Source organism: Cololabis saira, chromosome 13, assembly GCF_033807715.1.
Source record: "Cololabis saira isolate AMF1-May2022 chromosome 13, fColSai1.1, whole genome shotgun sequence".
Taxonomy (NCBI): Eukaryota; Metazoa; Chordata; class Actinopteri; order Beloniformes; family Belonidae; genus Cololabis; species Cololabis saira.
Window position 1 is genome coordinate 14,257,091 of NC_084599.1, and position 137,479 is coordinate 14,394,569.

Consider the following 137,479-nt stretch of genomic DNA (forward strand, 5'->3'; position numbering starts at 1 on the left):
AAACCTTTAACCTTTGGGTTTTGCATTTTTTCTTCCCACCTCTGCACCAGCTGCAGAGCGGTGAATCTTTCCTGTGTAACTCAATCTGCAGAGGTTCACCTCAAGCCCTCATCTGCATCCCCTCTAAGTCACCACACCTCTTCTGATCAGACGGAGAGGGATTCCCAGCTCGTTCACGGTTAGTTTACCACCCGACCCCCACCTTCCCCTTTTCTGTCTCTGCATCGCAGTCACCTACCCTCCACCCTGTGGTTGGTCCTGCCTACGCTGTGGTGAACAAGTCACCGGTCGTGAGTCAGTGCCGTCGGTGCAGTAAAACAGATATGCTACGGTTAGTTGATCTTTATGGTTTCTCCTCTGAGAATCCATAAGGAGACCCCCAGAATGTCTCGCTCATAACCACATATGGTGGACATGACGGCAAATGTCACATGTGTGCATGTTGTTAAGCAGTTGTGAAACCTGGCCTTGCAGTTGGTAGTGATACCAACTTTTGCAACTGTGAGATCTTTTAGTCAAACAGTTTACAAAGGTGTTATATTGTGCATTTCACTGGTAAAATGATGGATATTGCTACGGGAATGCAAATAGATGAGTTATCAATCCAAAATTAAAAATTAATAGAACGCACTCATGCAAACATCGACCTCGGAGGGTGTGAGGCCATAAATCACAAATAAGTTAAAACCTCTGATACACTTGACTGACTGGGAAATAATTATACCATGAATGTTTTTTCTTTTACAAAACATGGAGGTTAACAAGACTTAAGCACCAAATACTCTTTATGATTATAATGAGTATAACTTTTCTGTCTTCTTGGCCCCATCACTTGCTTTTATTGTCAGCGAGGGTGAACTTGGACTCACAGACAAAGTTGGACAGAGATTGAAGGGAATGTCATTTCCTGAATCTGGTCATAAATCAAAGTGCTGGACTAGTTCATCTGTATTTCACATATGTTTCTGAATTTTTAAAGCTCAGCAGTTCAAGTTTAATAATAATGTTAAAAGTGGGAGTACTTCTCATTTGAAGCCATGAGACAGATTAGTCAAAAGCACTCTAACCTTTGAAGAGATCCAGCATTTTGTGTGAATGTTGCCGTGTGTAGCGACGGGGTTCCTGCGGTTCTGACACAAGCTAGCAGAGCGTACGGGAGGGCTCTGACATGCACCCCACGCAGTGTGTGTGGGCGGACTAGTTCTCACCAAGCCACAGGGGGAAAGGAAAGCCCTTTTTTAAAAGTGTGAATGTATGTGTAAGCTGAGGTTGTAGGTAGACAGCAGACTGGAGTTACTAAGAAGCTGGTGGTCTTATTCATGCCCACGCTTCCCCTATTTCAAACCTGAAGCAGGTTTTTAACTAACTTCATCATCATTACCCCATGCTTCAGTCACCTCACTGCATTGCACACACGTAGTTCTGCACTTTGAATCAGATTGAATTGAATAGACGCGTCATGGGTCCATCCAACGAAAATGATCCATCTGAGTAACAGCACCAGGTCTCATGTAGAGTGTGCAGCAACGGATAAGATCCTGTACTGACGTCACCCTTACAAACACTAGGGACTTAAAGTTTATTTATTTATTTTTTATTTTATTTATTTATTTTTTTTTTCTCATTAAATTATGGAATCATTTTTCAAAATGTTTCAAAATATGCCTATTTGTGGAAAAAGATATGTAGTATTTGAGTCACATAAAAGCTTGTTATTTGTTTTCTTCCTAATTGTCCTTGTGGTCAAGAACTCCCAACACAAAAATGGTTTGGCCGCTGATCAAAATTTGATGTTATCATTTAATTCAACCATTAGAATGGTCAAAATGTCCGGTCAGCACAAGTCCGGTGCTCAGAAAAGAGAAAAGTGAAGAAGAAAATAGAGGCCTCAGAGATTCTCTACACAAATATTTTAAAAAGGTGGTGACGGTGAAGCTGGAATTAATAAAGTCAGCGTAGAGCAAGGTAAGAAACAGCGCAGCCAACGTTTACCAACCTTGTAACTTAACCTAACTGGCTATCTCTAATGTTAACGTACATTAGCTTGTATAAAAACCTGAAGAGCAGAGGGAGAGGAGAGGAAGAGGGAGAAGGAGAGATCCGGGCGCAGGGGGGCCCATCTTAGATTATTTTGTCCGGGGCCCCGGCAAGACTGTCAGCTGGCCTGGGGACAACTATGGCCATCAACACAAAAATATCTTCATTCTGCAGTTGTACATTACCAAACATCTTGTACGTTTAGCTTAACACTATTTGCTTGAAAAGAACAGGTTTGCTGTATCCAGTAATATGTAAGATTTGACTCACAGCTTCCCTGTCTCACCTCAGCCCTCCCATCTTCCCCCTCAGTCATGGATCTTGCTGCTGCTCTATCTTGTGTCTCCTAGCACATCCGGAGATGCTGGTCCTCCCTCCCCTTCCCACCGGTCTGTCTCCAGCAGTCAGGTGAAGAGGCAACTGGAGAGACTGAACCGAGACAAGGCTGCAGGTCCAGGTGGCATCAGCCATATAGTCTTAAAGCCTGTTGGGACCAGTGTTGTGGGATTCTGCAGCCCCTCTTCAACCTCAGCGCGAGCCAGGAGAAGGTGCTGTGGGAGACATCCTGCCTTGGTCCAGTAGCAAAAAGTTCTCATCCATCTTCTCCTAATGACTGTGGCCCTGTAGCCCCAACACCTCACATCATGAAAGTCCTCGAGAGACTTTTATTGGCCCACCTGAATAAACAAACAACCACCTTCCACGACTCACCGCAGTTTGTTTATCGTGGGGTTGGAGTCGAGGCCATCATGCTTCAATGACTCCACAGTCATCTGGACAAAGCAGGCAGGACTGTGAGGATCATGTTCTTCAGTGAGGGACAAGACACTGAGTACAGATGACTGGTGGATCGTTTTGTGGGATGGTGTGGGAACAATCATCTCATCTTGAATGTGAAAAAGACAAAGTAGATGACTGTCACTGCGTTTACATGCACTCAATAACCCTTTTAAAACCCGAATATTGGCAATAACCCGAATTTGCACGGCCATGTAAACACCAATAACCCCTTTGAATAACCCAAATTTTCTCATATTTGGGTTTTTTAAAAACCCGAATATGACCCCCGGGTTACTCCTTTTAAAACCTGAATATTCAGTCATATAAACACCAAACGGAATATCCCCATCAAACGGAACATGAATTTGTTTTCTGCTCATGCTCTGTTCACAAGGAATCTTGGTCTTTTGAGTCCAGGAAGTTCTTATAAACACGGAGAAACACAAGACCACGACACACTTTTGGAGTGAAGAGGAGACTAATCACTTCATAAATGTAATGAAGGATATGAACATTTTGGCATTTGTAGACGGTAGAAAGTACCGGGATAGTGAGATTTACAAGAAGGTGAGCGAAAAGTTGCGCGAAGCAGCATTTGTTTTGGAAGAGTACAGGAAGAGGAAGCAGAAATGACGGTAATTGCGTCATCACATTCTCCGCTCATCGCTGGTTTGATCGAGATATCCCGAATGATTAATAACCATGTATACAGGGATAACCCTTTTGCTCACGCATGGAAACGGAATATTCCGAATGTTTCAGTAACCGGAATATTAATAATAATCCGAATTTTGACTGCATGTAAACGTAGTCTGCGGTTCTTAAGAGAGTGGGGATTAGCTCAAATAGTTTTTCCATCATAGGGGAAGAAGTGGAGGAGGTGGAGGACTATAAATATCTTGGTGCTCACCTGGACAGCAGACTGAACTGGATATGCAACACTGATGCTGCTTATGAGAAAAGACAGAGCAGACTTCACTTCTTGAGGAAGTTTGAGTCCGTTAGCCTGTGCAAGATGCTGTATATCTTCCATAATTTGGTCATGGAGAGTTCAGTCACCTCTGCATTCATGTGTTGGGGGGCAGCTTCAGAGCCAGCCGTGTGATGAAGCTGAACAAACTGATGAAGAAGGCTGGCTCTGTTCTGGGGAGTCTTCTTGAGCCTCTGGAGATCATTGTGCAAATGAGGATACTTCATAAAATGAAGAAGATCATGGACATCCCTGATGATCCTCTTCACAACACAGTGATTGAGCAGAAGACCGTCTGCAGAGGCCTCTTCAGATCTGATACAACACAGACCGCCACAGGAGATTCTTCCTGCCCGCAGCAAGTCTTTTTGAATTGAAATGATATTTAAAGGAGCATGAGGCTCCTTTTTAGGAAATGAGACTCAATAGCGCCACCCTTCACCATGACGGCCGTCGGGGGTACTGCAGCCAACAGTGAAGCCGGCACGGGAGAACGGGGAGAACGTGCATGATGTCACATCCGCAGGACAGCGCGGGAAATTCGGGCCCAGAATTTGCAGCACATTTTGCAGCACACAGTCTGTTCAAGGAAATGGACAGATACACTAGAGCCGTGATTCCCAACCCCCGGTCCCCAGACCGGCACCGGGCCGTAGAGCCGTTACTACTGGGCCGTGAAATGGCTTGTGTTCCGATCATAATTAGGGCTGCAATGATTCGCCGACGTTGTCGACAAAAAGCGATAATCAAAATTGTCGGCAATTGTCACCAGACGTTTTTTTCCCAATGGAGTGAGGCATCCCACTTCACTTCACCTCATACAATCTCTGCCCAGAGCCGCGCTGCAGGACGTCTCAGCTCAGCTGCGGGTAACAAAACTTCAAAAGTTGGGGAGCATTTTAGCCTGGATACGGCGAATAAAAAGAACACTTGCAAGTAGGGTCGCCACCCGTCCCGCAAAATACGGAATTGTTCTTTATTTGAGAAAAAAATGTTGCGTCCCGTATTGAACTAATACGGGACGTGATTTGTCCCGTATTTTCATGAACGCCCCATACACACGTCTGTCACACACACATCAACACTAAATTGATCAATAATAACAAAATAAAACACAGGAAACATTAAGGCCAGCAAAATCTTTGTGGCGGGACAACAGGACCTGCTGCGTCTGTGCCCAGATCTTTCTATGTGCCAGACAGCGCTGCGGGGAGGACTCGGGCTTCACCTCCAGGTAGGAGTTGGGAATTGGAATTAAAAGTTCCGTATTGAACCAATACGGACATATATTATGCCAGGCCCGGTTCTACGATGGTGCATAAGCAAGCATTGCACCCTCAGTTTGTGTTTGCGTGCTCAGTTGAAAAGACGAAAAGAAAACTGACAATGCGCCCGCGTTAAGCCTGATTTATGGTTCCGCGTTAAATCGACGGCGTAACTACGGCGATGGGTACGCTTGCGACGCGCACCGTACGTTCGCGTCCCCACGTATCCTACCCCGTAAACTCTGCGTTGGTGCAACGCGGAACCATAAATCAGCCAGTGTCCGTCACTGCGTCCAGCAGTTACTTGCAGCAGCAGGACGCTGCTCTCTGATTATGGCTCACAGTTTATGAAAACCCCAAATAAAAAATAAATTAGAGAATATTTTATGAAATCAATAAACAATTCCATCATCAAAATTATAACAAATAAAGGTTTAACATATCATGCTTTGCATGTATTAAGACTAGGTAATATATTAGTTTCACCTTTTAAGTTGAATTATTGAAATAGATTAATTTTTACACCAAATTCTAGTTGAATTATTGAAATAGATTAACTTTTACACCATATTCTAGTTGAATTATTGAAATAGATTAACTTTTACACCATATTCTTCACCTGAAGCATTTTTTTGTCATATAATTTCATCCAAAACTTGTATAAATCGAAATGTGTTTCTTTGAGTGGCAGCCCTGTCATGGCTTGGCGGACAATAAGTTCTGGTACCTGACCGGACTGAACAGCGCCATGCACAGGTGCCTTATGCAGGTTAGGTACAGTCAGCTGCAGAGTTGAGCGGACCTCAGCAAACCTCCATGAGCCGTTTCTTTACTGGTTGTTCGAGTAAAAGAAATGGTGATGAACAAGTGAAAAATCCTACCAAAAAGAAAAGCAAAAGCTTTAATCGCAAGTACGACATTATGTATAGAAAATACGGATTTGTTGCAAACGGCGATTTGGAGGCGCCAAACCCACTATGTATTTTATGTGGAGAAACGCTCGGCAACGAAGCAATGAAGCCATCCAAGCTTCAAAGACACTTAAATACAAAATATCCTTCTCTCAAAGACAAACCAGTGGATTTTTTCGAAAGGAAAAAACGTGAGTTAGATTTGCAGAAGCAAGTTTTAAAGGCCACAACATCAGCTAAAGTCGCTGCAACGAGGGCTTCATATCTCGTTGCTCACTGGATTGCAAAAGCTAAAAAGCCCCTTTACAATTGGAGAGGAGCTAATACTGCCCGCTGCAAAAGACATCTGCCTCGAACTTTTGGGGGAAAAAGCAGCTGGCAAAGTGTCGCAGCGGTCTGGCAATTGAAATAGGCTGTTATTTTCGTAAAATGAGTCGCCACTTGTTGGTGGATAAATATATGCACCTGAAACCATTGTAAAGTTAGTAAAACAATGATAGCCTGCATTTTAAAATGCATAGTTTTTTTCTAAAATGTTTATTAAAATTGACATAAATTGTCAACCTGAGCTTTTTGTTTATACTTCTGCTGGTCCTCGGCACAAAAAAGGTTGGGAACCCCTGCACTAGAGGGCTCATTCTTTTTGGTTTGGAACGCTTCATCTGACATTATTACTAGAAAACTTAAAATGTATACGAATTTTTTTCATAAATCCTGCCTCAATCCTGCCTCATGCTCCTTTAATGTAATATACAATTATATCTCTAGTACTTAAATATGGTTGTCACATATTCAATCTAAAGTGACCCAACTTGTTCATGTCTTTGACCAATACAGTATCCAATTCTATTAAAAAAAAAAAGAAAAAAAGAAGACAATTCATGGTCTGTCTTGAAAAGGTGATCCTGGTCTTTGTGAAATCCTCTGACATCCTCCGGTCAAACTACTACAGTGCCCCGTACAGGAGTCCCCTTCACCTTCACAGCTTTGTTCCAAGCTGCCAGCTGTTGTCAGTCCTCTCCAGTCTTTTCTCCACAGGGTGTGCCTCTTTTGAAATTAGTGTTACAACATTACACCACTCACTTCTGAGGTACAGCAAACTCTGTCAGGTAAAGATAAAGATAGTGAGATACAGCTCTGCTCTTATCTGCACCTGAAGTGTGACAGAGGTCTTCCATTCCAACAGCTCTTTAGGTTCTGTAATGTGTATGTGAAAACTGCTGGGTTGCGGGTGGCGTTGACTCTGTGCTGAGTGGATATGCTGTGGGCTGGAGATGACGTTGTTCGACTGCCTTCGAGTATCAATTGTTTCATCTCATTCATTGCCACCATCAAAGCATATTCAAACAGCCAACAGAAACACAGTAATCACCACAATTCCTCTAATGTTGATCTCCTCACTAAAGTTAGTTTTTCTTCTTCGTTGCTGTTTTGTTCTTCTCCCGTCCTTGTGATAGTGTCCCCTCAACGGTTCCTCTGTGCCCAGCAGAATTACCCTTAATATCATTTAATTTTAACTATGGTTGCACATAGGGAAGGCGGTCAGCGGATGGGTGGAATCCACTCTTTTTACTCTTTTTTTATTCTGTAAAGCAGTGGTTCTCAAATGGGGGTACGCGTACCCCTGGGGGTATTTTAAAATATGGGGGATATTTAAAAGTGGGGGATTTTAAAATATACATATATTTAAAAAGTAGCATCCATGCAAAAATCCTTTAAAAATAAATATTTCATAAATAATTGAGGAAAATATAAGTCTAAATTCATAAAATTAATTTTATCTTCAGGAGTAGGCTATTCAACTTATTATCCTAAAACCGCAGAGTATCCCCCACACCAGGATGGTTCCACCTAACCTGTCAATCACCTGGCTTCACCTGTCAATCACTTGGACCAACGATGGAGTCGTGGTTGAAGCATAGCAGCAATATTTTTATGTTTAATAAATCAGTTACTGATGCCACAGTGCTCTGTTTTAGGTCTTTTTTTTACAACCAAAAGTGCTTTGCGCTGGTTAGGGGGTACTTGGCTGAAAAAATATTTCACAGGGGGTACATCAATGAAAAAAGGTTGAGGACCCACTGCTAAAGCACGTTTTGCATATTATTGTATAAAAAAGTGTTGTTAATAGAGTGATTTGATTGATTTGATTATTTTAGTGAAAGTTGTTGAGTCAGTGCATCCTGCCGGGTCTGTCACTGTAAATGGAGACATGAAGGCGAAAAGGACAAAGGAGGAGATCGGCCCTATAACAGTTTGAGCCTCTTGGTTTTACCCCCGCACCCCCGTTAATGGAAACCTGTCGTAGGAAACCGTAACATAAAAGTACGAAGGTGCTGTTGTTCTCAGCAAGCCTTGTCCTGGTTGATAATTAGGTCAACACAGCCCTCCTGGGAGGAGAGGGCAGAGGGGACACTGTAGAAACCCCTCAGCCCCATCACAGCCAGATGAAAAGAAAACAGTCCCGATACAGGTTCCACATGTTGGGGCGAAGGTTGAAAATGTGTTTTAAATTTTCCACCTTCCTTTTCCAGTTTTGGCCCCGTTTGATTTTAAGCTGGATGGGAATAAGCTCCAAAGAGCTCTTATAACACCTCGCGCTTAGGTTTATTCCTAGACTACATGAGTGTGTGTGTGTGGTGTGAAGTGGTCTGGCCTATCTGTTTCTTCCTTCTTTTGGGTTTTAGTTAATCCACTTCTCTAGGCTTCCTTCCCAGAACAGTGAGACCTTTCTAAAGAAAACAGGGCTCAGCAGCTCTTTGGAAATCCCTCAGTCTCTCTCATTAAAGATGAGGATGAAAACAAAGTTGATTTTCATGATTCAATTTAAGCTCATGAAACTGGACCTCAGCCACAACTCTTCAAGAGAGGGATGACAGAGAGCCAGCTGGAGAGGGAGCAAGGCACTTAATGAGCAAAGATGGATCTGTTATATCACTTGTCTTCAGCTCTAATTCCAGGATATGTGGGTTATAGTGTGGTTTAGCATGTGTGTGGTTTAGGCTGACTGGTCAGTTATTTTCAGAGTTTAAGAGATAAAAGTGTTAAAATGAGATTAGGCTCTCTACATTTGGGATAAAGCCCGTTATGACAACGATTATTGTACATTTTTGGCTACCAGTAGCATAGAAGTTTAGTTTAGGTCCCCTGCATTAGTCTTTGATGCAATGACTGGTACTGACATGGCATCGACTAGAACGGGACCACATTGTTGCCTGTTGCATGTAGGGTTGCCACCTTTCAGAAATAGAAATAAAGGACGCCCCGATTTCAGCAGCGCAGGAGCCAAAAAAAAGCCTCAAAACTTCTAAACTGAATAAAAATGTGTTTATTTTATATGAAAAAACAAAATGCTTTGATTTAAAGTTTAAAATGCTTTAATAGCATTGAACTTGCATGACTGTACAGACAGACAACCATACTAGCAACTGAAATATCCTCCTATGCTATGTATGTCCACATCAGCCAAGGTGTAATATAGCCTACAGGTGAAGAATATGGTGTAAAAGTTAATTTATTTCATTAATTCAACTAGAATATGGTGTAAAAGTTAATTTATTTCAATAATTCAACTAGAATATGGTGTAAAAGTTAATTTATTTCAATAATTCAACTAGAATATGGTGTAAAAGTTAATTTATTTCAATAATTCAACTAGAATATGGTGTAAAAGTTAATTTATTTCAATAATTCAACTAGAATATGGTGTAAAAGTTCATTTATTTCAACAATTCAACTAGAATATGGTGTAAAAGTTAACTTAATTCAATAATTCAACTAGAATATGGTGTAAAAGTTAATGAAAATACAGTACAAATCGTGTCCCGTATTAGTTCAATACGGGACGCAACATTTTTTTCTCAAATAAAGGACAATTCCGTATTTTACGGGACGGCTGGCAACCCTAGTTGCATGTGATACGGCGTGGATGGCTGAACTCACGTTTGCGTGTGGGTTTGTGTTCTGCATTCACTCTTGTCCACAAGTGCAAACGTGTGCATGCGGTTGAGAACAACATAATGAAGCACCAGCAGAATCACACACCAGGCTAATGACAGGCCTGCAGAGATAAAGACAGTTCTTACGTTCATGTAATTCAAACAATAATCTCCTGCGGACTCTGCGATCCCGCCAATCTGGGAATCTTCTCTGTAATCAGTTGTTAGGTTTGGACAGAAGAAAAGAGCGACGGCTCCTGCTCTCTACCAGACTCTTTCTGTGCTGATATCTGTCATAGATAACTCCACAAGTCCATTCTATTTAAGAGATGTTATACATCTGATACATCATTGTTGAATGTATTTGCCACTTGTCAAATGTAAGACACATGTAATACTGTTAGTGAAGCCAGCATGTATTTATCTTTTCATTTCTTTAAACCACAATGGTATCTTTAAAGGTTTGTAAGATTTTAACATCCTCTAAAATGACTGTGGTGGTCCAATCCATGGACAGCAGCATGTTTTTCCTCTGTCAGCAGTACTTCAGCGGCAGCAAGGATCAAAAACCATGAATTAAATGCAGGAAATCAAACTTGCTTAAACCAACAGACATCTAAAGATTCAGTTTCCAGTAGCAAGAGCCTTTTTTTTTTCCTTTTCTGCTTTGGAAAAAGGGCAGCACTTTAAGAAAGAGAAACCGACTCACTGGTGCTGCAGAAGTGGAGTTGAAATTTTTTTTAAAAAGTGATACAAATGACTGTTCAAAATACCAAAACCGGTAGAAAAACTGGTTTTGAACCAGGTGTAGTTGTGCAGTTATAGTGAATCACTGTCTGCTAACCGGATTACAATCTTATTTTCCAGGCTGAGGCCAAAGAATGGAATCTTCAGATGATTCATCATGAAAGCTGCAGGTTTGGCAAAGCTTATTATCGTAAAGGGAGTGAAAACAAGCTCATTTGAATTCAATGTTGTGGTGCAATGAGACACCAAACTGTGCTGCATGTAGCATTATGCCCCTACATTACCTGGAACCATGGTGGCAGTTAATGCACCAGTGTAAATGCACCAGTGTAAATGCACCAGTGTAAATGCACCAGTGTAAATGCACCAGTGTAAATGCACCAGTGTAAATGTACCAGTGTAAATGCACCAGTGTAAATGCACCAGTGTAAATGCACCAGTGTAAATGTACCAGTGTAAATGCACCAGTGTAAATGCACCAGTGTAAATGCACCAGTATAAATGCACCAGTGTAAAAGCACCAGTGTAAATACACCAGTGTAAATACACCAGTGTAAATGCACCAGTGTAAATGCACCAGTGTAAATGCACCAGTGTAAATGCACCAGTGTAAATACACCAGAGGTACCGCGTTACATCGACGCAGAGCCTACGGCGTAGGGTACGCGGCGATGCGCGCCGTACGGTGTGCGTCGCCGCGTACCCTACGCCGTAGGCTCTGCCTTGGTGTAACGCGGAACCATAAATCAGCCTTAACTGGAAGTTACACGTGTCATTTGTCACCAGTGTAAATACACCAGTGTAAATACACCAGTGTAAATACACCAGTGTAAATACACCAGTGTAAATGCACCAGTGTAAATGCACCAGTGTAAATGCCCCAGTATAAATACACCAGCGTAAATGCACCAGTGTAAATGCACCAGTGTAAATGCACCAGTGTAAATGCACCAGTGTAAATGCACCAGTGTAAATGCACCAGTGTATGGTAAATGCACCAGTGTAAATGCACCAGTGTAAATGCACCAGTGTAAATGCACCAGTGTAAATACACCAGTGTAAATACACCAGTGTAAATGCACCAGTGTAAATGCACCAGTGTAAATGCACCAGTGTAAATGCACCAGTGTAAATGCACCAGTGTAAATGCACCAGCGTAAATGCACCAGTGTAAATGCACCAGTGTAAATGCCCCAGTATAAATACACCAGCGTAAATGCACCAGTGTAAATGCAGTGAGGAAACAGCTGACGGTAATTCCCCTCACAATAGGGGACTGGTGTATTCAAACTAGACCGAGACTGTGTTTTCACAACGCAAACCTGAGACTGTTTTCATCTCATCTCACAGTCACCAGCTGTGTTTTCGTATAGTTTTTTCCTCATTTTCAGTCTTTCTTTTCATATCAGTCTGAACGCTGACAGGGTCTGTCAGAGACTGTGAAGATGTCTCTTTCTTCAGACTCTTTGACTATTGTTGTTTTGAACATTAAATGCCCACAAGGGCAATGTTTAAGTCTTTTGCACTCTGTAGTTTAACATCTCTCCCGTCTGCTCTGGATTGTATTATGTGTCCTTGTCATGTAAAATAAACAATGATCTATAACGTACTAATTGAATACATTGAGCAGATGTGTCCACACCGGATTAAATTCCACACTCTGTGACAGCATAGCTGATTGAAAAATCATCCCCAAAACATTCCTCCGGATCGTGAACTTTAAGCCTCTCATCGGACCCCCTCCAGCCTCTCTGGGGAGCAACTACGAGCCGCCTGGCTCCAGCGTTCTGCACTAATATCCAGGGGGTCTCCGTGCAGGGCAAACCCAGCCCGTGACTCCTACTGGTGGCACACTCATCATCCTGGAATCAGAGTGGAGGCGGCGCGGTGCTCATGAACAAGGTATGAGTGCAGTTAATGAGTCACGGTAATTTAACCATCCAGCCTGACTTTCTATTTGGTGGAAATTTAGACGTGAATGTTATTAAGGAAAACAAGAGGGGAAAAGTTTTCTGTCAAAACTTCTTTATTTCCTGTCTGAACTCAATTTGCCTCTTTTAAATCTCTTATGAAAAATGAGTGTGGATAAGTGGTACCATGATGGGAATAGTAGCTGAGTCAAAGTGATAGCAGGTCAAACACTGCAAATAAAGCCAAAAGCTGCATATATTTCATGAAACTTAAAAGTTTGAAAAAGCCTATTAATTCATTCTAAGTGAGTCACTGTGCCAAAACCTTTGACTGAGGATTTTATTCCAAAATGTTTCTGCTGTGTAATATGTTTTCACGGAGCCTGCAGCTGTAGGAACTTCAGATCAAAGTTACAATAAAAAGCATTAACCATTTTTAAGACTTCAGCTGTGCATTTGTTATTTCAATTTATTATATTTTACCATGGGACCTTGTTTGGTCCAACAATAACAAAAAAGAATATACCATATTTTCTGGACTATAAGCCGCACCTGTATATAAGCCGCATCCGCTCTATTTAAAAAAAAAAGATATGCAAGCCGCAGATATTTATGTTGTTAGATTAGATATTTACTACATGTACAGAAGGATTTTGAACTGTAAATGATGTACATGTTTGTACCTAAATAGATCCTTTTCTAACAGTGTCTTTTAACACGGCAGCAACTTTGCTGATTAAAACGGGACAGAACCAAGAGAAAATAACCAGCATTTATTGATCTATTTATCTGCGGTGGAAGAAAAATCCACAGAATAGCCGCACCTTTGTATAAGCTGCATGGTTCAAAACCTATGAAAAAAGTAGCGGCTTATAGTCCAGAAAATACGGTATATTAATTGACTCTTGGAGAAGTGGGCTGAGAAGTGTAATTGTAACATGCTGTAGTTCTCTCTCAGTAATTATGAATTGATGTTGAGGCGTGCACAGTGACGATGACAGTTATATCTCTACGATCCAGCTCTGATCATCACCGAGCTCAGGGCTGTCCCCCTGCCCTCACTGTGCAGGCTTCTGCTCTCGCTATACTGTCACCAATTCATTTGTGAATCTGCGTGTTGGAGACCCACAGGCCACTTAGAGCCTGTTGCCCTCTGACCTCGGGAAGAGGTTAAGTATGGGAATGAGAGGGTCACTGAGAAGCGAAGGGTTAATTGTTGTGCCTCTTAGAACTAATCGCTAATATCACCCACACTTGATACCCCCGCCAGCGCTGCCTCTCAGCACACACACACACACACACACAACTGGAGGCTGGAGGGCCAGCTCGCCTCTCTATCTTCTGCAGAGTCCCTTCATATCCTGGCCTGCAGGCAAACAGTTCCTCTTTTATAGGCAGATAGATGTTGTACTTGTTTCCCGCTGCATGTTTAGCATACCAGGGGGCTAGGAGGTCAGGCCTAGCCAAACCCTCCCCCCCCTCTGGACTTGATCTGGACTGTACCCCAGGGGTCACCCAATCATACAACAATACCACAGACTCAGACACCCGACCCTGCCGTGACTAAAGTGCATCCTGCAAATCTGTTTCAACGCAGGACACTAAGGAATTATTTCAGCTAATGGAAGATATCTGGAGAAAGAGGAATGTTCATTTGTGTGTTTTTTCCTTCCTTCTTTTATTTTCTAAAACCAGACCTAACTCTTTATTTCACAAATGCAGTTTGTAGTTAAGGTTCTGCTGTTCTAATGCAGGACAGTGTGGGACTGCATGCAGATGTGTGAGGAGTAAGGCGTGTGTGGGCGTTCATGTGAGGCGGAGTGGATGTGATTAGAGAGCTGGATGGAGCGCAGGGGGTAAAAGGGTGAGATGGAGAGACAGACGAAAGCCAGGTTAGAACAAGAGGGTAATTGCCTGAGATGAAAAATACAAGTCCTTGACCTTTTGTTACCTCCAGGGATGGCTGATAGTATGAAAGCCCATCCCACGCGTACCACTCCCTCACCCATAAAGATCTTTAACTACAGGGACGGCGGACAGGAGAGGTGGAGGTAAAAACAAGCGCCGAAGCTCAGGGGGGGAATCATTTGCGTGCTCTTGGGTGTGGTGGTCTCCTATTGTGTGTATGTGTGTGTCTCTGTGTGTGTGTGTTTGTGTGTGTGTGTCGGGGTCTCAGCTGTCTCAGCCTCCATTAGCCACTAATAGGGCTGTCACTCTGGGCTTTTAACTCTGCTTGTTAGCATGGCAGACAACCAACGAGCCCGCTTTCTGCCCCTAGTCCCAATCCCACAGATGTCTCCATTAGCATTGTTCTCTATCCAGGTCGCCACACTTAATGTACACACACACACACACACACACACACACACACACACACACACACACACACACACACACACACACACACACACACACACACACACACACACACACACACACACACACACTCAAGGGTGCATGCTGAGAGTCCTACCTCAACCGCAACACCCTTGAGGGAAGGATTCTCCACAGACCAGCTTTTCTTTGCAGCAGATCAATACCTACATGTGGGCTTCATAATTTGATGTGAAATACAGTTTTAGAGTAAGAATTTCCCAAGTGTCCTTAATGCGATCTGCTGTTTGTGTGCAGTGTGGTGACAGGTGTGGCCGTTAATTAAAGCTCAGAGGTAATGAAGGGGTGGCAGACCTGAGGCCTGACTGAAGAGAAAAGAGGCCCAGAGGGTGGAGAATTGCTGGCACAGGTTGACTTGAAAACTGAAAAACCTCACTTTTGACAAATGGCTCCTTTGTTGAAGAGAGAGGTCTACTTGTTTTTTCTCTGTCCAGACCATAATTATGTTTTAGACTGACTAAAAAATGAAAAAAAAAAAAAAAAATGTTGCCCCTCTAACAGCGATTTTTTAAGTTGTTTTTTCTACCTTTAATTTGAATGACTAAAGCTTAAACAAAGTGGATTTTCATGCAAACTTTGGACATCTTAACTAGAATTTTAGAAAAACATCACAATCTAAAGCAAATATTTACGCATTTCCATTCTTTACGGTAATGTCATTTTGTAAGGGACTAAAATCTGATGTAAGAGGAGGAGGAGAATGAAAACGTACTCTTCTGAACAACAAATATGTCTAATGGAAGAAGTCTGGTAACAGTCCAGTCTTTTATCAAATGTTACACCTCTCCCAACATGACGTGTATCAAGAGAAATAAAGGCTCTCCTTAAAGGAAGATATAGATGAGAAGCTTATATAGAAACAGCGTAATAATATGATCTCAATTCAAACACAACACGATAGGTTTATGTTGGGAAGAGACTGGATGAGCTGGTGCTGAATATGTCAAAAAACGGGGCGCAAACCCAAGCTATATGGGGAGGGGCTTATGGAGAAAAACAGAACAAGGAAGGATTGAACTCGAGAGAGCAAGCTGTGAGGAGATGCATTTTGTCCTTGTTAAACCCGCGGCCATATGGCCGGCATCTGAGCTGGTTCTGGGGGTGATTTTTATAACTGCTTTTATTGCTTGGCAAGCTTTCACTGCTCCAATGAGAAAGTGCTTTTTTTTTTTTTTTTTTGCTTTTTTTTCTTACCTGCCAGAGCGTGGCTGTTCATCTGATGGAGAGGAACAAACATAAATAATGTCCTGAAGACTGTTCTGCATTTGGAATATTAAAAAGCACTGAGCTTTTTCATCTTGAAAACAGATTGTTAAGGATATCAAGTTGCAGCAGGTCACCTGTCTATACGCATTTGTCTTTTATTGCTATATTTCTTTTCTTTTTTTTACTGCTCTATCCATCATCCATCCCTCCAGGCTTCCCAGGGCAATTAAGGCTTTACTGTGAAATGGTGCCATTTTAAATTAAAATAAACATCACTGATTTCAGTTAATTCCTTCTGCATTAAAGACTCTCTAGTAGAGTACCTGTTGACTGGAAAAAGATCACAATTTAAGTTTAACACAGTGAAAGAGAGGTTTTGTTTCTGCACCTGAAGGTACAGTTCTTCATAATTATACCCAGAAACGAAAACAAATGGTCTCTAAAGTAATGACCTTTGATTAGTTCTGAAGTACAGATTTGCCGCTGAAAACAAAGGGTACATAATTCACCTTAAGGTACATGCAGTTAAAGAGACTTAACTCCACAGGACATTATTCTGGCCTCGGAGGTTTCTGATAACTGACATTGAGTCCAACAGAGTGCATTTGAGGAGGACCTGTTGTTGTAATTTGAGGGTCACCTTCAAACATAATTAATGATATTGTGTAAAAATAAATATAAGTATAATCTAAGTATAAACAGCACATCATCATTTACAATTAAACGCACCCTGTGCCAGCATGAAGTAAAAGGCCGAGCAGCCAGGAGAAAGCCACGGCTCCAAAACTACCAGGTAAAAAGTCAGATGGCAGAGATCTTCATTTTTTTGGTCTAAGATTGACTTATTTGGTTGTGAAGATCATCGTTATATCAGGAGGATACAGGGGGACGGTCACAGGTTTCAGAAAATGTCTCTCAATTATGAGGAAAGATCAGGAGAATATCATGAAGCAACAGCTAAAGTTGGTCAGGGATTAGTCTTTCAAATAGACAATGACAACAAATGAAGATGGTGAAGTGGCCCTGACATCAAGCCAACAGCAAAAGATTCTTGACAAAATGTATAGAAAAGTCCTTCAGCTTCACTGTGGGACATTGGACAAGATAAATGTTTGTGTGTCCTTTTTATACTTTGTGTAAACTTCTGGTTGCATCAAACTGTGAAGTGTGTTTTTGCCTTAATCAGTGCATAATAGGGCTTAATTACTCTTCATTTTTACTTTTTATTCTTTAAAGGAGCATGAGGCAGGATTGAGGCAGGATTTATGAAAAAAATTCGTATACGTTTTAAGTTTTCTAGTAATAAGGTCAGATGAAGCGTTCCAAACCAAAAAGAATGAGCCCTCTAGTGTATCTCTCCTTTGCCTTGAACAGGCTGTTGCTGCAAAATGTGCTGCATGCACGTTCTCCCCGTTCTCCCGTGCCGGCTTCACTGTTGGCTGCAGTACCCCCGACGGCCGTCGTGGTGAAGGGTGGTGCTAGAGAGTCTCATTTCTTAAAAGGAGCCTCAAGCTCCTTTAATAATCATTTTTGGCTTATTCATTGTTCATTTTCTTTGGCTTTCTTTGTTATTCTTCATGTTCTTTCACTATTCTATTTTATTTTCTATTTCTGTGGACTCATGGTTTGTGTTTTGGTTATCCGTGTCGCCTCAACAGATCTTGGTTTGAAGCCAAGAACCATGTACTCCAGTTTCCTTTAAAATTAAAATATTTATTTAAAAAAAATATTATTATTATTATTGTTGTTGTTGTTGTTGTTGTTAATAATAATAATAATAATAATAATAATAATAATAATAATAATCACACATCAATGTTTTACTATAAATATGAAAGTCCAACATTGATCTTCACAATGAGGTTCACAATAAGCTGGTATTCAGCGTACAATGCATACCTCTTACTATAGTGCAGCTGGGTCCATTCTTTCCACCTTGATTTCTTAGTTTGTACTCGCTGAAAGGGAAATTGTTTAAGTCTCCACTGGATCCTAATCACATGTATCCCATTAGATGGCTATTACAATCAGAGATGATTATAATAACAAATGATTATGCTTGAAGCTAACAACAGTGATTACTGTATTTTAAGATATGCTCCACGACTTCAGTAGGCTCCTTCAGGATTGTTTCACTGTTTTTATTCCTTTAAAGAAGCATATTTGCCTCTAAGTAAAACCACACTATGGGAACCTGCCGTAATTCAGACTCACACACATACATTATATCAGGCTCATTTCTTTTCATCTTTTGCCACAAAGTTCATTAGGTTTTCCTGCCGTCGTCGTTTGAGTTGCCAATGCTCTCCGGCAAATTGCATTTCTCAGGCTTTCTCTCAGTGTTTGAACTGGAAATATGAAGAGGATCAGGTTGCACAGAGGGGGAATTAGTGAGATTGTGTGCTCTCGCTATGTGTGACACTCGTGTGGACAGACAGTTGCTCCACAGACACTGCTGTCAGTCATCACTTACCGGCAAAAGACTGATTTGTTCTAAGGTCACAACAGGTTTTACGTATATGTATATATATATATATATATATATATATATATATATATATATATATATATATATATATATATATATATATATATATATACATATATAAAGAGAGAGAAAGAGAGAGGGAGAATATATATCTATATATATATACAGAAACTTTCTGTTATTTCCCTCCACTCTTTCACTTTCCTCTTGCTTCTGCTTCTGCACTTTAATGAGGCCGATTCATGATGCTCCGAAATTAGTGCATATATTTAGCTCTGGTGAAACCATTTTTAACTCTTGCAGATGTGTCTTTGCCACGCTGAGTCGATTTGCATGCAGTCAAAGGGATCTTCATTCATCTGTTCTCAAGTCTATTTTCAGTCTTTGCGCATTCGTATGAGTGAAAATGTAGGACTTCTAAGAGAAGCCTGCTTCCACCAAACACGCTACGGTACGCAACAGATGCAGATGAGTTCCTCTGCATTACTTCACTGCATTTCTTTTTAAATCTTGAAGAGCAGAGTATTTTGATTTCTGAATAATCCAAAACCAATATCTCAGAAAGAACGCAGGAAAACAGTCTCTTCAGAAAAATCTTGGGCAATGAAATGTGGATGCACGTACATTGATGATGGATACTTGAACTTTCTCAGTCTTCAAACGAGAAGCTGCATCTTTCTGCCTCATCTTCCCGTAAAAGAGTTATCAGAGGAACTTAGAAATATTCTCAATCTTCATTAAGTTAGAAAGGGATGCAGGAAAATCAGTGATGAGCTAAAATGCCAATACTAATCAGGGCTACTGTGTCCATCTTCCTAAAATGACACTGTCGGCACAAAAATATATTTTTTCAAATTAAGAACAGTGGCATCACAGTGTCCACTGTCTCCTCGTAGCATGAAGCTTTCCAACCTCAGCTGGGGATTTCTTTACCTGAACAGGAGGGCCTGTTTATAGAAAATGTATCAAAGAAATGCCTAATGAATTGTTGAATGCAACAGAGATACAGTTGTCCATCTCAGATGGGATTCAAGATCTTTGGGCTGAACCTGACAGTGAATCACAGAAGAGGTTGTGAAATGATATGGGGCTGCAAGAGTGCAAGGGATCTTGGAATGATGGTATTTAGTTAGGCACCATGGATGTCTTTGGATATACCGTATGATGCTGCTGTAATGTAGCAATGCAGTGCTGCAATGTCGGCCTCCTACCTGGGAACAGGTTCTGTTTCGAGAGGCCGCTTGTCCAATTTGTTCTCACGTTCAGCATTTGTATTATATTGGTACATGTGCACAAAAGCTTCAGTTTTGGGTAGTTCTGGATTTGGAAATATGAACAATGTTTTTTGGTGGTTTTTGATCAACAACAGATGGATGAGAAGATTCTGACTTGAATGTTCTAACATCTGACACTGACACCGCTCTGTGCACGTTTGTGACGAGCCATTATGAGGACCACCTTGTTTATATGAAGAAGTTGCACCCAGACATAAGTAAATTGGAGAGTACCTGTCATCTGATTTGAATCCTAATTTGAATGTGAATAGTTTGATTGTCTGAAGAAACAGACAGAAACTGACAGAAATGAGTGCAAATACTTGATGTACAATTTAAAAATAGTCCTCCAAGTTAGCAATTTTTATAGCTCTGGATATTTTACTCACACATCTAAAAAGGCAAAATCATGAAAACTGTCTGCATGGAGAAACAAATTATTCACACTTCATAGAAACAGCTATGCATGGATTTTCTTTTTCCCAGCTTTAAGGAATTCTGTTGAAATATGTGCTCCGTGTTGTGTTACAACTAAATCTCACCTTGCATTCTTTCTGCACATACCCTTTACAGTTTGTATGTTACTCTAGTTTTTACGTTACTTGATTCCTTGAAAGGTTGGGGGGAGAAAAAAGAATCAACCATCCCAATACAAGCTTCTAAAATGATCTTCAAAGTCCCGTCCATCGATCTGATGACGATGATGCAGTCGTGTTCAAAGTGAAAACATGCTGATGCACATGTTGGCCAGCAAGCTGAGCGAGAAAAACCATCTTTTATCTCCGTGTCAGGTAACCACAACAATGGGGGATGTGTTCATGTTTACATCTGGATAATAGGAGCCCCAACCCGCCACGCTGCTCCGCTCCAGCTCTGCTTCTCTTTCATCATGACGTTGTGATGTATACTGTGGCCAGCAAGCTGTTCCACATCTCCCCCACCCTCCTCTCTCGCTTACCGTCACATAAAACCTGACCTTCACAAACCGACTGCAGGCCCGCTGTAAGTACACGCTGCGTCGTTGGCATACGGCAACAAAGGATATGATTAGGAGGGATGTGATGGAAGAACATTTGGCATAAATGCGACTGAATTGTAAAAGATGGTTAAAAATATTGGATTCGAAAGCAGAAATATGTAAGCAACGGAGGGGAGCTGAAAAAAGGGGTGGTACAAAATTGAAATGTGAACCCAGCTTAACTATTGTAAGAGTAACTCCGCTGCCTGCAGCTGTCCTGAACTCTTTCCCACCGCTCATTTTTCCCTACACATCTGTCCTCATTCCTCCTCTTATCTTCACCGGTGATGATCTGATCACCAAAACAGAGAAGCTTTCTTAGCGCTCTGGGAAATCTGACCGCACACTAACATTAAGGCGCCTCGGTGCACAAACACTATATGATGGATTGATATGTTATGAAATCTAAAAGTGTGTTTTTAAAAGTAAGAAAAAAAAGCAAGGTGGAAATAATTCCAAACGCTGATGTACATGGGGTGAAATGGAGGAGAACGAAGGGGCGGTTAAATGGAAAATGGCTGTTTGCCAAGTGGCAAAGTGCCCTTTCAGCTGTCGGCTTGTTTTATACACACTCCTCCATCACAAACATTGCTTTGGACGAGCCTCGCTGTTTGTGTGTGCGTGCGCTCGTGAAAATGTACCTGCTAAAACTTGTTCCACTTACCATAAAATGTAAAAGGCCAAATTTCGAAGGGGGACGGTTGAGAAGTGCCTTTTTGTTCAGCAGACAGGATCAGGGACACTGAGACATGTTATTTAGAGTGCAGCTTGACTTCCTGTCAGAGACTCATAAAGACAGATGATAACACACTCAAAGAGATGTGCCTGTCACAGACATCTTTACAAATGTTGTGTGTGTGTCCGTGTGTGTGCACGTCCTTAAATGTGTTTATCAGTCAAATTCCTCTCCCCCCTTTTTGCATTCAAAGAAGCATATTGTTTGCTCTTATCTGTGCATCTGTGCAAAGGGAGGACAGGAGGAGGAGCTGGCGACTCATATTTAAACCTCCCGTTGCCAGTTTGGTCTTCAGCTGAAATTATAGTCATCTTTTAATGACGACAAAACAGGCTTAAACCACATTTTACCCAGTATGGAATGTAGCCACCGATGTGAAAACCGGTGTCATCTTAGACACGCTCTGCGGGAAAGAAAAGTGATAGATCAGAATAAATAAGTGAATAGAAACTTTATACATTTAAATGCACCTGAAACAAGATAAGGTGACTCGTTTGATGAATACTGTAGGAACACACACGCACACTTGCCAGTTCTAATTGCAGTTGAACAGTCACTGAAGAGTGATCACATTAACTGTCTTGTAAATGGACATGCCAACTTTTTAGTAAAGAGCTTATTTGTTGTAAACTCTGAGTTTGATCAGAGGGTAAAGACCCTTCTATTCTCTGTGCATCCAATGACCCAATAACTCATCTTTAGCTTCTAGCAAATGATAAGTGGGCATCTTGACGTGATAAAACATCAATTCATCATAATCATCACAAAGTCTAATGCTATAGTATCATATTATTTTAAACTCTATTTTAAAAACTGTCCATACAGTGCTGCTGCAGGCGACCGCTGCACCCAGGCAGGGCTGCTTCCCCAAGTATACTTTCTTATGACTTTTTATGAGGCTGTTGCATCTTATTTTCCAGAGTTATTTTAACTCGAGGTACATTTATAGGTTACTACATGCAAATAATAACATTTTGGCATCGCTAGGTTTTTTTTTTTGGGGGGGGGGGGGTTCACTTAGGCCAGGCATCGCAGACATATCCAGTGCTACGATAAGGAAGGCTAAAGCAGAGGTTTAGTCAGACGAGGTTGTTGGATGAACAGAGAACAAGAGATTTCCTCTGGTCAAACTGGGGCTGGTAGAAAATAAGTCCCAAAATGTTGATGTATCTCTATCTTAAGTTGATATTTCAATCTGGTTAATGCAGTATATTTTACAGTGAGTCAACAGAGTAGTAGTGTTGATATTGATATACCGTATTTTCTGGACTATAAGCCGCACCTGTATATAAGCCGCATCCACTCTATTAAAAAAAAAAAAAAAGGTATGCAAGCCGCAGATATTTATGTTGTTAGATTAGATATTTACTACATGTACAGAAGGATTTTGAACTGTAAATGATGTACATGTTTGTACCTAAATAGATCCTTTCCTAACAGTGTCTTTTAACACGGCAGCAACTTTGCTGATTAAAACGGGACAGAACCAAGAGAAAATAACCAGTATTTATTTATCTATTTATCTGTTTGAAGTCTGCTTCTACCTACTTCTATCTGCTAAAGAAAAAAGTAGCGTATTCTTCTTTGCATTTATTTTGTCTTAGTTTTGATTCTAATTCTGGTTAGAGCGCCCTGAGTGGTGGAAGAAAAATCCACAGAATAGCTGCACCTTTGTATAAGCTGCATGGTTGAAAACCTATGAAAAAAGTAGCGGTTTATAGTCCACAAAATACGGTACTGTGATGTCCTGATGTGGCATCACACATGCCTTTAAATCATGTCCTCTTACGGGCCTGTTGAGAAATTAAGAGTTTTTGTCTGCTGAAATAGCTTATTCTACTTTTTGTTGTTTATAAGTCTATGTTCAATTGTCCACAGAGCTCAAGTTCTTAAGGAAAACATTTATTAGCAGTAATGGCAGTGTGGTTACTTTCCATTATTATTAAAAACACTTTGAACCACTAAACGTGAGCCTTCCAGCACAATGTGGCATTGGTGCTATATGATGTTATTCACAGTAGTACAGTATACGTATTGTTTCTGCTGTAGTTAGAGTTCCCAATAGAGTAGTAACTGCAGAGAACGTAATAAAACAAAGGCTTCTATTTAAAGTGGGGTCTGTTTGCTGTTTAAATCCTGGAGCGGCGGTATCTAGCCCGTGCCCAGCGCATTCTCAAAATGGTATCAAGTAGATTGTTGCTGCTACTTTGGAGAGTTGAGATAAGAAACATGCTCAAAATCCCACAGCAGTATACACCCCTCCGTGGCTGATTGTCTGTGCCCTGACATGAGAGAAGCTGGCTGGGTACGAGCCAGCTGGAGCGGGCCCGCGCTCCTCTGAGAACCACAGTTACAAAGGCTTACTGTGCAGGAGTGGCACGAAAAAAAAGAAATGCAGTCTGGCAGTAGTGCAGGGCAGCACTTTCATAGTGATTTTTAGTGTCTGCCTCAAACCTCCACCCTTCTTGTTCTGTTTTTCTCATCGGCATCAACCTGTCTTCATTTTTCTGTCTGTCCGTGCCTGTTCTCTAATGTTCTGACTTGTCTTTATGTTTCTCTTTCTCTTTGTCAGTTTTCTCTTTCTCTTCCAGCCTCTTTCTCTTTTCATCTCTCTCCATCTTTGAATATCAGTACCATCATATAATGGTAGCCAGTAACAACTTCTCAAAATAGCTTGCCCTTTCACACGCTGTCCCACTGGCAGCACTCTTCTTTTTTTTTCAAAAATAAAGTCAGACAGGTTTTTTTCTTCTCTGTTTACACAAGTGTTTGCAGCAAAATCCCCTGACAACAAGGTTGTGATGTCACCACCTTAAGCCTGATAGCCTGGGATTAGGTGAACTCAGGTGGAAGCATGCTACTAATCCTGGACCTAAAAAAAAAGAAAAAAGAAAAGGATCCAGGTGACAACAGAGAAGACAGAGAGTGTAAGTCAAACTCAAGCAGTTTTATTTCTAATCCCCTCCTAAACAACCTGTCAGAGAGTCAATACCACACCTGATTCACTGGTTCCCAGACAGTCAGACTGTCTCTCCAAGGAATGTCCAAGAAGAAGAAGAAGAAGAAGAAGAAGAAGAAGAAGAAGAAGAAGAAGAAGAAGAAGAAGAAGAAGAAGAAGAAGAAGAAGAAGAAGAAGAAGAAGAAGAAGAAGAAGAAGAAGAAGAAGAAGAAGAAGAAGAAGAAGAACCAGAACCTTGTTCTGTTAAATAGCATTTTAGGACACACACACACCAGGGTAAATGTGACATTTAGAGGGATTTATGCTTTTTTTTGTTTTTCTGGGATCTTTGTTAGGCAACACAAACAGCCAAATAAATATCCTGGACTGAACTTCAGAGTTAATCCATTTATCCGCTCTGGTGACTGCAATGCTACTGTCCTAAGCACCCTAATACGAGTACCACAACAAATACTCAACTGAAACCTTTAAGAGAGCCACAAATATTGGGTTTACTCAAATAAATCACATTTATTTTCCATTATCCATGCTTTACTTAAAATGACATGAAAGATCTGTCACATGAAACGACATATTTGCTGCCAATATAAAGTATATTGGTATTTAATATTTCTGTTGATGTTGCACCAGAGAGAGATTATTCATCATCATTTGCTTTAGTGTTGTTTTTTATGTTGAATCCATGTGTGTGAACAAGCATGATACATTTAAATGCAGTGAGCAATAGCTTTGTCTATGAAGCATTCTGTTAAGCCTTTGTATTAACTCTGCTCTTCCTTTTGTTTTGTTTTTTGCTTTAGTTAACTTTTTTCTAACTTTATGTTTTTGGCCCTTTCAGGTTTTCCATTTTCAATTTAACTGAACGTATCTCCCATCAGTATATACACAGCAGTAAAGATGTATATATTGTTTTATTAACTTTGTAAAAGCATCCTCACACATTGTTTTGAATTGTTGCCAAACAATTACGAGTCTGTTTCATCCAATCTCAGGATTTGGTCTCTTGTAGTTTGGTGGCCATGCAGGTTCCTTCTGGCAAATTCCCAACAATCCGTCATGTGCCTCTGAGTGAGGAATGGCGTCTGTCTTGCCACACCGATACAAATGTGTACAATATCTTTCTTTGAGGTCCTTCTGTCTACACAAATGAACTCTGGATATCATGCTGACTATTAATACTGGCTGTTGGCAGCCAGATTTTAGGGAAATTGGACCCAAATGCATGAGACCACAGAGGCAGGAGCAGTCAAACAGATTTTTTAAATAATAACCAAAAGTAGAGGTCAGCCAGAACGGTCTCTGTCTCTCAGTAGGCATGCTTGCCTGTACTTGTGTTCTTGTGTCATCAACTGCAGTGGAAGTACTGCTCCCATCCAAAGCACACATGTTGTCAAGTACAATTGAAATCCTGATGTGTTCTTGCACCGCCCATGTCATCGATTATGCTTCCACGTAGAGACTAGTGTAGACCATGGACTGTGTGTGTCAATGAACGAGGTATTCGGTCACGTAATAAACTAGTGGTTTTTGAAAACCGGTTTTGAAGCCTGTCTTTCTTTGTACGGGTTGCAGCCATGTTCCTCAGCAAGCTGACAGGAACACGCCCACCACATGTCAATCAAAGTTAGCTTTGCTCCAGCCAAAACAAAAATGACCATCCCGTAAGCCGATGCTGACAATGAGGGCAGAGGAAGTTACACGTAAACCAACGCACAAGGAGAAAAAACACTGAACAGAAATATTAAGGTCCCTTGTTAACGCCCTAAAGACCAGATAAAGCAGAGCTAACAGTATACAAAGGAAGGGCAGCATAAGACAATCAAGACTAATGAAGAAACATCCCAGGAGATAAACAAAACAAAATACCTGAAGCCACAGCAGCAAAACAATGAAACAAAAGGCCATAATGCAAGAAAGAAAGATCTAGGAAAACCTAAACCGGGGGTCGGCAACCCGCGGCTCTAGAGCCGCATGTGGCTCTTTAGCACCGCCCTAGTGGCTCCTGGAGCTTTTTCAAAAACGTTTGACCTTTTTTTTCCTTTTTTTCTTCTTTTTTTTCCTTTTTTTTTCTCTTTTTTCTTTTCTTTTTTTCTTCTTTTTTTCTTCTTTTTTTTCTTTTTTTTCCTTTTTTTCTATTTTTTTTTCCTTTTTCCTTTCCTTTTTAATCTCAACATTTCAACTTTTTTCTCAAAATGTTGACTTTTTTCTCGACATTTTGACTTTTTTCTCGACATTTCGACTTTTTTCTCGAGATTGTACTTTCAACATTAATCTCGACATTTTGACTTTTTTCTCAACATTTTCGACTTTTTTCTCGACATTTTGACTTTTTTCTCGACATTTCGACTTTTTTCTCAAGATTGTACTTCAACATTAATCTTGACATTTCGACTTTTTTCTCAAAATTTTGACTTTTTTCTAGACATTTCGACTCTTTTCTAGAAGTGCATAATGAAAAAAAAAATCTTTCCCCAGTAATAACTAATATAGATACATGGAGCATGTGTTGCCTTCATTCTAAGGCTGATACAAGACTTTTCATTTTTTGTGGCTCCAAACATATTAGTTTTTTGTGTTTTTGGTCCAATATGGCTCTTTCAACATTTTGGGTTGCCGACCCCTGACCTAAACCAACCAAAACTCTAGATCAGAAGAGTGGGCTTGCTGGTTCCCTAACCGAAGGGCCTTTGTGCTTCATTGTCAAGATCATGAACTTAACACACGTTTTAATAAAAGCAAACGAAGGAAAAACTCACACATGTGAAGAAGCATATTTCCAAATCATTCAAAAATAAAACATTTTGTTATTTTTAGCTCAGTGGGTCCCCCTAAAGGCATGGCACTTTAGGCATTTTTATGACACTGTCCAAGATTTACTCTTGTGGAGTCACTCTCTTGTTTCATTTCCATCACGACTTTCATTGACGTCTTTGTTGCACCTGCCAGGATGTCGACAGTAGCTCTGTAACTAGCTTCCTCATTGTGTGACGCAGTGCCGTGAAGCAACATCCAGTTGTCGCACAAAACGACTGGGACAAGAATCCCAGTTACAGAACTGGTTATTTTTGCCATTATCAGGGGCAGGAGACTACGAGAGGTAGATGGCACGTCCTAAAAATAAGCAAATATGCCTTTAAATAAAATTGAGACTCACATGTTAAATAAAAAAACGCTTGGTGCCATTTTGATATTGTTCTCATCGTTACGGAAGAGTATTAGGGCCAGGCAGGAGAAAACCTATTTGAGAGGGGAAGATTTTTTTTTAATGTGCACTTCGAGAAAAAAGTCGAAATGTCGAGAAAAAAGTCGGAATGTCGAGAAAAAAAGTCAAAATGTTGAGATTAATGTTGAAATACAATTTCAAGAATAAAGTCAAAATTTCGCCTTTTTTCTCATCATTTCAACATTATTCTCGACATTTTGACTTTTTTTCTCCTCAACATTTCGACTTTTTTTCTCGAAATTGTGCTTCAACATTAATCTCGACATTTCGACTTTTTTCTCATCGTTTCGACTTTTTTCTTGAAATTGTATTTCAACATTAATCTCGACATTTCAACTTTTTTCTCGAAGTGCACAATAAAAAAAAAAACCTTCCCCTCTCAAATATTTTTTCTCTTCTATGGCCCTAATACTCTTCCGTACATCGTGGACCTCTCAGGTGTGAGAATCAACAGAATGTCAGATGTAAATGGAGGCCAGCAGTAAAATAATAAGCGTTTTGGATGTTTTCAAAGTTATGTGACAAAGTTGCTGCTCAGCTGCAGCCTCAGGTGGGCGACACCCACACCCATCTAGACACAGCAAAGGCTACCTGCTGACCTCTGACCCCATGAAGGTTTGGACGGGAGCTCGAGAGCACGAGCGGCCGCCCTCAGCGGCTCCATGTTCAGCTTGATTTTGCTGATCTGCTTTATTTCCTCGTGATGGAAGTGACCTGAGAAATATGGCCACAGGGTCAGTCCGAGGTGTGAAGCCACTGACCCGCTGTCTAAGCTGATGTGTCTCCATCTTTTTGTTCCTGGCAGACAAACCCAAACAAGAGAGGAGGAAAAAAAATATCAAAGTCACAACAATTTGTACCCGCTCTCCTATTCCCCCCCTCTCCCAAAGTCAGACCTTGCTATGTAAATAAACATGTGTACAGGCAGTCGAGTCACCTTTCCTCTCCACCATCTCCTACTTAAATAAACATGCAGGAGGGAAGTGAGGGGTTAATAAGGCCAAGTTTAGGGGAAAGGAGGAAAACGGAGGAGTGATGGAGGCCTGGAAAGAGGGATAGAAGGTGGGGGAGACCCAGGGGAGCTCATTATACACGGTCAGAGGAGACGTTAACTCACATGCACACATTCTGATCCACACCTCTAAACTTTTTTAACGCACACACAGAGACTTATTAATCTCCGTGTGTAGCATACGCTGGCTTAAAGCCCCATTAACACACAACATTTTAAAAGCGTCGTTATTGAAAGCAGTAGCTCTGAAAATTAACTGGTTTCTGGAGATTTCAAGTCCCATGAATCACAATATCTATTTGAGAAAACGTATGTTGGTATTCCAGGATCTTAAAATGTGTCACGACAAAACGTTCAGAAATGAGTTCAAGCCTTATGACTACTCTAGCTAGCTCTAACGATAACTATTAACTGTTCCCCTGTGAATCTTTTCCCAGAACAGTCACTTAACGTGTATCCAGAGGTGGACAGAGTACTCGACCCCAGTACTTGAGTAAGAGTACAAATACTACTGGTCAAAATTTACTCCGTTACAAGTAAAAGTAGCTCAGTCAAAATATTACTCAAGTAAGAGTAGAAAAGTACTTGCTTTTAAAGGTACTTAAGTATCCAAAAGTAAATGCTTTTAAATTTACTTTAAGTAAAAGTAAGAGTAAGAGTAAATTTCTTATTTTCCACATCAGTAAATTACTATATTTTTTCTAAATTAATTGTTGCGGCTCTGTCTTGACTTGTTGCGGCTCTGTCTTGACAAACGCAGGCTACTTTAGCGGTATCGTTTTGAGGAGGCTTGACCTATTTCCGCTTTCCGTACATCCCAGTGGAGAGCGTGCACTGTGATAGGTCTCCTCCTTTGACAAAAACAGCTTGTGTCCAATAGGATTTTAGGGAAGAAGAAAAAAGAGCAGACCTGAAAGTAACGAGTACTTTTCAGCCTTCCTAGAAATTTACTCGAGTAAAAGTAAAAATATTTGTCTTGGAAATGTATTCAAAGTAAGAGTAATAAGTACCAAAGAAATCTAATACTCAAGTAAAGTACAAATCCTCTGGATATGTACTTAAGTACAGTACTCAAGTAAATTTACTCCGTTACTGTCCACCACTGCGTGTATCTGTATAATAATAATAATGATAATAATAGTAATAATTGTTTGTTTAGTTTCGCTTTTTTTCTGCCTCTTTCTGTGTCACCTTGGCCCTGTTTATTTACAAGCTCTTGTTTTATGATCATCATTTTAATTGATAGTTAACTGTGGCTCTGCTCTCCCCCTGTTGGATGAACATAAACAAGTTCTAAATCAAAACATATGTTATTCTCTTACAGTTGTGTGTGTGTGTGCATGCATGCATGCACATGATCCAGAGTGTGAGAGCCAGGAAAGCCAGAATGGTTTCATTATACACTAAAGTAGTCCATTATGGTTAGGGGAAAATCATACAAACCCTAAACAGTTGCTATGGCAATGTCATCCCAATTCCTAAATTTATTTTTCTCTTTTCTTTCTTTATTTTTTTTCCCTTACCTTGCCTTGCCTCTTTCTCATTCCCGAAAAGTGAAGATTGCACACGTGCACAGACACACGTGCACATATATATACACACACACACACACACACACACACACACACACACACACACACACACACACACACACACACACACACACACACACACACACACACACACACACACACACACACACACACACACACACACACACACACACACACACACACACACACACACACACACACACACACACAGGAATGTCCCATTCTTTTCCCAGCGATAAAGTTTCACAGCAACCCTCCATCTGTCTTCTCACACCGACTGCCCTCTGCTTAAACAAAAATAAACTTCTGAAAAAGAACACAGTGGGCTTTGTGTCTTTATCATTTTTTTCCTTTTTTTTGTCAGCTTTTATTGTTGTGAACGCTTTTATGGCTCACCACTTCCCTTTCGTGGGATGTCCACTTCAGGATTCTGCCGGGGTGGAAGAGCAGGACTCAATTCATCAAATCCTGCTGTGGTCACTTGTTATCATGTCAAGATTGTTATTACAGTGAATTAGGCACCGTTTGAATCTAATTTTTTGGGGGGAAATGAATGTATTTTTTCTTTCTTCTGGAGAATGTAGTTGCCAAAGTGACTTTTTATTGGAGCTGTGCCAGTCCTTGGAGTCATGACTCCAAAGATTTAAGTTTATGTCATATTTAGTATGACAGAGACCCCCAGACCACCATCACTCCAACCACCTGCACTAACTCAACCGAGCGGACACTTGCACTTGCATTCCCAACCCAAACAAAAGATTTAGTCTCTTCAGTCAGTCAGGACTATGCCCCAAGACTCCTTCCAGAGGAATATATCCAAACCTCCCCTGAAAAGCATCTGGAAGGCATCCTGACCAGATGCCCAAACCAATTCAATCTTTTCAGTGCAGAGAAGCAGTACCTCTACTTTGATGCAGCGGAGCAGTCAGTGTACCCCCCAGATGACTGAGCTCCTCATCCTTCTTTCCTCTCTCTAGGGGGTACCGGGCCACCCTCCCACGGACTCTCCTTGTTCTGTTAATCACTTCCCACAGTTCATGGCCATAGGTTGTTGCTTCACCTATGGTAACTTGGACTTTCAGGTTACCTTTGTATATACCGTATTTTCTGGACTATAAGCCGCTACTTTTTTCATAGGTTTTGAAACATGCAGCTTATACAAAGGTGCAGCTATTCTGTGGATTTTTCTTCCACCGCTCGGGAGCTCTTACCGGTATTACAATCAAAACTAAGACAAAATAAATACAAAGAAGAATACACTACTTCTTCTTTAGCAGATAGAAGTAGGTAGAAGCAGATTTCAAACAGATAAATAAATAAATAAATACCGGTTATTTTCTCTTGGTTCTGTCCTGTTTCAGCAAAGTTGCTGCCGTGTTAAAAGACACTGTTAGGAAAGGATGTATTTAGGTACAAACATGTACATCATTTACAGTTCAAAATCCTTCTGTACATGTAGTAAATATCTAATCTAACAACATAAATATCTGCGGCTTGCATATCTTTTCTTTTAAATAGAGCGGATGTGGCTTATATACAGGTGCGGCTATCTTTTTTTAATTATTTTTTAAAAAATAGAGTGGGTGCGGCTTATAGTCCAGAAAATACGGTATATACAGTACTCGAGTTGAGGGGGGATGAGGGGGGATGGCATCCCCCCCTGAAATAAAAACGGTCAAAATCATCCCCCCTGTAAAACTGCCATCCCCCTTTCCATCCCTTATGTCATTTCATCAATGAATGTGGTTTTACTGCTATTTCAACATTTAGAGTCATCACCAGAAAAATAACACCAGAAAAATAACTTATTTGACAATTTTCACCTGTTTCAAGTAAATTCTCACTTGAAATAAGTAGGAAAATCTGCCAGTGGGACAAGATTTATCTTCTTATTACAAGCAAAAACAGTTTTAAGTGTAATGAGATTTTTTTTTACTAAAATGAGACATTTTAACTAGAAATAAGACAAATATTCTTGTTAAGATTTTGAGTTTTTGCAGTGATCCATTTTACTTATCCTGTGAAGGACAGAGTCATATTGATAAGTTCAGAAAACTGTTTTTTATTGTTGTGTTTTGATGTATTTGATGTAAGACCAGTGGATATTTAAAGCTTACAGAAGGCTGCATTTAACTGCTGCTATGTCATTCCTGCAGTATTTCTGCAGGTGTTTTGGTCAGTGCTATTATTTGTAATATATTATATTATTTGTCAGCACAAATTATCTGTCCCCATATGATAAAATCCACCATCCCCCCTGATTTTATTTTACAACTCGAGTACTGGGTATATATATATATATATATATATATATGTGTGTGTGTGTGTGTGTGTGTGTGTGTGTGTGTGTGTGTGTGTGTATGCAGTATATCTACGCCGTCCGGGAAAAAAAATTCTGGCGAGTTAAAGCCTTTTAAGTGAACCGTGCCCCAACTTTGATAAATTTTCAGATAAATCTGGCTTTATCTTTTTGAGGAATGTTGCTAACACACTGACAAACAAACTGTAACCATAATCTCCTTTGTGGAGGCGCTCAAGACCTCAACCTGTTGAGTAAATCTGGATCATGTCTTATCATACGTTATTCCACCAACCCTTCCAGCCTTCTTATTCTGAACTTATGGTTTTCTTTTAAATTGAAAGTGGTTTTATATTAATTTCTAGCATGCTCCAAAGTATCTGACTAACAAATAAATCTGCACTGAGGTTGGCAGACTTGTTGTTTGGAAACATCATAAAACACCTGCATATAAGACATTAACTGAAAGAAGTATAGCGTATTTAACTGCTTTAGCAGAACCACTATATCTTCAGAGATATATATATATTGCTCATACTATAAAAATAACTATTTATTCACTAACTGCCAGCTCTGCTTTGCTTTTCATTTCTATCATTAAAAATGATTAATAAGCCCAGTGTAAACTCCAGGGCAGGAGCACCTGCAGCTTTAACTGGACACGAGAGAAGCACATCGTCACCAAGTGAGCGAAGGTGGCAGAAAAATGGCAGAATGTCATAAGGCTGTCAACAGGTTCATTGGGAAATATTTTTAGCCCTCCAGGTGAAGCGAGAAGGTTTGGCTACAGCAGACAACATTCGGACGCGCATGCTTTGTCATCCTCTATGTGGTAATACATTTTGTAGCAGAGATAGATTTAGAAGACACTTTTACGTTCTCCTTTTACGTACAAGACACTGGCTTATCAGCATTTTTATTTTCTTTAATAAAAAAAGAGTTCTTTATTATCATTACTATACTGTATAATTGTATTATTACTTTATGATTATTTATGTTCATCACCATAAAAAAACATCGCCTTTGGTTTTTATAATCTATTCTGTTCTGTAAAGTCGTCCCAAGAACCAGAACCAAGCAAGGTGAGGCAGCGTTCAGTTATTCTGCTCCTCACCGGTGGAACAAACTTCCTGTAGACCTGAGGTCTGCTCCAACTGTAGATCCTTTAAATCAGGCCTAAAAACATTACTGTTTACTCAAGCGTACTCCTAAATTAAACTTACCTGCTGTACTCTACTGCCCTTATTTTTAACAGCTTGTGCTTTTTATTATTTTACTTCTTTTCTTATCATCTTATTCAATCATATTTGTTATTTACTGTCTAATTATGTCGAATTATTTACTGTCTAATTATGCTTTGCCGCTTTTAATGTCAATGTAAAGCACTTTGAATTACCTTGTGTTGAATTGTGCTATATAAATAAATTTGCCTTGCCTTGCCTTACATGGCTTTTTAATGACATGCTTTTAACTTTTGTTCCAAATAATAGGTAGGGACAAATATGAAAAGAGCATCAAAAAGTATGGGTTTAGAAAAGCAGTAGGCCTATAGGTACCAGTATCGGAAAAATCCTAAACTTACCCATCTCTAGCCACCATTCAGATTAATTTGTACTAAACCAGATGACCTAGGAGTAGAGTGTGACTTAAGGCCAAATTTTAAGAACCTATACTTGACTGTAACTTGAGTACTGTTGACCAAAACACAATTGTTTTTGATTTCCCCATTCAGTCACGTTAAGCGGTATATCCCGTTGTAAATGTCTGACGGCGGCTCTGCAGATATTCCAGCAGGGTTTCCGCTGAAGGAGTTCCAGGTAAAGCTAATTTTGATTGACATACAATGGGAGGGTGTGAAGAAAAACGGGCTTCAAAATCAGTCTTCAGAAACCAGTGGGTCACATGACCTAATGCTTCATTGACTGTTTTATACCGTCTATTATTGAAACACATTCATCGTATTCGTTCACAGGCTGCTAACCTGCCGCTAACATGATGACTCTAAAATGACGCTACGTCCACAATACTAGCAGAGATAGTTTGTCAATTAACCATCGTTAAGCAGTTCAGTAGGTCCTCTAGTTAAACTGGTCATTTTTTATTTAATGTAAATTTGATTTATTTCACTGTAAGTCTTTTGACAAAAGAAATTGCTAAGCACAAGCTAATTTGGAAGAGCCTCGAGGGATAGTAAACCTTTTCCATGAGTGTGATTTTAAAATGTGGCAAGAACATGTATGGTTAGGGATGCTCAAAATATGTTTTAAAGACTGTGCATGTGTTTAAAAGCTCTGTCATATGCGGTGCGTGATTGTAGGTCTGTGTCGGTGAGAATGCGGTATGGAAGGGTCCTGCCATGGAGGATTTGAGCCTCCATTGGCAGGACATCAAAAACTTAATAATTTATCAATATTATATTATACAAAGATGGTTATTATTATTATTATTATTATTAGTATTATTATTATTATTATGTATAGTATATTATATTATTATTAGTATAGGTATCGGATAGGTGAATGGATGAATGAATGGGATGCCTGGGTCTGGGGCCCTCCGTTGTCGGGCCTGCGCGGGTGTCGCCTTGTTGGGGGGTTCCCTCTCTCCGGGCCCGTCTCCGGTCCCCCCCGCTGCCTCTACGGCGGGGCGCCCCTCTGGTCTTGGAGGGCCACTTTCGTGGGGGACGGGTGCGCCTGCCCGCGTCGGCGGCCGGGGCGGCTCTGTCTCTCCGGGCGGGCTGGCCCCCTGCCGGGTGGGGGTCGTTGGCCTGAAGGGTGAGGGCCTCCTGGCCGCGTGTCCGGCCCGGACCGGGTGGCCGGGGATTGCCTGGGTCGCGGTCCGCCGCCGCGGGATCCCTGGCTGCTTCTTTCCGCGCCGTGGGGGCCCCGCCCGCGGGCCCCCTCGGCCGCCGCCGGGTGGGGGGGGGGGCCTCGCAGGCGGTGGGTTGCCTCCCTCCTACTTCTCCCCTCTGTGGGGTTTGCCGGTGGCCTGAGTTCCGGGCTCTTCCTTGTCGGCCTCTGGTCTCGCGGGTGGCGGGGTCGCTCCCCCCCTCCCCCTCCCCCACTATAGATACACTTCAGGTGGAGCTTTGTTTGGTTTATTACACACACACACACACACACACACACACACACACACACACACACACACACACACACACACACACACACACACACACACACACACACACACACACACACACACACACACACACACACACACACATAGTCATTTAGTCATTTAGTCACATGCACACACACACACACACACACACACACACACACACACACACACACACACACACACACACACACACACACACACACACACGCATGATCATATACATACACACACACACACATAGACATACACACTGGCTTGTTCACCTGCATGCTGGCTCTCTAGTTTTTGGGTTTAGGTAGCGGTAGCGATAGCTTAGCTCAGATCAGATCTCAAGATTTAGGTCGATTGCTGTTCGTGTTTTGGTTGGCTCCGTGCCGGTTTCGTGCTTTGTTTGTGTTTTTTTGTTGCAGATTTCCAGTGCTTGACGTGTGTCTCCGTGTGTTCCTGCTTCCTGGATTGGCAGTGGATGTCGTCACCCCCCCCCCCAAAAAAAAAAAAAAACAAAAAAAAAAAAATAGGGTTTGTATGTGTATATTTATGTATGTGTACGCATATGTGTGCGTGTATATATGTATATATTACATATAGTAATAATGCACATATATACACTTTTGGTTTCTACCGTCATGGTATCAATCAATAATATGTGTGCAGACAAGGTAAAAAAAAAAAAAAAAAAAAAAAAAAAAAAAAAAAAAAAAAAAAAAGCTCTGTCATATGAGCTCAACTGTGCAAATGTGCAAATTATGTGAGACAATGCTAAACCATGTGGTTAATCTCTGACCCAGCTTGGGTTAAATTATAGTTACTGGTGCATCATACGGCGAAGCCTCCCAGGACAGAATTTGTATCCACTTTGATGTTTCGTTTGCATCCTTTACAACTTTCTATCTGACACACACATTGGTGTAAATGTAAGGATATTTGATCAACTTTGATCTGAATGGTGACAGTATTACTTGGGGACACTAAAACGCTAATGCACACTTCTCGAAACAGTTATTAATTACTTTGATTCATCCAGTAGCTCTTTGTTTTGAGGCAGGCCTGATGGTCTTGCTATTATTACTGGACAGTGTTTGATGTCTCCTCTTAATGTCCCCGCATTTTAATCGGGCACACATATACACGCACGCAGAGAGCCTTGCTTTATTAGGTGAGCAGCCATTTCCCTTGTCACCATGATGAAGCTCTGGGTACTCTGCTGGGACTGTTTTAAAGCCCAGACACCCTTAGCCATTACTCAGGTGATATGCCAGCGGTTGGTGATCAATGCGTCTCTAATAGTGAGAACAAGATGGGGCAAAAAGCGAGAGAAAGGCAATGAAAATGATAGAGAGAGATAAAGATAAGCACAGAGAGTGACTACACTTTTACCATCTCATTCATCACGGTGGTCATTTGGAGCTCTGCGGGGCCCGAGCCTGCTGTTGTAATAGCCCTGCCTAGATGCAGCTTTTACGAGCTGCCATCAAAACAATTGCTTTTATTCGCGCACCCAAATCATACACCTTTATGATAATGTCTTCACCTCTGTGTGTACGGATGTATGTGTGTGTCAATATTTTAGCAGGAGTGAGGAGAGCTCAAGAGTGCCTGTTGACTACGAGGTGGATGAAGTTCTTTAAAGTTCAGTCAGATGGAGAGCTCATCCTCCACCTCTCCGTTTGTCTGTCTGACCTTCAGTGCGCTCGTCCGTCTTATCATCTATCAGTTAGGCTATCTCAGTCGTACTCGTTGGGTCCACACTAGGAATGGGTGATATTTTACCGTTCACCATAAACCGTCAAAAAAATTCCTCACGATAAGAATTTGTCATCTCGTGGTAAAAACGATAAATTCCCGTTGATGAAGTTTTTGTGTAAAACTGATTTATGGTTCTGCGTTAAATCCACGCACAACGTACAGGAAGGAAGGAAGGAAGGAAGGAAGGAAGGAAGGAAGGAAGGAAGGAAGGAAGGAAGGAAGGAAGGAAGGAAGGAAGGAAGGAAGGAAGGAAGGAAGGGAGAGAAAAGAGGAAGGGAAGAAGGAAGAAGAGAGCAGGAGGAAAGAAGGGAGGAAGGGAAAAAAGAAGGAAGGAAGGAAGGAAGGAAGGAAAGGGGAGAAGGAAGGAAGGAAGGAAGGAAGGAAGGAAGGAAGGAAGGAAGGAAGGAAGGAAGGAAGAAGAGAGCAGGAGGAAAGAAGGGAGGAAGGGAAAAAAGAAGGAAGGAAGGAAGGAAGGAAGGAAGGAAGGAAGGAAGGAAGGAAGGAAGGAAGGAAGGAAGGAAGGAAGGAAGGAAGGATAAATTCCCGTTGATGACGTTTTTGTGTAACAAACATGGCGGATCTGAGAGCGAGATAGATTTATAGTTGAAAAGATGGAGTTGAATTGGTATTTTTTTTATCGTAATTTTTATCGTTATCGGGATAAATGCCAGAAATTATCGTGATACATTTTTTAGTCCATACCGCCCATCCCTAGTCCACACACAGAAAGGTCTCTGGATTTTCCAGCGCAGCAGTTTCAGAGCGTAAACACCCTGAATCATTAAAAAGATGAGTATTGTGAGCAAGGAGGAAACAAAGGATTTTACTGTGCAACGTTTTGCCTATGCATGGGAAAGGGAAGCTGAAGAGGCAAAACTTTGATAGCCGGAGTGAGATGGGGGAGGGCTTCTGTGCTAACGTGTGTGTGTGTGTGTGTGTGTGTGTGTGTGTGTGCAAGTGTGTGTGTGTGTGTGTGTGTGTGTGTGCGCGTGTGCGTGTGCAAGTGTGTGAGAGATGGGGAGAGCAGAGGGTGCCAGGCGATGTAGGAGGGAAAGAGGGAGTCGGTGTCTGGAAACCATCAAGGCATAGCTCGGTATACGTGTGAGTACGAGTGCATGTGTGTGTTGTGCAGCTCCTCTGGTCTCTGGCTTGTTAACCTGCAGGTCACGGGCAGCTTCAGGTGATGAAGTCAATGCCTGGCACACAAGATGGGAATAATAACCTCTCCCATAATTTGCACATGCTCATGAATAAACACACATGCGCTGAAGCATATGCAAGCAGGTCTTCATTGTGTTGACCTCCTTCACTGCAACAAATCTAAAGGACTGGTTCTGATATTTATCCAATTATACTTCTTCATCTCCTTTTTTGTGCATATAGTTAGATTCAATCCCCATGTTAGCACATTAAAAGTTTTATACAAAACATTCAGAAACCCTTTCTTACTAATGAAACCCGTATTCCTAGAGTAAACTGTATGCAGTATCCGGGTCGGTTTGGCTCCATAAAAACTCAAATCCAGCAGGCACGAACAAATAATTTAGACCATATTGGGGTATGAATCTGCCCGACACGTTATATTCTCCAAAATCAATCTAAATGTGGTGAAATTCGCTAGTCAAAGTAAAACCAAGATAACAATATTTATTTTTTTAAGCTACAATCCGTTCACGTCTGTCATCAAATGTGTAAACAGTACTGTGTTTTTACATCCCACAGCACGGAATGCAAACTAAGACCAAGTGGACTGATCAGACCTCAGAAACGTAATTGATCCTCCGCAGACCCCCTTTCAGTTTGTAAACCCAGCTGTTGGACCCTAACGTGGATGGACCAAACCGAAAGCATTTGAAAAGGATGACATGCTTGCACAGATTTGCATTGTGATTTGCTCTTCTGGGTCAGTATGTATCCGCCCCTGATTGGCCAACCTCATGTTTTCACTATAACTGGAAGATAACAAACAGACAAGCCTTAACAGCCGTGTAAACAACAGGGACTTTGTTGTCGTTGGTATCAGATGTCGTGTAGCCAGGTCTGCATTTAATAATAGTACTACCTACGTGTACACGCGCAGGAGGAAAGCTATTATAAGAGCAAACGGCGACAAAGGTTACATCCAGCTGTGTTTTCAACCTGTTTACACTTCTTCACTGGGCATGTGATGTGTGTTTATGGTGGTGTTGTGTTAACGGAGAATATTTCCCACATAGACATGAAACACAAGTCATGGCACGCCCTGCTTTAATCTTAAAACTGTGTGTTTAAATAAAGACAGACTAATATGGAGATAACCTGAATGACTGAAGGTGGAATAGCTTTACATTTCTATCCTGGTATGAGTCTTTGATGGAATACATAAATAAAGGTGTGTGAGTTTGTTTTTTTTTGATGGTTTTGTGCAGTTCGTTCTTGGTGGTTTCCATGTTAAAGTGCAATAAAGTAGCAGAAACGTCTACACTTTCAGAGCCAGACGAGCTTTCTTTATCCAAACCACCAGCTGGCTTTAGTGTTATATCAAAGACATGTACAGTATTTCAGTGGTATTAACTGAGTTGTTTTGGCAAATACTAACATGCAACACATCCCCAAAATGTCAAACTGTGTCAGAACAATAGGATTTTGGCAGTAGCAGCTCCTCGCGTCAAGCACACGCTTTTAACCCATTTTGTTATCACTTCTCACTAAAACTGGAAACCGGAGAGTTTTAGAGGGAGACGACTTCTCCTCTGATAAAAGATACATTTGATGACTTTGTTCAAAGTAGAGAGAGTAATAAGCATAATGCTGCGATGTGCACACTGTAAAGTCAAAAAGAGAGAAACCAGCAGCTGGTATTGTGTTTGTGTTTTCCCCGTGAGACCTGAATGGGGCACGGTGTTGGATTACATGGACGAGTGTTGCAGAGGCGGTGTGGGGTGAGTTGGCTTGATAGCTAAGATGTGAGGGTTGACACATGAACAGGGTGATGGGGTTGGGGGGGGGGTTCTTGGTACTTGGCAATTAAGCCAGAGTCTGACACCCAAAGCACTTCTCATGCTCTGGCACAAGCTATTGTTGTCTGGAATTTGAGAAATGCATTTGATCAGTGCTGCGTGTCTGTGTGGGTGTTATTTTGGATGACTCCTACGGACACAACAGCCACCGAAGAAGTGAAAGGGAGAACAGAGAGAGAGGAGGCAGGGGGCAAGGGTTACCTGATGAATACTTTCATCACACATCTGAACAGCCCGCGTCTGATCCACGTGAATATCCGCTTCATCATACAGAAACCAAAACTCTGCAAATGATATCCAGACTTCTTAAAGGGGGTAGAAAAGAAGAATAACATTCCAGTTCACAATGTGTGGATGGCAGGGGTGGAGAGGAGGAGGAGTGGAAAGATATTTTATCAGGCCCTACACACTCTTGGCCTCCCTCCACTCTTAAAGGGAATCCCATCTTTTTTCTTTGAACTCAGCATTCCTCACCCTCAGAGTGAACACGAGGCCACAGTGAGCGTGCTCACCTTCACACCGCTGGATGTGTTGTGTGATCCTCGGCTTTGCAGTTTTTACAGGTAAATAACACAAAGGAGGAACATAGACCTCTTTTTTGGCTGTTCATGATTCTACGTGCTTTGAATTTCTTAAGTAATTTAAGCTTAAGTCATCCTTCATTCACAATATCTAAAACACTGAATTTATATTATTATTAAAACCCAAATGCTTGATTTTGGGATCCTTCCATTCAGAGCCATGTCCACGAGTACGCAATGAATTGAACCAACCACAATGGGTGGGAGAGAGCTTTGGGCAAGGACTCATACAGGAACTTCTCAGATCCACCTTTTAAAACAAGAAAAATGGAAAACAACAAATGGAAAAAAAACACCTTGGATCAAGAAGTTTTTCCTTTGGGGTGGGGTATGATCCACGCTAACCTAAGCACCAGAGGTGGACAGAGTACTCGACCCCAGTACTTGAGTAAGAGTACAAATACTACTGGTCAAAATTTACTCCGTTACAAGTAAAAGTAGCTCAGTCAAAATATTACTCGAGTAAGAGTAGAAAAGTACTTGCTTTTAAAGGTACTTAAGTATCCAAAAGTAAATGCTTTTGGCTTGGAAATGTATTCAAGTAAGAGTAATAAGTACCAAAGAAATCTAATACTCAAGTAAAGTACAAATCCTCTGGATATGTACTTTACTCAAGTAAAGTAAAGTACAGTACTCAAGTAAATTTACTCCGTTACTGTCCACCACTGCAAAGCACCCTAACAGATAAACCCTTATTCAGAAGTATTTGTATTCTTTATACAAACAACCAACACAGCCTTCAATTTTTAACTAAAATGTCAATGAACACATCCTTAAAGCAGTTAAAATAAAAGCAGCAATAAAAAGGCACCTGGCACTGATATAGGTTCCTGTGTTTCCAGTGGTTCATAACCTTGAGGCCCGGGCCCCTCCAAGGGTTCAAAAGATAAGTCTGAGAGTTCATGAGATGATTAATGAGGGATGAAAAGTTTAAGTTGTGCCACACACTCGAGCACTCACTTGTACTTTCCTGACTTTCCCATGAACTATTCATTCATTTTGCTTGTACAAAAACTTGCATATTGTATTCAATACTACGTTCCTTGCCGTCAGAACATTGCATGACCTTAGATAGCTGCTGAATATGGTACTTGAACAGTTTTATATACTGCTTCAATATTTGTAATAACTAGTACTTGAGGCTTCATTAACCAAGAAATATTCCTTGCATGGGAGCATACTTGGCATTTTATAATTCTGAATTTGTGGATCATTTTCTTATTTGGTCCTTGGTGGTGACATGTAATCCCCTTATAAAAGCAGTGTTCTTTCTTTTCTTCTTCAGAAGGAACAGCAAACCACTCTCAGACATCTGAAATGTGAGGGATCCAAGCTTAATTCTTTTTTTTTTGCAGGAATTTAATAAAATACTAGTGTAATATTAAGCATTTATGTTCCTAGCAAAATGTTTTTAATTTTATTTCACATTGTGCAGTTTTACGAGCCTCAAAGTAATGACTTTGCAGATAACTTTTGCAGCCTAAAACCACGTTACTGGCTCCAGCAATGCAAACGTACATTTACACACGCTGGCCAGATCATTCTGGGTCACGCGCCAGAATTTTCATTCATCCTTGATACAGATCTGTGTAGACAGATCACCTCTTGAGGAGACTTGTGACTGCTACATCAAAAGACTAAAAAAAAAGGTTAGGCGGAGGACCCTGCCAAATTGACAAAACATTGGAGAGAAAGTTTTAAAGCCTGTGTCCCTCAAGGAAAATCACAACAATACAGATGAAAGGATATTCCAGCTCCATAACCCATGTGTCATATCCTCTCGTGTAATGACTGCAAGTGTAAACAGTAATTTCACAGCATCACCATTTATCAGGACAGTTGGGACCAGATCTGAGCTTTTTTGGGGGGGATTTGCTGTTTTATAACGCCCCCTATTGACACAAGAAGGTACTGCAGCAAAGAGAACACAAGGTTCCCGTTTAGAGGTTTTAGGAGGACATCTTGTGGTCGACCACAGCACATGAATTTGTTAATGTTTCACGAGAGTTAAGAAGTGTTCAGAAGTTCACAAATACAGAACATGTGTGAAAATCAGTTTATTTTGAGTGAGCAAGGCACTTCAGTGACAGTAGATGATCCTGGCTCAAGGGTTATGTTGGTCAGGTCTACATATCAACCATCTACTAAATATTTCCAAGACAAAACTGATGTGAAGAGCAGCAAGAATGTATTCTTTTGCAGTTTCAGATCTGGGTTAAGCGCAGGTATTTCTTTCCAGAAGGCACCTCTTTAGTTGTCACCCCATTAGGGAAGAGAGCAGCAGCTTCCGAGTCGGAGAGCGAGGGGATCACCATGACTTTGTCACCAGGCTGAAAAAGATGTGAGAGCAAGAAAGTGCAGCTCAGAAACAGTGACGTGTTTTGTCACATGATTTGAAGAAAGCGTTATTGTGATATAAGTGCAACTAGCATTTTCTATATCTTCAACTTCTCACCTTCCAGTCAACAGGTGTGGCAACCTTCTTCTGTGCCGTCAGCTGTAAGGAGTCGATGACTCGGAGCAGTTCATCGAAGTTCCTCCCCGTGGTGGCCGGGTAGAGGATGGACAGCTTCAGCTTCTTGTCTGGTCCGATCACAAACACCTGAGGTGCATTCAGTTGACACAGGTTCAACGCAGCAGCAAAGACATGCTTCATTTTTAGGTTCGTTTAAACATGACATCAAAACTTCTCATTTGCTAGTTCTATTTTTTTCAAACAAAAAAATCCTGGTAGGATCCTTTCACCTCCATCAGAGTAACAAGATGCTGCGTGTGACCCGTCGTTCATCAGCGGATGTTAAAAGCTGATAAACGACGGATTGCATTTATCCATTTCTTGAACTTGAACAAATTTAAAATAGTCAATTTTTTCTATTAATAAGTTTCAAACATGCCTGTTTATGTTTAAGTTCATTCATTCCAAACAAGACATTCCAGGCACTTTTCATAATTTTTTTCTGTTATCATCAGATATTCACTCTTATTCAGTTAGAGGTGGGAAGAACTTTCATTTACCTCTTTGTCGTACCTGCAGTCACCAATCCTTTATCAAATTCCATGGCCCTCAACTCTGGAACTGTTTAGATAGGTCTCTTAAGTTAGTGTCATCCTTAAAAATGTTTAGGACCAGCTTGGTGGGGTATCTTTTATCTAGGCAAAATTAATAGGCTATTTTTATTGAAATGAAATTGCCATTTTATGGATATTTTTGTTTGTGTGTTTATTGTGTTTTTCTTTGTTTCTTTTACCTTTTCTTTTTTCCTTTCTATTCTTTCTCTACTGATTGATTTGTTTTTGTATTGAGGGGGAGGATTTTTTAAAAGCCCTCGGGCTTCTTTTCCTCTCCTGCACAATTATTTGTCCTTGTATGTTAAAATAATTACTGTGTTATCATTGTGCATATGAATAAAAAAAAAAAAAAAACTCTAAACATCAGCTGATAAATGACGGATCACACACACCATCTTGTGACACTTCAATGAAAGGATCACCGAAACATCTCAAGTATTTAAACAATCTAAATTTGGTCTGAAAAAAGAACTAGCAAATGAAAATTGTAATCTAGAGCCAAAATTAACTTTACTAAATCATGACATCAAAACCTCATGAAAGAAAAGATTATTTCCTGCCAGCAGATTTAATTTGAATTCTTTCCATTTACCTGTACGCAACATATTTAAAACTTGCGTTGGACACCAGGTGGAGTTCTCCCCTCAGAATGGACACAGGGTGGTAATGGGAGGAGTTACAAGGGGATATGAGGAAGTGCTGCTACAGGTGTGTTCATTGATTTGTTTGGAAGTAAAGTTCACCGAGACTCCCATATTCTGTCTGCTCATCTCATTTAACTCAAAAGGTCAGGGTCACCCCCTGACCTTTGAGTTAGATCACGATAAACACAGATGCTCCTGCAGTATATGCGACAATCAAATTTCCTGAGTTTTGGCAACATGATCCGGCCCCGTGGTTTCAATACATTGAGGCGCAGTTTCACCTCTGCGGTATCAGGGTGGATGACACTAATGGCGCTTTTCCACTAGTACCTAGTCAGCCCGACTCAACTCGCCTTTGCACTTTTCCACTAGGGGTAAAGGCGGGTCTAACCATGCCGAGTAGATACTTTTCTGTAACTACTCTGCCGAGGTTCTAAGCGGCTGAGTCGGGCTGAATCTGACGTCATCACACTACAGGCCACCGATTGGTCGGGGGGGCGGGCCGTCAGACGTTTGAATCAGGAGGAGGAAACCAGCGAAACAGCGACTCTGACGGCAGCTTCTTGTTCATTTTATGCAACAGCCAATGGCAGCACAAAAGTCTGTTTCATGATCCAACTCTGAGGTGCAGATGTTCATAAACCTGGTGGCTGAGGAGAGAATTAAAAAAAAAAAAAAAGGGATCTAGACGGGCGATAAGGAACGACAAGCTCTATCAGGAGCTCTGTCTCTTCATAGCTGCTCACGGCTCCAGCTGACTATTCAGAAGTGCCGAAACGGGAAAAAAAAAAAAAAAAAAAAAAAAAAAAAAAAAAAAAAAAAAAAGCATCGTTGCTTGAAGCTTCTCTCACTCTCATTTTTTAACTTGATATCAAACAAGTCACAGACCCAGCAGCACATCTATCATCTCCTCCAGGTTCTACATCTTTAGTGTTGTCGTCTTCTCCGTTTAGATCACACAATCAAATACGTCACAGCAGCTTCAATCCAACCTCCTACTTCTGATCTGGGTATGGAAATGAAACGAGGGCAAGGTGAGTGGAGCTGAATAGGTACTACTGTAAAAGCACCATAAGTATTATCATGTTGTTGCCGCGTTGGATTCTTCAACTACCCGCCGCGTTATGGGTTTCCTGAGGGAGCTGCCAGCAGACAGAAAATACAAGGCTCTCAAAGCTGCTGTGTCTGTTCCAGTTGTCTGATGAGGAGCGTGCAGATCGCCTGCTGTCACTCAGTGGATTGGGGGACAGTAAACCTACAGAACTAATGGACAACATGCTGGCACCGCTGGGTTCAGGTGACACCACGTTTCTCTTTACACAACTGTTCCTGCGGCAACTCCTGCCTCTAGTGCACACGGCTCTGGCCACCTCTCCTTTCGTGCGCACCACGGATTTCCATGGGTTGGCGCAGGAAGCGGACAGGATTCTACCGGCCTCCCGCCGATACGTTGCGGCTGCTGCCGTGTCGGGTCCGACGGTGGTGGTTGTGGCTGATCGCAGGGAGCAGATGCGGAGAGAGGATGAAAGCGGGCTGTGCTATTATCATCGCCGTTTTGGCACCAAGGCCAAGCGCTGTGTTCCACCATGCTGTTTTTGGAACCAGGGAAACTCCAGTTTCGTATTAATTTCTTACCAAAAATGGAGTAGAGTGGCGACTAAACTTAAAGGCTAAAGCTTTGCGTGAGCAAGAAGAAGAACATTGAAAAGTTTACCGCTCAAAAAGTGAACAGTGTATGCTTCTGGGGTACATGGGAGCAGGTTTAGAGAGAACGGACAGAAAGAGAACTCTTACACAGCGAGCAGTGAGAGGCAGTCCATCTTTGTCTCTCTCATCAGGGTCCAGCATGCCCAGAAGGACTGACAGCTCTCTCTTGTGATCAGCAATGATGGGGAAAGGAAGAGCGCTGCCTGCGTCACCCTTATACGCCATCACATCCTGTCAAGAGGGAAAGGACAAACTTGGTTTTTAGACGTTTAAGGCACGTCACATTCCTACTCCTACTGTAATTAAGCAGACGCTGTTATCCAAAGGGACTTATATCTGAGTGATCACCACAAGCAACAAATCACATAAGAGCAGGGCCGCCGCAAGGGGTGTGCGAACCGTGCGACCGCATGGGGCCTCGCGCTATGGGCCGTTTTTTTTTTTTCCCCCTTATAAATATCAACAGTCACGTTCCATTACAGACCTAAATGTGTACTAGTCTGTGCATATCAATAAATATATGTGCAATGATGCGCGTGTCTGTTGTTCAATACAACTGCGTCAGACCAAGCGCAGACACAAGCTGCTCTGATCCAGACGGGTGGAGTTGAAACAAACTGTCACACAATGTCGAGAGAACGAGACAGAATCAGGAAATTTCCATCAGGGGATGAAAAAAGAAAAAAAACTAAAGAAAATGGAAGAGTTTAATGCCTCTCTGAAAGGCTTGTTTGATAAATTTGTTACAAAAATCACAGATCCAACCGGGTCTCAAGAAGCCGTGGAGCCCCGCGTCGAGGCAAGCCAAATGATGATGAGGCTGGGGAAGGTATCCAGTATTTTGCTAATTGGAGAGTTAAAATTGCGCATATAGACACCCGATCCGACCAGAAAAACCCAAAAAATTTTGGGTTTTTCGCACAGGGCCTCGCAAATCCCCCAGGCGGCTCTGCATAAGAGGGTCCAGCTGGATAAGTGCTGGTCAGACTGCTGAGAGTCCACTTGGACACAGGTGCTGCTCTATTAGTGCTAGGGTTATTTGTTTTTTGTTTTTTGTTTAAGGGTTCCCTTCCCACCCAACAATCCCTTTATACAGGAAATTTACATCTTAAAAGACAACATCATACGATCATCTTGTCATAAGTGCATGCAGCTTACTCAGTGCTGAGTCATGCAAAGAGCTGGACAAATCTGCTATCTATATATCTACATGAGCAGAGAAGTTAACTAAATGCAGAAATGCTCCTTAGAGAGCTCAGTCTTTAGCTTGAGCTTAAAAGCAGCTACGGACCCTGCAGATCGGACAGAGTTTGGTAGGTCATTCCACCATCGGGGAACAAGGAAGGAGAAGAATCTAGTTACTGATTTCAGGCCACGTTGCGGTGGAAGCACCAGGCGTCTTTCACTGGCTGGGTTAATAATTCTCTGCATCCCGGCAGTCTTTTCCACAGTTGCAACACAGATATAATAAGTGACCAAAAGTCTTGACTTCTAATCTTCTACTTCTGCATTTTCCATCAGGGTCATGACAAAAAAACTGCTCTGAGTGAAAGTAGTGCAATTCCTGCTGCATGTCAGGGAAGAAAAGCAGAAATATATCTCAAAACAGGGCTCTGGTCCAAAGGGGGGGGGGGTTGATCAAAATAGTTTCATTTACAGGACAGTGCGCATGGGAAGAATATGAAAAGTTGCATCAACCCATCCTAAGATTTTACTGCTCTGACTTACAAACCGGATTCGGTTGCAGTTGGGAAATTGTGTAAAATGTAAATAAAAATAAAATGATTTGACAATCCTTTTCAACCCATATTCAATTGAATACACTACAAAGACAACATATTTAATGCTCAAACTCATAAACTTTATTTTAATTTTCAAATAATAATTAACTTTTCATCATTTCATGGCTGCAACACATGCAGTAGAAGTTGGGAAAGGGCATGTTTACCACTTTGTTACATCACCTTTCCTTTTAATAACACTCAATAAACGTTTTGGAAGAGAGGAGACTAATTCTCTTAGCTTCTCATGTGGAATTCTTTCCCATTCTTGCTTGATGAACCGCTTCAGTTGTTCAACAGTCCGGGGTCTTTTCTGTCGTATTTTACGCTTCATAATGCTACACACATTTTCAATGGGAGACAGGTCTGGACTGCAAGCGGGCCAGGGGAGAACCTGGACTCTTTTACTTCCAAGCCACGCTGTTGTAACACGTGCAGAATGTGGCTTGGCATTGTCTTGCTGAAATAAGCAGCGGCGTCCATGAAAAAGACGTCGCTTAGATGGCAGCATATGTTGCTCCAAAATCTGTATGTACTTTTCAGCGTTTATGTTCCTTCACAGAAATGTAAGTCCCCCATGCCATGGGAACTAATGCCCCCCCATACCATCACAGATGCTGCTTTTGAACTTTGCGTTGATAACAGTCCGGATGGTTCCGCTTCCTCTTTGGTCCGGAGGACACGACGCCCAGTGTTTCCAAAAACAATTTAAAAAGTGGACTCATCAGAACACAAAACACTTTTCCATTGTGCATCAGTCCATTTTACATGAGCTCGGGCCCAGATAACCCGGCAGCGTTTCATAACCGGCTTTAGCTTTGCATGGTAGAGTTTTAATTTTGGTGATATCCTGTACACACTCATGTCGGTTTTTAAGGCAGTGCCGTCTGAGGGATCGAAGGTCACGGTCATTCAGTCATGGTTTCCGGCCGTGGCGCTTACGTGCAGTGATTTCACCAGATTCTCTGAACCTTTTGATGATATTATGGACCGTAGATGTTGAAATCCCTAAATTCCTTGCAATTTTGCTTTGAGAAATGTTGTTCTTAAACTGTTCAACTATTTTCTCACGCAGTTATAGACAAAGTGGTGACCCTCACCCCATCCTTGCTTGTGAATGACTGAGCATGTTTGGGGAGGCTCCTTTTATACCCAATCACGGTACCCACCTGTTCCCAATTAGCCTGATCACATGTGGGATGTTCCAAATAGGTGTTTGATGAGCTTTTCTCAGCTTTCTCAGTATTTTTTGCCACCTTCCCCAACTTCTACTGGACGTGTTGCAGCCATGAAATTCTAAGTTAATTATTATTTGGCAAAAAACAATTAGGTTTATCAGTTTGAACATTAAATATGTTGTCTTTGTATTGTATTCAATTGAATATAGGTTGAGAAGGATTTTCAAATCATTGTATTTTGTTTTTATTTACATTTTACGCAATTTCCCAACTTCAACTGAATCCGGTTTGTATTACACAACTGCAGGTTTATGGATATTGAGCCATCTTAAAAGGGGGAGTGTTGCACAATTGAGTACAAGAGTTTGAATCACCACCATTACAATAAAACAGTTATAAAATAAAGACACTTTACAGGACACGAGTGTGTGCATCCCCAACCTTGCTCCAGCCGCGGTGGTCTTCAACACTGTCAATGGACAAGGCGATCATCTTTACACCTCGTTTCTTGAACTCATCGCTGATCTTTGCTGCACACGCGAGCTCAGTGGTGCAGACAGGAGTGAAGTCCCTCGGATGGGAGAACAGGACCCCCCACCTGTAGAGGACAGTCAAGGGTTTTTAGGATACCAGATCAAAATCAATAAACTGGAATATTTTACCCCTATTAGCAGTTCAGTTTTAAGTTGAAGTGTGGCAACGTGTCATTTGAGTCACAGGCTTAAATGCTTAAGATGCCAGGACAGTATTTCCCATGTTTCCTTTTACAAAAGCTCATTTGAAGTGGCTATGGACTGCTTTGCCAAAGCCTTGGTAAAACCACCTTCCTTCCAGGCCAGAATTTCAAAACCCCAAAATTTTAATCAAAAAAAGGAGAACTAACCAACTAAACAAATAAAAAAATATTTTATTACTACAACAATAAAAGATTAACAGCACAATGTGTCAGAGAGGGGAACAAAGTTTCAGCAGAGGAATTTCCAGGCAGAAATTGAAGCAACAGATGTCTCTGGCAAAGAGCAACTCAAGACACAGCTGTGCTCCACTGAGGATGTATGGACGACATTTCCTGAAAAACATCAGTGGGTTCTTATTTTTCATCACATGGTCTAGAGGCAACAGAAAAGTAATCCTTCAGAAAATGTGAGGATCACCTGATTAATGGCTGACCAGAAACCCAAAGTAGACCAAGGCAGTCCAAAAGCCCTAAAGGAAGCATTTTTCTCCTGCTTAAAAAGGGACTTGTAAGATTCAGATATGGCCGTGTGTCGTTTGTTTTTTTTCCCCTCTTTGCTCTTCTTGGGTTAAAGCACCATCTTACACCAGGAAAAAAAAACCTTAATTGACGGGAAACATAATAGAAAGCCAAAGAAAACAAACAAACAAAAAACTAGGACATGGCTCAAACAGATGACCGGTTCTCACAGTCCAGCAACTACTCCCACCGAGGGAGAAGAAGGAAGTTATTGTGTAGCTAGCCAAACTGCATGGTGTCCTTTTACGTGTTCTGGCAGGTCAAGTCTATGAAAGCTCAACCCTCAGGGGAGGGGGAACCAACAACCAAAAACAAAACAATAAAACAGGTTTAAATGAAGGAGGGACCAATCTCCACAATGGAGAAGCTGTGACCAGAGGGTTTGGTACTTCTCTGTGTTGAGTGTATATTATTATTTTAATAATCACATCAGTGTTTCTAAGGTGCAGACATGAGTTCCTGCTTCTCTGTTTAGAGCTTAGCATTGAGAATGTGTACATATACACATATATGTCTTGTTTTAGGAGAAATGTACATCAAAGTTGTGCATATTCACACCCTCAAATCCCAGCCTGGCTCTGCATGCGGTGTGCAGGCAAACATTTGTTTCCCCTCTGTGCTTTCATAAAAAGGCAGGCCTAACAGGGTTGTGCATTATAATAGATGCCAACTACTGAAATAGGGTTCAAAGTCCTGACTGCCATTAAAAATGTTTGATAATCTGACCAGAGAAAATATGCACATATATATTTAAAGGCAACTACTGATGGCCAGCTTGTTGTCTTAACTATTTTATTCAGTAGTTCCCACCACTATTAGTTCCTGGGGGAAAAACAATCATTTTAACCATAAGATTGGTAAACTGGCTCTAAACTGTTCTGCAGTCATGCTTGTGTAACTCTGTCTATAAGAGCCACCATGTGGCGCTTTAACTCATGACATGATGGTCTTTTGATCTAGTAACTCACTGATAAAACGTCTTTCTTGTTTTCTGAATTAACATTAATCCAGGTTAAAAATGTGTGGACTGCTTTAATCAAACACAAACACAGTTTTCCAACCCAACTTTTAAAGATTCAGAAGCGGGCGAATCAGCCACAATGCGTTTAAATCTTCGCACTTACGAGTCGCCCAGAAATTCATGGAACTTGATCTTCCCGATGGTGGTGTCGGCCTCGAAGTTTGGAAACTCGTCTCCCAGCAAGAGTCCAGGCATCCTGTCCTTCAGTTTGTAGTTCACACGGAGAGAAAGCACCGTGGACAGACAGGCTGCTTGTGAAGGCGTGCCGTTATTATAGCAGCTCAGCAGCACATGAGTGGATCCTGCAGGGGGCGGGGATCACGTGACCGGGTCACCTGACACAATACAAAAAAAAACCCCAAAATAACATCAGATAAAATACAATGTATGCATGTATACAATATCCGGTTTTAACTATAAAAAATACACAAAGGGAAAAAAATGTTTAATACCAGATAAATGGGCCGTTTTAAATCAAGCAACTTTTGTATTTTTGAAAATAAAAGTTAGTTTCCTAAAATACCAAAAAGTCATAACTGAAAAAGGAAGGTCTGTATCTGCTAAAAGGGTGTTTTTCATGATCATTCTTCGTTAAAAAACGATTTAATCTTTGAAATAATATTTTTACTTTAAAATAGTATAATACCAGAGTAACTTTTGTATTTTTGAAAATAAATTCAGTGAGGAATCTTAATTTTGTTTCCTAAAATACCAAAAAACAATAATTGAAAAAGGAAGATTTATATCTGCTAGAATAGAATAGAATAGAATAGAATAGAATAGAATAGAAGACTTTATTTATCCCCCAGAGGAGAAATTCAGTCGTGCAGCAGCCAAAACACACACGCTTTATACAAAAAATTTAAAATAGAAATAACCAATAAGTGGTTAAATAATAAAAAGAGCAATATAAAAAGTAGAAAAATAGTATGTACAAGAGAGAAAAAAATAGTAAACACCAAAAAAAAGGATAATATTTACAAAAAAATTACAAATATTTTCAAAAATACTTGAGGTATTTGAGGTATTTACTGGTTATTGCACGTATAAAGATACAGGTTTATTGCACATGGGTGGCTACAGGCAGCTAAAGGGTGTTTTTCATTATTCATTCATTTCATTACTTGAGGCCGACTCCATTACATATACCTGTTTTTTGCTATTTTTTGTGATTTGCTTGCTTTTTTTAATTTTTGTATTTTATCTGTTGGTGTTTTATCTGTCATTTGTAACTCTGTGTAACTATATGTGTAGTTAACTATGTGTTGCTGCTGCCTATCTTGGCCAGGTCTCCCTTGGAAAAGAGGTTTTTGATCTCAATGGGATCTTCCTGGCTAAATAAACCGCGGTTGAATTGGTTTGACATTGGATATTGGATATTATGAATTCAACACCCATAAAACTTGTGATACATACCACTGATTTTGGTCAAACCACTTGTGATGTGTTCATGGTCATCTAGACTATATATCACAAAACAGTAATTATTAAAAAATCATATTATGGGCTGATTTAATGAGGTTTAATAAAAACAATCGGTGTTATGTATCACAAGTTTTATGGGTGTTGAATTCATTAAACCACATTAAATCAGCCCATATATATGATTTTTAAATCAGCCCATATATATGCCCATATATATGATTTTTTAATAATTTAAAAAGTTGTATGGGTGTTGAATTCATAATATCCAATATCCAATATCAAACCAATTCAACAGCGGTGCTAAATAAAGGTTAAATAAATTAAAAAATAATATATTTTTCTTTAAAAAAAACGATGTAATCTTTGAAATAATATTTTACGCTTTTTTCATACGTATTACTGATAGAACTCCACTTCCCGTCGTGCTTTGCGAGTACATCAACAAACATGGCTGTCCGGCTGGACGTGATGTGAATTGCCAAACCTGCACCTGCTAAAGTAAAGCTCCAGCAGCTCCTCAGCCCTGCAGATACTGACCACTGCGGTGCCGCCGCACAGCAGCAGAGCCTGCTCCTCATCCGTGGATGAACAGACAACATGCCTTCTCCTAAAAGCAGAAGCCCGGGCCGCAGCGGGGGCAGCCCGGCGCCGGGCAGCCCGGGGCCCGGCGGCTCCTACGAGTTCATGTCGCTGACCAAGCCGCTCCGCCGGCAGGGCTCCGACCCGGCCGCGGCCCGCCTGCGGGCCTCCGAGAGCCCCAGCCGCCGCCGGGGCTCCGGCTCCTCCACGGGCTCAGGGAGCGGCCCGCCCGAGGAGGACGGGATCCGGCTGAACCCGTCCCTGGGCCGGGTGGCTCTCAGCTCGCTGCTGGCTGTGGACCTGATGATGTCCCGGAGACTGGCCGTGTGCGCCTGCGAGGACTCGGCCTGGGGCAGCATGCGGCCGCTCACCAAGCTGCTGGAGGTGTCGGGACACGGCATCCCCTGGCTGGCCGGGGCCGCGTACTGCCTGTACCAGAGCGACAGCGCCGCGGGCCAGGAGGTGCTGCTCAACCTGCTGCTGGGTAAACACTGCTGCCTTTATAGTTCTAATGTAGGACCAGTACTGGAGATGAGGGGGGGTGGTGGCATCCCCCCTGAAATAAAAACGGTCAAAATCATCCCCCCTTTCCATCCCTTATGTCATTTCATCAATGAATGTGGTTTTACTGCTATTTCAACATTTAGAGTCATCACCAGAAAAATAACACCAGAAAAATAACTTATTTGACAATTTTCACCTGTTTCAAGTACATTTTCACTTGAAATAAGTAGGAAAATCTGCCAGTGGGAACAGATTTATCTTCTTATTACAAGCAAAAAAACTCTTGTTCCACTGGCAGATTTTTCTACTTATTTCAAGTGAAAATCTACTTGAAACAGGTGCAAATTGTTGTTTTTTCCAGTGATGAGTCTTGTTTTAAGTGTAATGAGATTTTTTTTTTACTAAAATGAGACATTTGGACTAGAAATAAGACAAATATTCTTGTTAAGATTGTGAGTTTTTGCAGTGATCCATTTTACTTATCCTGTGAAGGACAGACATATTGATAAGTTCAGAAAACTGTTTTTTATTTTTGTGTTTTGATGTATTTGATATAAGCCCAGTGGATATTTAAAGCTTACAGAAGGCTGCATTTAACTGCTGCTATGTCATTCCTGCAGTATTTCTGCAGGTGTTTTGGTCACTGCTATTATTTGTAATATATTATATTATTTGTAATCAGCACAAATTATCTGTCCCCATATGATAAAATCCACCATCCCCCCTGATTTTATTTTACAACTGTGTACCACAGAGCATTAGAGCCAAACTAAGACAAAAAAAAAATGGAAATTACGAAAATAAAGTTGTAGAATTACCAGATTAAAGCCATAATGTTGTGAGAATAAAGTCGTAATATTACGGAATAAAGTCGTAATATATAATATAATATATAAATATAACTTCACAAGATATTCCTCATTTTAACACAGGGAGAAGATGCTCTTCCTGTTAGAGTTCTCATAAATTACCACTTTATTCTCGTAATATTACGACTTTATTCTCCTAAATTACCACTTTATTCTTGTAATATTCCGACTTTATTCTCGTAATGTTACGACTTTATTCTCGTAATGTTACGACTGTATTCTCGCAATGTTACGACTTTATTCTATTACGACTTTATTTTCGCAACATTATGACTTTATTCACGTAATTTTACGACTTTATTCTCATTATATTATGACTTTATTCTCGTAATTTCATTTTTTTTTTTGTCTTAGTTTGGCCCTGATACTCATCTACTCATCTACTCATTAGTACTCGTCGTACTAATGGGCATGGAAACGCAAAAAGCAAATGTCCTCCTCACAAGTCCCGCTTTATCAGTTTAATTTGTTAGGATTTTAGGCAAGGCAAGTTTATTTTTTTCTTTATTTATAGCACAATTCAACACAAGGTAATTCAAAGTGCTTTACATCAACATTAAAAGCGGCAAGACACAATTAAACAGTAAATAACAAATAAATTTATGAGAAAAGAAGGTAAAATAATAAAAAGCACAAGTTGCTGAAAACTAAGGGCAGTAGAGTAGAGCAGGTACACATATCATTCGCGGTTTTCAGAAAGTATTTAATTTAAGAGTATGTTTAAATACTAAATAAATTAAATAGAATGATAAAAAAAGAGGTATAATAATACAAAGCACAAGTTGTTAAAAATAAGGGCAGTTGAGTACAGCATTTTCTCTATTTCAGGGTCACCTCCTGTTCAGGAGTTTAGCTTTTGTGCACATGTTTTTTTCATCTAGGCGGTTATATGCAGTAAGCATGCAGACAGGAAACTTCACTGTCTCCAGCTCTTCCTGTTGTACATTAGTCACAAATGAGCGCCTGGCGTTGAGCTGGGAAGACCTGAGGTTCTCAGTGACATTTTTGTGGTTTTATATAAATCCTCAGCGCTTAACAAACAAATTGACAGATTTTCATGGTCAGTGTACTTGTTTATGTTGAGCCCAAGTGATCATGTGTCACATGTTCTGCTTTCCTGTGCTTACATACATGGTTACATACCTTCATCTGCTACAACCCTTTCTTTTTTCCCTTTCATCACACGCAGGACTCCTGCTGGACCTCATCCTGGTCGGTGTCGTTAAGGCAGTGGTGCGTCGACGTCGGCCAGCGCATAATCGAATGGACATGTTTGCCACTTTTTCTGTGGACCGCTACTCCTTCCCATCCGGCCACGCCACGCGTGCCGCCATGTGTGGGCGCTTCCTGCTGGCTCATCTAGTGCTGGCCACGCCGCTGAGGGTCCTGGTCCTGCTGTGGGTGGGCCTGGTGGGGCTCAGCCGGGTGCTGATGGGCCGGCACAACGTCACCGACGTGCTGTTTGGGTTCTGGATGGGCTACTGCCAGTACAACCTTATAGAGATGCTGTGGCTCTCTCCTCAAACCTTACAGGGATTGATGGGACAATTAGTTTAATGCTAGGGACCATGAAAAGAGGAGAAGGAGTCGTTTCTATCTTCAGTGTAAGAGCACCTGCATATGCGTTTGACTTTCAGGCAACAGAAACACAAGAAAAAGAGAAATAAGAGACATCACCTTCACAGTTTACCCCCTCTGTTTCCTGACACACTAGTTTAACTCCTACCCTCCTGCTTGGGTCGTTACCGGCCACTACAATGCAATAATCAGCCATAACATTAAAACACTTTGCTAATATTGGGTGAATCTCCTTCGTGCCACAAAAACAGGCCTGACCAGTTACATGTTCAGACCCGTTTAGGATCTTAATCAGAAAGGTGAATCAACAGAAACATTTGGACTGGGCCGAGGCTTTCTCAATATACTTGTATCCTTTTTTCTTTTTTCTTTTTTTATGTTTCCTCGAGCCGGTCCTGAGCACTTTTTTGTGTCTCAGGACCGGGTTTGGGTGGCGGGTGGCCTATTCTTAATAGGAGCAGACCAGCGTCATTCACTTCATCCGCAAGGGGTTTTCATGTTGTGGCTGAAGAGTTTATGAAAAGGTTTTACACACTTGATCACTTTACATCCTGAAGCTGTTTCACTAACACCTGCTGCTGCACTGTGACGTTTCCTCCAGCTGTTCAGTATGTAGGACACGCCCTTCTTTAACCCACAACCATGCTACTAATGACAAGTGAACATATTAATCCGATCAAACACTGTAATCTGATCCAACACTGCCTAATTTTACATCACAGGGAATATTTCATATTATTATGAATCAATGGGAATGTTTGATTTTGCAAAATTAAATGATTAGGATTGATTTTAAAGGTTTAATGCAGATTAAAGGTCAATGAATGATCAATAGTTCCAATCCTCATCCTAATTAGTTCTGCTTATAAGACGTGCTGCTCAAACATCAGAGTATTCAGGAGCAGCTGCAGTTAACCGACATCCAAGTGGGATTTGAATTCCTGCTTCAGACAACGTGCATAAAACAAGAAGGGCCTTAATTTTATTCCCGTACTTTGAGCCACATTCCCTTATTTGGAAGAGATTCACATCAGTTGTCTTCCTTAATCCTGCCAAGACACTTTCAAGATGTCATGTAGATGTGTTATTTATGGGTAATCTACCATAACCTCATCTTTGATGACTGATGAACTCTTACAGGTTTTATACATTAATCCACATTATCTTCATGCACTCCTTTTATAAATCTACAAATCCAAAATAAAATGAATATACGTTATCATATCAGTTAGGTGTAAATGCTTTAGCTTTGGATTCTTATCACCGAATTACTATAAACTCATTAAATATTATACAACAACACAAGGATTTATACAAAAAGATTAAAAGTCTACTGTTTAAACGTGACTGAAGACACCGTCCTCTCTGACGCAAGGAGGCTGTGGAGACAGTTTCATGTTATGAAGGGGACAGAATGGCATTAGTCTTTTTTCCTAATAGCTACAGAAAGTCTGGTCTTCGTGACAAGAAAAGCCCCAATACTCGAGTAAATGGAGGCCACACAGATGTGTCCCAAAGCAGATACGGCAATACAAGCCTGAAACGTTAAGGAGGGATTTTCCTTAGCAGTTATGTTTTCCTTGTAGCATTCATTTTAAAACAGTAAACATCTGCATGTGTAACTGTTTCAGGTCTGTTGCCAATTTCATCCCTTCATCAGCAGTTACATGGAACGTCATCATCAGTGGGAATGGCGTATGTTAGATTGAACAAGTATTGATTCAAACTGTAAATTTACTTCTTACCTGTTTTGGTAATCTGAGCAGAAGATGAAAAAAAAGATAACAGGAGTCACAAATTCTTTTTTTTAATATTTGGACCTCTGTAAATGTAGATGTTGCATGAATAAATGTTTCCGGTCGTTTTTACTTGATGTTCAATGTTAAACCAAAAGAAAAAACATGAAGGAGTTTGATGATACGCTTTGGTTTAAATGAACACTATTTGCATCGCTTTTCTCCAACTGCTTTTTAGTACAAATCTAATATATATCAGGAGCAAATACTGAGATCCAGTTTCAAACAGCTCACATTAGTCCAACATTTACGGAGGATCCACTGTGATTAAAGCACGTTTGTCTCCCTTTGACGTATATAAAGACGCACTGAGGCGCGCTCAAATCTTGAGCGTAAGAAGTACATGTAAATACTAACCAAGACCATTTTTATCGCTGGAACTGAAAACAAGAACCAGGATCTAACAAATATCAGTGAAGGAAAATCTGTATTTGAATTTGTACTTAAAGTCTTGCTTCATTCCAAAGCTGTGAAATGATGCGTATCCTACAGATGCAGACACCCCCCCCTGTTGAGGGCGTTTGGCTGAGGGTGGGTATAACCCCCATACATCTGTGCAGAAGTACAAAAAAAATGTTTTAAATCCAGTTATGTGAAATTGACTTCAGTGTATGCGACATAGTTTCACTCTGTGCTTTAAGTTCATACTGATTTTCAGTCCAAGAACCTCAAAGGGAATAATGACGAAGGGATTATGGCTAACTGGCAGATGTTGAAATTGGACAAATCTTGAGCAATGATGAAGTGACATTTTAACGTTATAAACTGTTCTACAAACTCTTGTTGCATCCAAGACCCTGGAGGTCACCTACCCTTGCAGCACGTATGTTTGGGTGTGCATACATCTGAGCGACTTTGACCAACTAACTTCTTTTGGCTGTGAAGGGGCTTTAAATGTGTGTATTATTTAACATGGATGTGCAGTTTGACGTGTGTTTGACGTTAGCAGCGCGCGGGAGCCTGACGGCTGTCATGAATGTCATTAACTATTTTGTGTCCTTACAACTACCGATTCCTTCTCATTTTTATCAAATTGAGATTTTTAGGAAATATTGTTGCCTCTTTACAATTTTCAGTGAAACCATAATCCTCGTCTGTGCACTTGAAGCCAGATAGAAATCTGAGCTTTGTCGTGTTATCAGGTTAATGACAGAAAAGTATGATAGACCATTGGTCCTTAAGGGTGGACTACACATGCAAGAGAGTTAATACTTGAAGAAGTTGTGCGACAGCTTTGCAACTTCAAACAGAAACTTTAGCATCGTTATAGAGAGTTAATTCACAGGTGCATCATAAGTGGATTGTCTCCATTTTTCCATTAATGGGGTTTTTGGAGTTGTATTTTCCTTTCCTTGATATCAAAGTTGTTTTCCGTTTTTGTAGTTTTTCACTTTAACTTCACATTCTACTTCACTCTCTGGGAGAGTTTTGGCTCTGATCCCCGTCTCGGGGCTTATGTGAGTTGGTTTGAACCAGATTCAGATATAATAAGCCCAATTTGTTGAGCCAGCTGTTGGGTTGACCCGTGTCAATGTCGCCCCTGCAATAACTGCCCCCTGGTCTGCTCGGTGAGGGGGCAGCGTCCCGGCTCTTCATTTCATCACCATGTCAGAATATGCTGGATCGTGAATTTTGTGACCAAATGAGCGTTTTACAGTTTACACCACAGTTGTTTTACGTGTGGAAAACGTTGAAGAGACTTTGCACACTACATATCACTTGTTTACTTACAGGTTGATAAATTCTTCCATCAGTCAAATGTCTACTCAGCTATTAAAGACTTGTCGTCACATCTGCTCTTGCACGTTGTTAAATACAGAAACCAGCGTTGGTGTCTTTCACCACACAGCTTTGCCTGCTACTGTGAGTTACTTATAAAGACTTTATTCATGATATCTTAATAATTTATATAGGGTACCACTTGTTATGTGGTTGTGCTGTGTCGTATAAATGGATTTGATGAATATTCTCTCAGTTTTGATTGTAATGATTTCTAATTAAACTGGGAACAAATCTGAAATGGCCTCGTGTCATAATGTCTCCATAATTACTGGGCAAACAGTTTCACCTCAACTGCAACACGTGTATGTATAAGGTGTACTTCATGCTTGTTGGCAGTTTAAAGTGCTTAAAACATTTTCAGAAATGTGGATAGAATGAATTAAAACATGACAACTGCATTAGAAATTAAGATAAACAACTGATTGAGCAACAACAATTAAAAAAGACAAATAAAGTTAAGCAGAGAGAAACCTTGGTTCTGTTTCATTCCTTCCAGACTGCCAGTGGCAGTAAACAGAGTGGATATGTCTCCTCGCGCTCCGCGCAGGTCGAGATTTAATAACAACAGTGTCACGTGAGTGACGTGTAGGCTACCTGTGCGTCTATAAATACCGCCCGGTAGACTACATCCGGCCTCTTGAATCTTCTCGCTGTTAACCTGACGTACATCGCTGGTTAATCGCTCCGTAGATCCGTGTTTCGGATCTATATTTTCTGCAGGTTCGGGGAGGTAAGCTCAACTCTGGTTGGTGGTGTTTGACAGCCTGCCTGTGACTCTTGGTCGGAGCGCACGTTGTGCCCTCTAAGGCTGTGGCTGTCAAGCCATCTTACCTCTCCCTTTCTCCATCGGGAGGATCCGAGCGCCCGTGTGTCGGGCTGGCTCGCTCCCCAGCCACACAAACGGTCTTGAATTGTTTGTGCTGAGCTGATTCCTCCACATGCTAGATGTCCCAGCCGCGTTCAGTGGTCCGCCCACTGCTCTCGTCTGTTGGTTCCTAGCCTGGCTTGGTGAGTATTTTTTACTTAAGCTTTAAAAAAAAAATATATATATATATATATATAAATTTTAAAAATATATATATATATATTAAAAAAAAAAAAAAAAAAAAAAAAGCTAGTCCAGAGGTTCCGGACGCGTTCTGTGGCGGCCACAGTTCTCGCTTGGATTGCCTGGCTCCACACTGAATTGTTTGGATTAAGAACAGTGGTGTGAGGAGTCTGTTAGATGTTCTGATCGAGTCTCGGTTCTCGCCCAGATTTCCTAACTTGACCCTTTTATTTTTTGGAGGAAGCGATGATGGCTTGTACATCATGTGGCACTCTACTGTTGGTAGAGGATGGCCATGTATTGTGCCCCCAGTGTCTGGGGGTGGGGCACCTGAGGGAGGCCCTGTCTGACCCCTGCATCAACTGCAGCATTTTGCCGCTCTCGGTGAGAGAGGACCGGCTGCGTCAGGTGGAAGGCCTCCTCTTTAGGAGCGACCTCCCACCCTCTGGGCCCGCTCATGTCAGTGCAGGTTCCCGCAAAAAGCACCGGGACAAGCGCAGAGCGGGGCCCCATGACGAGCGCAGTGGCCCTACGCAGAAGAAGGCGAAGGATGCTCCCTCACGCAGTGAGATGGAGGATTTACGGGCTGAACTGGAGCAGCTTAAGGCCTTAGTGAGGGAGCGGGCTCTGCCCTCCCCACCTCTGGCGGTCCCCTGGGAGTCAGATTGTGGAGACGATGCTATGTCTACCAGGGCTTCAAACTCCATGTTTCAAGGCCGTGACAGTGTGTTTAGCTCTGGCGAGTATCCCTCCCCTGAGCTGCCGTGTCTGGTGGTTGACCCAGCTAGCATACAGGCAGAGGCTGGCTCGGAGACATCCCTCAGGAGCTCTGGGAGCACTGAGCTGGGAGAGGGCCCCTGCCCTTTGCAGGCAACACTACGTGCGGCCCTGGCTAAGGTCGGGCTGGATGATGCGCCCGCTGCCCAACCGGCTAGCAACCCATTCTTTCGCCGGAGTCCTGTAGCCCCGCCCTTTGATGTCCCGCCCTCGCCTGCTTTTTTGCAGGAGCTGCGGCGCTGCTGGGCAGATCCAAAGGCGTTTGCCTACCATGGCAAGGATGCGAGGACTTTGGCCTCCATGCGCCAGGCGGAGCAACATGGCCTGGTTCACATGCCTCCCGTGGACCCGTGTATCGCCTCACTGGTCCTTTCACCAGATGAGGCGCTCAAAGATAAGGCCCGCTGTCCTAGGCCTCAGTGCCGGGTAACGGATAGCCTTCTCTCGACGGCTTATGATGCAGCAGGCCGCATGGCTCGCATTGGAAACTCCCTCTCCGTGCTCCTCCTCGCCCAGTCCCAGATGTTGCAGTCGGAGCATGAGGGCGGGGAGTTGGGTGACACTAACGACGCTGCGCTCCAAGCCTTCGGGCTGATGACCAGAGAGCTTGGCCGCCTGATGTCCACCCTGGTGGTGACGCGGCGTCAGGTGTGGCTGGCGCAGGCACCCATGTCTGATGATTGCAGGCAGACGCTACGGAAGCTTCCGGTAGTGCCGGGCCAATTGTTTGGGCCAGAGGCAGAACAGGCGTTGGAGCGCAGGAAGCAGTCGGGTCAGGCATCAGAGGCCTGGGGTCGTCGGAGTGCGAGCATGGGACCCCCAGCTCAGCACTCCAGGAGACGGGGCGCACAAGACCTGCGCCGCTCACATCCCCCGAGCCCCCCTCCGCAGCCCTGGCAGCACAGCCGGGTTGCTGGGGGTGGTGGGCGTCAGCCCAGGGGCGCACACCCTCCACCTCGCCGGTCTCAGCGGGTGCAGGGGCAACACCAGCGTCCCCCCAAACCCCCAAATAATCCTCGAGGCACTCTATGAGGGCCTCGGGCCGGCGGTGGGCAGGTTTTCACATCAGCACCTGGCCTATTGGGCAGCCCATTCTCCAGATGTATGGGTTTTGAGAACACTGTCCCAGGGCTACAGGTTGCAGTTCCGCCGCCGGCCCCCACCACCCTCCGGGGTCAGGGAAACCTCGGTCAGAGACCGCGGGAAGGCCCTGTGTTTGTCACAGGAGATAGCCAAACTCTTGGACAAAAAGGCCATCACAAGAGTTCACCCACATACACAGAGCAGTGGGTTTTACTCAACATACTTCCTCATTCCGAAGAAAGACACTTCTCTTCGGCCTGTGCTGGACCTTCGGGGTCTGAACCAGTACCTGAAGGTCCTCCCATTTCGGATGCTGCGTACACGCGACGTCCTTCAATCTGTCACTCCAGGGGAGTGGTTCACCTCCATAGACCTCAAGGACGCCTACTTTCACGTCCCAATACACCCAGACCACAGACGGTTTCTCAGTTTTGCCTTTCAAGGCCACGCCTACCAATTCACCGTCCTGCCTTTCGGCCTGTCCCTGGCTCCTCGCATCTTCACCAGATGCATGAGGGCGGCCTTGACATCGCTATGCCTGTCGGGAGTAAAGATTCTCCCATATCTGGACGACTGGCTTATATGCGCCCCCTCGCTCCAGGAGGCGGAGCTGATGACATCCAGGGTCCTCACACATATCGAGGCTCTGGGCATGTCGGTAAATTGGGAGAAGAGCTTGTTGCGTCCTACGCAGCAGACCACCTTCATCGGCCTGTCCCTCGATTCCGTGTCAATGCAGGCACGCCTTACTGCAGAGCGGGCACAGCGGATTCAGGACCTACTACGGTCCTTCCGCCTCGGGATGAGGTTGCCCGTCCACGCATGGCTCCGACTGCTGGGGATGCTGTCGGCGGCCTCGGCTGTGACACCTCTGGGGCTGCTGCACCTGCGCCCCCTGCAGATGTGGTTCAACAACCTCCAGATGGACCCTCGCCTTCACAGGTGGGTCAAGGTCAAGGTTACCCACCAGTGCCTTATTCATCTCCACCGGTGGCGGGACAGCACCTTTCTATTGCACGGTGTTCCTCTCGGCTCAGTCCCTTCGAGGCGAGAGGTGGTGACAACAGATGCCTCACCTCAGGGTTGGGGTGCGGTATGGCAGAAGAGGTCAGTCCAGGGGGTTTGGGGCCCTCTGTGGCGGGGACGGCACATCAATGTCCTAGAACTCCGGACTGTCTACTTGGCGCTGAGGCACTTCTTGCCCTTTCTCAGGGGCAAGCATGTCCTCGTCCGGACAGACAACACTTCGACAGTGTTTCATGTCAACCACCAGGGGGGAACCAGGTCGCTGGACTCCCTGAACGAGGCCCGGAGGTTGTGGATGTGGGCTCATCCTCAATTGGCCTCCTTGAGGGCAATGCACCTCCCTGGCAGAGCCAACGTGGTGGCGGATTCCCTCTCACGCCGGCAGCTGCCCCCGGGGGACTGGCGGTTGCACCCCCAGGTGGTGCGAATGATTTGGGATCGATACGGGGAAGCCCGTGTGGATCTGTTCGCCTCAGAGTGTACGACTCATTGTCCGCTGTGGTTCTCCTTGGCAGAGACCAGTGCCCCGCTCGGGATGGACGCTCTCGCCAACACTTGGCCGAGAGGCCTCCTTTATGCGTTCCCTCCGATTCCCCTGGTGATGCCCACGCTTCACAGGGTGAGATTATCGGGTCACAGGGTCCTCCTGGTGGCGCCCAAGTGGCCCTCGAGGATTTGGTTCTCCACGCTCCTCAGCCTGTTGGACGGGGAGCCTTGGCAGCTCCCAGTACGGTCGGACCTCCTGTCCCAGCTGGGCGGGGAGGTATGGCATCCCTCTCCGAGCCTCCTTCAACTCTGGGCCTGGCCGTTGAGAGGGAAGGGTCATTCTTGACGCACCTTGAGCCCTCGGTATGTGAGACCTTGCAGAATGCTAGAGCTCCTTCCACAAGAAGGGTGTATTCGCATTGCTGGGCCGCTTTCTCCTCCTGGTGCAGGGACGGGGGTTTTGACCCGATCTCCTGTCCGTTACAAATTGTACTGCGGTACCTGCAGTATCTGTTTGAGGCGGGCCGGGCGGCCTCGACCTTGAAGGTGCACATAGCGGCTATTTCTGTCCACCATGGCCACATCGATGGTAGACCAGTTGGTGCGCATTACTGGGTGGCACAGTTTCTGCGGGGTGCCAGGAGACTGCGCCCCCCCAGAGTGCAGCGTGCAGCAGCATGGGACCTGCCGCTGGTCCTGCAGGCCTTGGGCGAGGCACCCTTTGAGCCTATGGCAGGGGGGTCCTTGAGGACGACGTCATGGAAGACCGCCTTTCTGTTGGCTGTTACGTCTGCCAAGCGTGTGAGCGAGCTCCACGCCCTTTCAGTCAGTCCTACGTGCCTTCGGTGGAAGGCAGACAGCTCAGGAGTGACCCTGTGGCCAAATGTCGCTTTCCTGCCAAAGGTGTTACCCCCTGACCATGCCAATCAGGCCATAGAGTTGGCAGCATACCATCCTCCCCCGTTTGAGTCCCGGCTGGAGGAGCGGGCTAATTTTCTGTGCCCAGTCCGGGCGTTGCAGCTCTACCTTCAGGCAACACAGAGCTTTCGACGCTCTGAGCAGTTGTTTGTGTGCTACAGGGGGGCGCACAAGGGCCGTGCCCTGTCGAAGCAACGTCTCTCCCACTGGATTGTTGAAGCAATCAAACAGGCTTATGACGTGGCAGGTAGACCTGCCCCTTCAGGCGTTGTCTGTTATTCCACCAGGGGTGTGGCCACTTCCTGGGCGGCAATGAGAGGGGTACCGTTGTCTGAGATCTGTGCAGCGGCATCCTGGACGGTGCCGTGCACCTTCTCCAGGTTCTATCGCCTTAACGTGGCCTCTGGGTCCACGCTGGCTTCGGCCGTTCTGCCTTTGGCTTCTGCGGCTGACCACTAGGTGGGTGTTGTTCCTCGTGACAGTGCTGGTATGAGTCATCCACTCTGTTTACTGCCACTGGCAGTCTGGAAGGAATGAAACAGAACGTAAGTTACGGATGTAACTATGGTTCTGTGAATTCCTGGATGACTGCCAGTCACACCGGTCACTCCGAACTTCCTGCGAGAAGATTCTGGGAGGCCGGATGTAGTCTACCGGGCGGTATTTATAGACGCACAGGTAGCCTACACGTCACTCACGTGACACTGTTGTTATTAAATCTCGACCTGCGCGGAGCGCGAGGAGACATATCCACTCTGTTTACTGCCACTGGCAGTCATCCAGGAATTCACAGAACCATAGTTACATCCGTAACTTACGTTAAATTGCCACCAAGTGACTTCAGAGTCTCGGCCTTAAGAAAAATATGACGGACACCTTTGATGAAGTGAGATTGATAAACCAAGTTTCTACGAAATGTCCAAATGACCATAAAATTACAAGTCTGTCACTTTTGATTTTCCTTCTCACCTCACAGAGATCTTTAACCACCAAGCAGTAACACAATTATCATCCAGAGCAGTGAACTGTACCAAAACGAGCATTCTGTACCATGTTGGTTTCTGTCACCCTTCTGTTGAGGTACCAAACCAGCTGTATGGGTTATATGACCCAGAAACGCTGCACGCCGTTGATTGGTCAACAACGGATCGTGACATATGGGTAAACACAAGATGTGTCACACTGAAGTTGAACACTCAGCTGATGTAGGCGAGTCTGAAGTAGACGATAGCTGACCTGCTCCTCGTCATAAAGGGTCACAGCAAAGACACAGCATGAGGATACGGAGCCGCCAGGCACCAAGGACTGAAGGACGGCTGAGGATAACAACTTTAAGTTTTGACTCAGAATGGGGCAATCAGGATAAGGGGCCTATTTTAGTTGCTGTGAAATCCAAAATACAACAAATGCATAGTATAAAACGTGTAAGCCGATTCATACATTCAGCAGAGGGTCATTAAAGTACATCCCCGAAGCTGACTGGTGACGGTAGGGGTGGGTATTGGGAAGGACCTCACGATACGATACGCATCACGATACTTGAGCCACGATACGATACACATTGCGATATCCCGATTATGCGATATCCCGATTATTATATTCTACATAGTTCACCGAAAAATTTAAAAATGCATTACACATCTTAAAATCCAAGTTGTACATATGTACATCAGATGATAGTGATGGATCTTAAAATCCGAGTTGCACGTTCATCAGATTATAGTGACAATTCATGGGACAAACTGAGTCAAAACAATGTTTTATTATAACTATACAAGCTAAAGTTACAACATATTTGTATATGTTTTTCATATTATTTACATCATATGAAATTAACATTAAATTTAGTATGAGGTTGCTTTAATTATGTGGCAAATGATAATAAACACAAGAAAGATGGGTACTAAAACCAAGGACAGGCACAGTGATCAGTCAGTATAGATATAAATCCATAAATAAATAAACCTCTGTCCATTATTTTTCATTTTTTAAGGACAGGCAATTGTGTTATATAAAAAATAAATTATAAAATGAAATAAAACGTGAAATAAAACCTGAGCTCAGTGCAGGGCCCTCCCAGGGTTGGTAGAGAGTGGCAATGCCCAGGACTGTCACTTAGGTAGGAGCACTGGGTGATATAATGGGAATAAAATCGGGGATAAAAAAAAAAAAAAAAAAAAAACGATATTCAAATTTTGAATATCGATATTGAATCGGCTGGAAAAGTATCGCGATATATTGCCATATCAATATTTTTGCCCACCCCTAGGTGACGGTGTTACATAGACATACATATATGTATATATATTTATATATAAATATGAATATAAAATATAAAATGAGATTATTAAATATGCATAAACCTAATAATATGGCCAGACTACCCACTCAATAGCTTCTCACTCTGAGAAATCATTACTCTGTGACTCATTATCATCATTATCGTTCAATCTCCAACACAAACGACACAAACTGAACTGGGTAAACTGGTTCAAGTCAATAATTGCCTTTTTGGGCAGGATTAGGGCGGGAAAGGTGGGTCTCAAGCTGCTCTTTTTCTATAGAAGGCTGCTTGCAGATGATGCTCATCCACTTTGATTGACACAGAGAATCAGATCATCAAAGGTAAGAAGACAAGAGAATGAAATATCTCTGGTGTTTGGTGCTGCACAGTTCTTGCTTTTTGAGTTTTATTTTAGTTTAGTTTTCAGCTTTATTTTATGCATGAGACTAAACTGCAAAATAACTGAAAATGAAGGAAACTGCAAAATTGCTTGTAATTAATTATTTACATACAGTTTGACTATCTTCTCCATTTTTTTCGAACTGTAAAGCTGACAACAGTTCAAGAGTTATGCTCATATCACTAGGCGATAATTAACAGGTCGATCTGAATTTAAATGCTTTCAAAGAACTCATCATCTTTATCCCAACATATGTACTTAAAGGAACTGAGAACATTTTATGGCAAACCATGAGATTAGGGGTTGATAAATTGGGCAACAATGAAAACAATAACTGAACCATAAATTGCCTGGAGTGTAATCAGTGTAATCAGTAATCAGAAAAGAGAGGAATGGTTGTCACATGATTAGGGGAGCTGGTGCACGAAACCTTTTGTTTGTACTTCTTTATGTGATCGTGTTGTTCATGAATTGTTGTAAATTTGTAAATATTGTGGTAAATTAACCTTATTTTAAACCTGTTGCTCAGCATATGAAAGTGTAAGATCTCCAGACCACCTGAATCTCTATTAACTCCAACAACTTCATTGTTAAGATAATAAGGCTTCTTTTTCCACATACTGTCAAATAACAACTTATTCTAGGTCTACCTGTATTCATCAACAGCTGCAGGTGTGTGTTAGTCTGATGGTTTGATCCCTGAGAGGATTTCCTGCACACACAGAGAGACTGCAGTCCTGGTCTGAGGTGGAGGAGCCACTGGACTGATCCCACACCAAACATCATTTTGTTCACTTCATATTTACTTTCAATTTCTACAGCAGCCTTGTGGTCCGAGTATACAAGATAATTTCTTTGACTGCGATAAAGTGCGTCCCCTGCTGGTAGCTTCTGAACAGTGCAAGTCAGCTCATTGCTTCAAGTCATCCTGGTTAAAATGATCAAATTCCACCGGATGAAAAAAAGATCTTAACGATTAATTATCAATAATCCATCTAAAAATCCTCTAAAAATATTGTCTCCACATTCACCAGCTGAGGCTCAGAAAGTATATATATATATATATATATATATATATATATATATATATATATATATATATATATATATATATATATATATATATATACATATATATATATATATACATATATATATATATATATATATATATACATACATATATATATATATATATATATATATATATATATATATATATATATATATATATATATATATATATATATATATATATATATATATATATATCAGCTGCAAGGAGGAAAAATTACCAACTACCAAAACTACCATCTAAAGTTATTTAACTACATTTCTTTTTGTCCCCACAGTGACATGGTTTTGCAGAAAAATTGAGAATACATAAGAAAGAGAAACATAAAAGCAGATTAAATACTGCTGACCCTTCTTAACAGCATGTCAGAGTTATGTTAACATGTAGTTTATTAATGATTGGAGACCCAGGGTACTTACACCGCTGCACAAACTCCACTTGGTGACCTTTCATGATGGTGGTAAAGGATAATAAAAGATGCTACCTGCAGCACCGTGATCATTTTCACTGTCGTCATGGAGACGCACAATGACAGAAATGTCCTTAATGTCAAAATGAACCTGAAATTTTCACAAAAAAACAAATTTGTAGCAGAGACGTTCAATAATAGAATAATGTATAGAGGATCTTTGTTTGTAGTCATTTAAGGCAAAGCAAGTTTATTTATATAAAACATTTCAGCAACAAGCCAAGTCAAGGTGCTTTACACAATGAATATATGAAAAGTGTATAGGAGGAAAAAACAAACAAAAAAAAAAGATGTGTGTAATTGTAGAAACAGGAATGTGTTGTTAATGGAAATGTTTGTAGATGCAGGTCATCTTCTTGGTGTGTGTTGAATTAGTTTATTTCTGTTTCTTCTGCTGGATGGGGCTTGAACATCCGAGAGAAGAACCTGCCGTTCACTTAAAACGTGTCTTTTTGAAGAGTTTCACTTCATTCCTTAATCTCTCAGTCAGCTGCCTTGCTTCTTCATCCTGCTGGTCTTTGCTCACGGTTCTTATTGCTGGACATTTTTTCTCTACACAAGAAATGCCTTGGGTCTTGGGTCAGATGTTGCTTTTTGATTATTGGATCTGCGTTCATTTCACACATTGTTGTCAACAAACCATTGAAAGGAGTTCCAATGCAATTCAATTCAATTTTATTTATATAGTGTCTAACACAACAAAAGTTGTCTCTAGGTGCTTTCCAGAGACCCAGAACATAAACCCCTGAGCAATTATTACATAAACAATGGCAGGTAAAAACTCCCCTAGTGGGAGAAAAACCTTAAGCCAAACAGTGGCAAGAAAAACTCCCCTTTAGGAGGGAATAAACCTTGAGCAGGACCTGGATCATAAGGGGGGACTCTCCTGCCGGAGGCCAGACTGGGGGGGTTGGGGACGTCAGGGAGCACACAGCAGGCAGGTGGAAGCAGCAGCTCCTGAAGCTCCCGCCTGCAAACATGCACAAAAGAGAAAAAAAAGGGGGCCAGCACAAGAAACTATAGGAACGATGGACAAAAATGATGGCTATGAGATACTTATAATAAATAAAAATGGAAAAGGAGATGAGAAGAAGGGAAGAGGAGAGAAGAAGGGTGAGAGGCACCGCCCAGTGGATCATGTCGAGTCTTGTTAGTTTATTTCTGTTTCTTCTGCTGGATGGGGCTTTATCATCCGAGAGAAGAACCTGCCGCTCATTTAAAACATGTCTATTTGAAGAGTTTCACTTCATTCCTTAATCTCTCAGTCAGCTGCCTTGCTTCTTCATCCTGCTGGTCTTTGCTCACAGTTCTTATTACTGGGGATATTTTTTTCTCTACAGAGGAAATCCCTTTATATGATTTTATTAGTGGCAGACAGTTTTTTGAAAGGCATCTTGCTGGTCTTCCTTTACACATCTTGGGTCAGATGTTGCTTTTTGATTATTGGATCTGCTTTCCTTTCACACATTGTTGTCAACAAACCAAGGAGTCTTTCTTGATCTTTATCACAGTTCTCGTACAGATGGTGCATCTTCTTTGATGGAGCTCACATCATTTGATCCATATTCAGCAGGTCATGTTTTAGAGTCGTCAAGCTTGACTTTCTTGCAAGTTTCTTCAACATTAGTTGCTTTTCTTTTATTGGAGCTGCCTTCATTTGATCCATTGTTGTTGACAACAAACCATTCAGAGGCGTCTCTCCGGATCTTTATCACAGTTCTCCGTACAGATGTTGCATCTTTGATGGAGCTCACATCGTTTGATCCATATTTAGGAGGTAATGGTTTAGAGTCATCGTGCTTGACTTTCTTGCAAGTTCCTTCTTCAGATGTCGCTTTTCTTTTATTGGAGTTGCCTTCATTTGATCCATTGTTGACAACAAACCATTTAGAACTGTCTTTCTTGACTCGAATCACAGCTGATGGCCCTTCCTCTTGATTGAATCTGGGTCCATGTGCTTTGTCTCTACCTGCCACTTTCTTAGTTTTCCCAGAAGCTGTGATGTTTTCTTGTTTCTGCAGAGCTGCGACTCTGACACTCACCTCATTGGTGGTTTTCTCCTTAAAGCTGGCTGCTGCTGCTGCTGCTGCTGGTTTGTGACAGCTGCTACCATAGCTACCAGAGGTTCCAGCCTTTTCCTTTTCACGTTTAACTAAAGTCCTTTTTCTTTCATTAAAGTGACACACTGTCATTAAAGTCTTTGCTGAGATCATATAATGTTGATCATCAGCAAGAAGAAGGTGTTTCATCGTGATGAACTCATGCTCAAGAGCTTCACTTGGGGTGATCCGTTTTCGTGGATTCATTGCAAACATCTGCTTCAGGAGACTGATGAATGCTTTCGTGTCTTCACGACAAACAGGGTTCATTCTTCGTGGCTGCATTGCCATCAGTTGATCCAGAGAGAACATATTTGAAGAAAGACCACCATAGTTTTTAACTTTCTCTCCTGTTATCTGTGAGTATTGTTTAGGAGATTTCAGCCACCATGCACGACGAGAATCCTTCTTAACCAGATTAAAGTAGCGACAGGTGTTGGCTGCCTTGTCCAGGAAATCATGGTCAGGTTGACCGTTCAGTTGCACCATCACCCTCATGGCCTCATATTCACTTTCCATTTGATACAAGTGTTGTCCGAGGTACAAGAAGGCCAAGACACAGCCGAGCGGCCACATATCGACGCCTTCGTCCAAGGTGGGATGTTCTAGCAGGACTTCTGGGGCCCTGTAGGAAAGGTTTTGAACAATCCCTTTCTTCCACAGGTTCGATGCCCCAGCGGCAAGACCAAAGTCTATCAGCTTCACCTTGAAGGGCTGTGAATGATGGTTAACAAGCATGATGTTGTCTGGTTTAATATCAGCATGAACCAGATTTATGCTTTTTAAAGCTTTGAGGGCGACGAGCATCTGCTGAGCAATCGGTCTAATTTCACAAATGCTAAGAGGAGCATAATTCCTGATTGCCATGAAATCACACAAACTCACGTGCAACATTTCTAAGACCAAACAAAAATGATTCCTATAAGTGAAATGTTCTGTGAACTTGAGCAAATTGCTCTTGTCAGGATCAAGTTTTCTCAGTTTTTTCAGTGTCTTGGCTTCTCTCCGGCCTGATTTAGCGTCTTCTTCTTTCATTACTTTGACAGCCACATATTTTCGTGTTTTCAGGTTTTTACACCTGGCCACTTTTCCAAAAGTTCCTTCACCAAGGAACTTATCGACCAGGTAACTGGAAGATCCACAGAGAACTTCTTTCAGTTGAATATTAAACAGGGAATCTGATGTAGAACTTCTGTTGGACTTCATTTCTACAATTTAAAGGTTTTCGTGTCAAAAACAAATGCAAACCGTCTCCAGATAATCTCACGGTGAACAGGTTTGTGCACGTGACTGCCTTTGATCTTCGCCGGCCGTCAACAGCTGCAGTATGACGTCACAGTCGGGTTGCGTTCTTAAAGGATTTGTGTTTTTAAAACTGAAGAAAATGTAATTAAATAGAAAACAAAATAATATTTCAGCTTGTATGTGTACATTTTCACTTCAACAGACCACAGAACAATTGTTCGGAAAAAATAAATATATATATGTGTAAAAATTTAAATCACGTGACCCGCCGCGGCTCTCATCGGACCACGTGACTAAACAGCGCAGCGATGAGAGAAAACAATTTGAAAAAAACGCGGGGTTGCATTTATAAATACAATTACAGCCATTTACAATTATTATTCTTATTGTTAATAAAAACAATAACCATAATATTAATAATAATGATAATGTTATTAAGTAGGCTATAACTGAAGTTTACAGGTGGTCATGGTGAGCTAAAATGTGATATTCCTATAAAAACCACAAGATGGCGCTTTAACACAATGTAACTTAAAAACCATAAATATTGGGAGATTTTCAGAAACCAGTCGAGTTTCAACACATTTATTTCAGAAAATGCCTAGTCAGTAAAGGAGGAGGCAGTACTCAGTAAATGAGTGCCACTCCAATGCTTTGCAGAGATACTTTCAAAGGGAGAAATATCACCAGAGACAAAGAAAACAAGTTTACATGATGAACATCACATTTTAATACTAATAGTACCTGTTAGAAAAGTCTACTTTGCTTCTTAAGAAGTGTCATGGGGGAGGCCATAACTTCACAGGTCGCACACAGAGGACACAACGTAAAGTTTATTTTCATCTTTTCCATCTGGCTGGCTTGTGGATGTGCTGTTTTGTTGTGCTTTTTGTATTGCACTTCTCCAATAATTATGATTGATACTAGTAGTGGAAGTTAAAGCTACCCAGATCTTAACGCAATCAGCTTTCTATACTTTGACAATAACTAGTATTGATAATATGGGCTAGTACCAAAAACCTAGGATAATTCATTTATGGAAATGTTGCAGTTGTCATTTGAATGGTTTCTCCCCTCTTCACAGTGCAGTTATTTGGTCCTTCAGCTAAACCACCAGTTCATAGTATGACGAAGGGCATCCTGCATAAAGCACCTCATCAAACCTGTGTACAGACTGGAAAGCTCACCTGTGGCAAAACCCTCCGTTACAGGAGGGACATAGCTTGTGAAGATGATTTTTATTTAATGGTATTTGAATAAAAGCAACCAAGAAGGAAGTCACCATAAATTGATGACTATTAGGTGAATATTTATTATTCATGTTTCCATTTTAAAGTCTCTTTATTAACATACAATTAGGAAACACAGCAATAATCATAGAGTTAGGCTCTATGATCCATACAGTCCTGATGGGTGCGAGGTCCGTAATTGTGTCCGCCACAATACTTCATTTAACGTCCTGTAACTGACTGGTGTATTCACAGTGATTCAATATAAGTTGTAAATGTACCTGTGTACGGTTTATTTTAATATTTACCGTTCAAAAGCACAACATATTTAACTAGGGTTGCCACCTTTCAGAAATAGAAATAAGGGACGCCCTGATTTCAGCAGCGCAGGAGCCAAAAAAAAGCCCCTAAACTTCTAAACTGAATAAAAATGTGTTTATTTTATATGAAAAAACAAAATGCTTTGATTTAAAGTTTAAAGTGCTTTAATAGCATTGAACTTGCTTGACTGTACAGACAGCCAACCATACTAGCAACTGAAATAGCCTCCTATGCTATGAATGTCCACATCAGCCCAGATGTATAATATAGCCTACAGGTGAAGAATATGGTGTAAAAGTTAATTTATTTCAATAATTCAACTAGAATATGGTGTAAAAGTTAATTTATTTCAATAATTCAACTAGAATATGGTGTAAAGGTTAATTTATTTCAATAATTCAACTAGAATATGGTGTAAAAGTGAATTTATTTCAATAATTCAACCAGAATATGGTGTAAAAGTTACTTATTTCAATAATTCAACTAGAATATGGTGTAAAAGTTAATGAAAATACGGTACGCAACATTTTTTTCTCAAATAAAGGACAATTCCGTATTTTACGGGACGGGTGGCAACCCTATATTTAACCGTTTACTTCCACGTGCAGGTCGGGGCACTCATCACGTGATCAGGATCCACGCTCGTCAATCTATGACGTAGAGGGGATGCCCTGGGAATTCCCTGTTTTTGATTAAATGGGAGAATGGTTAAAACAATGATTTTAAATATCGCCTGTGTCCACTTCCTGGTTCAAAAGCCATTAAAAATGATATTTTGTGGCTGAACGACGCTCCAGTTAAGGTCTAGTTAGGTTAAAGCACCACTTATGATTGGTTAGAAGTAGGAAACGGTTGACAACGGATCCCAATTGACTTCGCATAGGTACAATATCCGTGGTGCTCACACGGAATTTACCACTTTCCGTGCTGGTGCCACGGAAAATACTGGTGAGAGGTCGTGGGCATTTCACGGATTTTAGTGAGATCAGGTTGAAAACGTTGCAGCTTCACATTAAGCCTTAATTATGGTTCCGCATTAAATCGACGCAGAGCCTACGGCGTAGGGTATGCGACGACGCCTGCCGTACGGTGTGCGTCGTACGGTGCGCGTCGCCGCGTACCGTACGCCGTAGGCTCTGCGTTGGTGTAACACGGAACCATGAATCAGCCTTTATTCTGGCGAGATCTGAAAAAACTTCGCAACAAAGAGCAAGCGAGTGATTATGTACATTCACTGAGTGAATATTATGAAAGTAAAATATATAGTTCTCGCTAGAAATGTAACCAAAACGCATTTTTATGCAGAAACTAACTCAAAATATTGATTTTTTTCACAAAAAAATGAGAAAAAGTCCAGCTTGTTTTTTGGTGTCATGGCCAGAATCTTGAAAGTCACGTGACTTGGACGCAAAACTAATAGGCAAAAAAATTTAACAATGTAACAATTCAAGGGCTATTATTGTAACCCCTCTACGTTTTTGCACTTTGGACCAACGTAGGCAGGGTACGTTTTTATGTGAGACTGGGTTGGCTATAGACAGACGAGAGACACGCTGTACTGGCCGAACATGCACGGGGAAGTCAAGCTCTGCATCCGAAATTGCATACTTCCACCCTAATGAGTATGCAAAATGAGTATGCGAGATTTTTTAGTGCGTCCGAAACATTAGAACGTACTCAATAGTATGCACTATCCATACTCATTCTGGAGAAATGTATTAGTGTGGATTGATGGACACTAGTTAAGCAGAAACTTCCCACAATGAAATGCAGCGGCGTTTGGTTGCTAAGTGATACGTAGTGTCATAAGTATAATATTAAGTATAATAATATTATTATATAATATCAATATTATAATATTCGTATATAATAATATTATATAATGGCATCTTGTTTCGGGCAGAATAAACAGGAAATAGCGGAGCAGTGCTGCTACTGCTGCTGTGACACGTCACTTCCTCCCAACGGCAGGAAGTGACGTGTGCGTTCTGAATAGTACGTCCGAATTAATGCACACTACTGATATTTACTCAAAAGTGTGCCGAACTTAAGTATACTTTTTAGTATATACTTTTTAGTATGGCATTTCGGACTCACCGAAGGACTATGTGAGCCAGTGTTCAGCGTGCAACGAATACTCCATGAGCAGCAGCGCGAAACAAGGCTGTCACATGCACTTCCAACGCGGCCATGGCAGATTGTGAGTATGGACTTGTTCAGGCAGGCAGGCAAACACTTTCTGCTGATTGTAGATCATTATTCAGATTTTTGGGAAATAGAGTTGCTCCCAGATCTATCGGCAGAGACCACAGTACTGAGGTGCAAGGCCCAGTTTGCAAGGCACGGGCAGCCTGACCGGGTCATAACAGACTGTGGGCCCCAGTTTGACTGTGAAACATTCAGAAGGTTTGCTAAAGAATGGGACTTTGAACAGGTTAAGTCTTCACCCAAATATCCAAAATCTAATGAAAAAGCGGAGTCTGCTGTAAAAATAGTGAAGAATCTGTGTAAGAAGGCGACCTGTGCAGGTAATGACCCTGTCGAGCAACCCAGTAGTCCACCCCGAAATGCAGTGGATGAGGGCGCAGCCTGTGGCACAAGCGCACGGGAAACCAGAGCACCAGGACAGAGTGGTCGTCACCAGCCACCACCCGCTCCAGGACACAGAACAGCCAGCGGCAGGCTGGTGAAGGTGCCTGACCGACTGAACTATAGACTGGATTTGATGCTTGGGCAGACTGTTGTTTTATGATGGTGTGATGTTACAGAAAAAAAAAGAAAGAAAGAGGGGTAATGTGGAATAAACCTGGAATTTATTGAATTAATTGAATTAAAGTTGTAATATAGTTAAACAATTAAGTGCATTAAGGGCTATGTTAAGCTGTTATCTAAAAAAGTTCAACTTTTACTGACGACAGGAATTTCCTAGAACTTGAGGATACTTCTTACAGAGCTGTGTTCATACAATTTAGAAAATTCAAAGTGTATGTACTTTTTTTTAATCACACAGGGAAGAGAATCTTATTTAGATTTTTCTGATTTGTTTTAGTCTATTGAAGGTATTATATGCAACTTCTGAGAGCTAGCAAGATTTGAAAGTGGCGCTTCCTCTAAGCCCCGCCCTCTCCCCCCCCTCCGTCCAAAGCCACGCCCCCACAAACTTTGGGGAATGCGCATTTGCAGGAGTCGAGGTTTCCAGAATATTTTGGACAGCACATTTTCAACAAAACTAACCCATGTCTCATTCACCTGTAAGCGAGGCCGGTTTTAGGGGGGGCTGTGCCCACCCAAACGTGCATCCTGCCCACCGGCGTCTCCATCGGAGAGCGGAGAGCGGGTGGCGGTGCGCCGTAGCCTACGGCGCACTGCTCTCCGCTCTCCGCTCTCGCCGGGATGGAAACGTCTCCATCCCCACCGACCCCCATACTGTTTCCGAGCCGGAGCTGCTGCGGCGCTTCATTGCGGCTGCTCGTATACCCGCGGGCTGCTGCTGCCGGGCGGAGAGTCCTGCAGCAGCAGCCCGGACTAACGGCTCTGCTCCCCGCTCTCACACACAAAATGGGACCGAGCTGCTCTGGAAATAACTACATAATAACTACATACTGGGGGTCCGTGGCAGAGGGGAGGGAGGGGGGTTACACTGGGACACTGTGAGCCCAGGAGGACCCGTGGGAAGTGGACACGGGGGGCTGGAAGCGAGTGCGCGCATGGGACGGGGGGAGGGGGGGGCGTGGTTTAAAATGAAGGCATCTGATTGGTTCTTTCCCTTCCTGCCAAGCCTCTGGTCTTCTGACCAATCTGAGCCATTCGGTGCGCAAATAACTGATGGATGGAAGGACCATTTCACCCAGTATAACAATAAATGTTTTTGAATACGATTGCAATTAATACTTTTAAAGGTATAGTCTGTAATGTTGGAGAGCTAGCAAGATTTGAAAGTGGCGCCTCCTCTAAGCCCCGCCCCCTCCTCTCCCTCCCGTCAGCGCTCCGTCCAAAGCCACGCCCCCACAAACTTTGGGGAACGCGCATTTGCAGGAGTCGAGTTTTCCAGGACATTTTGGACAGAACATTTTCAACAAAACTAACCCATGTCTCATTCACCTGTAAGCGAGGCCGGTTTTAGGGGGGGCTGTGCCCACCCAAACGTGCATCCAGGCTACGGCGTACTTCTCGTTTTCTCCTGCGTTTTCTCGTTTTCTGCGGCAAACGTAACTCGAGTGTGTGAAGTTTTCCGGCAAGATTTTCAACGTGGCGAGTGCGCGCATGGGAAAGAGGGGGGCGTGGGCGGGACTTAAAATGAAGGCATCTGATTGGTTCTTTCCCCCCTGCCAATCCTCTGGTCCTCTGACCAATCCGTGCCACTCGGTGCGCAAAAAACAGATTGGTCAGAGTTTTTACAGGATTAAAGCTGTCAGAGACGTCAGATTTTTTCTTTCCTTTTTCTGAACAATTTTATTCACTGGATACTCTCAGGATGGAAGGACCATTTCACCCAGTATAACAATAAATGTTTTTGAATACGATTACAGACTATACCTTTAAATACCTTTAGGAAATATTCATATCCAACTACTGACACGTTCAAATGTTGCTACAGCAAATTTGGTTTAAAAAAATACAACCTAGATGACATGTTGACAAAAGAAGGGAATAATGGAATTATTTTCGAATAAAAACAGTATGATAATACCTATTGAGCAACTCACAATATGTGCGTTTGAACTTCCTCAGAAAGTTCCTGCAGCTTTTTAAAATAACAGATTTATCAGTAGTTAAAATCTTTTGAGTTACATTTGAGAATGGACGTCAACATGTTGAAGGAGCTCCTTCAGGAGGGATCGCTGTGCGACGCCATGATCAAAGTTGGAGATTTGGAGTTCAAAGCTCACAGGATCATCCTTTGCCGCTGCAGCTCCTACTTCAGGTGAACTGATTCATGCTATTTTCATGGAGTACTTAATTATCCTTTAGCCTGATTTTCATGTAACATGGAGCAACTTCAAATGCTTTTAATAAACTTTGCAAATAGATTTTGAGTTAAACTGAAATGTGGAAGACTAACATTCTTTGCCTGCTCAGTCATCAGCTTGACTTATGTAATCAGCTTTGTTGATAATTAGCAATGAGCTCAAGGAAATGTGCCAGAGTCAAACATTTATCCACTGGGAGATCATTGCAATACTTAACATAACGTGGATTTAAATGATGCATCTTGTGCTGCAAACCCACTGAATATGGAGCTAGAACAGTCTCAGTAGTCACAAATTCACAGGGCAAGATTCACATGCATGGGATGATTTGCAAATGCACAATTCTCACGTGCGTAGGACAAGATACACAGATGTAGTTCTGATGCACAACCAAATATAACCTGATTTACAAACTGTTTTGGTGTGTGGACTTTGCTGCATTTGTGTGTGAATTCTGAGACTCCCCTGACTTGCCTCAGTCCACAAATGTCTTTTTTTAAACACGGAAAGATCTGCAACCAATCAGATATCCTCCTTGTTTCCGCCAATCATAAGAACGTACCCAAAGTGCGGGACGATTTACTCATAAACCAACCACATTTAGCGATCCAAACCAATATATGATGTGAATTTTAATCAGTTCAACATGGCTCCCAGCAAGGACCGCAGAGCCATTAATCAAACATCTACCGTATTTTCCGCACTATAAGGCGCACCTAAAAGCCTTTAATTTTCCCAAAAACCGGCAGTGCGCCTTATAATGCAGTGTGCCTTATATATGATCATTACGGTAATTTCTGTTACTATAGTCAGGGGGATTGTGGGTAATGTAGTTGGTGTCACCGAAGTAATGGTGCTAAAAACACCAGGAATCATCACAGACGTTCAAGACAACAGCAGCGACACTGACTCGCATAATGGCGACTTTGACGAGACGAAGCAAAGCTGGTTTTTATTTTGTTAATACGGTACTTTTCTTCTTTTTTTTTTTGCATTTGCTGTAGGATTTTGTAGCATTTCCTGTAACACAGCTCCATCAGGTGGATACGTAACTCAACCCCAGCCACTATAGTACGGTATAGTAAGGTTTACCATATATTTAGTGCGCCTTATATATGGAAAAGGTTTTAAAATATGTCATCCATTGAAGGTGCGCCTTATAATGAGGTGCGCCTTATAATGCGTAAAATACGGTAATTCAATATGTTTCGCTACTTAATCCCCTTGTTTGCTATGAGAAGTGTTTACTTATTAATCTCAATCTCTTTAACTGAGCAACTCACAATACAGTCCTAATTCATCTGTGATTTTCTGACACTGACATCCACTGATGATGTGGACATGAACAGAAATGCTCTAAATCCACAAGGATTTCCTGGTCCTCCCTTGTTGAGGTGAACAAACCCAGGTTTCTTTTTCACCAGTCTAGTAGCACCTACCTTGCCGTGCAGTGCAGCATGCACGGATCATTCCGTGTTTAAAAGAAGACATTTGTGGACGTTCACACACAAATGCAGCGAAGTCCACAGACCACCAACCATTTGTAATTCAGGTTATATCAGAATCAGAATCATGTTTATTTAGCCAGGTCAGGTCAGACAAGACATGGAATTTGACTCGGTATTTTCGCTCACTCTAAAGTAAATAGGTAATAGACAAATGACAGCTCTTATGAACATATATACAATTTTTAAAAAGTGAAGGGTGCAGCAGTATGAGGTAGACATGGTTATTTGAAGGTGCATTGTCACAGCATATGATTGTGTTATTGTTATTATTGTTATTATTATTATTGCACGGTGATTGATTACTCTGAGACTCTGAGTGATGAGAGTTCATCAGAGCAACAGCTTGAGGGAACAAACTGTCTCTGTGTCTGGAGGTTTTAGTTAATATTTGTGTGTGCATCAGAAATACATCTGTGTATCTTGTCCTACCACGTGTGAATCTTGCCCTGTGCATTTGAGAATCGGTCTGTGCATTTGTGACTATTGAGACTGTTCTAGCTCCATAACCTGAACGTTGATCCCGCAGAGAGCTGTTCTCCAGCAACCCAACACAGAAGGTCTTCCGCTTCCCGGACGTGTCAGCAAAAGTAATGAGCCTCATCTTTGAGAACGCCTACACCGGCTCCGTCACAGTGACGGAGGACAACGTGCTGGATCTGTTGGCGGGAGCGCAACACTTCAACGTCAAAAGCATCATTCAGGCCTGCTGTGACTTCCTGCAGAAAAACCTCAGCTCCGACAGCTCCATCGTCACCTGGAGGCTGGCAGACCACTCCCAGTATCCCGAGCTGAGGGAGAAAGCCTGCCTTTACATCCTGCTTCACTTCGAGGAGATTGCAAGGTTCTCCCAGGAGTTCGTGCAGCTGTCTGTGGAGGAGCTGAAGTATCTCATAGAGAACGATGAGCTGAACGTGAGGCAGGAAAGTGCTGTTTTTGAGGCCATCCTCCGCTGGATCGGCTTTGCCCCTGAGGAACGCAGGGGCCACATGGCCACATTGCTGCCCAGCGTAAGTCAAGGCAGGACATTAAATGAACTATTAATGATGGATATGCAGTTCAGAAGTTCTGCAACCACAGTTTTATGAATTGAAATGGCAGATAACGTATCTACCACCACCAATAGACCAGTTAATGATGAAATACAAGTTAGAGTTTTGGCCTTGTACCAATGTACAAGTCTGTTTTAATTGTGATCACTAATGTAGTCTCTATCTGCAAATGTTCTTGTTTCTGTCCAGGTCCGCCTGCTCTTAATGCCCATTGAGTACTTGGTTGAAATTGTGAGCAAAGATGATGTTGTAAGAAACAACCTGGACTGTGTGAATATGGTGACCAGCACCATGGAGATCCTGCGTGACTCCAGCATGGAGAGACCCCGCACACGCACACGCCTGCCCGCCGAGCTGCTGTTTACTATCAGTGGCTTCCAGGACCGTCAACGAAATGATAAGATTATACAGTTATACAATGTGCGAACTGACCGCTGGCTGACAGTATATAAGAATGATCAAACTTTTCCAAAGTTCTGCAGTTGCGTTCACCTCCAGGGATCCATTTATTTTATTGGCGGCTGGGAAGCCGATTTCTACTTAAGCCGGGTGCAAAAGTTCACCCTCGCCACCCAAAGTTGGCAAGAGGTTCGGTCGTTGCATGAGCCTCGATGCTCCTTCGGTGCGGCCGTCCTGAACGGCTGCGTATACGCCATGGGAGGCTGTGATGGCTATGAGACACTCAGGTCTGTGGAGCGGTTCCAGCCCGACACCAACCGGTGGACTCTAATCGCACCGATGCACGATCAGAGGGCTGATGCTGGCGCTGCAGCTCTGCACGGCAAGGTGAGTGCTACCAGACCGGAGGAAAAGAAACCTTTGGAAGTCCTGTTCACCTCAACAAGTGGGGACCAGGAAATCCCTGTGGGCGAGGATTTAGAGCATTTCTGTTCATGTCCATAGCAACAGTGGACATCACAGTGTCAGAAAATCCCAGATGTTTAATTAGGACATTGTGATGCCCCTAAAGAAAAAAAGGTTGCATCCCCTTTAAAGCCATCTGACATGAAACTAGATGTTTTTATATAATCTCTTACTCTATATCGCAGTATCTGGCCCAGCTATGATTAACAAGAAGCAGTTTTACTGTAGGCTATTTTTAACATTTGAGAGGTACCAACTTTGTTAATGACTTAAACATTTATTCATCTGTCTAGTAACTGTGCTTCCGATGAAATGCTAACCTCCAAATTGTGAATTTAAACAGAGATTAAGCTCGTTAGAGCTTCTGTTTTTTTAGGGGGGGTTTCTCCCACTAGGGGAGTTTTTACATGCCATTTTTTATGTTATGTTTATGTAATAATTGCTCGGGGGCCATGTTCTGAGTCTCTGGAAAGATCCTAGAGCAGGGGTCGGCAACCCGCGGCTCTAGAGCCGCATGTGGCTCTTTAGCGCTGCCTTAGTGGCTCCTGGAGAAAATGTTTGACCTTCTTTTTCCTTTTTTTTTCTTTTTTTCATTTTCTTTCTCTTCTTTTCTCTTTTTTTCCTCTTTTTTTCTTTTTTCTTTTTTTCTTCTTTTATTTTTTTTCCTTTTTTTCTTTTTTCTTCTTTTTTTCCTTTTTCTTCTTTTTTTCTTCCTTTTATCCTTTCCTTTTTAATCTCGAGATTTTGACTTTTTTCTCAACATTTTGACTTTTTTCCCAACATTTCGACTTTTTTCTCGAGATTGTACTTCAACATTCATCTCGACTTTTTTCTTGAAATATTGACTTTCTTGACGTTTCAACTTTTTTTCACGAAATTTTGATTATTTCCTCAACATTTCGACTTTTTTCTCGACATTTCGACTTTTTTCTCAAGATTATACTTCAACATTATTCTTGACATTTCGACTTTTTTCTCGAAATTTTGACTTTTTTCTCGACATTTCGACTTTTTTTTCGAAGTGCATAATGAAAAAAAAAAATCTTCCCCCAGTTATAACTAATATAGAAACATGCAGCATGTGTTGTCTTCATTCTAAGGCTGATACAAGACTTTTCATTTTTTGCGGCTCCAGACATATTTGTTTTTTGTGTTTTTGGTCCAATATGGCTCTTTCAACATTTTGGGTTGCCGACCCCTGTCCTAGAGGCAACTTCTGTTGTAATAGACGCTATATAAATAAAATTGAATTGAAAATTGAATTGTTTCACAAAAAATACGTACAAAAAAAATGCCATCAGAGTAAAAAAAAAAAGTAAAAGTACAACAACATATAGTAAATGTAATGTTGCAGAGTGAACACTTCATGTTGGCATCATGGCGTTAATGTCCCATGCTGTTGCACATTTGTATTTCCCAGGTATACATCTGTGGGGGATTCAGCGTTGGGCAGCCTCTGTTTTCTGCCGAGTGCTACAACCCTGACACCAACCAGTGGACGCTGATCACGCCCATGGAAACGGCTCGGACTGTAGCCGGCGTCGTCAGCTACAACGGACACATTTACGTGGTAACCATTTTCAGCCTGTGGGATCTTTGCATCATTTAGGGTTTAAATACGTTTTTTAATCAATTTTGCAAATCATTGCATTAGTTTCTGTTTGCATGTGAAGCTGTTTGATGTGTCTGAAACATACATTTGGAATATTGTAAATCATGGGTGACTGACCCTGGTCCAGAGCAGCTATCCAGCATGTTTTGTTGCTACGCTGCTTCCAGCACACCGTGATACAAGGAGCGGTGTCATCAACAGCGTTAAAAATAGCACGGTTACCAATGCCATTATTGTTTCACAGTGACGGGTAATCTAACTAATTACTATTTCAGACGTTACAACGCCGTTACCGTTACTGATAGTGAAATGTGGCACGTTACTACATACTGACATGATAACTAATTGCTGTTATCTGACCTGACTCATTCTGAGTGAGTCAGGTCAGGTGAGTCAGGTTTGAAATAGTAATTAGTTAGATTACCTGTTACTTTTCGAGTACCCTTTACATTAAACATTTAACATTTCAAACCTGACTCACCTGACCTGACTCACTGAGAATGAGTCAGGTCGGATAACATCAATTGCATATCATGTCAGTGTTGAAAGATCCTCGTGTTCGTTTGTCTGGTGCACCATAAGAAAACCAGTGAACAAAATCAAATGTTAATACAAGCTTTTATTATATCATGCACAATGTTTTCCAGCCGGAGGTACACTTCTCTCAAACCACATAGGTAGGAGAGAAATGCACACAGTGGTCATCAGTCTAGTCGTATTTATACTAAGGGAGGTGTTCTTTGTACGTGAACCCCATCTGCCAAACATATCAGACCTTCAGTCGTATATCCCTGTTTATTGCTTCCTACTTAAGATGTCAACCCAGATAACGGATGAGACCCATCAGTGTGAAAACATATGTTTCTGTTAAAGGAGCATGAGGCTCCTTTTAAGAAATGAGGCTCTCTAGCGCCACCTTTCGCCACGAGGGCCGTTGGGGGTACTGCAGCCAACAGTGAAGCCGGCACGGGAGAACGCGCATGCAGCGTCATTTGACGTCACATCCGCAGGACAGCGCTGGAAATTCCGGTCACAATTGCAGCACATTTTGCAGCACACAGCCTGTTCAAGGCAACAGAGAAATACACTAGAGTGCTCATTCGTTTTAGTTTGGAACGCTTCATCTGACATTATTACTAGAAAACTTAAAACGTATACAAATTTTTTTCATAAATCCTGCCTCAAGCTCCTTTAATTATTTTCACCTAAAGAAACACTATCAGTCACAAAACAGGAGGTGACCCTGCAAATACCTTTGAATTGGTAATTAGTCAGATTACCCGTTACTGGGAGACAATAACGGCGTTGGTAACCCCGTTATTCCCAACACTGGTCATCACCCTAGATGTCTAGACCTTGATGACAAGCTGACGACCATTAATTAGAATCAGGTGTGTTGATGCAGGGAAACATCTAAAACCTGCTGGACAGCTGCTCTCGAGGACCAGGGATGTAAATGAGGTCTTTCTTCTCGCTCCCAGGCTGGAGGCTGGGACGGCACCGATAACGTGTCCACCGTCTCCGCCTACGACCCCGTATCCAAGCACTGGCGCACGGCGGCCCCCATGCTTCACCCCCGCAGCTGCTTGGGCATCGCCGTGCTGGAGGAGCAGCTGTACGTGGTGGGAGGCTTCTGTAAGGAGAACTGGCAGCAGTGCAGCCACGTTGAGCGCTACGACGGCGCCAGCAACAGCTGGCAGGCCGGGCGTAGCCTTGACGTGGTGGAGCGGGTGCCGCACGCAGCGGCCTACCTGCCGTAAACGCCGTCCTCTAAACCAGCTTCAATCTAGTGTCACATAACGACATATATACATTTCACATAAAGGAGAAATCTTATTAAAGAGACTTTGAAATGGAAACATGAATAATAAATAATCATCTAATAGTCATCAGTTTATGGTGACTTCCTTCCTGGTTGCTTTTATTCAAATACCATTGAATACAATTCATATTCACAGGTTATGGTTTTGCATCAAATTAAATGACATCAATGAGCCACATGTACTCCACACCCGTGTGGTTTAAACGGATGAAGGACAAAAGCCTTCATGTCAGCACCGATAATAACTGAAAAGTCCTGCAGGTCACAAAAAGTCTGAAATAGATAAAGAGACAAATATCTTATGTCTTGGAGGCGGCCCGCGGAGAAACAACAATTTCACACAGAACATTTATTCAAAAGTCGTGAACTGACAAAATATGGTAAACTAAATGAATCACCTCATCCAGTAGCGCACACAAGCGCTCCAGGGCTTTGCCTTTATTACCCAGCACACATCGCTGTGAAGCAGCAGCATCCTCTCCTCCTGTTTTTAAATCTCTTTTAAATACACACTTTCATTCCTTGGCTTTTAACACACGGGGATCTTTATGGATCTTGTATGGCACCTTAAAATGTTTCTATGTCTTTTTAAACTCATTTTGGTTAACATACTTTTGCCATTGGTTGGTTGTTTTGTTGGTTGGCTGGTTGATTGGTTGATTGGTTGGTTGGTTGGATTGATCGATCATTAATGGTCTAGTCTGACTCAGCCACAAGTTGACGGTAAAGACGACGCTGAGTGCTTCATGTACCCCTGATAAAAATGAACGGCACGAATCTCTTTATCCGTGACGCCCTTCAGCTCTCCACTGAGCCTGGCGCACAGGACACTGGTGAATCAATGCAGTCCGTGCACTTGGGACGCCATCTCCTTCAATCTGCTTTCCAGACCTCTCTGTGGAAACCAACCCTGTCTGCCACGATGAGGTTGGTTTCTTCAAAAGACAGTGAATGCAGCTTGAACAATTCCTTCAGTTTGGTAAATATAATGTCTCCAGACGGTGTTGGCGCTTCTGTCCGGAGTTGATGTGCTTCTTTGAAGTTGCCGTGTTTCGTTTCGTGGGGCCTTCGGATATTGTATTCCTCGCAAACTGCAACAACATTGTTGCAGATGGGACAGACTGGGGATAGACATTTATAAAATCAGGTAGGATGAAAGCATACGTTTTATAATGACAATCTAAAAACCAAAAAACTAAATGCCATTTTGAGGGAATTTGAAGACATTTCCAACTCGTGCTGGTTCCAAAAAAATTGGTCCGACAGGGATCTGCGTTCTACACTTTATTTCACAAAGCTTTGCAAAGCTTTAAAAAACACGCCACCAAAAAACGGGTGCTGAATGAAAGATTTGAGCAAGTTTGTGTTACGCCCCTGTAAGGGGAAATGGAAAGAAAATTAAGTGAGAGACAGTGTTGCTGGCTTCAGGTTCAGACTGTAATGAACTCACAAATATTACATGTTCACATTACATGTTCAGCAAACTTAAAGGGAACCTATTATGAAAAACACGTTTTCTCTTGCTTTAATTAGATGCCATAACTGGTCCCCTTTAATGAAATAATTGTCTCCAGCTCACTTTCAAAGTGCACAACAGAAAAATATACACCGTCCTTTTAACAGTCAATACTTAAGAAAATAATTAATACTTACATTTTCTCTTGAATTAACTAACAAATGTGTACTGTCTCTTTAAGAAGCTACACACAGTTAGAAAAATACACTTACACTTAAACCTAACTTTAACTTAATCACACATATCAGTTAAGCATTTGCACCTTTAATAAACACTATATCCTTTAAACTAAAACACATTCACACCGTTATTTTCTCGAAATATTCCCCAAATGGATACATGCACATCTGCTTTCTCACTGAACATCACTGGGTTCGTGCATGTGACCGTCTGCGTCTGTATGACGAACCCAGCAAGCAGGATACATCATGTTTAGCTGACTAAATTCACTCGCTAAAGTTACTCTAGACTGATAATTTAGCAGCAAACTGTTCCTTGTAACCTAGAAAACATATTTACACAGTTGAACATTACCTATACCATTTTCCTCACATGTAAGGGGAAATTACGGAGCCCCAGAGATGACATGGAGGAAAAAAGATATAATTCGTTCCCACAAAATACAAAGTTGTGGCCACGAAATATTAATTTGTTCCCACGAATTACTAATTTGTGGCCACGAAATACTAATTTGTGGCCACGAAATACTAATTTGTTCCCACGAAATACTAATTTGTTCCCACGAAATATTAATTAGTTCCCACGAAATACTAATTTGTGGCCACGAAATATTAATTCGTTCCCGCAAAATACTAATTCGTTCCCACGAAATACTAATTTGTGGCCACGAAATATGAATTTGTTCCCACGAAATACTAATTTGTGGCCACGAAATATGAATTTGTTCCCACGAAATACTAATTTGTTCCCACAAAATACGAATTCGTTCCCACCAAATAGGTATAATGTGTGCACGAAATAATGGACAGCTAGGTAAGCAAATCAAACGCACCTAGGAACTGCAGTAGCCTACGAGTTGTTTTGGTAAATATTCTTTCTTATCATTTTCTTGTCAATATCTTGTCGATATGTCCCAGATTTAGACAGTTATTATAATTAGGCGTGTGTTCATTTATTCATGCTCCTGTGTGTCGTAAACGCATGCGTATAGGAGCTGCAGCCCTGCACACACATCAGGACACTTTTCAATAGAGCTGAGGGCTGGAACAGCCACTACTGAGCGAGGTATATTGATCAAAAAGCCAGATTTCTGCGTGTCACGAAAGTGTCTCTCTTTTTCAGTATTGCAATTCCCATCGCCATCAGAGGGCGCTGTTTCCTTTCGAGTAACCCGGTTAGCGCAAAGCATGCTGGGAAAGTCCTGCTGGTTTTCCCGGGACTGGCGGACGGAACATTAACGAGTTCAGGGTAAATATGTTGTTAAATGTGACTGTGCAGAAAATATCAAATGATAAACAGTTATCATTAACAGATGCTTACAGTTCATAGAGTTGTGTATGCTAAGGTGTCTGTATATTAGGGTTGCATCTTTCAGAAATAGAAATAAGGAACGTCCCGATTTCAGCGATTTTCGCGAGCGCCAAAAAAAAGGGACGTCCCCAAAACGTCTAAAATGCATAGAAATTTATATTTTTTATATGAAAAAACAAAATGCTGTAATAGCATTGAACTTTCATGACTGTACGGACAGCCTGAACCTGAGCATGGTCATCGTAAATTAAACAGTCTGCCTGCATTGGGCAGTTAAACAGAACCTAAATTAATGACAAAACGACAAAAGACAAGCAGCTCCTGGTCCTTCAGGACTGTGGGAACTCCGAACAGTCTGCTCAGAGTCCAGTGATGAGGAGCTCACTTCATGAGCTCCACTGAGCAAAGCACGGTATTTTAAGCCTTCATTTGTTATAATTTTGATTATTTAATTCTTTATTGACTTCATAAAATTAGATTTTTTATTTGGGGTTTTCATAAGCTGTGAGCCATAGTCATTAAAATTATAACAAATAAAGGCTTGAAATATCTCACTTTGCATGTAGTGGTAAATAATATATTTGTTTCACATTTTAATTGAATTTACTGAAACAAATTAAGTTTAGCAATATATTCTAATTTTCTGACCTTCACCTGTATATTATGACCAATAAATAAGAGCATAATAAATGTCCCATATCACACCATATCAAGCTCAGGGGATGATTCAGGTAAGAACTGTGCAACAGATGCCTGGCTCCTCTGGGATGTTATGGCCCTTTTCCACTAGTATCTGCTCAGCTTGCTTCTACCCGCCACGCCCCCGTCTTGCGCTTTTCCACTACGGGCCAAGGCGGGTGGAGCCGTGCCAAGCAGATACTATTTCTGTAACCATTCTGGTGAGGTTCTAAGCGGGCTGAGCCGGCACTATATCTGACGTCATCACATTACAGGCACTGATTGGTCGGGGGCGGGGCCGTCAGACGTTTGAATCAGGAAGCGGGAGTCAGCGCAAGAGCGACTCACGGCTCGCTGCGATTTTATTATACAGCGCAAACGTCTGTTTGGTGATCCAACTCTGAGGTGCAGATGTTCATAAACCTGGTGGCTGAGGAGAGAATTAAAAAAGGGATGTAGACGGGCTGTTTTACTCTCAGCCACTCGCGGCTCCAGCTGATTTCTCATCTGCGCCGACACGAACAAAGGGGTTTGGCAATCGAGTACGTCACAGCAGCTTCACCCCAACCCCCCCACTTCTCCCCTGGCTGTGGAAAAACAAACGAGGACAAAACGGGTGGAGCCGGGACGAGCCGCGCCGAGGCGAGTCGGGCTGAGTAGGTGCTAGTGGAAAAGCGCCATTATATTACGTTTGTGGAGGTTTCCCTGCAGCATGCTGCCTGACACATCCCCGGGAGACCTCTGTTTCCTCTTTTAGGAAGAGCTGGGGTGTCTGGAGCCTCTGGAGACATCTTGACTTGACTTTTTTTTTTTTTTTTTTTAAAGCCGCGCGTGTCGGTGCAGTGAGCAGCATTGAGAGGTTAAGGCTGATTTATGGTTCCGCGTTAGACCAACGCAGAGCCTACGCCGTAGGATACGCGGCGACGCACACGTATGGTGCGCGTTGCCGCGTATCCTACGGCGTAGGCTCTGCGTCAATAACTAGGCAACGGAGCCCAAAGGGCCGGGCCGTCTGCAGGGCAGGCAGAGAGCGCACTGACACATGTTGCTGTCTTTAATATATCCCGTCCTTTATTTTGTTCATTATTGTTAGTTCGTTGTTCGTGTGTGTGCGTGTGTGACAGACGTGCATGGGACAATTGTGAAATACGGAATAAACTGCGTTCCGCGTAACAATTCCGTATTTCAAGGGACAGGTGGCAAGCCTACTGTATATGTTCGATGTTTACAGAAATGTGATGCAGCAGCAAGTATCTCGTGGTGTAACTGGCGTGGTGTCTTATTTTTAACTGAACTCCATATTTATTCCGTCCAGAATAAAGAACCCAAATGTCCTGTGCTGGTTTAATCTCGCCAGGCTACATTTAAATCTGCTGCATAAACTTCCAGAGCTCTAATGTGAAGCTGTCCTTTAGAAATAAACGAGAGGCATCGAGAGTGTGTTAGTAGTAAATTACGTTTACACTCCTATTTGCAGCAACAGAGTTGCTTTTTGCAACATACAGCATTGGCCCGAATATAAGAGGATGTTTTTTGCATTGATATAAGACTGAAAAGTGGGGGTCGTCTTGCACTCGGGGTCTAGACATCATACCCATCACACCGCTAGATGGCGCCAGAGATCTTTAAAGTGAACCTGTGACGAAGAAGAAAAATAAAAAATAGCGGATCAAGAAAAGACAAGAGATGACAGAAAATGGAGAAACGTAGGGACACTGGAGAAAAGTGGGTGGAAGGTCGGCAGGTTAACCGGCAGCTGAGGAGAAATTATGATGCAAACTTCAAGATGATGATTTGAATGAGGCAAAATAACATGCTTTTTCTTCCGAATACATTGTTATAATCGTGGCCACAAATTAGTATTTTGTGGGAACGAATGACATCTTTTTTCATCCATGTCGTCTCTGGGGCTCTGTAGATGTTGCTACGTCGCAGAATAATTGTAAAATGTTTCTTGCCCTAGATCTTAGTCGTATACAGAGAGACCACGCCCACCTCCTACACCCAAGATTTCCACCGTTGCCGAACGGGTAAGTGCTAAGCTCTGCAGCATTAAACAAGTATCTACCGGTAATGTTACTTTGACGAGGCCAACTGTTTGAACAGCATGTTAAACGGTTAGACACCAACCAAACAAGGATAGAGTTTTTTTCTTTTTAACAAACCTTTATTTTAAGATTTTAAACACAGTCAGAAAATTGATCATGAACAATACAAGGTCTGGCATCAAGAAAATAAGCAGATAAATTACAAGACATACATTGAATGAAGTCCGTAGGTTATTGCATATGTAACATAAGCTCAATAGGTTCAGCTTAAATCCTGCTAAAAGAGACAAACACGACATCTCCAGATGGGTTAATGGTTGAAGGTCTAGAAACTATCAAAAAGAATATTAGGGGTGGTGACAGGCTAAAATTATTACTACAAAGGGAAACTTTCTACATATACACTTTGCAGGCCATGACATACCCAGGATTAAATGAAGAAATTGATTTTAGTCCTTATTTGTAATGACTTCTCAGTTTATAAGTGGTTTTCTAGTATTGGTAGCTGTCCTTATCTAAGCCTGCTGCCACTTACTGGCTCTTTATGTATCTTCTTTTGTTTGTATGTTTTTTTCTTCTCTCTACCTGGCCATTCACTGGCGTTTGACACCTGCGTGGCCACCTAGTGGCCCTTGCATGTAATGTTTACCTGGGAAATGGGTCATGTGACTTCCTACCTGTGCAGGGCAGGTGTATATCATTAGGAATTCCTGTTTGAGCAGTACCCTGAAGAAGGCTTGCGCCGAAACGCGTGGGTCTCTGCTCCCATGTTTTTATACGTATTAGCCATGTTTCAATAAAGGCTTTTTAATATTTTTCCACAAGAACAGTGCCTTGGACTCCCTTTTTTGACTAGATTTTGTTTTTTTCCCCAACACCAAAGAGCACCTTCAAGATTTTTTCTGAACAATTCCCTGAGCACTTCGGATTTTCTCTTCACTTGATGACGACATCTGTTGGTTCAAAGATGTGCCTGCATTGCGTAGTCAGTGGGTGGAAGATCGGCAGGTTAACCGGCAGCTGAGAAGTTATGATGCAAACTTCAAGATGATGATTTGAATGAGGCAAAATAACATGCTTTTTCTCTCGAATACATTGTTATAATCGTGGCCACGAGATAGATAGGGTGAGATGATTTGCTTTGGTGACACCTGAAAGGAAAAGAAAAGGGTTTTCACTGGCACTTTAAACATTGTTGCATATCGTAGACTGATGAGCTTTAAATTACTGGTCCAATAACGGACACATGCCTGTTCTTGTCAGGTTTCCGCTGTGTTTGATAGATTGATGACATCATCATTCCCCAGTGTCTCCTTGTGCAGGATCAGACCAGCTTCTTATGTCTCCACAGCGAGCTGACACTTTGGTCACACATCATGGCAGCAGTACCGGATCAACCCCAAGCTTTGAATAGCGGGACGAAAGCAGCTGGGGACAAATCTTCCAAAAAGTCCAAGAAAGTCCTGTCCAAGGAATTGAAAGTCAAATACTATAAGGGAGCTTGGGTGAACATTGGACCGGCAGTTGATAAGTGGTGTGCGATGAAAGCAAAGCATAAAATAAAGTCAAATGCAGACATGGCCTTGTATCTTCTAGACACGTGAGTTCTTCTCTAACAGCTTTGCAGCTTTGAATGTGGCTTGCTGTTAAAATCATCATCATAACCTTTCTTTTGAGTTTTCAGCTTTCCCTTCTGCCGCACATCTAAACCCTCCCTGGGTCGTAGAGGGAGTTAGCTGTGGCCACAGTGGACTGAACAACAAATAAATGACGACAGAACTCAATATTGATCATAGTTATTATTTTCATCCCAAGTTTCTTTGCATTACCTACTCATTAGAAAGGTTATCTCTGTCGTCACATGTTTATCTGCTCAAAGCAAAAAGCAAAATGGCTGCATTTCTTTGATAATTCAGCATTTAACATGGATGTTTATTATAACCTATAAATCACTAGGAGTTGCTTTTGCTGGTATTTATATTGAGATGGAGCTAAAATCTCCTGAAAACCTACACTTGGATGAATAGATGTCGTCCTCACAGTAGTGTTTTAGTTCTTGAGTGTGTTTGTGTGTGTTTTGGTAAAGAATGGAGAGCCATCCAACCGGAAGAGTTTCAGCTGAAGCCAGTAGTCTGAAGAAAACATTCTCCAAATCAGAAGTAAGTGAAAATGTTTGAGATTCTTTTTACCTTTTTCTATCCACACTTATATGTATAAATGTTTGTATCTGGAGTTCAAGTAATTTTCTGTGCAAATTACTTAATTTCAGTAATAAAGCCATCATGCAGATTTTATAAAAAAGAAAAATAGATACATTTTCCCCCCACAAGTTGACAGAGTTCTCAGTGCCATAAAGGAAACTTTTGTGATAATGTTTGATCAAAATATTCCAGATATATTCCAGCGAAAGCTCCTCTTTCATCCGTGTGTGTACAGCTCTGCTAGCAGGAGGTGGTGGAAGGTGCGGGATCTCTCAGAAACAACACCATCTTTCTGAATTTTGTAGCAGCTTACCTTCGTCTGAGTTCTCAACTTCTGATGTGTAACAGTCGGATTCAATGCTCTGTTAGCACTATTGAACTAACTAATGAACTGTTAAATACATAGATAGAATAACCTATCTGACCATCCATTGATTAAACTACCAGTTCAAAACTTGAATTTGAAAACATCTTAAAGATGGAATAGTTGGGAAATTTTCAAGAATGAGAAGAACTTTGAAAGCACCAGTGACACGGCCATCGTGACATTGATATGCAGTCTTATCGCCAAGGAAACGCCACACAGACACTGCATCTTTTTTTCTTTCTTTTTTTACCGTAGTCGTCCCAGGTACAGGATTTTCTTTTCTCACCCACAGGGTGTTTTATTGGCAGCTCCATCTCCCTGCTCGGCTGCAACAGGTCGTGCACAACCACAGAAACTAATCATTTGGTAAAATAATAGGTCACTTTGTTACTAAATTAAAACGTTAGTGCTGTAATGTATTATAAAAAAGTATTTTAGTAAAATAAAGTTGAATTAGCTGTCTAAACGTTTTCTTCCTCTTTGTAGAGACCCACCTCTGTTTTTCACCTGCTGGTTTTCTCTCTCTCTGATTTGCGCCCGTGCAGTTATGGACACAAACCATACTTGGAAGCAGTTGGTAATTTGTGTGTTTTGTACTACAGCTTGAGCATTTGGGTGTGCTGGGATTGACTTGCCTCTGAAACCAGCCTCTACTGGAGCAGCAGTTTTATGTGACCTCTTAACTTTTCAGCCTCAAAGGTTTCTTTGTGTTGTCAAATCTCTTCAGACGTGGACAGAAAATTCTTCTGCTTTGGGCTTGAGGGGCTTCCAGTGGGAAAGAAATGTTGCATAGACAGAGACAGAGTATCAGTTTGGGTGCAGATGTCATGAAATCATTTAAGAAATGGAAATGTGTCAGTATTTAGAGCTGACGTTTGTTTCTGATAGGAAGTTAAACCAAAGTTGTGCCACAGAGACTTTAGAGCTTTGATTTCACTGATAGTCTCTTTTCTGTATTTTCAGCGTATAAGCTCAACAGAATAATTTGCTTCCTTAAAATGTAATATGAGCTACCATTCCCTGCCCTCCCTCACTCGTCCCCAGTCTCAAACGTCTTCAGTACAATTATCATTAGAGTATACACTTAACATACCAGAAGTATTTATTTTTAATTTACGAGGTTTTGCAGAAATATGACATTTGCTATTTAGGATTTACACCAAAGTGCCTGTTTTCAGAGGCTCCAACATATTTGGGCAAAAGTGGGGGGAAAAACTACACTAATTGTAACTATAATTTTTAGTATTTAGATATAGGTAAATCCTTGGCAGTCAGTCTGACGTTTGGAGCTTATGGACATTGCTCCAGGGCTTGAAATTAGACCACAACAGTCCAGAATGGTGGTAAGAGGCCGAAAGCTCCATTGAGACGGGTAGAAAGACTCAGCGTTCATCCAGGTCTGCATCTTAAAAAGCGTTGTTTCTGACCTCTAGAAACCTTCTTGGTTGCTAAGCAACTGGGGCTTTCTGTAGGTGCTTCATGCATGCAAGTGCCTCAATAACTTTCAATTGTTTGAGCTCTAATTATGATCTTTGATTACAGGTATTTCAGGTAAGTGCTTTCCATCTTAAATTTAACTTATTTATACTTATGAAAAAAAGAATAGTATAACAGACTAAACTGGCTGCACGAATCGTCATCTGGCTGTAATGTGAAAGCAGTGGTTGTTATGCACAAAACTTTAATCGTCTGTTTGTCCGATCAAACCTTCACGCATGTGTTTGGGTGTGTGTGCAGGTTCAAAAGCTGATTGAGCAGGAGATGCACAAAACTGTGAAAAACAGCGAGACCCGAATGCAGGGTTTAGTGGAAACCGTTCACGGGATTAATCTGGAAGAAAGATGTGAAAAATCCATCCAAAAGCTCCAGGTGAGGAGAATGTTGTTTTCCTTTCCATTTCCTTTTGTTCTCTTTCCTTTTTTTTGTCTCCCTACATTTCTTTATTATGCCAGAATTTGTTAGTCATGTCTCACTCTTAAGTAGCCGCTTTATTTATTAGTCTGCATAATAGAAAGTATGAGAGATAGAGACTTCATAATCATCACTTAAATTGATCAAATTAACTCACCTGTAGTCGTTACTTTTCTCTTTTAACCGTCCTGAACCAAAGTAAATGTTTGTACCTGTTCCTGTGGCTTTGTTTGAAGGATTTGAACAGAATGTCAATTTCTTCCTCAGGTTCGAATTAACTTGGTCTCTCGGAGAACAGAGAAAGCACTTTCGTGTTTAAAAAAAATGGAAGAAAAGGTTTGCAAACATATATATCACACACACACGGATTAAATTTGTTAACATACATCTAGATATCTAAGTTTACAATCTTCGCAAGGAAAACTAAACTGGTTACTTTTGTTCAGGCAACCCCACAAAATGAGCTGAAAAAGATCTGCAAAGATGAAGGTAAGCTGAGTCTAAAGATGCAAATGTTTGAGTAACTCAAATATCAAACTGGGTTTAAGTTTGTGACTTTACCGCGTATAGGTGACTGTAATGGTTTAAATTCCTGTATCAGAACCAGTCATCCTTTGACTATACAGATGTGCAGTTTTGTTTTGTGTTTTAATCTTTTTTGTGTGTCTTCTAATTTCCATCCTACATGATCTGCATTAAGCTTTGACAGTTGCCATCACTGATATAAGTCACGAGGAGACTCCACCAATACTGACTCCATGTGGTTCTCCCGAGTGCACGGTAAGACGCCTCCTCGCCTGTTTAGGTGAAATCTTTCCAATACTTTCTTCCATAATCTTGCACCCATCGGACAAAATATCATTAGTAAAACAACTTTCTGTAACCAAGATAATGTTGTCTTGAGTGTTTTCTGACTGCTTGCATCTCCAGAGGGTCTAAAGGGTCTTTTGATTGATTGAATATCTGCAAGGCTTTTGTGAGAGGTAGAGGAACCTTATGAACGCAGAGCTCAAAATCAAGCTACGTTCTCAACAAGGACAAGTCCAGAAATCCAGCCATACATGTTCAAGCAATAATTAGATACAAAGTATGAAAAAAAAAAGCATCCTCACAACCAGATACATGTTTCCTCCGGTATATTGTAAAAGCGGAAGCTGATCAATCCCTCGTTGGTGTGCTAGTGAAGAGTTTCACTTAAAACAGATTCATCACATCCCACTCCAGCTTTACCCATCATTATGTTTCTTGTAGCACTTTTAGAGTTCATACACGGTACCATTGTATGATTAGAACGAGAAATACTCTAAAGTTGCACCACGGACAGTTGATCGCCTGTTACACTCCTGAAAGGAAAGTAAACTATTTACTGTTGTAAATTCTAACTAGACAGGTTTTTAACAAATCCTGTAACATGTAAAATCTAAGAAGATTCTGTATATTCATGCATAAAAAACATCTTTAAAGTGTAGCGATCCTACTTAATTTATCAAACTTGTTGGGTCACCACCTTTGTAACAAAGGAAAATAAACATTTATCAATCTCTCATCTGAAAGTAGGTTCTAATCTGCAGCAGCATCTCAGCCAACTTTAGAGCTGTGGTAAAGTTGCAGCACGGACAGTTGATCGCCTGTTACACTCCTGATAGAAAAGTCAACTATTTACTGTTGTAAATTCTCTCTCATTCAACTCTCTTTGGTTTGGGAGATTGTGTCTGTGATTCAAGGTGTCATAAACCAGGCCTGGATCACTACAAACGCTAAAAGTCATCCATGCTGCAGAATAAACAACTGACTCAAGTATGCAGCACTCTTTCTTCCACAGCGGAGGCAGGACCGTAAAACGACGAGGACTTGACTAGTAACCACATATCTGCCTAGCAACAACATATCCGTTTGAAATCCATGAACTGCAGTTTGATAAATGCACAGCAGAGGCTTGAGTGTATTAAAAATGTCCTCTTTGTCTTTATTTGTGACTATTGTAGTTTTCTGACCTGCTTTTTTCTCCCCTTGTGCTTTGTGGTTCATGTATTTCAGAAGAACAATACCAGAAATCATCAGGACCAAGAGCCCAGCCCCAGAATCCATCATGAACATGAAGAAAAAGACCAAGCAGAGGTGCTGCAGATGCTCCACAGCAGTTGTGCTTCTGTTGTCATTTGGAGACTCTTGTAAACCTGAACCACCTACTCTCTTTTTTTTTTTTTCTTTGTAAAGAGTTGGATAACCTATCCTCCTCTTCCCGCCACAACCTCGCCTTCTGTCCTGAGCAGCACTGCAGTCTTGTACAGCATCCCTCAAAAGCTGGAGGTGAACCTGGCCCTCATCAACCCCACTCAACTCTCCGTGCTCTGGGACGTCGTGGAGAAAGACCCTTTCGCGCCCCCCATGGAAAGCTACACGTAAGAACAATTTGAAGTTACTTTCACATAAATGATTTGTGGTCGACATAATGGGATTTTCAACATATTTAGCACGTAAAGACGCTATTACATCAAGCAGAATCCGGCAAAGCGTTGGTTCCTCGATCCAAACTGTAAACACACAGGACTGCTGGTGTGTTGAAAATCCTTGCTTCCTACTGCAAGTGGAGCAGTATCGGGCTCGTACCAGAGCATCGAACATCCAACCAGAGAGCGTAAGTTAGTTTAATCAAATGTTCAATCAATCAAAATCAAAAGAAGCAGCTGAGAAGAGGCCTTGATCTGGAACATATCAGTTTGGTGAAGTTAAAAAAAAAGGGGGTGTTTTTGTGATGAGGAAGACAGGAGACTAAGGGTGCTTTCACACCTGTGGCCCGTTTGTTTTGTTCCGTTTCAGGGGCTGAATCGATACAGTTGTTCCGTTTCTCGTTTGTGGCGTTTGTGTTCACAAGGCAAATGTCTGTACCGTTTCAAAGCTGATAACAAATTCCATGCGCTAACCAGCTGCTCTCTGATTGGTCAAATGAAAGCGGATGGAGTTTCCTCTTCCGCACCCCGGGATAAACAACACGCACCTGTCAGCGCAGCACAGACTGCAGCCGTTGGATTTGGCTGATTTATGGTTCCGCGTTACACCAACGCAGGGCCTACGGCGTAAAGTACGGCGTAGGCTCTGCGTCGATTTAACGCGGAACCATAAATCAGGCTTATGCGCTCGGCGCAGAGCGGAGCCCGGCAGCGGACGAGAGGCCGCTGCCGCAGCCGGGTTTGCGCTGCACAGACCCTGCCCGAATTGAACATTGTTTAATTTCAAACAATGTTTAATTTGTGCCGTGCTGGGACAACATCTCGGCATGTCCAATAGGAGAGAATGTGGTGGAGGCTGCACCGACTCTTCTCCTTGCGCCGCAGTCGCACATACACAATGAATGGAGTTGTATCGGTTGCTGTGTCGATTATGTTCTCACTACAAATAAAAAAAATGAACCGTTTCAGGTCTCGATTGGAATCGGGCCGAGACCACCTCTCCTAGGTGATCTCGGATTGCTTGTTTTGTACCGTTTCAGAGCGCGATTGCTGTGTTCACATGTACCAAACGTTCCGATCTTTAGGGGGAAACGTTCCCTGTTCCGGGACAACTGCTTGAAACGGTACAGGTGTGAAAGCACCCTAAAACTGAAGTAGTTAAGTTATAAAGGGAAAGAGGATTTTTTTTTCTGAAGTAGTCAAATGACAGTTTCTATGTGTTGACTTCCAGGTTCATGTCCATGTACCTTATGGCCCTTTTCCACTAGTCCCGCCTCAGCTCGGTTCTACCCGCCACGGCCCTGTCTTGGCCTTTTGCACTAGGGGCTGAGACGGGTAGAGCCGCTCCAAGTCGATACTATTTCTGTAACCATTCTAGCAAGGTTCTATCCGGACTGAGCCGGGACTATTTCTGACGTCACCACCCTCCTCACCACCGATTGGTCGGGGGGCGGGGCCGTCAAACGTTTGAATCAGGAAGCGGGAGTCAGCGCGGCTCGCAGCGATTTTATTATAAAGCGCAAAACGTCTGTTTGGTGATCCAACTCTGAGGTGCAGATGTTGATAAACCTGGTGGCTGAGGAGAGAATTAAAAAAGGGATGTAGACGGGCTGTTTTACTCTCAGCCGCTCGCGGCTCCAGCTGATTTCTCATCAGCGCTGACATGAACAAAGCGGTTGCTCAATCGAGTACATCACAGCAGCTTCACCCCAACCTGCCCACTTCTCCCCTGGCTGTGGAAAAACAAACGGGGACAAAACGGGTAGAGGCGTGACGAGCCGAGTCGGGCCAAGTAAGGACTAGTGGAAAAGGGCCATTAGTTTTCAAGAAATCCACTTATTTTTCATCCTGAGCTTCGTGCTGTGGCCCTGTAGATTAAAATCATTTTTTCCTGAACCAAATATGTGACACTTGTGAGTTGTTTTTTTTTTAACCAAATAAATTCCCCCTGCAGAATCTTCCTGGCGATGGAAAAGGTCAAAGGGAGCGACGTCTTCTCAGACTGGCATACGTACAAAAAGGTGGAAGCGCTGGCTCTGCCCATGCGTGCACTTATCAAAAAGTACAAGAAGCGGGGCCACAGGGTGTGTGCCGCGGTTCTTGGAAAAGACATATTTGGACGGTACGGACCTTACAGTGATGTCGTAACTGCAACCATGCCGGAGTAGTGGGGAAGAGCGTCTTCAAGTGGGACAAGAGGACGACATAATTAGTTAGATTACTCACTTTTGGTTTTGTTTGTTCTCAGAAAGATGCTTTTGTAGTGAGTAGTTCCATCACAGGACGGTGGAAATTAAGTTTTTTTTTTTTTTGTGCTCACACAGATTTACAGTTTAAGTTTACTGTTCTGTTTTCTTCAGGAGTATTTTCAAGTTCAATAGTGTGTGTGTGTGTGTGTGTGTGTGTGTGTGTGTGTGTGTGTGTGTGTGTGTGTATATATATATATATGTATATATATATGTATATATATACATATATATATATATATATATATATATATATATATATATATATATATATATATATATATATATATATATATATATATATATATATATATATACACATATACATATAGACACACACACACACACACACATTTAAATTGACTATAGTTAACTTCAGAGTTTTCAAAGTTTTGCAAATTAATTGTTTTTCTTTTGCTTTCAATTGCTGGGTGTATTTTTTTTCTCATTTAAAAAAAAACTTTTGTCAATGTTAATAAAATAAAACCATTTTCGTATAAAGAATTCAAGATTGTTTGCATGCTGCTCACACCTACTCTTACCTGATTGCCAACGATTGTCACTTACTTTCCAACGTACCACGTTTACTGCGGCTCGATTGTTTTCCTCTGTTGTAACCCGCTTTGGATAGAAGCGTCTTACATTATGTAATGTTCACACAAAAGCAGCAGCTTTACGTAAAGGCTAGTCAGCAAACTACATGTTGTATAATTTATCTCATCTTGAGGCAACTTGATTCACATTTGTAGGAACTTGACAACATAAATTCAACCAACTTTATAAATTATATCAAACAATAGTTTCTAGTCCAACTTACTTGATGCAAGAAGTTAAGTCAACAGACTGCATGATGAACTGAGAACTCATGTTTCTAAGTGTAAGACCTGAGATATACTTGCAGTTCAGACCGTGTACGCATCATGGGCGCCACGCGTAGTCTGCGTTCATTTGACGCGTCGACGCGTCGTGCACGTTCTCAAAGACACTGAACACGACCTGCAGTTCTCGCTCTGGCCGCGAGTGGTGCCGGTCCCGGTCTGATACCAGCTGGTCCCGGTCTGATACCAGCTGGTCCCGGTCTGATACCAGCTGGGTTATTTATTTAGCTTGCTAAATAAATTAGAAATTCTGCCTCTGAGCCATGTCTTTATCGTCCCGTTCTCTAACCTCATTATCTATAAGGGATTCTGAGTGGGTGGGGCTATGATAATGAGGCTCTGTGCTGATTGGCTGCCTGAATGACGCGTAGAAAATGGCGGAAGCTCCGGCCGGCGGAGTTAGTTGTGGGAGTGGTTTCACGCATTGGAGGCCAACCTATGAAAATCGCTCCCGTCGTTACGTAACGACAGGAGCAGAATCTGAACGGCTCGTAGAAGTCACGTCACACTGGACGGCTAATCCGGGCGGCTGTACAGACACTGCAGAATTTGGTTGCTTTCCTCCTTCTCTGAGTTGGCAGGCTGAGGGGAGACCACTTTATGTACGTTAAAGCAAGAAAAAACGTGTTTTTCATAATAGGTCCCCTTTAAATTTGCTGAACATGTAATGTGAACATGTAATATTTGTGAGTTCATTACAGTCTGAACCTGAAGCCAGCTATACTGTCTCTCACTTAATTTTCTTTCCATTTCCCCTTACAGGGGCGTAACACTGCTCAACATTGCTCAAATCTTTCATTCAGCACCCGTTTTTTGGGGCATTGTTTTTTAAAGCTTTGCAAAGCTTTGTGAAATAAAGTGTTGAACGCAGATCCCTGTCGGACCAATTTCTTTGGAACCAGCACGAGTTGGAAATGTTTTCAAATTCCCTCAAAATGGCATTTAGTTTTTTGGTTTTTAGATGGCCATTATAAAACGTATGCTTTCATCCTACCTGATTTTATAAATGTCTATCCCCAGTCTGTCCCATCTGCAACAATGTTGTTGTTGCAGTTTGCGAGGAATACAATATCCGAAGGCTTCACGAAACGAAACACGGCAACTTCAAAGAAGCACATCAACTCCGGACAGAAGCGCCAACACCGTCTGGAGACATTATATTTACCAAACTGAAGGAATTGTTCAAGCTGCATTCACTGTCTTTTGAAGAAACCAACCTCATCGTGGCAGACAGGGTTGGTTTCCACAGAGAGGTCTGGAGAGCAGATTGAAGGAGATGGCGTCCCAAGTGCACGGACTGCATTGATTCACCAGTGTCCTGTGCGCCAGGCTCAGTGGAGAGCTGAAGGGCGTCACGGATAAAGAGATTCGTGCCGTTCATTTTTATCAGGGGTACATGAAGCACTCAGCGTCGTCTTTACCGTCAACTTGCGGCTGAGTCAGACTAGACCATTAATGATCGATCAATCCAACCAACCAACCAATCAACCAATCAACCAGCCAACCAACAAAACAACCAACCAATGGCAAAAGTATGTTAACAAAAATGAGTTTAAAAAGACATAGAAACATTTTAAGGTGCCATACAAGATCCATACAGATCCCCGTGTGTTAAAAGCCAAGGAATGAAAGTGTGTATTTAAAAGAGATTTAAAAACAGGAGGAGAGGATGCTGCTGCTTCACAGAGATGTGTGCTGGGTAATAAAGGCAAAGCCCTGGAGCGCTTGTGTGCGCTACTGGATGAGGTGATTCATTTAGTTTACCATATTTTGTCAGTTCACGACTTTTGAATAAATGTTCTGTGTGAAATTGTTGTTTCTCCGCGGGCCGCCTCCAAGACATAAGATATTTGTCTCTTTATCTATTTCAGACTTTTTGTGACCTGCAGGACTTTTCAGTTATTATCGGTGCTGACATGAAGGCTTTTGTCCTTCATCCGTTTAAACCACACGGGTGTGGAGTACATGTGGCTCATTGATGTCATTTAATTTGATGCAAAACCATAGCCTGTGAAGATGAATTGTATTCAATGGTATTTGAATAAAAGCAACCAGGAAGGAAGTCACCATAAACTGATGACTATTAGATGATTATTTATTATTCATGTTTCCATTTTAAAGTCTCTTTAATAAGATACAATTAGAAAACACAACAATCTTCTTGGTAGGCAGATTTATCAGTTGAGCAATCATGCAGCATCAACTGCAGAGAAACATCAGTTAACTGTACACAAAATAAAATCATGAACAAAATAACTGCATGAAAAAGTCGGTATTGAGTGAGACATATCTCAGAAACAAGCACAGATTTAACTTTGTTGAAGGAGACTCACCTGTAAAGATGTTTGAAATAAAACTGACTCTGATTTCATTTCATTTAGGTTTAAGAGAAGCAGATTCCTGCCCTGGACATCACAAGTAATGAGTTTACAATTAATCAGAAATAAGTAACTTGGGTCAATTATATCATATCTGCTTTGCACATCTTGGTATAAAACTATATCTGATATTTCCCTATGTAATGCTGCAAATGTTTGATTCCCTGTGGCAGAGCCGTCTGGGAGATTTGCGAGGCCCTGTGCGAAATGGCTGGGGTTTTTCGGGTCAGATCGGGTGTCTATATGCGCAATTTTACCTCTCGAATTAGCAAAATACTGGATACCTTCCCCTGCCTCATCATCATCTCGAGTGCCTCGACGCGGGGCCCCACGGCTGCTTGAGAACCGGTCGGATCGGTGATTTTTGTAACAAATTTATCAAACGAGCCTTTCAGAGAGACATTAAACTCTTCCATTTTCTTTAGTTTTTTTCTTTTTTCATCCCCTGATGGAAATTTCCTGAATCTGTCTCGTTCTCTCGACATTGTGTGACAGTTTGTTCCAACTCCACCGTCTGGATCAGAGCAGCTTGTGTCTGCGCTTGGTCTGATCAGTTGTATTGAACAACAGACACGCACATCATTGCACATATATTTATTGATATGCACAGACTTAAACACATTTAGGTCTGTAATGGAACGTGACTGTTGATATTTATAAGTGGGAAAAAAATTTTGAAAAAAAAAAAAAAAAACGGCCCAAGGCGCGAGGCCCCGTGCGGTCGCACGGTTCGCACACCCCTTGCGGCGGCCCTGCCCTGTGGCATAATAATTGCTGGAAATCAGAAATATAGTCCCAAAATATGAGTTAGATTGTATTGTGGTCACCGGACTGACATTTGATGAAGCAGTAAACTCCTTTCAGCAAGTAACGCCTTGGTCTTTACGTTCAATAATAAAATAGTGACAGAAAGTATGATGTCAGTGAGAAGGTTTAGAGAGAATAAATCCAGTAAAAGGTGGTGGGTTTGTGTATTTGTAAGTCAATTCTGTAAATCAGTTTGTCACAAGTCTCAGGACAATCTTGCTTCTGTCCAGAAGCTGCTTTGCATGTTGCAGCACTGGATAATCTTTTCCGACAGAAGCGCAGCCATCATCAATGCTCCTGCGAATGTGATCAACCAGGGGGAACACAGGACAGATGTGCTCGTCTCTGCTTCTGGTACCAGTCTGGTCCTGAAAGGCCGAGTGACTCTCTCCCACTGTGTTAGGATGGCGCTCCGAGCTCCTGCCCACCGTCCAGGCCCGCTTAGGCGATACTGATATGGAGTGCAGGGACCAAAGAAGATCTTCACAAAGAGCACAGGATCTCTCAGGAGCAGCCTCAGCAGCTTTGGCCGAACACCCACCTGTAATTTCATTACGTTACATGAAGGTTTTGAAATCAACACACTTCACAAATGTGGTCAAATGTCACAGTGTTGAAGGGGGCTGACCTGCTCAGCCATGAAGTCCAGGTATGATATGAAATCCACTTGCAGAGCAGCCTGTCGTGGGCAGGGGTAACTGAGGGAAGAGGGATTTTCACATGTTGAAAAGAAACACTTTGACTTGGTTGAAGGTTGAAGAGGATTTCTACCTTTGCATGTTTCTCCTTCTGTCAGACTCGATGACTTCCAGCATTATATTCTCAGGTGGAAGATGGCTCAAACCTAGAAAAGAAACAACACATCTGCTGATGCAACTTCTTCATTCCCATGAACATCTTTGTCTGTTACTGAGTTTACCTGCAAAGACCTGAGCAGCCCAGCGTGCCTGCATCTCCACTACAGGCATGATTGGACCTTTTACTTGGAAAAGACCCGTGATGGCCAGTGTGGGGTGTTGCAGAGACGGAGGAAACAGTCTCCTGGATTATAAGACACTTATATCCATCAAAGTAACAATAGACACATAATGAATCAGGCCCTTAAATGGGCCTAAATACAAATAAGATAACTGTGGGATAATCGAAGACTTCATGTTCATTTAAAACTGAGATTTCTTGTTATTTTATTTATCTGGTACCCAAAATATCCTGATTTTGGCCTTAAAAAAGGGAAAGAAAATGTATCTAGACAGAATTTCAGTTTGTAAACACAGTTTTTGTGGTCTATGTGGATGAACAGAACCATGCTGACATAGTTCTGGGTGACGAATGATCTTTCCCTGATTTTGCCTGATTCTTAACCCTGATGTCAAACTTCATCATGCAGTTACTGAGGTGGACGAAGTGAACAAAGATCTTTTCCAGTGGAAAGCTTAACTGCCAGTGTGGACGTGGATAAACCGTTTTGGGATGAGTCGTCTGGTTTAGTGTTCATGTACCGGTAGTCTGATGTCGAGCTTCATTTAGATGTTAGAAATAGGTGTATTATAAATATCAGACAGACATTTTAACCACCATGAACTTACTTGTACAGAGTCAGTTCATCATAGGGTCCTTCAAGCAGGGCTGAAGGCAGGAAAGGGAAGTTTCCATGGTAACCTGTACAGAAAATCACTGCATGAATGTTCTCCTCCACGGTGCCATCTTCAAATACAACTCCTGCATCCTTAAACCCTCTCAGGTTGGGTTTAATGACTACAGCTCCCTGAAGGATTCGGCCAGGAAGATCATCATTGACCAAAAGTCCTCTGTCCAAAAGTCTGTGAACAAAAAAAGAATGATTTCATCTATAAAAATACATCTAAGAAAACATGCACACAACCAACAGTCCACACGCTGACCGCTGCATCTCTACCAGTTACATTATTTTGCATTTTTTCTGTAACTGAAAGTAGGAGATGACTCTCAACCTTTACAGTTTTGTAACTGTGTCTACAGAAGTTCCTGATGAACCTCTGTGGTCTGGACTCAGAGAGGAAGATTCATGTTGAACTACTGCATGTCACCTGTGTCTGGGTTTCAGTCCATAAAGTCCATGGTCGTATCGCTGGTTCAGTGCTCTCTCTGCTGCCCAGTTGACTAGAGTCTTGGGCAGCAGCTTTGTCAGGAAGATGTTGAACCTGCTGAGGGCCGTCATGTCCAGGGGAAGGCCGTTACCAGCCATCCTGCCAACCACCCACGCCCCTTGTCGTGTGCTGAGAAATGTCTGGCAGGGAGGAGAGGAAGACTGGCTTTGAATAAATCAACGGACAGAAAAAAACACACATCTTTGTGCTGTATAATGATTTATGATGCACCAAAAATATATTGTGGAAAAACCCATCAAATGCTTTTTAATGCTTTCCAACTAGGTGAATTACTGGACTGAAACTGAGTGTCTAAGTTGCCAAGAATAGGACTTGAGAGAGGATCCAGATTTCAGTAGATTTAATTAAATAATAACAACTAGTCACAATTACAACAATAACTAAGTACCGGACTCTGCATTGCCGCAATCTCAAACTTTATCTACACACCCCGTACAGACCCCTACAAACATTATTCTTTGTTTATTTATTTATAATTTTTTTTCTTTTTTTTTTCTTTCTTACTTACTTACTTATTTTATTTTGCATGTAACATACACATGTACTGGCAGCACTTTAATATTCAACTATTTAACTATCTATTAGTATAAATCATGTACCACAGCAGATACAAAATAGCACTACAGCACTTTAGTTCTCAAACCATTCATTTCCCCAGCAATGTTTTTATCGTCATTAACGTTTATTGTGAATGCATATGCCATGTTATGTGTGTTATATTGTTTTCTTTTTTTTTGTGATTATTATTATTGTTGTTTGTATGATTTTTGCTGATTACATCTGGCAGGGGGACTACCGATGTAAATCAGCCTATGCCTGCAATCTGGGTGCATCTACATTTTTTTTTTATTTCCCTTTAAAGAAAATGTTGATTGATGTACACTGTCCCTACCAAATAAATAAATTGAATTGAAATTGAACAATTGCATTCAAAAGGGTCAGAACATACTGTACATCAGGCGTCTCCATGCAGAATGACAACGTAACAAAGGAAGCATACTGATTATTTAGGCACAAATGATGATTCATTCTTACGATTCGAGTAGATAAAAACATGTTAAGGTCAGTGTTAATCTTTTTTGAGCAGACTCCCAGTCTGTACATTTGGCTGTTGTTTTGCTGGTCTCAGCAGATTGGGTTTAATCAAGTAGCCAAGGCTGAACTTTCTATCACAGTTGCACACGAGTTCAACGTGAAGTCAAAATAGTGGACAATGTTGTCATCGGTGTCAGAACCTCAAACAGCATGTGAGCTGTCCTGTTCCTGACCCGTCTTACCTTCTCTGCAAATCTACTAATCTCTACTGCAATATCTCCTCCAGAGTTGCCAATGCCGACCACCACCACCCTCTTTCCTCTGTAGGCGTCTCCTTGTTTATACTCCCAGCTGTGAAGACACCTGCCAGAAAACGTCTCCTGTCCTGGAGAAAGACAGAGAGTGTCACAGCTCAGAGCAGAGAAAGAGTTCAGAAACACATTTAAAGTAACAAGAGGAAGCACTAAATATTGATCCTGCATCTATCGCAATCCTGTATAAATCCAGAAATATACTGAATTCCAAGGCCTTGCATTTGATTTACTACTCATTGATTGTTCCCTATTTATCTTACTGTGTGGAATTGTGGGGATCCACCTTTAAAACCACATTAAATTCAATAATAAAACTTCAAAAACGAGCCATACGTATCATCAATAAGGCTGATTACTACGCTCACACAGATCCACTTTTTCTAAATTCTCATGTTATTAAATTTTATGATTTGTTTAATTTTAAAATCATGCAAATTATGTTTAAAGCAAAATCAAAAATGCTCCCTGACCCAATACAGAGGTTCTTTTCAATTCAGGAGACTCGTTACAATCTTAGAGGTGTCTGTAATTTCACAGTACAAATGGCTAAAAAAGGTATGAAAAGGAGATGTGTCTCCATTACTGGAGTTAAATTCTGGAATGATGCCAACATAAATTTTAAAACATGTCATTCTTTTGTTGTATTTAAGAAAATGGTTTGTAAAGCTATTTTTGAAGCTTATAAGTGCAATTGACCATCTGTTAATGTTTCTTTGCTTTTCTATTGTTTCTTTGCCTTTTGTTGTTTCTTTGCTTTTCTATTCTCTTTTTGGTTTTCTGGAGGTTGGTAGCCAAAAATAGAAAGTTGGTAATATAGGATAGGCTTTTATAAGCAGTTTGCTTCAGCCTATGCCTTTTCAGTTATTGTTCAACACATTTTTTTGGTTTTGTATGAAAAGTTAATGCTGTGTACAATGTTTTTTTGGTGTTGTTTTGTGTTGCAATGACTGAATAAACTTCATTCATTCATTCATTCATATTTCATCACCTTGAAAGTCAGACAAGGGTAAGGCTGGATGGGTATAGTGACCCGAACACACCAGAACAGCATCAAAGATGTGCCTTTCTTCCTCTCCATTCTTATTTATCGTCACGATGTCCCACTGACCGGACACAGAGAAGTCTGGTGTTGGTGTAACACTCCTCACCGGGGTCTGAAATGAGCACGTCCCCGTTCACAAAAACACACACAGCAATAAAAAAGAATTGTGATCATTCATACAAAAGACATCAATGGGGAAACCAGGCTTACCTGAAAGTTGATGTATTTAAGCAGGTCAAAGTGTTCAGCATAGAGCCTGAAGTACTGCAGCAGCTGGGAATTGTGCATATAGTTGGGATAATCTCCAGGCATGGGGAAATCACTGAAACACATCATCTCTTTGGAGGTATTAACCACCAAAGAGCGGTAGATGCTGGATCGCTCCGGCTCAAGTGTCTCCTTTGGACACAGAAAACAAGACAATCATTAGAAAGGTTCTTCTTCTCAGGCTGGTAACCATTTATTACCTATTTTGAAAATTTGAGAGTACTTCCAAAGAACTGAGCTGATGTCTTTGTTTTTTGTTGTTTGTTGTTTTTCGTTTTTCTATCCCTAAAAATAGTAACAGCCTAATTACTAATACATTGGTATATAACTCTGGAGGTGATATATGACAACATTCCGACTCAAGTGTTTACTAGTATAACTTGTGACTACTACTGAATTGCTAATTATTGGTCTAAGAAATAATTATTAATCTCTAGATAACCCATTTTGGTTTCGTTCTCATTTTATTTTCTTATTTAAGTCTACATTCATTGCACTACTACTACCTTTTTGTTATGTCACTATATTAGTATCTTTTTATTTTTATTTATTTACTATTTTTTTAAATTTTTATTCTTATTATTTATTTATTTATTTATTTTTTGCTATTCCTAAAGGGAAATTAATGATGATAACCGTGGGGGGAGGGATGGGGAGAGGGAGGAAAAAAAAAAAAAAGGTATGTTCATCTGTTTTGCTCTGTATTGTGGAAACAATCTGCCAATAAAAACATATATATAAAAAAAAAAAGAAAACAAGACAAGACTGTTGCTTATAATTGATGTCTACGAGAAAAAAACATCTGTGTTCACGTTGACCACATTCAAGACATAAATGAGATTTGGGATCTTTTCTCAAACTGTCCACCACTCACCTTAAATCTCCACAGGCCTCCAATGTCATCACTACTTTCAAAGCAGACCGGCTCCAAGCCCTCATCCACACATGCTTTGATACAGGTCAGACCTGAACTACCAGCCCCGACTACTGCCACACGTCCAACCATCACTGAGAACATGGGAAGGACAACTATTCAGCACTATTGTCAAAATGACCCTGTGAGGTAGTTAAAACAATCAGGAAGCCTGTGATACCAATATCAGTGCTTGAAGCTGAATGGGATTCTCTGTTTGTATCATGCAAGCAGAAAGATACAGAGGAACATGGTAAAAATGAGCTGAAATTAATAGAAAAAAATCACTTTTCCTCGTCAATACACAACTTGGTCTTAACTGTCAGTGAAGCTTTCAAACATCAACTATTAACAGCTGGAAACCTCAGGCATGCAGGATGAAAAAGACTTATTTCTCCCTGTCATTAATCTATAGGACTAATGTTGGAGTGCAAAAGCAATGCTCGCTCATAAAATTTGTTCTCACCTTCTCCTCTAAATAATGAATCCTGCTCGGCAGCGGTGGGAAGTTAAACAACTTGCAGGTTTGCATGAGCTGAGCTTTTGCTTGTTACCTTATCAGTTAAACAGTACAGCAGGGGAGGGACTTTAACCTTGTTTATTTAGAGGAAATATCTCAAGCATTGTGCAAGATAAGTGACTGAACTGAATGGAAAAGAGTGGAAGTGATTCTCTCTTTAACAAGTAGCTGTGCTGAATTTTTACTATTGATTTCTACGTTACAGGGAAAAAAAAGTATCACAAAGAAGACATAAAAACTGAAATTTAACATTTTCTTTCATACAAACATGTAAAAATTAACTATTTAACCAACTAAATTAGGGGGATAATCAATTATTTGCTTTAATTAATGATGGTGATTTTTACTTGAATTATGCTAAACACTCAGACCTGAACTACAAAATTGTATTTAATTTAATTTATTTTATTTAATAGGGACAATGCAGGTTTACGTGTGATCACATTCACTCATTACAAACAAGCCAATGTGACTGATGTTCTGCATACAGAGATTATAGCTATTACTAGTTTCCATCTCCTGTCCCTAGTTAGGCTTTTAGTAAAAGAAAACGAAAGAAAGGAGAAAAAGAATACAAAAATACATTCAATTTTCAACATGCAAAGCTATATCCTATTTACAATTCTCAGCTTGCAAGAGAGCACCCTATTAGCGGTTACAGGTGATTAAAAATGCGTACATTTCTGATTTTGCTTCAACCAGTCTTTGACATTTTTAGTAAAAACCTTAAAATCTTGAGTTGTTTTTATCTCAGTTGGCAGTGTGTTCCACATTTGAGAGCCCTTTATAGAGAACGCTGACTGCCCAAAGGAGGTCTTACGGCGTTCAACCTTACAGTTACCACTTGTTGTTCCCCTGGTGATCCTACCACTATTCTGCCTGCTAACTAACTTACATAAAACATCTGGTGCTAGGTTCTGTAGACACTTAAAAACCAGTTTGAGTGTAGAAAACTTTAAGAAATTATCAAAACTAAGCATGTTGTACTGTTTCAATATGTGACAGTGATGCCATCTCATCGGTTTTTTGTCCATTATTTTTAAGGCTTGATTATATAGAGATGAGATAGGCTTAATCACAGTTACACAAGTTTGGCTCCACACTGTAACACAATATGACATATGGGAGAAAATCATTCCATGCATATAAAGCTGTGCTGCTTTATATGAGATCTGATGTCTGATCAATTTAAAACAGTTTAGATTACTTTTTATTGTTTTTGATATTTTTTTTACATGTTTACTAAATGTAAGTTTTGAATCCAGTACCACACCCAAGAATTTAAATTCATTTACCTTCTCAATTTCTTCTCCCTGCATTGTCACTCTGAGATTTTCTGATTGTGATGTTTTTTTAATAGAAAAACACATAGAAACTGTCTTTTTCATATTCAGAGTAAGCCTGTTTTGGTGAAGCCAGTGACAGACCCTGTTCATATATGAGGATAGTATCTCAGATGCCTCAGTTGGTGTCTTAGCGGATGCATATATGACTGTGTCGTCCGCGTAAAGCTGACAAGCAGCCCCCACACAGCTTTCAGGCAAGTCATTAATGTAAAGACTGAAGAGCAACGGCCCGAGGATTGAACCCTGTGGAATGCCCATGTTATTTGGTTGAAGGGCAGATTTTTCCAAGTTGATTTTCACACATTGCTCTCTTGATTGTAAATATGAAGCAAACCAGTAGAAGCTTGTTTGGAGAAATTAAATTTAGACAACTTATATAGAAGGATGTCGTGGCTGACAGTGTCAAACGCCTTCTTCAGGTCAAGAAACACTGCCCCCACGACATAGCCCCTGTCTATAGAACACTTCAGATTTTCAACAAAAAAGCAAGTTGCTGTTTCTGTTGAGTTTCTGTCTTTCATACACACTTAAGACTAAATACATCAACGTAAATCTTTTTGTCTACTTGTCAAAACTATTCATAGGACAGATTCTCTCAACTGGAATAAATCATATTTATAATAATAATAATATACTGTGTGTAGTATCTTCTGGAGAAGTGGGTGTAGACATATTCTGAATATTTTTTGACAAAATTATTGGAGGTAAATCATCTTTTCACAAAGAAATAAACACCCACTGTGTAACAGTGATGTGTTAAAATACTCTGTTGCATTTACTTCTCAGTCTCTAGGAAGTATGTGGACTGCATCACGAACATCAGCTGCCTGGCTTCAGGAAGTGAGTGTAATTATGAAATGAGCAATAACTCAATCAGAGCTCCACAGAATAGAGCTCTCTAAATGATTATGTTATTCTTGTAAACGATTCTTATTAATCGACCGATCCACTCAAGAACATCAACTAACCTACAAGTCTGAGACACAACTCAGAAGAGAGGCAGAGATTCAACCCACATGTTGGGGTAAATTTCTCCCAGCTTCTTCTCATGCAGGTCAGGTCAAGGTCAAAGTTCCATGTTTGTCATATGTTTTGATGGCAGTGGTGGGAAATTCTGCATTTCCTTTGCAAGTGCTGTGCCATCAACGCCAGGCTGGCTGTCATGGGTTAGAGCAGTACTGAGTGTTTGAATCTTCTGCAGCAGGTCCTCTTCTTCTGAGGTGGAGAAACCGAGGAGCACCAAACGTGTCGTTCACCTCTCCAAGAGTCTGAAATCCCTCATCAAGCGAGGAGATGGCAGTATCTACGACCACATTAAAAAATGTGGTTTCCTTTTGTTGGAGTGCATCTTGTATGGGCTCATCTGGAAACTCATAGCCAAAGTGCCCTTTTGTTTGAGTTCAGCCTCCACGTTCATCTCTTCACCCATCCTTTGCTATTGTTTGTACATCAGAAAATCCAGTGTTTCTGTACCTGGTGAGGGAATCTCTGGTTTTCTTCAGCAAGTCAACAGCCACATCGAGCTGCATGGAGGGTGACTGCATCAGTTTACTGACATGCAGGATCTGGCTGAGAATCTCATACCATCAGTAGTACCACCAGTGTAAAATGACAGAAGTATTTGGATATTTTGATCTCTGTCACAGTGTGTTCTGTTATTTGTTGCCATGTGAGTATTATGCTCCTGGCTATCCTCGTGGACCTTGAGCAAGTGACTTGCATGTTTCCAGTCCTTTATTCCTGCCCTATTCAGTTTGTACTCTCTTTTAGAAAAAAGCTATAATATTTTTTAGAGTACACAAGTCAGTTTCTTCTGACTTTTTCTCCATTGACTCTGTAAAAATAACCCTGTTGACCCCTCCGTCCATCCTTTTGTTTCGGGAAAATTACGTTTTCTATTTTAAATGGACCACTGTGTACAAACTGTGTTCGTACCCTATCAGTTAGAGGAGATGGCCAGTGAGCTGGGTCTGTTGGAGGAGGAGCAGCGCCTGATGCTGCTGCATCAGTGCTGGGATGTCCTGCTGATGTGGAAGCGACAGGAGGATTTGCAGAGGCCGGACTGAGAAATCTCGGCAGCGCATCTGAGGACGGAAGAGGAGTGTGTGACACGAGTCTAATAAACATAATTTCAAGAAAAAAATTAAATATAAATACAAAACCTAGACATACATGCACGATGTCGACTCTACTGTATAATAAACTTGTACAATGTGCTTTTTCTCAGATGCAAATTATATTAGTCAGTCATTTATTAGTTATAATTAACATGTTATTGTCATTACAATGAAATGCTAAGAAAGACTCAGTAAACAGTAAACTGCAGTAAAATATAGCATGTGGGAATGTTATGTATAATGACATAACGATGTGTACTTTAACACTGATGAAAAGACACATTATAAACGCACTGTGGACAATATCAACTGTAACAACAAAAAGCTGGGCGACTGTGGAAAAATGAAGAGTGTTGATTGACTGTTACAAGCTGGGAAACGTGAGATAACCACGTCAATTAACATAACACCTGCTAAGTAGATCTAATAATCACACATTTGCCTGAGGTAGCTAAGATAAGGCTTGTTGCGTTTATATTCCATAATAAAAGGAGCTTCCGTAACATGAATTGACATTAAAACTAAAAGATAGCACTGGCTCTTTATTGATAGCAAACTGTGTTATGCAAACTCTTTAATAACGTCATTAATCATCGGGGGAGTCTGGGCTCCAATATCACATTTTACCTTTTATTTCCTTGAGGTCCTACATGTGTTGTAGGGAGCTCACCAACAACAGTCATGACCATCTGGATCTATTGTAAACTTCAATTATAGCCTACTTAATAACATTATCATTATTGTTAATATTATGGTTATTGTTTTTATTAACAATAAGAATAATAATTGTAAATGGCTGTAATTGTATTTATAAATGCAACCCCGCTTTTTTTTCAAATTGTTTTCTGTCATCGCTGCGCTGTTTAGTCACGTGGTCCGATGAGAGCCGCGGTGGGTCACGTGATTTATATTTTTATACATATATATATATTTATTTTTTCCACACAATTGCTCTGTGGTCTGTTGAAGTGAAAATGTACACATACAAGCTGAAATATTATTTTGTTTTCTATTTAATTACATTTTCTTCAGTTTTAAAAACACAAATCCTTTAAGAACGCAACCCGACTGTGACGTCATACTGCAGCTGTTGACGGCCGGCGAAGATCAAAGGCAGTCACGTGCACAAACCTGTTCACCGTGAGATTATCTGGAGACGGTTTGCATTTGTTTTTGACACGAAAACCTTTAAATTGTAGAAATGAAGTCCAACAGAAGTTCTACATCAGATTCACTGTTTAATATTCAACTGAAAGAAGTTCTCTGTGGATCTTCCAGTTACCTGGTCGATAAGTTCCTTGGTGAAGGAACTTTTGGAAAAGTGGCCAGGTGTAAAAACCTGAAAACACGAAAATATGTGGCTGTCAAAGTAATGAAAGAAGAAGACGCTAAATCAGGCCGGAGAGAAGCCAAGACACTGAAAAAACTGAGAAAACTTGATCCTGACAAGAGCAATTTGCTCAAGTTCACAGAACATTTCACTTATAGGAATCATTTTTGTTTGGTCTTAGAAATGTTGCACGTGAGTTTGTGTGATTTCATGGCAATCAGGAATTATGCTCCTCTTAGCATTTGTGAAATTAGACCGATTGCTCAGCAGATGCTCGTCGCCCTCAAAGCTTTAAAAAGCATAAATCTGGTTCATGCTGATATTAAACCAGACAACATCATGCTTGTTAACCATCATTCACAGCCCTTCAAGGTGAAGCTGATAGACTTTGGTCTTGCCGCTGGGGCATCGAACCTGTGGAAGAAAGGGATTGTTCAAAACCTTTCCTACAGGGCCCCAGAAGTCCTGCTAGAACATCCCACCTTGGATGAAGGTGTCGATATGTGGCCCCTCGGCTGCGTCTTGGCCTTCTTGTACCTCGGACAACACTTGTATCAAATGGAAAGTGAATATGAGGCCATGAGGGTGATGGTGCAACTGAACGGTCAACCTGACCATGATTTTCTGGACAAGGCAGCCAACACCTGTCGCTACTTTAATCTGGTCAGGAAGGATTCTCGTCGTGCGTGGTGGCTGAAATCTCCTAAACAATACTCACAGATAACAGGACAGAAAGTTAAAAACTATGGTGGTCTTTCTTCAAATATGTTCTCTCTGGATCACCTGATGGCAATGCAGCCACGAAGAATGAACCCTGTTTGTCGTGAAGACACGAAAGCATTCATCAGTCTCCTGAAGCAGATGTTTGCAATTAATCCACGAAAACGGATCACCCCAAGTGAAGCTCTTGAGCATGAGTTCATCACGATGAAACACCTTCTTCTTGCTGATGATCAACGTTATATGATCTCAGCAAAGACTTTAATGACAGTGTGTCACTTTAATGAAAGAAAGTGGACTTTAGTTAAACGTGAAAAGGAAAAGGCTGGAACCTCTGGTAGCTATGGTAGCAGCTGTCACAAACCAGCAGCATCAGCAGCCAGCTTTAAGGGGAAAACCACCAATGAGGGGAGTGTCAGAGTCGCAGCTCTGCAGAAACAAGAAAACATCACAGCTTCTGGGAAAACTAAAAAAGTGGCAGGTAGAGACAAAGCACATGGACCCAGATTCAATCAAGAGGAAGGGCCATCAGCTGTGATCCGAGTCAAGAAAGACAGTTCTAAATGGTTTGTTGTCAACAATGGATCAAATGAAGGCAGCTCCAATAAAAGAAAAGCGACATCTGAAGAAGGAACTTGCAAGAAAGTCAAGCACGATGACTTTAAACCATTACTTCCTAAATATGCATCAAACGATGTGAGCTCCATCAAAGATGCAACATCTGTACGGAGAACTGTGATAAAGATCCGGAGAGACGCCTCTGAATGGTTTGTTGTCAACAACAATGGATCAAATGAAGGCAGCTCCAATAAAAGAAAAGCAACTAATGTTGAAGAAACTTGCAAGAAAGTCAAGCTTGACGACTCTAAAACATAACCTGCTGAATATGGATCAAATGATGTGAGCTCCATCAAAGAAGATGCAACATCTGTACGGAGAACTGTGATAAAGATCAAGAGAGACTCCTTTCAAAGGTTTGTTGACAACAATGTGTGAAAGGAAAGCAGATCCAATAATCAAAAAGCAACATCTGACCCAAGATGTGTAAAGGAAGACCAGCAAGATATCTTTCAAAAAACTGTCTGCCACTAATAAAATCATATAAAGGCATTTCCTGTGTAGAGAAAATATCTCCAGCGATAAGAACCGTGAGCAAAGAACAGCAGGATGAAGAAGCAAGGCAGCTGACTGAGAGATTAAGGGATGAAGTGAAACTCTTCAAAAAGACATGTTTTAAGTGAGCGGCAGGTTCTTCTCTCGGATGTTCAAGCCCCATCCAGCAGAAGAAACAGAAATAAACTAACAAAACTCAACATGATCCACTGGGCGGTGCCTCTCACCCTTCTTCTCTCCTCTTCCCTTCTTCTCTTCTCCTTTTCCATTTTTATTTATTATAAGTATCTCATAGCCATCATTTTTGTCCATCGTTCCTATAGTTTCTTGCGCTGGCCCCCTTTTTTTTCTCTTTTGTGCATGTTTGCAGGCGGGAGCTTCAGGAGCTGCGTGCTGGCCTGCGGCCCCCCCCTCTGGTCATCCCGCTGCTGCTTCCACCTGCCTGCAGTCCTCCCCCCCAAAGACCAGCAGGATGAAGAAGCAAGGCAGCTGACTGAGAGATTAAGGGATGAAGTGAAACCCTTCAAAAAGACACGTTTTAAGTGAGCGGCAGGTTCTTCTCTTGGATGTTCAAGCCCCATCCAGCAGAAGAAACAGAAAAAAACTAATTCAACACACACCAAGAAGATGACCTGCATCTACAAACATTTCCATTAACAACACATTCCTGTTTCTACAATTACACACATCTTTTTTTGTTTGTTTGTTTTTTTCTCGTATACACTTTTCATATATTCATTGTGTAAAGCACCTTGACTCACCTTGTTGCTGAAATGTTTTGTATAAATAAACTTGCTTTGCCTTAAATGACTACAGATTTGTGAAACCAAAATTTCAGGTTCATTTTGACATTAAGGACATTTCTGTCATTGTGCGTCTCCATGACGACAGTGAAAATGATCACGGTGCTGCATGTAGCATCTTTTATTATCCTTTCCCACCATCATGAGAGGTCACCAAGTGGAGTTTGTGCAGCGGTGTAAGTACCCTGGGTCTCCAATCATTAATAAACTACATGTTAAGATAACTCTGACATGCTGTTAAGAAGGGTCAGCAGTATTTAATCTGCTTTTATGTTTCTCTTTCTTATGTATTCTCCATTTTTCTGCAAAACCATGTCACTATTGGGACAAAAAGAAATGTAGTTAAATAACTTTAGATGGTAGTTTTGGTAGTTGGTAAATGTTCCTCTTTGCAGCTGATATATTTACTTTCTGAACCTCAGCTGGTGAATGTGGAGACAATATTTTTAGAGGATTTTTAGATGGATTATTGATAATTAATCATTAAGATCTCTTTTTCATCCTGTGGAATTTAATCATTTTAACCAGGATGACTTGAAGCGATGAGCTGACTTGCACTGTTCAGAAGCTGCCAGCAGGGGACGCACTTTATTGCAGTCAAAGTAATTATATTGAAAGTAATGAAGTGAACAAAATGATGTTTGGTGTGGGATCAGTCCAGTGGCTCCTCCACCTCAGACCAGGACTGCAGTCTCTCTTTGTGTGCAGGAAATCATCTCAGGGATCAAACCATCAGACTAACACACACCTGCAGCTGTTGATGAATACAGGTAGACCTCAGGAAGCCAATCATATCTACAGCTATGTGAGGTTATAAACAGTTGAGTTGAGGAACGAATCCCATTGAGGGGTAGAATAAGTTGTTATCTGACAGTATGTGGAAAAAGAAGCCTTATTATCTTAACAATGAAGTTGTTGGAGTTAATAGAGATTCAGGTGGTCTGGAGATCTTACACTTTCATATGCTGAGCAACAGGTTTAAAATAAGGTTAATTTACCACAATATTTACAGATTTACAACAATTCATGAACAACACGATCACATAAAGAAGTGCAAACAAAAGCTTTCGTGCAGCAGCTCCCCTTAAATGGACAAAGCAGTAATCATGTGACAACCATTCCTCTCTTTTTTGACTCATACAACTGTGTCCAGGTCACCGGGTCAGATTTAATTTCTCAGTTTGTGCTTTGTTAGTGCACTACTTCAAAAACACTTGACCGCTCTCAGACCTCCAACTAAACCTTCCACCAGGCAACACTTCATCCCTGCCGCTGAGCTGTTCTCAGTTTTTCATTAACTTTGACTAATTGAATCATTTGATCAGTTATTGAAATGAAATCAGGTGAGCAGGTTTTAGAGAAGCGTCATTAAGTGATGGAAACATTTCACTACTTGATGACCACAACATGGACAAAGAGCTAAAAAGAAAGTGATTTGTTCATGTGTTTTAATCAAGTTTAATGTGATTTTTTAATACCCTGATGAACCTGAGCAGCATTGCTTCTTTCTATCCAACCAGATGGTTTGTGTTGACTTCTTTTGAGAGTTGATCATTCAAATTACTTTAAATCAATAATGCTCACGTCAGAGCTGTCTGGATTTAGGAGGCCGGTACATTCGCTCAAACTGGGGGAAGATCACCTTGCGTGCTCCATCCCAGGTCCCTGGTCCCATCAGCTTGTACTGGTAAGCAGTGACCGGGCCCCAGAATATCCTCTTAGACAGCAGGTAGTCTGGGAAGAAGAGCCACAGGAGACCGCACTCCCATGACCTTCACCAACTCCATGTACCCAAGTCAACGTGCAGCGGTGTCAGCTCTGACACAACGTAGCTGGAGGGAAAAGAGGAATGATTCTGTTGGTGAGCATTTTTCATATATATATATATATATATATATATATATATATATATATATATATATATATATATATATATATCACAGGAGGACTTTATATATCAGTCTTTTGATCTGCCACAATAAAGTAATTAATTTGAAGGGAAAACACCTCAAGTTGAAGGCTTTTCTCTGCAATTTTTAGGTGTGATTAAAAAAATTGATTAATTAATTTCAGATCTTAATTAATTGCAAAAAAAATGTAATCGCTTGTCAGCACTAATTTTTCATTCCACCAACTTAAGTTTTGGTGTCAATTCTTAAAATACAAAAGAAAAAAGGTGTAATGAGGCACTAACGCTGAATACAAACATTTACAAACCTGTACAAACCCACAACTTTCACCAAACACAACACACAACAAGGAACGATATCCATAATGCAAGGCAGTCAACACAACTAGTGCACGCTACGTTTTCTTTTACAGCTTAAATTGGAGGAAATGCCGCTAAACAAATTATTTTTCCAGGCTGCAACTTCTAACAGGAGCGTATCGAGGTCACGGTCGAATTTTCTTTTCTTCATTTTTTTCCCCACTTGCTTTTGTAAGTTCCTTATTTGGATGAGTGGTTTTTCATGGATATTTATCCTCATTATCATATTCAAATTGGTCTACTTGAGGGAGGAGACAGGGAGGAGTGTCGTGCTCCCACGTCCACGTGGGTTGTGATGTTCAAATGAAACGTGCGTGGATTTGAACATCTGAATTATTTTTTGCATACGCAAGATTTCCATGCAAGGATTGCATGATAAAATCAACGCACTCTTTGTACACGAGGCCCCAGATGCCAAGAAACCACCTTAACATCCACTTCTGATTTAGTCTCATCAAATACAAAGATCATAAATAAGATGTCTATAAATGATGAAGAATGACTCTGTTTATGGTCAAATCTGAAATAAATACTCCTTCTGAACTGACTTCATGAAAGAGGATGACCAACCACAGTGTGAGTTAACTGGAAAGCATCACCACCTTGTGGTTTCTCTGTGTCACTGCTGCCCCAAACCCCCCAAGAGCATGTTCAGCGTTGTGGGAGTAACTGTGGAGTCCAGTAAATCCAGTAAGGTTTTATTACTCAGGAGGCTCTTTGCGTGTGGGACAAGATAAACAATAAAGAAAAGTTAATTATTTTCTGTGTTTCAATTTACTTCATCTTATTTTTAAATAATATCCTGTGACAGGCCCGGACCAAAGAACAACCCGTCTCTTTATAACTGACAGATGAGTGGAGTTTTCAAGTATCTATTTCAGACATGTGGATGTCCATGTTCAAATCTGACAGGTTGGTTGAGTTCATTTATCCTCTCTGCCTTTGAAAAAAAGTAAGGCTGACAGACGGCTTTATGTTTTTATTAATCCTTTTATGCATGGTTATGATAAAATGGTTAAGACGGAAATTCTCTGGTACTAACTTTCGATGTTGATGGGATATATAACTGCTGGGTGACGGTGGAAGGAAATCAAACCAAGCACAAAGAAAAGAAAGTAATTGCAACAACAATATATTTACAACACAGATAAGAGGTCTAAGTGGGTTTTTAAAGTGACTGATCTTAAAAAGGTTAGTCAGCGACCAAAACAGGGCGGAAAAGAAATGCCAGTGAAGTCTTTGAACTCTAAGTATGATCTGAACTTGCTCTATTCATGGACATGGGTTCATCATAAACAATAAATCACACTTGCCACATTACAGGTAGCGACAACTAGCTTCCATCCCATTCTCCTACGAGCTTCAGTAAATTATGCACACTTCTATTCATGTGCTCTCATGGTGGAGAGATGTTTAGTTCAGGTGAAACGTCTTCCACTTGGCATGGCATTTAGTTTGCCATCAGTCTGTGTGTCACGCTGAACAACATGAAACCTTCAGCTCCCACCAGGGAAGGTACTGGAGGTCAAAGTAAAGTGTTTATAATGCAGCAGCTGCTCGTGGTAGGGTATATTTTAAAGGTTTCAACCTGCCTGTCATATAACAGCAATAACTTGAATTACTATATATAAATCCCTTTATGATATCACTATAAAATATTAAGAAATGTCACAAAAGATAATAATAATATGAAATGTTATCATCTGTCATTGCAACTATGCAGTATTGCAGTATTCATTGTGAACACTGGGGGGCACTGTAAGCACACAAAACATCCCGATAGGCCTCTTGAGCGCATCTCTAGTTGTATTCGTTATTTCATAAGTACTATCATTTCTATATTTAATTAATTTCATTTGAAAACATTAGGTTATTTATAAAGATTTAATTTCAAACAGCATCAGCTTCTAAAATATAATATAACACTAAACCACCTACATGAATCAAACATATTAAAACACGGGATCACTGACCACGTGAGACCTTTACAACATCCTTACACTTTACACATGTACAGTAACAATACAATACAGTGAGGCTTCCAAAGACCTACCTATACTTTTTAGATGTTAATAGCAATACTACATGTTGATAATCGATTGTCAATTTCACTTAGAGCAGAAAAAAAATCTGGCTTGCTTCCTTGCAAGACTCTAAAGATCCTGCCAAACATTCACAAGTCAGAAGAAAGCAGAAAGGGTACTGGTCTTGTCCTGCAGACTAACAACCAGATATTTCCCAGAAAAGCTGCTGCAGACCAAACACTCAGCTAAAAGTCTAATTCAAAAAATAAAATGAAGTCACTGGTAGTTTATTAAGACACTTCAGCTGTGATTGATGGATCAAACATTTCAGTAGTCATTCAGTATATTCAGATAGTCAGCTGACCACATACGCTGTGCTTCATTTACCTCTGAAATCATTTATCAGAAGTTAAAATAATGTCCCACCCGAGTTGCTATGGACGCTCGAAAGAAAGTCACATTAAACCTTTTGATGAAACATGTTTACCATGACCCTTTCCAACAGTTGCACTTGACACTGCTGCTCCTAGAGTCATTATCATCATGCGGCGTCCCGCAAGGTTCTATTCTAGGCCCACTTCTTTTTTCATTATATATGTTGCCACTTGGGTCCATTATAGCCAGACATAACTTATCATTTCATTGTTATGCAGATGATCTACAGATCTATCTGCCACTGAAGCCTAAAGTCACTAGTGCACAAAGCTCCCTGCTGGAATGTATAGCTGACATCAAGCAGTGGTTGGCACACAATTTTTTACATTTAAATGAGGACAAAACGGAGTGCATTTTGTTTGGCGACACTGTGACGGCTGACTTTGGCGCTTTGTCCGGATCTTTTAGTCCCAAAGTTAGGAACCTGGGAGTTATTTTTGATAGCTTTTTAAAATTTGACCGACAAGTGGACAATGTTATGATGTTGTGACAGTTCGTTCACCTGCAGCGTCCAAAAAAAAGCTGCGTCCAATCAATAACATGTACTGAACTCTAACATACTGCCCCCCCCCCTCCCCCGTTGGAAACGAATAGGAAATAGAGAAAAGAGTTTTCCACTCGCTGTTTTAATTCCCAATTTCGATTTTCAAACACATCAATGAAATCGGAAAACGGAAAACGGTTAATGGATAATGGATAACGGATAAAGATCCGTTTTCCATTTTTTATTATCAAAACAAAAGATGGGAAACGGATTATTTTGGATTATTTCTCTATTTTTATTTTGTCATTTCAAAACAAAAAACGGATGGCCGCGAAGTACACGGACCCTCATCTGTTTCGAAGCATTTAACTGTGTAAGACAGACAGATGTAGCATCACTGTAAATTACAGGGAGACGATGAAAGCCAACCTGGACGTGGGAGAAAGGACAACATTTCCAAACCTTCAGAAAGGAAACAGTGAGCAAGAATCCCTGGATATTTGTATCGGATATCATGATTGCTGCTGAGCTGGCTTCTTCTGGACTTGATGTTTCATGGAAGACTATGATGAGGACCCTTCATCCCTGTGGCCTTCAAGGTCATCGTCCAAGAACAAAAAATCTGCTACCAGAGCAGTTCATCAAAGCAGACTGACATCTGAAACATGGGGATAAAGTTTGGAAGTCTGTCCTTTGCTGTAATGAAACCAAACCAGCGTGTCAGATGATATGAATCATGTCTGAAACTGACATAGTCATGACAGGTGTCCCCTGTCTCCATGCTGTGTTTGACCTCAGTGTCACAGTCGGCTGTACGAGAGAGTAAACGGACGCAGTCGGTTGGACGTAGGACAGAGTTGCAGCGTGAACCGTTGGAGCGTTTTATCGTGGCACTTAAGCAGTTTCTGGCAGGGTGCCACACAGTGAGCAGAAACAGGGGTCACCTAGGACATCAGGACACGGCTGTCTTCAATGATCAGAGCACACGCACCTTAAAGACATCCTCATGTCTCACTTCTCACCCAAGCTTATTGTCCCGTGGGACGTTGAGCCGACAGCCAAGGTCAACATCGTCACAACAAGCGAGTCGACGGTTCACTGCAACGTGTATGGGACATAAATAGTTTGATTAAATAGATATAGATGCTTCAAATATCCTCGATTGTGCTTTCAGCATCCTAGTATCTGTAGAAAACAATCATGGTCAGTTTTGTAGGCGTTTAGGGTTCACAGAGGATACACGTATGCACACTTTAGGGCCAACACAGTGCAGGGAAAAAAAACGGCTAATAAATGTGACTCGTTTACATGTGAAAAGTGATGGAGAGGGTCGGTGTGAGGACAGTAGAGTCGTCACTATCAGGGGCCACAAAGGGAGACCTGCTGTCTGAAAGTGCAGCGTCGGTCAGAAACGTAAAGGTGAAGACGAGCTGACGGCCTCCAGAAAAGCACTTTTTAAAATGTATACTTAGATCTCAATGGGTTCAGTCCAAACTAAAATAAAGTACTTTTTTAATTAATTATTTATTTTTGTTTAACATCAGATACAATGACTTTCAATAAACCCAATGAAAGGCACTCACCATGTGTCACTTACAGAATAATTGGCATTGATTTTGTGTTCATTGCTCAAAATCATGTTGTTACTTGACGCTGCTTTAATCAGTGTGTCTGTGACAACAGTGATTTGTCAAAGCATCTAAAATGTTAGTTATTGCGTGAACTAAAGTGCAGAGGAATTTTTCTAGCTACCTTCAGGTTCCTGCTCCAGTAAATTTGAGCTTTTACATACTGCTTCATTTCAGTCATTCACAATACTACCATTCATTTGTTGATAATGCAGTAGTTATATCAGTAATATCAGTACAAAATGATAATAATCTGGTCTGTACCCGGTCTTAAAACGTGTTTAATACTAGATGTGCAGCAGGGGGCTGTGGTGGCGCTGTTGTTGTTTCTGTGTGACAGAAACCAGCATGACCCTTAACTGGACTGGACCGGACCAGACCAGAGCAAGTACAGGTCATGGGTGTGTGGATGAATATAAGAAAAAGACATATTTGAACGGTGTCAGTATTCATCTATGACAGTAAAAGAGGAAAATTAAGAATTCATATAATATAAACAAAATAATACATAATTCAATTCAATTAAATTTTATTTGTATAGCGTCTAACACAACAAAAGTTGTCTCTAGACGCTTTCCAGAGACCCAGAACATAAACCCCCGAGCAATTATTACATAAACGATGGCAGGTAAAAACTCCCCTAGTGGTAGAAAAACCTTAAACCAAAAAGTGGCAAGAAAAACTCCCCTTTAGGAGGAAGAAACCTTGAGCAGGACCAGTCTCATAAGGGGGGGCCCTCCTGCTGAAGGCCAGACTGGGGGGTGGCGCAGGCCAGCACGCAGCTCCTGAAGCTCCGGCCAGCAAACATGCACAAAAAAGAAAGAAAAGGGGGCCAGCCCAAGAAACTATAGGCATGATGGACAAAAATGATGGCTATGAGATACTTGTTGTAGTGACTATCTTTAGACTCTTTCTTCTTTAGACCAAACATCTTACTCACTTCATGAATGGTAATGACGACAGGAGATTTTTTACGCGTTGAGTACGGCAACAGAACCGTCAACAGAACGGTAAAACGCTGTGTTGCTCCACCGTCACTCGTTTATTCTTTTAACTGACATAAACATCAAAACAAACCATCAGCTGCTACGGAAGCCCCACAGGCCCAAACTACCGAAACCATTAAGGCAAAACAAATATTAGTAGTGAAATTTAGGTCTTAATCACTAAACTATAAAATAATAACTCTCAAAACTTAAACTTAAATATATTCCTTCTCTGTGAACAACAAGGCATATCATGCAATAAAAGAGTTAACTATAAAGTAAATTATAAGCTATACATGGCGCTTACATTCCGGCCCCTAATTGTTACTGCTGGGCATAACAATTACATTTTTAAGTGTCATGTAATCTCAAATTTAAGACTTTGACTTTTTCAAACTCAAACTTATTAACTTACTATTAACACATATTAACTGTACATTTCAAATCCACACTTAGCTCCAAACTAAGTAAGCTCAAATCACATTTACTCCATTTCAAGCAACAAACATAACTTATCTATTGGCCTTTCCAACACACTAGTTTTAGTTTTGACAAATACACGTCTGACAAGTCCGTTTGAATCAGGAACTGTTCTTTCAACTTTTCCCATCAGCCAAGATCCTCTTGGTGCAGTCTCGTCGACTATGAGAACAACATCTCCTGGCTTGAGATTTCTCCTGATTACTGACCACTTCTGTCTTTCTTGCAGAAGAGGCAAGTACTCTTTAGTCCAGCGCTTCCAAAAGATGTCAGACAGGTACTGGACCTGTTTCCACTTTCTTCTGGCATACAAGTCCTCCTTCTCAAAGACTCCAGGTGGAAGTGCTGGCTGTTTCTTGAGAAGAAGCAAGTGGTTAGGTGTAAGAGCTTCAATATCATTCGGATCACTTGACACTCTTGTTACTGGCCTGCCATTGACAATCGCCTCGACTTCACATAGTAATGTATGGAGGCGTTCATCATCAAGAGACTGCTGTTTGAGGATCTGGATGAGAATTCTCCTCACAGAACGAATCTGTCTCTCCCAGATGCCCCCAAAATGGCAGCCTGCTGGTGGGTTGAATATCCAGGTAATGTCTTTCTGCATGAGCGCCTCTGAGATCTTCGCTTGATTCCAGCCTTTGAGTGCTTTACGCATTTCTTTTTCTGCTCCCACCAGGTTTGTGCCGTTATCTGACCGCATAACAGACACTTGACCTCTCCTGGCGATAAATCTCCTAAATGCATTTATACAGGCGTCGGTCTCAAGTGAATGAGCAACTTCTAGATGAATGGCTCGGACAGTAAGACATGTGAACAGTACACCGTACCTCTTAACTGTGCTCCGTCCTTGTTTAACCTCGAAGGGCCCGAAATAGTCTATGCCCACATTGGTGAATGGTGGCTTGTCAGGTGTCAGCCGATCTTGTGGCAGGTTTGCCATTCTCTGTTCACCACGTTTTGCTGAAATCTTCCTGCATCTTACACACTTTGACAGTATTTTTCTGATTGCAGAATCTGCTTGTGGAATCCAGAATCTCTCTCGGAGTTTAGAAAGTGTGTAATTCCTTCCACAGTGTCCTGTCACTTGGTGAGTATGTCTGAGGATCAAATTAGAGACATGGTGATCTTTAGGAAGTATCATGGGATGCTTACCATCTTCTGGCAGCGCAGACCGATGCAACCTTCCTCCAACTCTTAAAATCCCATTTTCCAATACAGGATCAAGCTTCACAATATGACTGCTCCTTTTAAGCTTGTCACCTTTCTGAAGAGCCATAAGTTCATCACTGAAGCCTTGACCTTGACAAAACTTGATGATCTCAACTTCTCCTTGTGCAACATCTTCAGCTGTGAGCAGATATCCCTTTAAAGTTGACTTGAACTTCTTCATTTGGCTTTTAACCTTTTCAGTTTTCTTTTCCTGACACAAACACTCATTTGCTTGTGATGTCAGCAACTTCCGATGTGTATTCAATTTCTGAAGCAGTTGCTGGAGCTTCATCATCCAGGCAATTGCCTTTTTCAGATGATGCCACTCTGAATAATAACAAATGAGCTTGTTAAGTGGATTTTCTTGCACATCTGTAACATTCACACTCACTGTGGCCTTGACTTCAACATCATCTGTGACTACTTCTTTCATGTTTGGTGAGGCTGGCCAATGTGTTTTGTCCCTTTTCAAAAACTCTGGTCCGCCAATCCAGTTTTGACACTTTGTGAACGTGTCTGCATTCATCCCTCGGGAGGCATGGTCGGCGGGGTTCAGTTCAGAGTTGACATACCTCCACTGGCGTGGCTCACTGTTGTCTCTGATAAGTGATACTCTGTTGGCAACAAAAGTTTTGTATCTGACATTTTCACTGGCAATGTATCTTAAAACAGTGGTACTGTCGGACCAAAACACAGTCTCTTCCAGCTGCTTGTGCAGTTCCTTTCTCATGAGTCGATCCATCTTAACAGCAACTGCAGCCGCTGTTAATTCCAGTCTCGGAATTGTTGTCTGTTTCAGCGGCAGCACTCTGGACTTGCCAATGATGAATGAACAATGGTTTTCCTCTCTTTCATTTGTGATGCGAAGATAGGTGACAACACCATATCCTTTCTCGCTCGCATCTGCAAAATGATGCAGTTGTGCAGATGTGATTGTTCCAAATCCAGCTGGTTTCAAACATCTGTCCACTGTGAACCCATGAAGCTTTGGGAGGTCAGAGAGCCACATTTGTGTTTTCTGAGCCAGTTCAGCAGGGATTTCCTCATCCCAGGAGACTTTTCTACCACATAGGTCCTGCAAGATGATTTTTGCTGGTAGGATAACAGGTGACAAAAAACCCAGAGGGTCATATATAGCACTCACAAACGAGAGGATGCCGCGTCTTGTCTGTGGCACATGTTTTGCATTTATCCTGACCTTGAAAACATCTGCCTCTGTGCACCAGTTCACCCCTAGAACTCTCTCATCAGGTAAGGCTTCATGACTCAAGTCCAAATCTTTAACCTCCTTTGTTCTTTCCTTTTCAGGTATGGAGACAAGGACGGCTCTACTGTTACTCATCCATTTGGTTAAATGGAATCCTCCACTCTCACACAGTGCTGTCAAATCCCTGACCATATCAACTGCTTGTGTTTCATCAGGCACTGATATCAGGCAGTCATCTACATAAAAATTGTTGATAACTGCATCAACTGCAGCACGTGCCACTGTGTCTGCTGCATTTTCAGCTGTCTTCTTAAGTGCAAAGTTTGCACAGCTGGGGGATGACTTGGCCCCAAACAAATGCACGACCATTTTGTATTCTTGCAGAGGTTCACTCAAGTTTCCATCTGGCCACCAGAGGAATCGTAGAAGGTTGCTGTCCTCTGGTGGTACTCTAACTTGGTGGTACATAGCTTCTATGTCTGACATCAATGCAATGTAGTCATGTCTGAACCGAGTCAACACTCCGATGAGTGTATTTGTTAGATCCGGACCTTGCAAGAGTTCTCCATTTAATGACTGTCCCTGGTATGAAGCTGCAGCATCGAAAACTACACGAAGCTTCCCTTTTTGGGGGTGGTACACCCCGTGGTGAGGTATGTACCACACTCTCTTATCTTCAGACACAGCATTCTCATTTGACACTTTGACTGCATATCCTTTACTGAGCAGGTCAGACATGTGGCTTGTGTATTCTCTGTGAAACTCCTCATTCTTCACAAGTCTCTTTTTCAGGTTTTCTGCTCTCTGTGCAGCCATATTGTAGTTGTTAGGCATTTTGACAGATTTGTTTCTCAGGGGAAGACCTATACTGTAGTGTCCATCGACCCTTTTAACAGTCTTATTAACACTGTTCATGAATTGTATGTCTTCTCTTGACATTTCCTGTTTCTCGTCACTGGCTTTCTCTGGAAAATCGTGATTAACAGCGTTTTACTTAATGTAGTGACTATCTTTAGACTCTTTCTTCTTTAGACCAAACATCTTACTCACTTCATGAATGGTAATGACGACAGGAGATTTTTTACGCGTTGAGTACGGCAACAGAACCGTCAACAGAACGGTAAAACGCTGTGTTGCTCCACCGTCACTCGTTTATTCTTTTAACTGACATAAACATCAAAACAAACCATCAGCTGCTACGGAAGCCCCACAGGCCCAAACTACCGAAACCATTAAGGCAAAACAAATATTAGTAGTGAAATTTAGGTCTTAATCACTAAACTATAAAATAATAACTCTCAAAACTTAAACTTAAATATATTCCTTCTCTGTGAACAACAAGGCATATCATGCAATAAAAGAGTTAACTATAAAGTAAATTATAAGCTATACATGGCGCTTACACTTGTAATAAATAAAAATGGAAAAGGAGAAGAGAGGAAGGGAAGAGGAGAGGAGAAGAAGGGTGAGAGGCACCGCCCAGTGGATCATGTCGGTGCCCCCTGCAGGCCTATAGAAGCATATCTACCAAGAAGCTATATTTGAGACTAACTATTATAGTCTTGTTCTATAGCTGCAACTATGACTACTGACTCTAACACACTACAGTTTACACTAACTAGAGATTTACCAACACCAGCTAGAGGTTTACTAAACACTAACTATAGGCTTTACTAAACAGAAAGGTTTTAAGTTTAGTTTTAAAGGTGGAGGTGGTGTCAGCCTCCTTAACCCAGATTGGAAGTTGGTTCTATAGTAATGGTACCTGATAGCAGAACGCCCGCCCTCCAAATCTACATTTGGATACTCTCAGGGGTCACCAACTCCGGTCCTCGAGGGCCCCTATCCAGCATGTTTTAGATCTTTCCCTGCTTCAGCACACTATGATACAAGGAGCTGTGTCAACCACAGAACTGTCCAGACCTTGATGACAAGTTAATGACGACCATTGATTAGAATCAGGTGTGTTCATGCAGGGAGACATCTAAAACATGCTGGATAGGGGCCCTCGAGGACCAGAGTTGGTGATCCCTACTCTAGGAACTACGAGTAAACCTGCACTGTGAGAGCGGAGAGCTCTGCCAGGAACATAAGGCACTATCAGGTCTTGCAAATAATGCAGAGCTAATCTGTTTTGGGCTTTATACACAAGTAATACAATTTTAAATTGGATTCTAAATTTTACGGGTAGCCAATGGAGCGACGCTAACACTGGAGAGACGTGGTCTCTCCTGCTGATTCATGCCAGCAGTCGCGCTGCTGCATTTTGGATCAGCTGGAGCCTATTCAGCAATTTACTTGGACATCCTGCTAATAACACATTACAGTAATCTAGTCTAGAAGATACAAACGCATGAACTAGTTTTTCTGCATCACTCTGCGAGAGGATTTTCCTAATCTTTGCAATATTAAGGGGCTTTCACATAGAACGTGGTTTGCGCCGCGCGCACCGTCGGGGCGGGCCCAGACTAGGCGCAAGGTAGGCGCAAGGTGGGCACAAGGTGGGCGCAGCCTTGGCGCAGAGCAGCGCGCACATGCACGCATCGCGTACACATTTGTTGCAAGTTGCTTGGCGATCGGAAAAAAAGTTTTTCCGGTCTGAAGCCGTTTTCCCACTCATTTGGACGTACAGTAGCCTACAGCTCGGTTTGCAAAATCCATCTGTCCCTGTTTCAAAGAAAAGCCCTAGCTTTAGTTCTCCTGAGGAGGAGGAGGAGGAGGAGGAGGAGGAGGAGACGAGCAGCAGCAGCAAGGAGGGTCCATGAAATCCTCATTTGAAGACAGGATTTGGGGGAATACAGGCTCGTTGGGGAGCTACAGCTCCATGATGACCAGGTCTACTTCAGGGAGCAGTTTGACAGCCTGTTGGGGAGAGTTGGAGCCTCAGCAGGATCAACCAACTTCAGGCTTCATCACTGCAGCTGAACACCTGGCCTCCCTTACTCTCCTTTATATAGCTGTCCCTCAAATTTTCCATTTTTTCTTCAAGTCATCCACTGTAAATAGTTAAAAACATATTTTATTAAAAACCATTTCTGAACTATGTTGTTGTTTTTTAGCTCATGTCAGTCATCTAGATTTTTAGATATACTAAAATATATCTTAGTATATCGTGCCTTGAAGCACATACAAACTGTATCAAAAAGTGGCAAGAAAAACTCCCCTTTAGGAGGAAGAAACCTTGAGCAGGACCAGTCTCATAAGGGGGGGCCCTCCTGCTGAAGGCCAGACTGGGGGGTGGCGCAGGCCAGCACGCAGCTCCTGAAGCTCCGGCCAGCAAACATGCACAAAAAAGAAAGAAAAGGGGGCCAGCCCAAGAAACTATAGGCATGATGGACAAAAATGATGGCTATGAGATACTTGTAATAAATAAAAATGGAAAAGGAGAAGAGAGGAAGGGAAGAGGAGAGGAGAAGAAGGGTGAGAGGCACCGCCCAGTGGATCATGTCGGTGCCCCCTGCAGGCCTATAGAAGCATATCTACCAAGAAGCTATATTTGAGACTAACTATTATAGTCTTGTTCTATAGCTGCAACTATGACTACTGACTCTAACACACTACAGTTTACACTAACTAGAGATTTACCAACACCAGCTAGAGGTTTACTAAACACTAACTATAGGCTTTACTAAACAGAAAGGTTTTAAGTTTAGTTTTAAAGGTGGAGGTGGTGTCAGCCTCCTTAACCCAGATTGGAAGTTGGTTCTATAGTAATGGTACCTGATAGCAGAACGCCCGCCCTCCAAATCTACATTTGGATACTCTCAGGGGTCACCAACTCCGGTCCTCGAGGGCCCCTATCCAGCATGTTTTAGATCTTTCCCTGCTTCAGCACACTATGATACAAGGAGCTGTGTCAACCACAGAACTGTCCAGACCTTGATGACAAGTTAATGACGACCATTGATTAGAATCAGGTGTGTTCATGCAGGGAGACATCTAAAACATGCTGGATAGGGGCCCTCGAGGACCAGAGTTGGTGATCCCTACTCTAGGAACTACGAGTAAACCTGCACTCTGAGAGCGGAGAGCTCTGCCTTGAAGCACATACAAACTGTATGTGCTTCAGTTTACAAAAGTATTGACACGTGGTCTTTTCATAACCATATATTTATAAATGATTCAATTGATCCTGATATGGCATGGAAATGCTATATTTTATTTTAAACTAACATTTTATTGTTAAAAGAGGAAAAGAATATCACATTCTACCACTTTTAAAACACACCAGGTATGTCCAAATCCTGGGAGATTTCTCTCCACTTTTGTCCCTTTTAATGATGTCACGATAGGCCTGCAGTCTTGTATCCCACAGCTCCTCATAGACTCACTGCCAAGATCATTCTTTCCTCCATGTTGATCATCTCTGATCTACAACCTGCCAGTTTTTTTTCACCCTCCACCACCTTCTCTCCTATTGGACATTAGATGTCGTCACAGGGCGCATGTTCAATTCGCAGCGGCAGCCTGCGCTCTGTTGTGCGCCGCCGAGCTCGGCGGCAAAGCCTTGCGCCCTTGCGCGGCAGCAGCACATAGGCTACACAATGAATGGGAAAGCCGGCGGCAGCTGCCGCTGTGTGCCCTCTATGTGAAAAGGGCTGGAGATGGAAAAATGCTATTTTACAAACCTGATTAACATATGGTTTAAACGACAAATCCTGATCGAAAACAACACCAAGGTTTCTCACAGTTGCACTGGAAGCCATTGCAACACCATCTAGTCCCTTCCTAAAATGCTCTGGACCAAGAATGATAACCTCTGTTTTATCTGAATTTAGAAGCAAGAAATTTCTAGACATCCAGTCCTTGATGTCCCTAAGACATGCCTGAAGTTTAACTAACGGTTCCGTTTCATCCGGCTTCATAGACAAATAGAGCTGCGTATCATCAGCATAACAATGAAAGTGTATGCCGTGATTCTGGATTATACTTCCCAATGGCTGCATAATATAAATTATATTTTACGTCATTTTTATACATTCTTTTAACCAATGATAATACTAATAATATTACACACCATAAAGATTTCAATTCAATGATCAATGTATTAAAACGTTTTTTTTTTTTTTTAAATCCGGGTTGTGGGTGGGTGGGTTTGTGTTCATGTCCTGTTCACCAAAAAAAAGGTGGTACAAGGTACTTGTACGGGACCCTGATTTATTGCTCATAAAAAATAAAAAAATAAAATCCCAATTTTAATAGTTGAGCATATTGTAGCATAAACTCTCATCTACTAGGGCAGAAATAACATTAAAAGAACGGAGGTACGATGTTCATTTAATCGTGATCTAGATCTGAGGTCACGTCGCCCCGCTGCAGCTGGTATGAACTGAAGCTGGAGTTCATTTAATTTCCTCACATCTGTTCTGCATTTTTGAGCAGTGGCACAATTGCTGGAAAATCCACTTCTGGTAAACGTATAGATTGTTTTATAAACTGTATGGAATAGTTTCTTTCTTTCTGAATGCAAAATGATGGACTCCAAATCCCCTGGAAGTTTCCTCAAACCGTCCCAGACTGACCGGCAGCACAACTACCTCCCTCAGATCACCGCTGGTGTCTCTCTTTCTTTGATTTAACAAACATCTTCATGTTTTGAGATCTGCAAAATTCAATAAATAATATAATACATTGGAAATCGGATTTTCCTTTTCTTTTTTAGGGTTTTGTATCTTACCTGTTAATCCTTAAGTAAACATCACATTTATTTTTAATTTTACTTTTCTTTTATGTTACTTTTAGGTGTTACTGCGTCTGGATCTTGGTTTAGTATTTGTTGTTTAATAACAGAGTGATAGTTCATGACTTCTAATATGAGGTTATATTAGACCCAATGATTTTCATTGAGCCCTGACACATAAAACTTTAATAATTAAATAGTTGACTTTTACACTTGTTAACAATTACAATAAAACACCAAATACGTGGTCAAATGAAAGGAAATAAATGAAAACTGAGTCAGATGTCCATTTCTTTTTCAGCGTTTTTTTGATGCATTTGTTAGTGATTATGCAAAATATAATTAACCTGAATGAAAAAGAAAGTAAAATAATATCCATCTGTCACTGGCTAAGTAGTCACACTTGTGCAAAGATCTTCGTTATCTTCCCCTTTTATGTCCTGCCTCTCAGCTCCATCGCCATCGCTCCTCTTTATGCCTGCAAACCATCTCCACCTCGCCGCTCTTGCTTTATCTTCAGTCATGTGACCTGGGCGGTTCCTTCCTACTCTCAGTACAGGTCACCATGTCGTCTCCAAAACATTAGTCCACGGAGACTCCTGTATGACTTCATCCGTCAACCTTTCCGTCAATAGCCTACTGAATATTAAACCTTTATTTAACCTTTATTTAACATAACTGGTGCTTGTTTGTATAGGATATTCCTACATGCACTAACATGGGAAAGTAGTGAACTGTCAGGGTGGTATTTCATATTTAAAAAAAGGTAAAGATGTCAACTTCTTTCATCAACAACAGAAGACATACAAGGTGTAAATGATACCTTGAATCGTAGCGTCGGCTGGTTTCAGGACCTGTGAATATTGTGTTCTGGACACTCCGATGATCTGTGCTTAAATCAAACACACCTCCACCTTTCCTTCCTCACAAGCTGGAGCGGATAAAGAAAGTATGCAGTGAGATTTGAGTGCAGTCTTCAGACCACGTGGTCTCAAGTTTCCTGGAACACTGAATCCTGGAATTGGACCGAAACACAAGAGAATTCAATGCAGAACAATCCCCTCCGTAGAAACAGTAACGACAGTGAGCTGGAGCACGCATGCTTGTCAGTGCAACCCTGGATGACACCAAAAGGGGGACGTAAAGGGGGGGACCTAATGGTGGACTTGGATCACTGAACACACACAATTTCCAGAGTGGAACAAATATTTGGAGACTTACTAGCCTGAGATGATACGTTAGGTTGCTTTCTGTGTGGAGGTCGCAGGTTCTACCCGTCCTTGTGGGGTCTTCTCCGGTTACTCCGGCCTCCTCGCCCTGTCCCATTATAAGTTCATCAGGTTCATTGGTGACACTAAGTCGTCCATAGAAGCGAGCGTGTGGTTGTCTGTATGTGGACCTGCGATGGACTGGTGACCTGTCCAGAGTGTGACCCTAAAAAGCAGATATTGATGATGGACTGATGGATGGGTGGAAGATGATGATAGGTGGCTATTGACTACCTCCACGAAATGCAGCATGAGTCAGCACATCTGTTGATCAGGTCAAAATTAAAAGTGAAATTCATAACTCAACCTTCCATTTTTTTTTTACTTTAAAAACATTTTTTTAAGTGTAAACTTGAGTAAATAGCTAGCTTGTTTCAAACCCCCTGGAGCATACTTCCACAAGCTCACACCAATGGAGAGTGTTTAATTGGAAAAATTGAATTCGGTATTTTATAACGCCTAAGATCCAAAGTAAAAAAACATTAACATCTTATCCTTGCTGGAGGCAATGTTGTACTTTAAATGC

The 137,479-nt window shown here is 41.6% G+C and overlaps 6 protein-coding genes across 6 annotated transcripts; 4 read left to right on the forward strand and 2 right to left on the reverse strand.

The window, feature by feature from the left end:
- Positions 1-43,211: 43,211 nt before the first annotated feature.
- prdx6 (peroxiredoxin 6) lies at positions 43,212-52,092 on the reverse strand. Its single transcript, XM_061737846.1, has 5 exons — positions 51,928-52,092; positions 49,990-50,146; positions 46,677-46,820; positions 43,625-43,771; positions 43,212-43,499 (listed from the first exon to the last, which is right to left on the reverse strand). Exons 1-5 carry the CDS (start codon positions 52,017-52,019, stop codon positions 43,374-43,376), a joined length of 666 nt encoding a protein of 221 aa, XP_061593830.1. The 5' UTR covers positions 52,020-52,092; the 3' UTR covers positions 43,212-43,373.
- Positions 52,093-53,691: 1,599 nt separating this feature from the next.
- On the forward strand, positions 53,692-59,203 carry plpp6 (phospholipid phosphatase 6). Its single transcript, XM_061737847.1, has 2 exons — positions 53,692-54,312; positions 56,391-59,203. Exons 1-2 carry the CDS (start codon positions 53,847-53,849, stop codon positions 56,756-56,758), a joined length of 834 nt encoding a protein of 277 aa, XP_061593831.1. The 5' UTR covers positions 53,692-53,846; the 3' UTR covers positions 56,759-59,203.
- Positions 59,204-61,654: 2,451 nt separating this feature from the next.
- Positions 61,655-65,296, forward strand: LOC133458758 (uncharacterized). The gene is made up of 2 exons (XM_061738960.1): positions 61,655-62,830; positions 62,919-65,296. The coding sequence occupies exons 1-2, from the start codon at positions 61,655-61,657 to the stop codon at positions 65,121-65,123; spliced, it is 3,381 nt and encodes a 1,126-aa protein (XP_061594944.1). The 3' UTR covers positions 65,124-65,296.
- Positions 65,297-79,616: 14,320 nt separating this feature from the next.
- LOC133458759 (kelch-like protein 10) lies at positions 79,617-86,580 on the forward strand. The gene is made up of 5 exons (XM_061738961.1): positions 79,617-79,741; positions 81,822-82,302; positions 82,534-83,130; positions 84,629-84,778; positions 86,302-86,580. Exons 1-5 carry the CDS (start codon positions 79,617-79,619, stop codon positions 86,578-86,580), a joined length of 1,632 nt encoding a protein of 543 aa, XP_061594945.1.
- A 10,116-nt stretch (positions 86,581-96,696) lies between these two features.
- LOC133457736 (activating transcription factor 7-interacting protein 1-like) lies at positions 96,697-101,491 on the forward strand. The gene is made up of 7 exons (XM_061737050.1): positions 96,697-96,812; positions 97,122-97,190; positions 97,301-97,343; positions 97,555-97,634; positions 98,892-98,972; positions 99,072-99,256; positions 101,259-101,491. Exons 1-7 carry the CDS (start codon positions 96,705-96,707, stop codon positions 101,470-101,472), a joined length of 780 nt encoding a protein of 259 aa, XP_061593034.1. The 5' UTR covers positions 96,697-96,704; the 3' UTR covers positions 101,473-101,491.
- Positions 101,492-105,385: 3,894 nt separating this feature from the next.
- Positions 105,386-111,892, reverse strand: LOC133457737 (flavin-containing monooxygenase 5-like). The gene is made up of 11 exons (XM_061737051.1): positions 111,798-111,892; positions 111,293-111,426; positions 110,362-110,550; positions 110,098-110,263; positions 109,038-109,180; positions 107,680-107,879; positions 107,200-107,433; positions 106,533-106,654; positions 106,385-106,457; positions 106,242-106,311; positions 105,386-106,154 (listed from the first exon to the last, which is right to left on the reverse strand). The coding sequence occupies exons 2-11, from the start codon at positions 111,422-111,424 to the stop codon at positions 105,819-105,821; spliced, it is 1,665 nt and encodes a 554-aa protein (XP_061593035.1). The 5' UTR covers positions 111,425-111,426; positions 111,798-111,892; the 3' UTR covers positions 105,386-105,818.
- Between the last annotated feature and the right edge of the window lie 25,587 nt (positions 111,893-137,479).

Excerpts from the sequence above, each read along its gene's own strand:
- LOC133458758 (XM_061738960.1), top strand. The coding sequence starts at position 61,655 with ATGGCTTGTACATCATGTGGCACTCTACTGTTGGTAGAGGATGGCCAT. Across the intron at positions 62,831-62,918 it reads TGGTGGTGACGCGGCGTCAG|AGGCAGAACAGGCGTTGGAG; the intron begins GTGTGGCTGGCG and ends TGTTTGGGCCAG.
- LOC133457736 (XM_061737050.1), top strand. The coding sequence starts at position 96,705 with ATGCACAAAACTGTGAAAAACAGCGAGACCCGAATGCAGGGTTTAGTG. Across the intron at positions 96,813-97,121 it reads AATCCATCCAAAAGCTCCAG|GTTCGAATTAACTTGGTCTC; the intron begins GTGAGGAGAATG and ends TTTCTTCCTCAG. Across the intron at positions 98,973-99,071 it reads AAGAAAAAGACCAAGCAGAG|AGTTGGATAACCTATCCTCC; the intron begins GTGCTGCAGATG and ends TTCTTTGTAAAG.
- plpp6 (XM_061737847.1), top strand. The coding sequence starts at position 53,847 with ATGCCTTCTCCTAAAAGCAGAAGCCCGGGCCGCAGCGGGGGCAGCCCG. Across the intron at positions 54,313-56,390 it reads GCTGCTCAACCTGCTGCTGG|GACTCCTGCTGGACCTCATC; the intron begins GTAAACACTGCT and ends CATCACACGCAG.
- LOC133458759 (XM_061738961.1), top strand. The coding sequence starts at position 79,617 with ATGGACGTCAACATGTTGAAGGAGCTCCTTCAGGAGGGATCGCTGTGC. Across the intron at positions 82,303-82,533 it reads TGGCCACATTGCTGCCCAGC|GTCCGCCTGCTCTTAATGCC; the intron begins GTAAGTCAAGGC and ends GTTTCTGTCCAG. Across the intron at positions 83,131-84,628 it reads CTGCAGCTCTGCACGGCAAG|GTATACATCTGTGGGGGATT; the intron begins GTGAGTGCTACC and ends TGTATTTCCCAG.
- LOC133457737 (XM_061737051.1), bottom strand. The coding sequence starts at position 111,424 with ATGGTTGGACGTGTGGCAGTAGTCGGGGCTGGTAGTTCAGGTCTGACC. Across the intron at positions 109,181-110,097 it reads ACCCTTGTCTGACTTTCAAG|GACAGGAGACGTTTTCTGGC; the intron begins GTGATGAAATAT and ends GTCTTTCTCCAG. Across the intron at positions 106,312-106,384 it reads AGAAGGAGAAACATGCAAAG|TTACCCCTGCCCACGACAGG; the intron begins GTAGAAATCCTC and ends CTCTTCCCTCAG.
- prdx6 (XM_061737846.1), bottom strand. The coding sequence starts at position 52,019 with ATGCCTGGACTCTTGCTGGGAGACGAGTTTCCAAACTTCGAGGCCGAC. Across the intron at positions 50,147-51,927 it reads CATGAATTTCTGGGCGACTC|GTGGGGGGTCCTGTTCTCCC; the intron begins GTAAGTGCGAAG and ends TGTCCTCTACAG. Across the intron at positions 43,772-46,676 it reads TGCCTCTCACTGCTCGCTGT|GTGTTTGTGATCGGACCAGA; the intron begins GTAAGAGTTCTC and ends AATGCACCTCAG.